Consider the following 139,811-nt stretch of genomic DNA (forward strand, 5'->3'; position numbering starts at 1 on the left):
AAAGAATATTGTTGGTTAAACAGGATATGTACCTTTTAAAAAATAAGGGAATTAATTTATGGGAAACATGCTCAGCCAATTGCCCATTCTTTCTGTATCTTTAAAATAGGGTGCCAAGAATAATTGAGAAACTTATCTGGGTATTTCTGTAGAGTAATTCTATATACAGCAAAATCTACATAAATGGCAAAGAATTGAAGAGTCTCACAACACCTTTGTGGCTAATTGTATGTGATACTTTCAGGAAGCTTCAGACTGTGTGGGGCTTAAGTGTGTGTGTGGAGATTGTGTGTGTGTGTGTGTGTGTGTGTGTGTGTGTGTGTGTGTGTAGCGAATATCTGATGAAATGATAGAATTAAATAAATAATGAGCCAATTATAAGCATCTTAAATGGATTCAGTCTACATAGTTATAAAATACAATTTTACTTTTCATGGGTAGGTGGAAAAAAAATAAAAACCCCATTAGTATCATGTCCTTAAAATATTCCAATCTGAATTGTGCACCAGAGGTAACAGCACCAATTCAAAATAGTTTAGGTCTTGCCCCTGCCTGATTATGTAACAGAAAAGCATGTTAGAAAAAAACGGTGGTGATATCCACCCTTTGCATTGATAACTGAGACTAGGTCATTTCATTGGGATTGGCGAGTAGCTCTTTCCTTCAGCAACTCTTTGTATAGGTTCTTCATATATATACGTATGTATGTGTTTGTGTGTATATATATATACATATATATATATGTGTGTGTGTGTGTGTATATATATATATATATATATATATATATATATATGGGAGAATATAGACTTGATGGCCATGTATGCGAGAGAATATTTGATGTCACAGAGCCGACACAGCACTGAGAGGAACAAGAAAAGGGGGAAGGGAAGTATTGCTCTAGACAGGAAGGGGTTTTGGCAAAGTTAAACGTCCAGAATGGAGCTGAATGTGGCTGTGTTTGTTTCACTGCAGTCCCCTGTATAACATGAACAATGGTTAATGATAAGAGCTTACATTGACAGCATTTAACATGTGCCAGGCACAGTTCGACATGCTTTAACAAGTATTAACTTTGGTAATCCTCACAGGAAGATATGAGTGCTACTCTTACCCCATCTCACAGATTAAGAAAAAACAAAAACAAAAAACACTGAAATAGAGTTTAAGTAACTTCAGGTTAAGCAACCAAAACAGAGTGAGCCCAAGGGTTTCCCAGCTCACCCCAGCTGGTATCCAGCAAGTTATGTTCCTGAGTTCTGAGCCACTGCAGTTTACTGCCTCTCAAATAGGCATAGCTGAGTCTGTTAAAAATATTATTTTATGTTAACCATATTGTAATCATTTGTTTTCAGTGAAACACAGGAAAGGTCCATTTTCTTTCTCCAAATTCTCACCTCTCTGAACTGCTCTTTTTTTCCAGTCAGTAGCCACAGTCATTCACATTGATTGTTACTTTGGAAAGTGAAAGGATGTTGTTAAAAGCTATTTTATTGTGAGAATATTCTGTACCCACTGAGGAAGGTTTGGAAACTGTAAAGATATAATTGAGTGGGAGTGGGAAATAACACTGTAACACTGTATTTTTCTTTTCCCTTAAGCAACTCACTATTAATATTTTGGAGATATTTTCCTCTAATTCTTTCTCTTACCACTAAATAATTTATGATTGTTATACATATGTAATATTTGCTGCATATTGAATCCACCACACTGATTCATTCAGTAACAATCTAGTATTTAATAAGGAGCAGAAGAAAACAAGACAGAGTTCTATTCCTATGAAGTTAAACTTCAAGTGAGCTCAATAAACATTTCCCTAAATATAATTATTTAATAATAGTTCTCTCAGTTCTGATTAATATTAACTTTTCAGAAATATATTTTTCTCTGAATGAAGGGAGTAGACTTAGGTTATTAAGTTTACTGATCTAGTACTGGGTAATAATATAGGGTATAATTTTTGTTTGGGTTGGTTTTCCCTTTTTCACTAGTAGGGAATGCTTTCTGATTTTAAATAAATCATAGCATTGCCAACAAGTCTAAAGCCAAGCCTGAAGCTTCTGCTGACCCCCTGTGTCCTTTATGGTATAAGTGTTTATGCTCAAAACTCGTCAAGATTAAAATGAATCTTATTTTAAACCACATGTATGCATCACTTAAGGCAGTCACATTTTTCACCTTTAATGTTTTGTGTTACTCAAATGTTTTGTTTCTAGGATGTACTCTGATGATACATCATTCAGGCCCTGCTCAAACTCTAAGCACTGTGCTCAAAATTTGAATATTTTTGTTAGAATGGAGTGGGTTGAATTAAATGGAATAATACAATTAAAACTAAATTCTCAGAAAGCATTGTTAAAAGGAAAAAATAGCAAAAAGAATCTCAGATTTTAGTTATTTAGCGACGAACTGCATTTTGTTTCAGCTTCTTTCAGAAATTCAGTAAATGGAAATAATTATTAGATCATTCAGTTTTGCACATATCTAGCCAATAAAGAGAGATATTTGCTGCTTTAGCTGTTGGTAATAATTTAATTGTATCCAAGAGAAGAAAGATGCACATGCTTTATTTTTTAGAAATATTTGATTAAAAATACTGAAATAGGTTTTATGCAAGAAGTTGTTATCCTGATAGTGAAAATTGCTTCATTACACTCTTTATAAAAGGTGAGTCACTGAATTACATTGATCTCTCTTTGATCACAGAGTCTATGTTAGTTATGTGTAATGAGTAGAATTTATAGAGCAAATCTGTTGAATGTAATACTGATTTCAGTTATTTTTTCATTTTAACTGGCTGTGTTTGTCCTCACATGCATATGTACAGATTGAATAAAATTTCCAAAGTAGGTTACATTGGAGCCCAATTCTCCATACACAGTGCACTGCATGCTCCATACCCTCTCAGTAGAGGTATGATGATAAATGAATGGAATGGATTTTTGCATACCATATATGATCGAGTGTTCATTACTGTGAGTTATGCCATAGAAGCTGGTGTCTGCTGCCGGTCAGGCTTGTTCAGCTTTTCTGACTGTTAAGGTACTGTTGGATATGTTGCATTCTGGTGGCCACATTTGACAAAAGTTTCCATTCGCTAATGGTTATGTGAAATTTCTTGCAGTGGGTCAAAAACAGATGTGCTTTAGGAAAACCATGAAGAAAGTGAAACCATCTAGAAAGGCACCTAAGTTTCCCTGTTTGTTCCGTTCCCCACCCTTATCCCCCAGTGAATTCTCTCTGCCTTTCGAGTTTAGAATTACTTTCATCTCCTTCGGCTTCTAAAAATTCCTGGTGTTACTGTCCTTATTTTAGAGATGAGGAAGCAGAAATTTGGACAGGAGAAGGTACTTAATGAAATGGCTGGTGGGAGATTTGAGCTCATGTCTTTGGCCCTAAGTTTTACTCTTAACTGTTTAACTTCCTGCCTGAGAGAAAAAGCTACCTGCTACCAATGGCTATTTGCTACTCTGTGTGGCTTTACATTACCTGCTGCATTGTTTGAGCCCTTTTGTTTCATCATCCTTAGCTTTAATGATAGATTTAAAGGTGTTGTTAAGAAGGCCATGCAGTAGAGAGGAAGCCGAGGGAGAGTTCAGTTCAAGAGGCTCCTCCCTAGGTGTTTGCTATTATCCCCCTCAGGTGTGCGAGCAGCCCTAATGAAGGAAAGCTCCATCACTTAGGCAGGGTGGGGGAAGATGCTACACAGTGTCGGAGGGGTATGAGTGAAAGCTTAGTGGCTGTGTGCATGCTCGCACATGGAAAATGGGATGCTCTTAAGTGTTCTCCAGGTGAACAGGACTTTCTTGACCAACGGGCTTTTGACAACCAAGAAAGGTCAAGGACTGTCACTTCATATTTTAAAAAACTGAAATGCAGGATATTTGTGTGTTCTACATAATCTCTACATTTTCTTCTACATAGGACACTGCAGTGTAAAAGGAACTTGTGGAAATGATAGGCTTAATTTAGTAATACCCAGAGCACAGAATGTAAAAATATTTCATGTTATTTTGTATGTTATATTCTGTATGCATTTTCGGCAACTGTATAAGTGTCATCAGCAGTTACAGGGATTTTGTGGAAATGCCCACATGTCATTACATCACCAAGTGATTTCGTAAGTACTCATGATGGAAAGTTTTATTAGATGTATGTAGGAGTAGAAGTGTCACTCCTATTGAGCAACTGATATATTATCCTGCCGAATGTATGACTTTGGTAAATGACCATGACCTTCAACTATGGTATAGACATCATGACACACAGTTACTTTTAATAACCACATTTCTGGGAAAATGTGACTTTACCATTCTGTCTTTATTTTTCCAACAAATAACTGTCGTATCAGTTTAATTTTACTTTCTTGAAATATATGAAATGAGTTTAGATGTAAAGAATAAAATGGATAGGTTAGGTGAATTCATAAGTAGGTAGTTGGATGGATACTATATAGAAAAATAGAGAACAAGGGATAAATCATGCATGGAAATGTTGATTAGATTGAATAAAATTAGGTAAGCAATGTGACACATGTAAAGACATTCCTGTGGAATACAAATTTATGTTTTCAGAAACCTGAATTAGAGTAATCTGTAGGCAATACTTATTAGTTTTACTAATTACTTTATTGCCAAACTAATACTTCATGAGTTTTTTAGCTTGCTCAGTGGGAATAAATGCATCTATTAATATTTGGGCCTGGAACATTCTATTCCAACTGTCAGCAACAATTGTATGATATATTAATTACTACAGTTTAGCCAATACTTAAACTAAGTTCATAGCATTGCTATTAACTTTTATACACATTTATTTTGAAGTCAAATGAAACTATTAGGATGCTTTAACTCCCTTCAAAGTTATCCATGATATTATACAATATGTAGCCTCTTATTTTTTTCACACTGTCTTTATATGTGCTTTCACGAATTGTTGGACAATAAAATCACAGATTTCATTTGCACACAGGTATGTGGGGAAGGAAGAAAGTGCAAGAGCAACGAGCATATAAAACGTGTATTCATTATATAAAACCCAGAGATCCTGAGGTTTCTGTCTCATGTATTAGATATAAGACTAAATAAGTAAATGATAGACATGTATGTGTCAAAATGCAAAATGTGGCTTACTTAGAAAAGACTTCAATGTTAAATATTTTGCAGAGGAAAACATGTTTGTGGGAACTGAGCATAATGTACTGTAATCTGTGTAGCGGTTGATTAGAGAACAGTTTTTCACTCTCTTGCTTGCTGAAGCCTCTCTTCTCCTCACTTTCCGCTAGCCTGGGGTTTCTCTGTGCGTTGCAGTTATCCTTCCTTGGAGTTCCTCTGAAGCGTTTAGGTGGTTAGAAATGACATGCTTTGCTGTATCTTTAAAATAAAACATTAAAATTATTATTCTAAATTTTTTTTTATTTCTAAAAAGAAGGAGGAAAAGGACAAGGATGGAAGGGAAAGAGGAAGAGGCCAAGGTGAGGCAGGGAATTCACTTTATCAGATGCACATGGACCACTGTGCTCTACACCCATCATTCACTCCTTAGGCATTTGTTCCACAAGAAAAGTGTTTCTTTGGGGTCTTCTGAAGACCTTTGCTGTCCCCAGTCTCTCCCAAAATACTCACTTGAATATAAATATTGATTTAAAATATGAGTCGGTTTTTTATTAAAAAAGCAATAATTGGAATTTAAAGCCACACTTAATAATTGGAACTATATATTTGTGATTAGTTAGGTAAAAAAACAAAACAAATGCCCAGCCTCCTGGACACAAATTCACACACATGCGCACACACACACATAAGCATGCATGCACATATGCACACATGCATGCACATACATACATGCACACACACACATGTACATGCACACACATTGAATGTGTGCACACACACAGACACATGCTTGCAGATATGCGCATGCACACACATGCACACACAGACACAAACACATGCACACACACGTATGCACACGCACACACTTTTTTTCAGGCTTTCACATCACACTCTAGTGGAAACATTGCCATTCGAGTTATTATATAATTGTTAGGGGTCTTATAATTAGAACTTTCTTCAGTAATTTTTGTCCATGCCACTGTAGAATTCAAGTATTCTTGCAAAGTCATTTAAATATATGTGTGAAATGCATTATCATTCATGTGTTCATTTACTCACAAAGTCTTAAATAATTTTAGGACACCTAGTCTAGGCAAAGAACTATGCCACATCCATTTGCCAAGTGCAAATTAAACTGGGTAAGTACTTATTCACTTTTTGTTAAGAAACTGTAAAACAGGCCGGGCGTGGTAGCTCAAGCCTGTAATCCCAGCACTTTGGGAGGCCGAGGCGGGTGGATCACGAGGAGATCGAGACCATCCTGGTCAACATGGTGAAACCCCGTCTCTACTAAAAATACAAAAAATTAGCTGGGCATGGTGGTGCATGCCTGTAATGCCAGCTACTCAGGAGGCTGAGGCAGGAGAATTGCCTGAACCCAGGAGGCAGAGGTTGCAGTGAGCCGAGATCGCGCCATTGCACTCCAGCCTGGGTAACATGAGTGAAACTCCGTCTCAAAAAAACAAACAAAAAAAAAAAAAAAAAAACAAAAAAAAACTGTAAAACAAATTATTATAAGGAAGTGAATACATTAAATTTCTGTTACCAGAGGATTCAGAACACACTGACTTTATTTTATTTTATTTATTTTATTTTATTTTTTGAGATGGAGTCTCACTCTGTCACCAGGCTGGAGTGTAGTGGAGCAAACTTGATTCACTGCAACCTCCACCTCCCGGGTTCAACTGATTCTCCTGCCTCAGCCTCCCGAGTAGCTGGGACTACAGGTGTGTGCCACCACACCCCCTAATTTTTGTATTTTTATTAGACACTGGTTTTCTACTAAAAAAACACCATGGTGGCCAGGATGGTCTCAATCTCTTGACCTTGTGATCCACCAGCATTGGCCTCCCAAAGTGCTGGGATTACAGGTGTGAGCCACTGCATCTGGCCTGTTTTTACTTTTTCACTGTGGCAAATGGAACATACATGAAGTTCCCCACTGGAACCCCGTACCATCTATTTAACTTCTCTTAAGATCCGTTACTTCATCTGTAAAATGGTGATTATAATTCCTGTATCTCAATAATATGGATCAAATATTGACCTGGATCAAAGGACTGAAAGCATCTAACACATAGAACAGGGTCTTAATAAATGTTCATTTTCTTTTATCACCCTTCTGACCATGGCCTTGAGCATATAACGTATAACCTACCACTGGCTTACTGGTTTGTTTTAAGCACTTGACCAGAGTTATATGGGACTGAGTTATATCTAAAAATATGTGAATATGGTTTGGGAAAAGGAACTCCTTTTAGCAAAATTTCAGCAAAAGAGACTGACAACAAAATGACAAATGGTTCAGGGTTTAGGATGGAATACATTATGAGTAATGTCTATATCAAATAATTTATTAGCCACACACCCTCTTCTCTTTCACAAGTGATGTAAGCTTGAAGTCCTATGACAACCTCTAGTTCTGACATCTAGGGGCTGAGTGTAAATCTATTGGTTATTTAAAATATACCTCAAAACTAAAGAAAGATAGGCTTTGTAGCTTGCCAATGGGATTCAAGATGTAATGGAGAATTTTTTAAAAAATGATTAAAAGGAAGCAAGTTGATTATTGAGCCAAGTTAGCAGAACTTTGCAAACATTATCCTGAAATGCCTTTGGTCAATGTCTTGTTGGTTTCTTAGGCAAAAGTCCCAAATTTATTACAACTTGTGAAAAACATGTAGATGGTAAAGAAAGGAAAAGTTTATTTGAGGAAGCTAAGATTGCCTGAGAAACCACATAAGGCATATGATTCGTGTGTACTAATGTACAGAAAACTATTAAATAATTGTTTGTAAGTGATAATAAATTGTATTTACAATAACCCAAATTATTTACCTAAAGGCCTCTGATTAGGAGGAATTATTATTCCCTGAGCAGTAGGCAATGGGCAATAGTATCATTACCATCTTGGTAACTCCAACCAATGCAACCAATGGAAAGCACTTTTTTTTAGAGTCTCACTTGTTGCCCAGGCTGGAGTGCATCCCGGCTCACTGCAGCAGCCTATGCCTCCTGGGTTCAAGTGATTATCCTGTCTCAGCCTCCCAAGTAGCTGGGATTACAGGCGTGCACCACCATGCCTAGCTAACTTTTGTACTTTTAGTAGAGATGGGGTTTTGTCATGTTGCCCAGGCTGGTCTCAAGCTCCTGAGTTCAAGTGATCCTCCAGCCTCAGTCTCCCAAAGTGCTGGGATGACAGGTGTGAGCCACCACACCTGGCTGGAAAGTTCTTTGTTATGAATCAGAATTTGGCCCTGTCTTAAAGGTTGTTTTCCTCCAGTTATTTTCAGTAGTTTTCATCTCCTTCTAGCACTCACTATTTTCCTGAGCTTGCTTAGAGCTTCCTACATGAGGAGTTATTTGGAACTCATTCATGATGGAGTTCAATTGCCCTGGAAAAAGTCATTTAGTGTGTAATGCACACAATGCTAAACCATGCTTTGCCTGGCATAGAGCAGTGTCCAGACACTTTAATTCTTCATTTAGTCCAAGGTAGAAATAGTTTTTCAGTGGCAGCACCATCACATTGCAGATATGTACTGAGTTCATAACGAAAACCCCTAAAACTGTTTTTATTTTGTCACATGTGCAGCTGTGAAGTGATACAGTTTTCATCCTGAGCTTTGCCTTTCTTCAACTGATTAGATGTAATCCATTGAAGACGATTGGTTCATTTTATACCCCCATTCTGTCAATCAGATCCAATTCTACTCAAATAATTTTCTAATTTCAATATTTTATTTCTAAAGAGACCCACTTGTATTTGAATTTTCAAGGAAACGTTATTTCTTTCTAGACATTGTATTCTAGACCTCTTAAAATAAAGGTTAATGTATTTCTAAAGGAAAATACGTAATATAATCTATAGAAATCTCAGGGTATACAAACTTGGAAAGATTTGATATTACAATGTTTCAATGTTTCTGGATGTTTGAGGTTCAGTAGAAAAACCTCAGTCATATTTTGCTCAAAGCAAGTCTTAAATTTTTAATCATGTGTAATAAATCCAGGCATATTTAATCCGTATATTGCATCATTCATTTACACTTCAATCACCACGTTGTTGTTTTTGAAGAACCATTTGATGTATATAAGCCCTTTGAGACTTTAAAATAGCTTATAAAACCCAATCTGTCCTCATCCACATCCACACACACATACACATTACTTGAAAATAGATCATTATATTTTTCCCAGGTTAATAAAATAAAATAAAATAAAAGGTTTATTCTTGAGGTGTGGTTTTAACATTTATATCATACTTGGCTAGATATTATATTCAGTTAAAAATAATTCCCATCTCAAACCTTTGTTTAAAAAGTGCTTCAAAGTTTAAGTATTTTAAATAACTATTTCATAGACTCACATGACTCATCAAACAGACAAAAACAGTGGTTGGCTAAAGACTTAAAAGAGATTTTTAAAGCTCTGAATCTCCTTTTATATACCAGTTTCCATATAGAAACATTATAAAAGTTCATTCCCAGTCTTTCTCTCTTTCCTGATATTTACACCAAAATATTCAATTGCCTGCTACACTTCTCCATCTGAGTGCTCAAATACAGCGTAGCCAAATAGAGAAATCATTTAATTCCATTATCATATGCTCTCCTTTCCGAAAAGTCCTGCATTCCTCCACCATCCTCCCCCAACTTAAAAACGATCTTTTCTCCTTTCCAGGTTTCGAACTCTGTAAAGCCTATTAACCATCTACCCAGCTGCCCTCTTGAAAATATGGCAGAAATGTGGGCCAGAGGGTGGGAAATTTCTCCTTCTCACCCCGGGCATCACCCACATTATGCAATCTTAGGACTTCTGTCTCCTAAATACTCTACAACCCAACTAAATTTCTTCACCCCTCCTGCCAAAACAAGTTCAAACTCTCATGTCTGAATTACCTTAATATTGCCTACATTCTCTCCTTTTTTTCTAGTCTTAACCTCATTTAGTTAATGTGTACCACAGTTCTCCAAATAATCTTTCAAAAACACAAATTTCAACTTGTCACTCTTCAGTTCAGCATCTTCTAATGCTTCCCCATGCCCTCTGAGTAAATCAAAATCCTTAACATGGTTCATCAGTTTCCCCCACGGTCATCTGTGCAGCCTAAATGACCAGCATCCCTCAAATCTCTTCTCTGTTCATATCATGTGAACACTGAGAACACCATTTCCTTTAATTTCCTTATTTTACCTCCAGACTTCTCAAAGCGTGTCCTCTGTGCCTAGAACACTCTTTATTCACTGGGCATTTTTATGCCCAAAAGAGTAAAAGTTTTAGGGCTGGGCACAGTGGCTCATACCTGTAATCCCAGCAATTTGGGAGGCCAAGACAGGCAGATCACTTAAGGTCAGGAGTTCAAGACCAGCCTGGCCAATGTGGAACAATCACGGTCTCTACTAAAAATTAAAAAAGGAGCCGGTTGTAGTGGCAAGTGCCTGTAGTCCCAGTTATTTGGGAGGCTGAAGCACAAGAATTGCTTGAACCCAGGAGGTGAAGGGTGGAGTGAGCCGAGATCATGCCACTGCACTTCAGCCTAGGTGACAGAGTGAGACTGTCTCAAAAAAAGAGTAAAAGTTTTAAGACAGCATGTGTCTTAATCATAATCATGTTCCAAGGCCCCAGAAGAGTGCTGAGCATATAATATGTGCTCAGAATGTGTCCTAAGGAGAGAGAAAAAAGGGAAGGAAGAGAGAGAGAATGGGAGGAAGGAAGGGAGAGGGGAGTCCATGAGTGAACACATAAATTTTCCCAAATCAATCTATAAAACCACCATCCTCTGAATAATGTTAGTATTGACTATCAAATTTTTATAATATTAAATTGTTGGTGAATTGAAAAAATACAAACTAAAACCACAAAGTATTACTGCACCTCTAGCAGAATTGAGATAATAGCGACCAAACCAAACACAGCTACACTGGTAGCCCCTTGACTCACTTGGGAATATCCCCAGGGACTCCCCACAAGAGAGCTATGAAGGAGGGTTAATTATTCTAGTGTTCAAGCCCAGAGTCTCGAACGAATCAGCACTTTCCTTCAAGTTCGACCCTCCAGGAGGAGCCAAGGAGTTTCACAGACATTTCCAGGTTTGCAGTTTTTATTCTGCTGCACCAGGGACATCGTTGAATCTTACAGCTGAGGCTGCCTTCTCTCCCACACCTCGATTCACCTAAAGTCCTGGAGAACAGCACATGGTGGAGAGAAACACCTAGCCAATGTTCCCCTCTGAAAGATATGAGAAAGGCATCTGGCGTGAGCTGGTGGCTAAAGGACCTCCGCTCCTAGATACAGGTCCATATTCATTCATGGAGTAAGGAAATCAGCCTGTATGCTACCAGTAAATAAGCTAGTCTGTAAGAATGTATTGATTTAACTATACATAAAAATTCATAGAGTAAATTACAACTCTCCTAGGTGCAATTTCATTATACACTTAAAAAAAATACATGGTTCAGATGCCACCCACCTCACCCCTAAAAAAGGTGACTTATCATTCCAATCATGATATTTTGACTACAAAATGAGACACTGAATAATACCTACATGAAAGAGTGGTGTACATGGATGACTGCTTCCAATAAAAAGGAAACAAACTGTTAATAGGTTAGACAAACTAAGAATTTCTCCCCAAAACTGAAGAAGAAAAAGAAAAGTGAGTTGGGAATGAGAAAAGTGTTTTTTGGAGGAAGGTTTGTTTCAGGTTGATTTTTTTGTCATTGCGATGATTTGACTGTGATTCCTCCATAGAGTAAAACGCAGTCAGTTCGTATTGTTTGTAATAATTATGTCCTTTAAAGTTGCTGCGAGCACTGAATTAGCAAATAGTGACCCGTTGTTCCCACGGGAAATATAGAGTAGGTTCCTTCAAGTCTCACACATTGTCATAAAATAATCAATACATGATTTTGTAGTATGTGTGTTTCTGTTAAAGGACACCTCGTTTAACATACATCATTGATTTATTAACATTGAATTCATGGCCAACACACTATTAACTAACTCTTGAACAAGGCTAATGAAAAACATCTCTTTTCTTCATAAGGCACATCAAAGCCTTCTTGCACTTAGGAATACTAGATGGCACTGTATCACTGTAGTGAAATCAGCAGCAAAAAAGCACAAAATGAGAAAAATGTGGCACTAAATAGACCACACACAAAAAGAACACTTGTTTACAGTATGAGATATAAAACAGGAGCAAGGAAGAATGTCGTCTTGTTCAACCTCAACTCAGAACATGCACTTTGGGCGACGATTGTTTTGCTGCTCTGCACATGTCTGTGTAGAAACATGAAGTAGCTATGGGTATTGGTTGGGAGTTACAGATAAATTTTAGGGAATAGGCAGGTCTGTAAATATGAAATCCATGTGTAATAAGGACTGAATATAGATTCTTGTCCTTAATTCTGATGTGTACCTTTATTTAAAGTTAGGTTCACTGAGTAGATTCCGAGAGGCCTCTAAGAGTGGATCTAAAATGGAGAACAAATGACCTCAGGAAATACAGATAAAATATGTCTCTTCAAACTGTTTTGGCACCAGTAATGTGACAGTGACGCAAGTCCTATGTATCCTTGCTGTGTTTGGTTTTGTCACTATTTTCGTCATTCTGCTAGAGGTGCAGTAATACTTTGTGGTTTTAGTTTGCATTTTTTTCTAATAGTAAACGCTTTGGCAGTTTCTTAACGTTAAATATGCAACTATATTTATATGTGACCCAGCAGTTGTACTTTTCGGCATTTATTCCAGGAAATGAAAACCAACTTCAACATTGTGGCACATCTATTTATAATAATCAAAAACTGGAAATAATCAGATATCTCTCCATGGATAAATGGTTAAACAAAATGTATTACAACTCACTATGGATTACTATTCCCAATAAAAAGGAACAAACTATTGATATATTTGACAACCTGGATGAACCACCAAAGAATTACTCTGAGTGAAAATAAAGCCAGTTTCCAAAGATTACGTATGGTATGATTCCCTTCATATAACATCCTTGAAATGAGAAAATTATAGATATGTAGAATAGACTAGAGGTTGCCAGGGGGTTAAGGTGGGAATCCATGTAGGAAGGAAGTCAGTGTAGCAATAAAAGGGAAACATGAGGAATCCCTGCTGTGATGAAATGCTCTGAATCTTGACTGTACCAAGGTCAATATCTTGGTTATGATACCTTACTATAGTTTTGCAAGATGTTACCATTGGGGAAAACTGGGCATAAGCGCATGAGATCCCTCTCTAGTAGTTTTTACAATTCCATGTGAATCTATGATTATTGCAAAATAAAAAGCTTAATTAGAAATAAATGAAGGAAAAATAAAGACCTTCTCAAACCAGTCAATGAAACCAAACATACACACAGAGACACACACACACACAGCTTTACTCTTTCCAGCTTTATCTGAACTGATTCTTCTTCTTTCTTCAGTCATTCAACAAACTCTTATCCTTTAAAGAAGCTAAGGAGAGATTAATTAGATATTAGTTCATAAGACACATTTTCAGATTCTTATTAAAATATACATACAACATGTACAATTTAGTGAAAGCAAAAAAAACTTTGATAGTAATAACACTGAAGATCCAAATCCATATTTGGTCAAATATTTCGTGATCTAATGTTCATTTCAAAATGGTTTTTACATAAAGTAAAAATGTGTACAATAAAGTAAATAATTATAATGCAATTGATTCTTTTTTTTTTTTTTTTTTTTTGGATAAGAAAACTGAGCCTCCCTTCTTAGGTGGAGGAATGAGTGACACTGCTGTTAGCACAGGGTTGATTAGGACTAAATTGATTGCAATCTTTGGACTATAAAGTCAAGAACAGATTTGCAAAACCATGATGTGTTGTTATGGATGATCCAGTTTCTGCATAAATGAAAATCTCTGGGGCATGAACAAATTCTTTATGTCATGTGCTAATCTGTCTTATAGGCTCTCTATAATTGATTTTTCTATATATGAAGATATGTGAGGAAAGGGCTGACAATAATCATGTAGGATACATAAAACATCATTTTCTTTCTGAAAGGAAGGGGAATGGGCCTCCTCACGTTAGAATTTATATTGGATTTCATAGATTGCTAGGGCTGCCGTCAAAGTACCACAGACAGGGACACTTAAGAAAAGAAATCTCATGGTTCTGGAGGCTACAAGTCCAAGATCAAGGTGTCAGCAGGGTTGGCTGCCTCTGAGGCTGTGAGGGAGAATCTGTTTCATGCCTCTCTCCATTTTTGGTGTCCCTTGGCTTATAGAATCATTGCTCCAATCCCTGACTTACCTTCACATGTTGTTCTCCCTGTGTGTCTCTGTCTCTGTGTTCAGATTTCTCCCTTTAATAAAGACACCAGTCAGATTAGGGTCCCACCCTCATCTATGAAGTATGACCTCATCCTAACTGATTACATCTTCAACGACCTTATTTCCAAATAAGACCACTGACTGAGGCACTGGAGGTTACAGCTTCAACATATGAATTTTGGGGGGCACAATTTGACTCAACAGATTTTTTCATTTTTATTCAATGGATAGGATGTAACAGACAAAGCCCTCATTAGGTTATCAAATAAATTGTTCCCAATATGCAATGGTAGATAAATGTCCTAAGCAACATGAAGACAAGCAGCTACTGTAATCGATATATTTTTGGCCTTATTTTATCTAAGTCAAAAGATTAAAAGTAAAACTCTGAATGCACAACATTTGTAAAATGCTTACAATTAACCCCATAACTTTCTTTTGCATTAATATTAGAAGAAAACTAAGCATTTTCTAAGTTATGATTTTTGCTTTCTAAGTGTTTTGAAAGTGCTGATATAAATTTTTCAACTCTAAGTGTAGGTGATCACAATTATTTGAATATTTAATCCAAAATAAGTTTTAAACAAACAACACTGTCATTCATTTCAAAAGTTATTGAAATAGGAATATCATTAGAACTAAACTAGGAAAGCAAAACATATAAGAGATAAAAATAAATATATTAATAGTTTTAAAGCTCCCTGATTTTTATTATAAGCACATTGTTTAAATGTGTACATATTAAGATTTGTGAGAAGGTTATGTACTCATACTCATGCAGATTTGTCTCTATGTAATACAGAGCAATAATAAACTTTTTAAAAATTCAAATCAGTTTTAAACTGGTAGACCAATGAGTTGATTGACTTCAGGGTTTTTTCCCCACTTTTGAAGCAGATATGCTGACATCCTGTAGACATATCCTGAGATGATTATTCAAAGTGCAAATTAATGTCATACCCCACACATTTAAACCTCTTCTGACTTTGGTTCTTTTGCTCTTTCTCACCCATGTGCACATCAAAGACATTCTGTAATGGGAGTAATGGAACGTTGGTTCCTAGGGAAGGTGAATGAAGATTTCTGCAGAATACTACTTTTTAGCCATGAAAAGACAAAAAAAAAAAAAAAATGGGTGGGTGGCTTCAAATGTAATAAGTAGGGGGAAAAACAAATTCTAAGAAATCAGAGGGTTTGCTACCCATTTGGAAAGACATGAACTATTTTTAGATGTAAAGAGGATGTGATGATTAACTTGAAGCCTAAAGCCATGTAAATCCAAATGCAGCACTTTTCAATATAAAAATGCACTGTTAGACATTATCACGCTACTGAACTATGAGTAAGTAAAAGAAGGTATTTTCCGTTTTTAATAAAAAAAAAAAAAACTTTGAATTATACCTGGAAGAAACAGTATATTATTAGGTAGACAGGGAAATGTGATTTCAAAATTTTATTGTCCAAAAGTAGTAAATTTAAAAAATATTTAAAAGAGATTCTTAAAAGAATCATGTGTTTTAAATGTTGGGAGTGGCTGACTCCCAAATGTCAGTCAAATGGGTGTAACGGAGGTAGAAGTATTTTATTTTGCATCTTAATAGTTTTCAAGCATTCCAAGAATTCTCAGCTATCCACTTTTTACACATGATTCTGGAGCTAGTGATTCAAGTGAATTCTTCCCTGAAAATGTCTCCATGTAACTCAAGAAATTTTGTACCAGTACTGTGTATGTAGCCTGTCATTGGTGATTCCTGAACATGGTTCTCATATCCTTACCTCCTCTCTTATCTTCCCACCCACTGGTGTACTTAAGGTCATAGCTTTATTCTACAACTGTTCAGTTTTATTTTAATCAGATTTCAGTTGAATAATTAAAAATTAAAAGACATTCCTAAACACATCTAGAAAAATAAAAAATAAAAAAGGACCATGATAATTTAGCATAATGAGACAAATCTAAATTTTTAAATTGCAAATATTACTTAACCTCTCAGAGCCTTTGTTTTCTGCTCATCTATAAAATATGGAAAAGTCTTTTTACCCAGTTTGTTGTTGTGGGAATTAGATGGCATTAGATGTAGAGAGTTTGATGGATGCTACAAGTAACAGTGTTGTTATGATTCTGGAAATATGTGACTATTGTTGTTAGTTAATGATACTGCTCCTGCTCGTAATAAAGTCATGAATTAGCTCTTCACAAATTACAAGTCGAAAGTTTTATAGATAGGTAGGTAGGTAGGTAGGTAGGTAGATAGATAGATAGATAGAGATATGGCAAAGCAACAATAAGAGTTCACCCAATTAATGTTGTCCATGCCTTCAGCTGAGAAGAGATCCCTTTTGTTGGAAAATGGTTAATCAAACCTGAGCAGTCCCCTTAGTAAAGCTTTCATGGAAGGTGGTATTTTTTTCTTTATAGTCACTTCCTTTATGATGCTAGATGGTCAACATACTCAATACAATTCACAAAATGTAAATGCAGTACTTATCATTGTATGACACTGTCTAGTTAATTTACTACCCAGGAATTGGTATTGACAATGTCTTTTATCTTTTTATTCTTATTTTTTCGTTTAATATCCTACAAGCGAAAAAAAATCATTCCAATTTTTTTTCTCTGAAGCATTGGGAAAAATTAACTTAAGAAACTTAAAAAATAACATGTTTGTTATAGAGAGGCTGGGCTTACCCTCAAAGTATCTATCCTGACAGGATTGTAACTCTTGAGTCAAAAATGTCTAACCTGGGTCCTACCTTCATTGGATATATAATATAAATAAAGAATTATTATCCATTATGTTTTATAAAAAGATACCTTATTCCTAATGACTTTGTTAAGAAGAGTAGATCACATAAGCCTTTTCTAGTGACCCTAATGTGTATACAGTAGTTCAAATTATTCAATGTAATGTCACTCTCTCCCTTTCTCTCATTTTCTCTTTTTCTTTTCATAGTACAGAGATGTATAACTCTAGCAATTTCAAAGAACAGCTTTTCTGCCACTCTCCTCATAGAGCTGTTGACCTGACATCCAGGACTTTGAGGAACTAAGATTGTCATTCACTTAAAGCAACTGCTTCTTTCACATTCTTTCTTCTGCTATAGATAGAATTACCTGCCCTACACTACCATGACAAAGGAGAATGTCAAGACTGTGGATCAAATATGTTAAGTGTGTTTCCGTTTGGGAAAAACCACTGAAGGGAAAAACAAATATATTTGATACATTATTCTGATTCCCCAGATTGTAATTTTCCTGGGACATTTTATTTTACAGTAAAACCATGCAACTTGAAAAGTACAAGGACAGCACTTTAAAAAATTAAAAAAGTTTTTAAAAATTTAAAATCTTGTAAAAAATGTAAAAACACAAGTAAGAAAATCTCAGAATTAAAATTGGAGACCAAAGGAAAATAAGTCCTATTGATGAGTAATTGCATGGATGACAATTTAACAGGGAAAAACAAGAACAAAAGAGTCTGTCACCAACAAAAGGTAGCATGTGATATAAAAGAGAAAACAGATTGACTAGTCTTTGAGAGTAGAATTCTTGACCATCACATTTAGGGGCCCGCCAGGTAGCTTCTTAGCTACTTTTTCAGGCTCTGAAAAGTCCGAAGAGGGTTCCCCTTCTAACATGTCTACCAAGCTGAGTGGGTTTAAAAAAAAAAAAATTCAATATAGTCATTTAAATAAATTAATCACTAGGCCCTAGGAGGACAGAAACAGGGGATTACTATTCCTGAACAACTCTCTTGTCACTGTTATTTATCATCAAATGTTGTCTTTAGTCAATTTTGCTCCATGTTGTATCAGTTCTGGGCTTACTGAAGGAGGAATAATTTCTTAGAGAACATTTGTACACAACTGATTGAAAGTTGAAGCAGTTTATAAAATCCCCAGTCTACTGACAGGTAAATTGCTGAGAAGACTGGCTCTGGTTTGAGAAAAGCCAAACGTACTGCCTCTCAAATCCAGTTAATATTATTAATAAATCAGATTTCCAACTTATGTATACCCTGATAGAAATTAAAGACTGGACTCATGTACTGCCCCAAAGACTCACGTTTAACATTTGAACACTTTTCATCAGTGAACCACCCTATCATTTTAGAGAAAATGACACATTCTCTGCTGAGCTAGAAGTCAGGTTTTCACATGGTTTTCATGATCAATTTCAGAATACTTGTGTAAAGATAATACCTATTGGCCATAATACACTTCAAAGCTTTTTTTTTTCCTATTTTTTCTTCCAATAAGTTGGCCCATTGACACTATTATCTGGTCACTCTGTGCCTTTGTGTATACTCAGAAAAGATAGTCCTAGTTTATAAACCACTTTGACAGTCTTTCTGGGAACATTCTTTATAAAGTACAAAGTGTTCTCATTTGCATTTTGCCCTGTTGTTGTGAGGCGATATGTCCAGGGATTGAGTTTACAGTGGTAACATGAACTGAGTTTTTTCTAAACATGAGGGAGATGCTCAATCATGCAGTGGCACGGAGTGACTCCCTCAGAATAAAGCAGAGTTATCGGGATACTCTGTCTCGGGCATTATAATGACTCTGTTGGTGACAGCTTGTCTACTGCCTGGTAGCATTAATAAAGAACACTGTTTCTGGGAGAAATTGTTGTGTTGGCCTTGCTTTCATGTGATATGCCAAGGCATAGACCCCATTCAATTGAGTCACTTCACTACACACAAAGGCACTTTGGAAAAGGGTATTTGGTAGTTTCACTGTACCGTACTTTGTTTTTATTCTTGAGAGAAACCTTCGATCATTTAAAGTATATATTTGCCTTCACCCCCTACCCCCACCCAATATTAAAAAAAAGACAGGAAATGTCCATTTATATAATTTAGCTTAATAATGGTCAAGTCTCTTCTATCACCACTTCACTGCTCACAAAATACATGTATTTAAAAGTGAAAATACTGAAATATGTCTTCACGATACAGCTAATACTACCAGTAGAAAGTTCACGTCACTATGTTCGGTAGACAAACAGAAGAATCCATGAAGCGTCAGATTAGAAACTTGGGAGAGAGTCTCAGAAATAAGTAACTTAAACAGGGCTTTTTTACATAATGCAAAATTAAACTTCATTTTGTTTAGTGGTAGTGAACCAGTCCAATCTTACCTGAGGTCAACACCACTTATTTTATTTGTGTTTGACCACTACATCTCTTGTCATCCAAAAAGCTAAGGAGAGGAAATCAAGGCTATAATGAGAACTACGAAAGATAGATGCCACAATAAAGTCTTTTTTGTTGTTATTGGTTTCATTGTGGCGGTGATTTGATCCAAAAGAGAAGCACTCAGATTTGGAGTTCACACAAAAAAATTCATTTTTCAGAAAACCCATCAATAGTAGTTGTGAGAAGGCTAATCACTGAAGACTTTCTGCATTATTTTTATAACATAAAAATTGATTGAGTGATTTAGATACTATATTCTGCAAGTATACATTTAAATTCTTACACAAATAATGTGAAAAATATAGCAGAGTAATGACATCCTACCTACATGTCATTATACAAATAGAAAGTAGAATAAAAGAGAGAGAGAGAGAATAGAAAAAAAAAAAAAGACATGAGATATTCTGGTTATAGAAGCTCACTTATTTAGTGAAGTGATCAGGATACTTATTATGAGTCCTGGATGTGGTTACTTTGAAAACCAGCATGTTTGTGAGCAATGTCTGTCCAGTTAAACCTAGGAGCCCAATTCAAATGCAGCTGATATGAAAAGGTGAAAGCCCTGAAAGCCACCAGAAGACAACCTTGACCCAGAGCAAGAGTGGAAGAGCAACATATCAAACAACACAATAAAAGTCCTAGAGAATGTTCACTGAGGAGATAGGGCGTCTACCTCCACTGACAACCTATGGGTGGAAAGATTTCTTAGCACTTTCAAAAAATTATATAGGCTGGGGCACAGTGGCTCATGCCTGTTATCCCAGGACTTTGGGAGGCCACAGGAGGCAGATCACTTGAGCTCAGGAGTTGGAGACCAGCCTGGGCAACATGGTAAGATGCCATCTCTACAAATTTATTTACTTACATGATATATATATATATATTTACTTACATAATATAGATATTATATATATACTTACATATATATATTATATATTATGTAAGTAAATAAATAAATAAATTTTTTTTAAAAAAAGAGGAAAAGTCTGTAGTTTCCCCCAACCCACATAGAGAAATGATAGCTTCTTGACTCATGTCTCTTTTCTTCTTTTATGACTCATGTTTGATTAAAAGGAACAAGCTGTTACGATCCTGGATGGAAAACTGTACCTGCTTCAGCAGTACAGGATAACAAAGATGTGAAGAGTGGCAGGAAAGGGGAAATCCTGACAAACACACTTCCCTGATACCCTCAGAAAGATGTCCTTCTTGGGAAGAGGGTTAGCTCCAGTGACCTTCTGCTCTAACACACAAAGGAGAGAATTATTCCAGAGCATGTTCCTTTGTGTTGCCGATAAAGTAACTTTTTGCTTGCTTCAATGGAAGATGTATTGAGTGGTGGCAGGGTTAAGTGGAGTATTTATGAATAAAATGAAAATAATTGGATCTATGGCATACTCTGCATTGATGGGCAAATGCTAGTATTATTCGAAAGCCCAATAAAGGAGAGTGAGGATGGGAAAAGAAAGAAGTCCATTTATAAAATACTTCAAAAAAATCAAAATAGCCATGTCAACTCAGCCAGCCTCCTATTAATTTGGAAATAATCCAGTTTTAGCTGAGCCATCCAATTCCAAGGATTAACTTAAAATTATGTCATTCCTAGGTATATCAAGTATTTTCTAAGTGTATTGGCTTCTTACTTTCAATAAAGCAAAATCCACTTGGGCGCCTATATCTTTACATGTTCTTATTTATTTTGGTTAATTTAGTAGAGCATCGACTAGTATTCAGAGTTTTTTTCAGGAGAAAATCAAAGCAAATTTTCCTGAAGAAAAGTGTGTGTCAAATAGTCACTCATTAAAGCAAATCAAACCCAAGATTAATCTGTACCAGATGATTTTTCTAGCTGATTTGCATGTTCTTTATTTTTGTGCTGCATATTGCTCTGAACGAATAATATTTTAACAAATTTATTTATATCATTTGGCATATCTTTCATTATTATTATTATTTTCAGGCCTAAAATATATCTCCTTAACTTAAAGTTTTCACTGAGCCATAGAGGGACACACACACACACACATATATGAACTATCACCTAGTTCAACATAACATAATATTATATCATTTAGGAGTAACAATATTACAGTGTTTAATCCAATTTGACATCAACACAGTTCTTATGTTTTGAAAATAAAGGTGTGAAAACATAGTCTCATAATTTTCAATTTAATTCCAAGTCTATTAAAAAGATGAGAGCTGCCTTAAACCTGTGCACATTGAATATTGCAATAAATGGCTAGAAACAAATTTTGCCACACACATATAGAAAACAAATGGAAACTGAATGAAGTAAGTTTCAGCAGCAAATGTCAGACAACGACATTGTTTTCTTGCATCAAATGAGTCTAGACTGAACACAAATACACACATGCACGCAGAAAAAGACTGAGTTAGAAATGCATTCTCTTTTATTTCTGGCATTTGGCAGCTCAATATTTAAAAACCTGGTATTACACAAATATTTCAGGAGGTGACTCCAAAAGATAATTACTAAATATTTACTGGCAATTAATGTGGAGCAGGCATAGTAGAAAGAACTGGGTTAAAATCATCCTACCATTTGATAGAATGTATAAAACCATAAAAAGTTTGGATACTATCTTCTGAGAACCACTTAACAAAAGGTACATAATTTATAAAGTAATCACAGAACCTCTTTTCTCTATGCTCTTATCTCATTATAAAAATTTACATGAAAAATAAAATGTAACGCACAAATACAAGATAAATATAGGGGAAAAAAGCACACAGAAATTTCTTATGCAGAGTTAGACACCATTTTTGAGAGGCATGAGAGTACTAAGTAAACTGAGTACCTGCTCAACTGTTTGAGAATTTTAACAATCTCTGTGTATAGGTGACTTCATTAATAGCAGACCTCACACATTTCTTAGTTTGGAAAATATTACACGGGAGTCAGGCTTTCACCATGGTTTCCCACTGGAAGGGACATGTCAGCATGATAAATGGCTAAATTTATATTCATAATAATTTAAAACAGGGAAGTTTGAACTAAATAATGTGCACCTCAGCCTTCTAATTAGGCTAGGACTGCAAGGATATGCTGCCATGAAACCCAGCTATTTTATTTTATATTTTGTTTTTTAAAGACAGAGTCTCACTATGTTGCCAAGGCTTGTCTTGAAATCTTGGCCTCCAGCAATCCAGCAATCCTCCCACTTCAGCCTCCCAAGGAACTTGTCTTTTTCTTTTACTTGGAGATTATCTGTATGCCTTTATATCTATATCTGTATACCTGATAATGTTGAATGTTAACACACAATAAATAAAATACAACACAATATGGAAAATGTGTGTGGGGTTTCAGAACTGATGCAATCCTCCGCTCTTATTTAGTATTATTGTCAATGTTAAAATGATGATGTGCCTAACTCAGGCTTTCGCTCTTCAAAAGGGAGAAAAGGATCATGGAAGAGAAAGAAACAGATAAGAATAAAGTTCTGAAAAGTGAGGCCTGTGACACTGACCCATCCTCCTTCTGGGGCCATTTTCTTTAGGTGAGTCATATAATGGGATGTCCATGGGCCAGATCATTGAAGGGCCTAATTTATGAGAGTTGTAGGGCAAGGTCAGAATTATTTTCAGAAACTCTCTTATATCAATTTGACCATCTTTATCCTAGGTCACATAAACATTTTCTGTGTTGTAGTTACGTTATTAGTTATGTTATTCGATCTTAATGTGGATTTCTAGAGTAATTTTATTTAATCCATTATTTAGTATATTGGAGTCATTTCTGATAACTGTGGAGCTATTGATATTTCATTTGTTAATATTAAAATAGCCTAGAAAGTATAGTACTATGAAATAAAACAGTCCCAGAAACACTGCTGTTCTGCCTTTGCATAATCTATGCTTTACCCAATTAATAAAAAAGGACTTTAATTTATTGACACGTTTTCGGGTTGTGCAATGTGTGCACAGATCACGATGCTGGTTTGCTTATGCCTGCACAAACTTGGATTTTTCTCTAGCTTTTGCCTTTTTCAGCCCCACCCTTTTGCTTCTTTGAAGTCATTGCTTTCTTAATCAAGTTAAGAATACTTACATAAGTAGGGCATTGCTGACATGCTATACATCTATTTTATTTTCCGAAATAAAGAAAGAGCTCCCTCATCCAGTGGGAGCATCGTTCCATCGTGCTCCAGATCCTATTCCTGCTCCCTCACACCCAGGGAGTTGCACTTTTTTAATGTAAGAGCTGCTTTCTAAGCAGCCTGGATGCTGAATGGCTTTCTCAAAAGTGAAAACCAGGCACTATTGGGAAAGCCCATCTTTCCATCATTTCAGCTAACTTTCACTGTACACCTTGTATTCACTGGTCACTGTGCAAAAAACCAGGGATGAAGAAATTCAAAGCCAGCAACAAATAAGGCACAATTTCTCTACTCCGGAAGTTTACAGACTGGTGAAGGCAGACATAGGCAAAAGAGTAGAATGCAGTTCAGTAGCTAAAGAATTTATCCCTGCTTACTAGCTGTGTGACCATAGGTAAGTTCTTTATCTCTGCACCATGAGTGTCTACATTTGTAAAATGGAAGTGATGTCAGTCCATACCTATCTTGTGTGGGCTGTAAAAATTCAATAAGCTTCCGCAATTAGCATGTAATTAGCTCTCAACAATGATATGATGTTATGATGTGATGGACATTTGGATGTGTGATGTGAACACTATGTGGCAAGAATAATGCTGAAAGGGAAAGAGAGGGGCACCTCTGGTTGTTGTCCAGGAAGGTCTAGAGATATATGGCTATTTAATTTAAAAAGAACAGTTAGAACTGCAAAAACAATGTTCATCCGGTCTTGATGAGAAAGAAATAATGAGTCCCCCAAATTAAACCCTCTCAATTGATGAAGTGACCAGGATTACTCAGAGTGCAGTTTTTCGCACCCCTGAAGCACCAGGACATCATTCCAGAGTCTAGGAACGATGCTTATCAATCTTTTGCCATTGGCTTCTACTTGCAGGTGCCTTCTCTACTATTCAATCATATACTATAGTTTGAAAGACAAATGAACTCAAGAAAAGCGGAAAACAATACTGTGGTTTTTAAATCTGTCACTGTTCTTCCTCCACTTCAAAGTTGACTTGACAACTGCATTTATTTCACATTGCAATTGCTACAAGTTAATAATATTGTTTTATCAGGAAACATTTATCTTGAGGAAGAAAGTTATCCTAATACAGCAGATAACTTATCCAAGGACAAATAGAAAGGGGCTGTGTCTAGAGGGTAATGCTAATGCATGGCATGCTATAAAAATAAATGAAATCTGATTAACACTATTGGAGGGAAGAAAAAGTCATCGTTTCTATGAAATATTATTTTCCTGATTGGAACCATTTCCATTTTTGTCAGCTTAAAACATTGTATTAAAGATGAGATCACTTTAAAACTGTGACAGCTATCTCAAGCCTTGTGATTATAAATGGTGTTATAGGCTTGTAATCCTGTGGGTCTAGACTGAAGTAGTTTCTTCATAAATTGAAAGAGAAACACACTAGGAATTCAGAAGATTTTAATTAAAATTCAAAAAATTTAATGGGAATTTGAAAGGCTGGCTCACTAAGTATTATTGATAGTGAATTTAATTTATGGAAGAAAATTCCTAGCAAATTTGGCTATGCCAAAAATAGCCTGCATATGCTCTTTTTCTTGGAAATGAATATATATATATATATATATATATATATATATATATATACACACACAATATATATTTTCATGGAAGCAACATTAAGTACCCTGCTTTTCCTGATTCACATAGATTAGTTCATTTTCAGCTCCATTTAAATCTGTAAATTTAACCTAACACCTATGGAAAGGTAACAATTGTTTTTTAAGGGAGAAAAATAGATCATGACAGGTTAGATAGGATTGACTTCATGATAGAGCTAGTCTCTTTTGAAAAAAATAGTTTATTAATGTATTAAGTGAAAGCAGTGTGGGTCACAAATTAGGAAAGAATGCACCTGGATGTGATTTATTTTGAATTGGACTGCTGAAACACATCTTGTATAAAATCACTCATTCCTGTTTTTCTGTAAGTTTGCCTGCAGCATTGTATGGCATCTCTTAGAATGTGTTACACAACTCAGCAGTGCCAAGGCTAAGCAATGCAGAGGACAGGTTGAAAGCTGGTATTATGCAAAAAAATTTTTTAAAAATTAGCAAAAACAAGCAGGTGGGTTGTTTATGGTAATGCAGGTGTGGTTTCAGTAATAAATCAACCCACTTATAATGAGAATAGCTTGTATTTATGCAAGCCCTTTATGAAGCCAAATGTATCTTTAAAATATAATTATTTTAATTCAAAATGCATCCTTGTGATTAGCAAGGGCACAGGTTTAATTAACTCTGTTTTATGGATGAGGAAATTCACCATGTCCTCTGCTGATAGGCAAGTATTTCAATGGAGTAGATTCAACATCCTTTTCTGCTGCTTAGTTAGACCTAGGTATGGAAACAGTGGGTCTCTACTGATCACCAAAGAGATGACTGAAAATGGGACAATGAAGAGAGAACAGAGAAAGTCATCACAAAAACTGTGCATTGGGGCACCAGAGTGCCTGTAGCTGAATTTCCAAAGCAAATTTCCAGTTCATAAGTTGAAACTTCCATGTTGGAGCACCTTTTCTTTTAAACAAACAAAAACCCAAAGAACCAAGATGCAAATAATTGAACTGCTGTAGATATTCCCAAGCTTTAATGCACACAAATCAACAAAAATCATTGTGCTTTTGTAAAACTCAAATTTGAGTTTTAGCCTACTGAAAGGTTTACCCAAATGTAGAAAATCAGTCATTCTGTTCGTTAATTCTTCAGCTGGCTCTGAAGTTGCTTAAGAAAAAGAGAGAAGAAAATGAGAGATATTGGGTTATTTTTTCCTACTCTGAGATAATTTATATCATTTTCCATCCAACAAAAGCTTTACTTTCTGCCAGACATTAAATAAGAAACCACTTTGTTGAGAGGAGATTCAAGTGTTTTAGTTGCTATTTAGTTTGTTTTGTTTTTTCACTCACAAAATGGGATCCTTTCTGAAAGTTCTGTTGCAAATGTACAGTTCGTAATTATGTTACTGTGGGTGTGCGGGGTTGGGGAGGAGTCACAATGCAGAGTTAAAGTGGCCTTATTTTTGAGATAGAGTTTTGCTCTGTAGCCCAGGCTGGAGTGCATTGTTGGGATCACAGCTCACTGCAACCTCCAACTCCTCGGCTCAAGTGACCCTCCCGCCTTGGTCTCCCACACCTCTGCGAATACAGATGTGAGCCTCTGTGCATGGCCCAGCCACTCCTTTTTAATGTGAGAAGATGAAGAAAGACAAATTCCACACTGAGAACCAGGTAGGTGTCCCTCGCCTCCCATATCCCCAGAATCAATCATTAGGTAATTTTCAGAGTAGGTCCTTCAAGCCAACTCATGTATTCATTCATTTTTGTTCAAAAATACTTGAGTATCTCTTCCACACGAGGCAGTTTTTGAAGAGCTGGTGTATGGCGGCCAACGGCATAGACACAGCCTTTGCTTTACGGTGTTGATTGTCTGGTGTATGGTGTGGCATTTAGTCGATAGAATGATTTGTACACCCAGGAACACAGACACTCTTACTCTGTATGTCTGGAATGGCATATCAGTGATGCATTGAATCTCAATAAATTTGATAACAAGGTAAGAAGACCAGGTCTTCAGTTCAACATTAGGGAAATTCCCCAGTGAGTGATGCTTTGCATCTCATATTGTCTTGTAAGGACAATTAATAGAGCCTTGGCAGAAGCAAATTTATCAGTGAATAAATGGTCACTCCTATTTTTAAGTGCCATCCTTTCAGTTCTGTAAAAATACGGAATTATTTTATCAAATTGTCTGAGCTCAGGGCCCCTACATCTGTCCGTGTCATCTCCATCAGTGGCACTCTTGGAGAAAAAAAAATGATGTTGCAATAAAAAGTTATATCTGTGACCCCTTCCACCAAGGTACCCACAACTTTCTTCACCAGTGCACATGGCAATGCTCTTGTGAAATTCTTTTTAGGTTATCATACTACATTATCTGTAGGTGGTAGTAGGTTTGAAAATTATTATTATTATTATTAATATTTTTTTTTACTGCAACAACCTAACAGGAAAACTAAACAGAGATCAGGGAGAGAGTGGTATATCAGTCAGGGACTAATCAGGAACATAACCCACTTGAGAATTTAAAATAGAGCATAGGCTGGGGAGTCGGTGACAGCATCATAGGACAGCTACAAAGCAAACAGGAATAGGGAGGCAATCCAGAGCCCATCTAGGCTGGCAGGGTCATCATCTCCAGGCTGGAAGGGCAGAAGTGGAGCCAGGAGATGCACGGTCTCCTAGGGGAAGCTGGAGCTAGGGTGTGCCTGCCAGGCAGGAGCTGGAGTCACAGATACAACATTGACTATCACATTGTCATCAGACTCAGAGAGAGAAAGGTGTAGATATCCAGTATTCTCGTATGCTTTCCGTATACTTCATGCCCCACCCCCAGCATCCCCTGAGACATTCCCAGTTGGAAGTCAGTGGCTTATGGGAATCTGGCTGGAGGGGGATCAGTCTACCTGTGGCACACAGAAAGGCACAGAAACAGTGAGTCATGGATTTGGGCACAAACAAGCCCAGTCCCGCCACAGAGATTTACAGAAAATACTTTGTTACTGTTGAAGAGGGATATCTATAAGAGAGATGAGGAAAGTGAGTGATAGATTCTTTTACAATATTCTAGTGGAGTCTGTATGGGGGAGGGGGCAGGAGGCTATGGGAACTCTGTACCTTCCACTCATTTTGCTGTGAACCTAAAACTGCTCTAAAAGATAAAGTCTATTAAAAACATATTTTTAAAAAACTAACAAATGTTCTTAAAATTGACTAATGAGTTCAGAGAATAAATTGAGGATGAGATGAATATGTAAAAACATCAGCAGCTCTGTACATCAAAAAATACTCAGCTAAAAATTATAAATGTTTAAAAGATCACAGAAGATAAACATGAACATATCCCTCCCCATCTTATCTTTATTATTTTTTCCTGTTTATATAAAAACAACGGGATATAAACAAATAGAAAATAATACTGAAATATTTACAGGGAATCATGAAAACAGATTTTAATAAATTAAGATCCATATGGCCAGGTGTGTTGGCTCACACCTGCAATGCCAGCACCTTGGAAGACTGAAGTTGGCATATCACTTGAGGTCAGGAGTTTGAGACCAGCCTGGCCAACATGGCAAAACCCCATCACTACTAAAAAATACAAAAATTATCCAGTTATGATGGCATAAGGCTGTTATTCCAGCTACTCAGGAGCCTGAGGCAGGAGAGTCATTTGAAACTGAAAGGTGGAGGTTGCAGGGAGCTGAGATCCCGCCACTGCACTCCAGCCTGGGAGACAGAGCAAGGCTCCATCTCAAAAAAAAAAAAAAAAAAATTAAGATACCTATGTTGTTTCTGGGTGGCAGCACTCAATATAGTAACCTATATTTTCTTCACAAATGAATAAATATTAATCCAATCTGGAATACAGTTCCAATAGTGATATTAACATTTTCGTTTCAGCTTTTGTTTAGTTTGTAGGACTTACATAAATTTGTTTATGAATCATCTGGAGAAAAAAAAAAAGAAAGAACAGCTAAATCATGGTTACAAATATCAAGTGATAGAGTCCAAGAGTCCAACAATATAAAACATAAATAAACGCACCAAAGCTATAGTCACTAAAATAGGAAGATTTTCTTGCAAGACTAAGAGGTAGATCAATGGAATCAAAGGGAATTCCACGCAGACACACACACACACAATTTAATATTTTTAAACAGTATGATACTTTGTTGAGAAGAGAAAGTGACATTTAATAAATGTCATAAAATATAGTGGAATTTTAACTTTTGATAACAGAAAAATACTTACATAAGTAAAATAAGTATATAAATTTGTCATCTAAACATATGTAAGTATATATTTATATCAAGTAAAAAATAAGAAAATGTATATTTATGTACCTTTAAAAACATATATGCATATCAAAAGATGTGAAGGAGAGATTACAGGCTGGGCACCGTGGCTCATGCCTGTAGCCTCAGCACTTTCGGATGCCAGGTGGGCAAATTACTTGAGGTCAGGAATTCGAGACCAACCTCAGCAACATGGTGAAACCCCATCTCTATTAAAAATACAAAAATTTGCTGGGCATGTTGGCCAAAGCCTGTAACCCCAGCTACTTGGGAGACTGAGGCAGCCTACTTGAACTCATGATTTGGCAGCACAAGATCATGCCACTGCACTCTAGCCTGGGCGACAGAATGAGACTTTGTCTCAAAAAAAAAAAAATTCAAATATACGAAGAGTCTTTCATATTTTTAGCTACTGGACAATTTATTTCCTTCTGCTTTCCATATTTAGCCTAATATCATGTACCACTTAATGATTTACAGTTTGGGGACACATTGTTAATAATAGGTAGTATTTGTTGAGTCCTTAATATGTGGCAGGCAGTGTTCTAAATCATTTGACATGAACTGACTCATTTAATCCTCTTAACAACTTACAAGGAACATATTCCCTCACTTCATTATGTAAATAATAAAACAAAGGCCTAGAAGGGCTAGCAACTTTCAGAAGATCATATTGTCACTTTGCAACAGGTCTGGGATTTGGGTCCCAGAGAGGCGGCTGAAGCCACCATGCAACTGAATCCTGAGTAGCACAGTTCGGTCTCATTTAACAAGACGGCATCCACGTAGATTAAGGAATCTTAGCTCTTAAAAGGTTCTTCGAATTACATTTTTCCACCCAAGCCTATGATCACTCAATTGGCTGTGTAAGGTAGTTTGATAGGCACTCGCATTATTTTTCTGATTCAAAGAGAGTCTTTTCAAGCGCTACTTATTCAGGATGAGATGTCAATAATTTCCCGGAATCCAGGTGTGCTTCTATAGACTCCTGCTTGTCCTTGAGCTCTCAGGAGCCATCACCCTTGCTTCCAGAAAGTTGAGTTATTTGTGTGCCCTAGACTGTGAAATCAGAGAAGGTCTGTTTCTAAGGGAACCAGTTTATTTCATCCAAGAGGGCAGTGAAGAGTCATTTGTGAATGCTACAGAGTGAAGAAGAAGTTCACCACACAGCACATCCTCAATTTGAAACACCATTTCTTTCATTTCCCTTTTCTCCTTCAGAAATGTCTCCTTTAAAAAAAAATTATTTATTTTACTTTAGGTGCATACTATATCTGGCATTTCTCCCTATGTTATCCCTCCCCACGCCCCTACTGTCTCTCCCCTAGCACCCCTAACTGCCCCCAAATGTGTGATGTTCCTCTCCCTGAGTCCATGTGCTCTCGTCATTCAATATATGTCTACTTTTAATCCCCTGTAGCTGAAGGAATCACAACGTCTTTCCCTGACAGTCTAGATAAACTCTCTCCTGATCCATATTCAAAGTATCTAAAACCCTGAAACAAGTTCTCACAGAATACAGGTAGACACATTTTGTAGCCTTCCTCATCCCCTGAAGTAGAAATGACAACATCAGAATATATAAGAATGTATTGCTTTAATAGAGGGGCCTTGAATCTTTGGGCAGAAATGGGAAGAAGGAAGGATAGGTGATTGATAAAACCAATATTATTATTCTTGTCTTTGTTTCTGAATGTCTCCGCTTTCTCAGTTGCTCAATTCCAATTATAATTCAAGAAAAAATATTTGTAACCCTAACTTGACAGATTGTTGTTCACTGTTGAGCCTTTAAAATATAAAGACCAATATTTTATTTATAACCTACAGTTTTCAGTTTTTCTATCTAAGTATCTTTAAACATTTTTATAGTAAGTGATACAGACTCCTATAGAAACCAGTGCTTGACAAGATATTTCAGTATTACCTAGAAATAATGCTTTCCATGCATTTTATTATGAAAATATTTATTTTTGAAAAATAGGCTCTTAAATCTTTATAAACAGAAAAAAATACAATGGATTTATCATGATCTAGTCATTTCCTGAAATTAAGGAGATTTGTGAGTGCATGAAGATGTTTTCCAAAAGTCTATCTTGGAGATCAAAAACATCGCTAAAAATGTGAAAGTAATTTTTTCAAGAAAGGCCTTTGCCAATTATCCTATCTCTAAATTTTAATTTGGTATAATGACATATAAGAGACTAGATATATACATTATTACATCATGGCATGAAATCAATGTACAAATTATTTTATCATGGAATGAAATTAAACACCTAGTTTATAGAAATAAAGTAAGGAAAATGTAAAAGTATGTCAGCTGATTCATAAATGTAATTGGATGTGAAAACTTCAATATGAAGGGCTACATAAAAATGTTTAAAGTTATTTTTAAAATTCCCAAAACAAGTGTCTTTATTACCTTAAACTTACAGAGAATTACATTTTATTACATTTTAAGATTTCCAGCAAGCTTAGAAAATTCAAATTGTGCCCAGTATATAAAACCTTCCAGGTAGATTTATTTGTATGTTATGTTTTATAAATATGGAAAAAGACTAGTCCATTACTCTACTTTAAGGTAAACTATACCTATCACAGAGTTGTACATATTTCCTAAAACATGCATTTCCTAAAAGTGCACAGAAGGATAAGTGGGTTCACTATGAAGCAAATTGCAGTGTAAGCCATTCTATTTGGACTTTTTCCCAACAGATTTAATTACTCAAGTGCCTCAAGCATATTTGCTTTTATATTATTGGTTTGGCAAATAAGTAGCACCATTAACTTAATAAACATGATGATAGCTCTCTCAGTTCATCATCTTAGAACTTCAGACAGTAAAATATCATTTTCAGATACAAGTTTATGCTCGTATTTTATACATCAAAAGGGTCTTCCAATGTTCTGTGTAGTGACAACAGAGCCTGGAACCCATCAAACAATCCTAAAAGTCAACTAATACCAAAGAATGTTCATGTTAAAAAGTTAAGAAAGTTTATGTGACAAAATGAAGGATGCCAGCTTAAGAAATATACTGTTTCCAAAGATTTTAAATTGCTGTTTATATTGACTGGTAGTACAAGAAGCTCAAACTGTGTTCATTGCAACTACTTTTAAATTTTCTCTCTCTTTTTTGCATTTGTTTTAGTGTAGCTCTTACTTTGAGGCATTTGTATTCCGAGATTGTAAACGTTTTTAATTAGCGTTGCTATCTAGCCACTTTAATATGGTCTATGGCTATCCTTCTAATTATCTTCTTACAACCATTATCAGCCTTTTAAATTTTCTTTTATGTCAGTTTGAAAAGTGACAATGCATTTAGGGTTAACTATTATTTTAGCCATTTTGATTACACACTTTGCCTTTTGACCTTCTGGGAGCCACATGGCCCTCACTGAAGACCTTTGCATAATTACCTATCCGATTTTCTTATCTCCCTCTTCCTTTATATTTCCCCCCACTTAGAGTTTCTGAGTGAAATACAACCGTGGTCATTGTCCAAGTCATGGTAACCTTGCGAGGACTCTTCTCATGGTCTCCACAAGATAACTTATTGCTTTATCTCAGTGTCATGCCATTCCTAAAACTATCATTATGCCTTTTTCTTCTTTAAGGAAGTGTTAATTAACTTAACCAACTTTTCCTTTGATTCATTATTTAAGACAAAATAAGACCCACATGAAGAGTTTAATTCTTATATTTCATTATGTAGATAGTTCCTTTACACATATATGATAAGGTTTTTATTCCATGAAAGTATTTACTGCATTCAGAATCTTTCCATTTTTTAAAAGGCTCGTAGTCACATTTACATGATAAAAATTGAATTACGCTGAACTAGGGAGAAATTTTAGACTGTAAATTCATATATCAACCTTGGCATCACCCTTTAACTACAAGCTTATGTATATAGCTGCTAATGAAAATTTCTACTTGGATTTTTAATAGACTTCTCAAAATTAACATGTCAAAACCTAATTTTCGATATTTCATTCTAAACTTGTTTCTTTATAAGTCTTCTTTATCTCAGTATATGGCAACCTTAATTTTCCAATTGCTATACCAAAAACTTTTACTTCATCCTTGATTTACATCTTCTTTCATAAAGTGTTTCCAACTCATGAGTAGATCTTGTCAAGTTTACCTTCAAATTATATCTCACATCTGACCAGTCCTCACCACCTCCCTTGTTACCAACCTGGTCCAAGACACCATCATCTCTTGCCTGAATAATTTCAGTTAACTACTACACAAGTCAGTTGAGAATTCTCCTCCATGCCTTCTCACTCTGAATCCAAGCTGCTGGAGCAGCCATAACCCCCTAAATAACTAGTCTCTATGGAAAAGAGTGTTTTGGCAAATCTCACAGCACAGATTAAATCCTCCAGCAGACATGAGACAGGCGTGACTCTGTTCTCAATCACCTGACCCTACCCAAGCATGTGGAAGCCAGGGTGTGTCATCCTGGCATGTGCCTAGCAGACAGAGAACCATATACCTTTGGTGAAAAATTTACCATCTAAAATTTACCAAAAGAAAAAGCTGAATTGTTTTTTAGCTATTAACAAGTAACCCTGAAACTATTTTAAACTTTTACCAATACATAAATCCATTATGAACCACTTAATATATTGTCCCAAGAAATGCACATATAAGCAATCAAAAAAAATTTTATTAACATGTATGGTTATGTAAATGTAGCTAAATTCTATGAAAAAAGCTATATTATTTTTTGAAATGTATAGAATTAATCTAAGATTTTACAGTAGTGTGTTGATTATATGACAGCTCAATCATTCAGAGTTTATGCTTAATACATGTATGTATGTTATATATATTTATATTAACAACTTGCATATATATAACACACATAAATATCTATATGTATGTACATATCTATATGCACACATGTACAGGTTAATTAAAAAATATATACCATAAAATCCACCCACTATAACTACATAGAGTAATGATTGTTTACTAAATTTATATAGCTGTTTAAGCATCAGCACAATGCAGTTTTAGAGCACTTCTATAACCTTATAAAGTTTCACATGACACTGTATAGTCATTTTCTGCTCCTACCTTTGGCCCTGGTGATACGATTTGGCTGTGTCCCCACCCAAATCTCATGTTGAATTATAACTCCCATAATTCCTATGTGTCATAGGAAGAACCTGGTGATAGGTGATGGAATTTTGAGGGAGGGTCTTTCCTGCTCTGTTCTTGTAGTAATGAATGAGTCTCATGAGATCTAATGGTTTTTAAAAAGGGAGTTTCCATGCACAAACTCTCTTTGACTGCTGTCATCCACATAAGATGTGACTTGCTCCTACTTGCCTTCCATCATGTTTGTGAGGCTTCCCCAGCCATGTGGAACTGTGAGTCCAATAAACCTCTTTCTTTCCCAAATTGCCCAGTTTCAGGTATGTCTTCATCAGCAGCGTGAAAACATACTAATATACCTGGGCAGTCACTGATCTGCTTTCTGTATCTGTACTATTGCTTTTTTCCAGGAATTTGAAATATCTTGGCATGGCCTGTGTATATAAAAACAAAATAATATATCCCTAAAATTTATAAACCTATATTTCAAAACCATAGTAAATAGCTGTCCTCAATATCGACTGAGGGAAAAATAAGAAGAAATACATTTATCCAGGAGGAATTTTATTGTACATAGAAAGAACTTCCTAATCCCTAGTGAAATATTTTAGAGTATTATATAAAATAATTAGGAAATTTTCATTAAAAATATGTCAGTTATATTTTTTAAAGGCTGAAAAATAATCACAACTCAAATCAGAATCCCCTTCCAGTTTTTTTTAATATCCATTGTATAATATCCAACATCATTTACACACATATTTTATAGCTGGCAATCTTGTCAGGTAAGAGACAGCAATCATGCACCACTGAATCCATACCTACCATCACAGAGAATCTTAGCACTATTATATCCCAAACCATGAAATGAATGATGAAATTAAAGACAGCTTTGAGTACCCTAAAATATCTCCCACACTGTTTTGACCACAAGGCCTGAAATACTTTCTTTTATGAAAAAAGAAATTTTTGAACTTCAGATAATATTAAGATAGATTATGTGTTACCAGTGTCTCCTCTTATGTTTTCTCAGATTATAGATGTATGGACTATAATCCTTCAAGTAGGTAATCATCAAAAAGTACAAATAGATAATCTACAAGAAATGCGAACTTTTCTATTCATCTGATAATATACCTTAGAATATACCTTAGAAGACATAGAATTGGGGTGGAGGGGAGAAAAGAAGGCAAAGTTTTTGTGAATTTGAAAAAATTAAGAGTGTAATCTTTAAGATAATGTAATTTACTGTGTCATTTACAAAATGTTATTTTCTGACACTTGTGAAATTAACAAACTTAAAAGCAAGGCCAGAGCTGAAGCTTTTGGGAGAGTTAGTTGATTAATGATTGATTATGTACATTATCATAAATTTTATAACATCTTCTGTATTTTATTGAATTTTTAAATTTTTTCTTTTTTTCTCTCTCATTCATTCTTTTTTTAAATTTTTCTGTCTTAAATGAATTAAGACCATTTCTTGAAGAGATTACAGTTTCCTATATATTAAAAAAAAAACAACTGTATAGCTAATGAGGCAGTAAACTCTTCACCAAATGTCAGTAGGCAGGAAGTCCATAGAAACATGTTCAGCACATGTGAGACATTGGATGAAGACATCCAACTATGACTAAAGAGTCATCTTTATGAAAACCTGATGCATTCATGGTGAGCTGGTGCCAAGATAAATGCAAGTAGAACTGTAGCCTGGAAATACTTAAACATTATTTGAATTCTCAGAAGTATCATTTTTTACTTAAACATTGGCATGCAAAGCCAATAGTCTGAGTAATCCGGTCTTGAAGTGTAACTTTATTTGTTATGGGGATTTGCTCAGGGAAGAGAAGGGGAAAAAAATAAACCCAGCCCTTCTTCATCTAGTGCAGAGAAAATAGTTGTTTCTGCAACGCTGGAGACATTATTTGAGGCCATGTAAGTGACACTGCCTCAAGCTACTTTAGCAATTTGCAACGAAAATTTGATTTAATTGTTTTTGGTGAAATGTTCAGTTGGCACAGACATCCGGAGAGGATTCTTGTTTGTCTCTGTATTAGCAGATGGATACTAAGCTCTACTAGTAAGAATCTCATGCTGGGTCAGAGTTGCTTAGAACCCAGTGCAAGGAGCTCCCTTAATTCTGTGATGAATTTCCTCTCTTGAAGCAGTGGAGTTGATGAGACAATCATAATACAGGTGGTATTAACATGGAGTCCTTTGTTCAAAAGTTCTACAGATGCCATAGATTTGTAGATAAAACAGCTTGTGAATGTATTATGTATCTTTACTATTTGAAGGTGAAAGTTTCATAACTTGAATAAGATCTATAGAGAGATTTTTATTAAACATTATTTATATAGGAAACAGCTGTATCATACATACCTATCCTTCATTAGATTCTTGTCCCTTTCATGGTGTCTTGTTTCTTATGAAACAAATCACAGTTACCTAATTGTACACTTACCTACTTTTTAGGACTTGTCCTCTCATTTCCGGTTCTTCTCCACTCCCTTTACACTTTTTGGGTGACCCACTGTAAGGAGAACAGTTGGACACGGGGGGTTGTTTTTCCATTATAGATGTGCTCTAAAGCATTTTTGAAAATATGCTTTATTCAATTTTTACTGACTACATTCTTTTAACAATTCTTCAGGTGTATTTTGTTTTAAAATTTCCCAGTCTGGAAGAGTCACTGTTAAACTTGTTACCTGGTTATTATTCTAATCATTCCTTATCAGGATCCTTTGATGTTATCTCTTCATCTCCCTAACTTTAATCTTGGACATATTCCAGGGACCAGTCCTTTGGCCTCTTCTCTTTTCTACCTGTCGTTTGTGTCTACATATCCTCTCTAGACTCACTGTTTTATGTACCTTCTAGGTAATAGTGACCCTTAAAACTAAACTTCCAGTCTAGACCTATACCCTAAACTACAAAATGAAAATCCCCCTACTTATTAATATCATCTCTTAGATTATCTAATAAACATCTCAAATGCTGTGTCTGGTAAGTCTAGGTTTCTACTCCCTCTAGACTAATATTTTGGAGTCATTGTTGCCAATTCTGTCATCCCCAGATCCAACTGTTTAGAAAAATCATGGCAGTTCTTTTTCAAAATCCAAATCCAGTTGCTTTTCCCCACCTCCATGATCAACAGAGTGGTTCAAACTATCATCATTTCTTACCTGGATAGTTGTAATAAATAGTCTCCTAACTAGTCTCTCTGCTCCCTCGTTGTTTCTTCAGTTTATTGTCAGTAGGGCAGCCAATGGGATCTTACACTTACCTACCTTTTAGGACTTGTCTTCTTCTCATTTCTGGATTTTCTCCACTCCTTTTATACCTGGGGCAGAGTTGCTTAGAGCCCAGTGCAAGGAACTCCCTTAATTCTGTGATGAGAAGTAAGTTACATCACCATATTCCTCTGTTTAGAGCACTTCGGTGGCTTCTCATCACTCTCACCATAAAAACATAAAAGGCTCTACATGATTTGTTCCTCTCCCTCATCCTCTGATCTTACCTCCTATGACTCTCACCTTAACTCACAATCCCACCAATAGTTTATTTAAAGATCAAACTGGAACAAACTGCTTTTATGATTTTTAAATGTGCTAATTTAAAATTAGAATATATTGGTATCAGTTGTAGAGGCTTGATGCCATCATTCTCTGAATTCAAAAAGACATTTTTTCACACATTATTTAATTCAAAAATCCATTCTAATGACAGAATGGCTCATTCTCATTATGCACGCTACTGTTGGCATTTAGCTCGTGGAAGAAACCCAATCACATGTATCAAAGGCACTTTTGCATCCTTCAATCAATGCATGGAGTCCACAAGTTCCAGATGAAATGGAACAAGCCCCTGTTCCTGTGTTAAATGGTATCCATTAGTACAGCATCCCATTAGGAAGTATTTTCTTGTGATATTGTACAGTAGTCATCTGGCCCAATGTGATTCTTTTTGTCATTACCCATTGAAATATCTATGATACCGCAAGTTGCACATTTGTAGTATTGACTTCAGGCAAGTGGCACAATAAATAATGTAGTGGCCAGAAAACTCCTTAGTGTGGAAAAGCTTAGGTTTATCCCAGCTGCAGCTTACTGTGTGGTCCCAATAAGTTATCCTTTTTTCCCTGAATGTCAGTTTTCTTACCTATTCTTTATTATAAAAATCAGGAGGGAAAATGTACATGTGGGGCTTTGTAAACTATAAATCACTGCACAAGAGCTAGGCATATTTGAGTCATTTTTATTGCATGTTTTCTTAAAAGCCAAATTGTTTTAAGAAACCTGTTACATGTCAAATTGAATTCTTTTTTTAAAAATTCGCAGTGCCTCACGCCTGTAATCCCAGCACTTTGGGAGGTCGAGGCGGGTGGATCACGAGGTCAGGAGATCGAGACCATCCTGGTCAACATGGTGAAACCCCGTCTCTACTAAAAGTACAAAAAATCAGCTGGGCATGGTGGCACATGCCTGTAATCCCAGCTACTCAGGAGGTTGAGGCAGGAGAATTGCCTGAACCCAGGAGGCGGAGGTTGCGGTGAGCCGAGATTGCGCCATTGCACTCCAGCCTGGGTAACGAGAGCGAAACTCCATCTCAAAAAAAAAAAAAAAATTCTTAAACGTTAATGATACATACTAGATAACATTCTTTCGAATATTTCCATTTTATGCACTTGCGTACGCCATCTACAAGGAGTTCTATATTCCAATTCCCGAACTACTTCCCTATAAACAGTTTTCAAAGAGGGAAAGAGGAGACTACAATAAGTCTTTTTCTTAGGGAATCAAAGCTGACTCCTGATAACAGGGACTCTAATGTACTCACAAATTATCTCTTCAATAATTCATTATACATTGTTTGCGTGAAATTGACATAAATCTTACCAATTTGTCCTTTTTTGTCTTACAAAACTTTGCAGTCGTCAATTTCTGTCTTTCTGGTACTTTTTACATTGCCCATTATTTCTTAAAGATTATCATGCAAATACATTTGCAAGTTTTAAAACTACAATAAAAATTTTTTAAAGGAAGACATTTTTATTATTTGGCATTTCAATCTGGTCTTAGTACAGGGTTTTTCCTTCTTTTGTATTCATCATAGGGTAGGCATTCTTATTCTATCTCATGTACGTGCATTCTTTTTTTTCTGAATCTCAATTACTTTATTATAGTAACTGCTACATACAGATGATGGAAAAAGTAACAGCCCTAAAGTACATTTTAACTTATACAATCAAAATATTTTGAAATATAGGTATATTTTATTTTACTTTTAACTTTGAGGGTACATGTGAAGGCTTGTTACACAGGTAAACACGTGTCATGGAGGTTTGTTGCACAGATTATTTCATCACCTAGGTATTAAACCCAGTACCTAATGGTGTCTTTTCTGCTCCTTTCCCTCATCCCACCCTCCCCATCAAGTAGACCCAGTGTCTGTTGTTTCCTTCTTTGTGTTCGTAAGTTCTCATCATTTAGCTTACACTTGTAAGTGAGAAGATGAATTATTTAGTTTTCTGATCCTGCATTAGTTTGCTAAGAATAATAGCCTCCAGCTCCATCCATGATTTTGTAAAAGACATGATCTCATTCTTTTTCATGGCTGCATAGTATTCTATGGTATATATGTACCACATTTTCTTTAACTGATCTATTATTGATGGGCATTTAGATTGATTCCATGTATTTGCTATTGTAAATAGTGCTGCAATGAACATTTGCTTGCATGTGTCTTTCTGACAATGATTTCTATTTCTCTGGGTATATACCCAGTAATGGGATTGCTGGGTCTAATGGTAGTTCTGCTTTTAGTTCTTTGAGGATTTGCCCTACTGCTTTCCACAATGATTGAACTAATTTATATTTTCACCAACAGTGTATAAGTGTTCCATTTTCTCCACAACCTTGTCAGCACCTGTTGTTTCTTGACTTTTTTTCTTTTTTTGAGTTGGAGTCTCGCCCTGTTGCCCAGGCTGCTGTGCAGTGGTGTGATCTTAGCTTACTGCAACCTCCGCCTCCCTGGTTCAAGCAATTCTCCTGCCTCAGCCTCCGGAGTAGCTGGGATTACAGGTGTGCACCACCATACTGACTGATTTTTTTTTTTTTTTGTATCTTTAGTAGAGACAGGGTTTCACCATGTTGGCCAGGCTGTTCTCAAACTCCTGACCTTGTGATCTGCCTGCCTTAGCCTCCCAAAGTGCTGGGATTACAGACATGAGCCACCATGCCCAGCCTTGACTTTTTAGTAATAGCCAATCTGACTGGTGTGAGATGATATGATATCACATTGTGGTTTTGATTTGCATTTCTCTAATAAACAAGGTTTATTACATAGCTTCTTTACATATGCTTGTTGACTGCAAGTATGTCTTCTTTTGAATAGTGTTTGTTCATGCCCTTGCCCACTGTTTAATCTGGTTGCTTGTTTGTCTCTTGTAAATGCATTTAAGTTCTTAACAGATGCTGGATATTAGATATTTTTGCCAGATGCATAGTTTGAAAATATTTTCTCCCATCCTGTAGATTGCCTGTTTATACTGTTGATAGTTTCTTTTGCTGTGCATAGAATTTAATTAGATCACACTGGTCAATTATTGCTTTTTAAAAAATTTTTTGCTTTCTTGTGATTGTTTCAGTGTACACACACTCTTGAAAACTGGCTTCACTGTGTAGCCATATGGGTTCATGTACATTTGTTTTAATTTTTGCTCTTTACTACTAATGCCAAAGAGATGTTTTCAAGGTCATGGTCATTTCCACATTTCAAGGTACTGTTTTCTTATGCTCAGAATCTAGTCTGCATAGTAAATTTATTCATTGTTTTCTCTGCCCTCTTCCATATGATTTTCCTGGTACTGACAAGTTATACCTTGGCTATGAATCACACGGCCATTTGCTATAAACATGCTTGCATGCATGCCATTTGTCACACTATGTAAACACCAAGTAGTTCTCTTCCCATGTTTTGTATATTCATGATTCCCTATTTCCATACAAATCAGCATTGTCATCTAAGACTGCTCATTGCTGGGAAGTTCTGCAGAAGACCTTATTCATTCTTCATGGGAAAAAAATTAGGTCTCTTGTAAGCCCATAGGTCTTTTTCTATTCTGGCTGATGTCTATGTCCCTGAGGTTTCCTCACAGCTATTGAAACTTCACAGTTAGAAGAAGACTTCAGGCAATATAAGTAGAAAAAAAAAATTTAATTGAGGTTGAAAAAGTTTCTCCTGCTAAGCAATACAACCTCTCTACATGTATTTGCAAGATACTGTAAGACTCTTTCCTTATAGGAAAGCTATAAATAAAGAGACCATCTTATTCTGTAATCTTTTAAAAGCAAAATAACATGGGTTAAAAAAAAAAAGTGTCCTATGTCCTAAAAAGAGAGAGAGAAAGTTGAGAGTAACAGAATTTAAATGACTGATTTTAGATTGAGCTGTTACTCAGAAGTAGAGCAACAGTACTGAAATTTGTGTGTTGTTTTCCCAGGTGTTAGCAAGCCCTCCCGGCTTAACTGGCTCTATGTTTGCTCCATTCTTTGGATCATTAATAATGACAGTAAATAAAACTCAACCAAGGAAGCTAGTTCTTTTAATCTGACAGGTAATGGAGAAGCAGTCACGCCTCAAAATGAAGAAATACCTGTAGCCAGAAATCTCTAAGTTTCCATGATAACAACTGAGCTCTTTAGCAATACAATTTTAAAATTTTAATAGTTAGGAAACAGACTTGGCTAGGAAAACCCACGGTCCCCGATCCCCTCCTGCCCTGGGCACTCTCTGTTAATGCTACCCAGGCTCAATATGCCTGAGGCTTGGCCTTTAGATGTGAACTTATTTTACCTTTACTTGGTTTACCTATTTAACATAAAAAATATATTTTAGGGAAAATATTTTTTAAAAGTCACTAGAAAGAACAAAAATTACCTGTAATTCTGCCATCAGGAGAAAATTAAGTTTATCAATCAAATATGTATCACAATAAAAATTCTCTATGCACAGAATTAAAAATGCATTTTAAGTGTATGTAATTTATTTACCCAAGTGGGGATAGTCTATAAAGATTTTTCCTGATTTTTACAATAAATGATAAACTATAGATTATAGTAGCCAAATAATCACCAATGGCCCCATTAAGAAGTTTATGAATACCATTGAGTCAAGATGTGTTCCTCTTCCTGGTGCCATTCCCTGCGTTATGGGGGAATTTGGCATTTTATTTTCCTTGTTACACTGCTTTCTTTATAGTTTCACTGAATATGTGTGAGTGTCTACATAATATATAAGTTTGCTTTTGTTGCATTTATACTTCATGAAGATGATGCTATGGACTGAACAGTGTCCCCTAAATTTCATGTTTCAGTCCTAACCCAAAATATGACTATATCTGGACATAGGGTCTTTAGGACATAAATAGAATTAAATAAGATAAAATTGGGGCCTTAATTTGATGGGACTCTGGCTTTATCAGAAGAAAAGATCTCTCTCCCTCAATCTCTCTCTCTCTGTTTTTCTGCCATGTGAGGAGATAGCAAGAAGGTGGCTGTCTGCCAGCTAGGCAGAGAGCCCTCACCAGGAACTGAAGCAGCCATAGATGTTTAATTAGCAATGGTGAGGTTTTTAAAGTTCATATACAGTTTTAGAAGTTAATAACTTTGTATCTATACATAACAGAAAAAATATGGAACAGAAAAAGCAACATTTCTAACATGATGCAGATCGCATATATCACTTGTGTTCTTTGAAGTGACACAGGAGTGGTTCCAACTCCTCAAAAACATAATTACCTGGGAATTTTACTCTAATTCTTATTCCAAGGGCTGATGAATGGGAGTAGATGAAATGGTGAAATACTTGACCCATGTTCTATAGATTTGGCTTTTGGTTCTAAAGCCATTAGCTGAGATTATTTTACAACGCTCTGTTATGGTAGCCTTAGTAGGAGAGACGATATGACTTTTTAGTGTTATTTGTAGTTTGCTTCTTCACTCAACACTTTGGCTCCAGTGTCATACATGTTGATGCCTGCAGCTGTACTTCAATATTCATATCTCTACAGAATTCCATTTTTGAATGTATCACTATTTATTTCCAACCCCATGATGATATCTTTAGTTTGTTTGCTGTTTTCTGCTATTAAAAACATCTTACAAATGTTCTCATTAATCCATATCTTTACCAACACTTGTTATACGCTGGTTCGGGTCAGTCTAGCTGAGGCAAAATGGTATCTCACTGTCATCTTATTTATATTTTGCATATTAATAAGAGACTATGCAGCTATGCATCAGGTCACTTGCACTTTTTTCCTAGAAATATCTACTTATGTGTTTGTGATTTTTCTACTAGCTCATTTATTTATTTCCTATTAAGTTCTGTTACTTCCTATATTTTCTATTTACTCGCTAATATTACATGATAAAAATCTTTTCTCCAGTTTTGCCTTTTTCTATGTGATGCCTTTTGATGAACAGAATTTTAAACTGTATTGAGTGAAACTTAACAATATTGCCTTTACAGTTACTATTTTTGTAATACATTTAAAAAATACAGCCTACTCAGAAAGCATAAATATATTTTACAGTATGAAGTAGAGAATACATTTTTCCCCTTATAGAAAATTATTTTTCATAACAGCATATATTATTTTTTCTCTATTAATCTATAATGTTATTTTTGCCATATTTCTAATATTTCCCTCCATCCCACCCCACTGATCTCTCTCTTTCTTTCTCTTTCTGTGTGTTCAATATTGTTTCAATGACCTATTTTTTTAATTCCTTTCTTGAAAGCACACTCTCTTAATATACCTTTAGAACAAGCATCAAGGTATAGTGGGGCAATTCTTCCCTCTTCGTAGAATAACGGAAGGCAATTTTGTAAATGTCTCAACAGATTTTTCTCCCATTCACTTTAATAATGTGATTCTAAAATTTACATGGAAGGGCAAAAATACAAAATTGTATTTAGCCCTTTAAGAAGTATCTCATTATGGTTTTGACTTGAATTTCTCTAATGATCAGTGATGTTGAGCTATTTGTCATATGTTTGTTGGCCACATGAATGTTTTCTTTTGAGAGGTGTCTATTCATGTCCTTTGCCCACTCTTTAATGGAGTTGTCATTTTTAGTACTATTTGTTAACGGTGATACTTCTCAAACACAAACTGCATCTGATCTCATAGAGGTATTTCCAAAGGTCTTCATATTTATGAGAACAGCACAGATTATTTTCTAATGGCCTCCAGCACACAACTTCTTAAAGGGCTAATTTAAGTGCACAGGAACAGCTCCCTTTCCACACAGCACTCTCTCAAAGGGACATCTGGTAGACCCTCTGTGACTGTTCAGTGTTTCAACACATTCAGCAGCAGATGGAGAAGTGCTGTTCCTCACCTGGCAATTTTAGTAGGAAAATGATCTCAACTCATATATTTTGAAGGTGATTTAGTTGTATTCCATTTGTTAGTGGTGACATAATTGAGATCAGTATTGTTCTGTGACCCCAAATGGCAGTTACTTCTTAAATGCTGTTATATAATCATTGTGCAATATTATATCATAATTTTTCAAATTGGTGGGCCTCATCAAAGACCTCCTAGGAGTAAGTCAAAGAGTTAAGTACTTTTAATCATCTCCCTTTGAGTCTTCTTATGGAAACTAAAATTGAGAATTCTTGCCTAGGACTGAAACAAATACTTGAGTAAAAATAATCTGGAAATATTTATGTCTTAATCTTCATTTATGCTAGTGGATATATGATGAGAAACAAATTTAGATGCTGGAAAAATAAATTCTGAAATGTGTTAATTATTACAGGCTTGTTTTCCTGAAAAGCAAAATTTTCAGGTTCATTATGCTTTTTCTATTTTCAGTAATCTACTTTGGAAGAAGACATGATATGAGAAATAGATTCATAATATGATTTTAACTTCACCAGAATTACAGATAGTGCAGAATGTAGGACAAACTAATAACATTTGTCAGATTTTTTCTACATTATAATTCTTTTTTATTTTTCTATTGAATTCACCTTTGCAAGTTCTTTATTCTTTCTTTATAGCAACTTTCAAAACATACTTGATAGCAATTCTTCTTTTACCAAAACCTTGACTTTATTACTGTCATGATTCTGGAGGAATTAAATTGTAAATATAAGGCCTAAAATAGGATTAATTCCTTTGTCTTATATAGATTAGAGATAAAGCCGGACTCATAGGTAGGTTTCAGATACACCTGAAATGTCTGGAATATCCAGAATGAAGATGATAGATACATAGATAGATAGATAGATAGATAGATATAATGAAATTGTGTCCATATGTTTGTAGGAAGTACATAGAGATATTGTACTCAGAAGATTAACACATATTACAACATCCATAATTTAATCAAAATGAAAGTCATAATAATCTATTCAACATCAAACTATGCATTGAACATATACAGTACCCCATGTCCTGCTGGGGGAGACCAAACATAAATTTCTATTCCAAAAATACAATGTGATACATGCTGCAATGAGAACTGGCATGCAGAGGACAAAAAAAGGAGGGCAGGGCCACCAATATAACCTGAATTCACACGTCAAAAATTCATCTCAAGACTAACATCGATCACTGAGTTCATGGGAAATGTGATCGTAGGCCGGGCATATCTGGAAACTGCAAGTTACGTTTTCTAATTTTGTATATAATTTTTTAAACATTCACAGTATAAATCAGCTGTCCATCCGATCAGCCAAACTAAACAAAAAAAGTGAGTATAGATCAGAAATAGTCCACTGGGGCCTCTGAGTTGGTTGAAGAAAACTGTTAGAAATTATTTTGTCCCCTTAAGCAGGTTTTTGTCATGGTTCCCAGTAATTGAAATTTTCTATGGTTGTTAAAGAATCATTAAAATAGCCGTTTCTTCATCAATTAGAATCTTGCTGCCAGATTGTATGACATTTCATGAACCAGCTTTAATTTGTTATGCATTGTTCCCAGAAGGTGAGATGAGATTACAGGGACTTGTGTGTTACTTGAGAGATGTATTTTACACTTAACCACTCATGGTCCATTTCTAATAATTCAAATATAACGGCTTGATCTTGATTAGCTAATCTTTCTACATCAGCATTTTTAGATGGTACTTCATGAAATTTTCACTACAATTAAAAATGCAATTAAAATGGATTATCTAAATCAAAGTCAATCTTTAATTACTGCATACTATCTAGATCCTTATTTCACGATAGAACAGATAAAATTCTAACAATTGCAGTGCTAATGCCTTCATTATTAAAAACATAATAATACCAGTCTTTTGAGGCTCATCTTACTTCTTATCAGTTCCTTTTTTAGGTTGTCATCGAGACGTTCGCTTCCTTTAACAACCATGCCTACTTAGTCTTGAGCAGGTCTTTATATGCTTTCCCTAAGAAAAATTAAATTATACAAAGTTTATCTAATTAATCCAAGTCCTTTGATATAAAAGAAATGAGTGCTTCAATGTTGAACTTGTCTTAGCTCTTTTTTTACTTTTCCTTTCTTTTTTCCATTGTTATTTCTTGCAAAAACAATTAAGAAAATTTTGAAAAAGCAAATCCCTGATAATTCCACTCACTGCCATGTTGAGTCTTCATTTTATTAGTTGTACCTTGTTTTCTAAACCATGCACCATTTCACATGCAAACTTTGTATCCCAATTGTTTCAGTAGTGTTAATATTGGTTAGTGAAGTAAAAACTCTTGAACTCAAAAGTCAAAGGCCCTGGTTACAATCTTCAATACCATCTAGTAGTTAAGTAACAGTAGCAAAGCTCTCTAAGCTATGTAAACTTCTGTTTCCTCATCTGTACACTGAGGAGGACAAAATACATCCCTCGAGGTATGGTCAAGAAACTTTGAGGTGATTTATATCAAGTTCCTGTTGCATAGTATGTACTCAGTGAAGAGTGGCTACTTTTATTATGTTACAAACATTTTCCATGTTATAACCAGACTTTATGACTATTAAGATAGCATCTTAACCTATGAGTGGATAAATATTATACAATCAATAAATCTTAATTGATAGACTCTGAGAATGAATATGGTGTTTTTCCAACTCCTCAGTATTTGCGTACACAAAACTATTTAGCTACTGTTTTAAAGCACCTAACCTGTATGTGATGTTAAGTGCATGCAATCATAAAACATCTTTATGAAACACCTAACAGGATATGGCATTATGTGAAGCTTTTATAAAAGCAATTAAACCAAAATAGCCTTTACCTCCTGGCAACTTAAACTCCAGCCAAATATTGATGCAGACTGAGTTATTAAGGGATCAAAACAAATAGTTGTTAAATTAGTTAAATATTATTATTGCATTTAATAAAGGATCAAATGTTTTTGTTGGGATAAAGGGCAGAGAAATTATTTCTAATCCTGCATATCAAAGGAAACGCCAACTCTTTCATGACAGACAGAGAAAGTTCACTGAGCTAGATGGAAATTCTGAACATCCTGTTACAAGACTGGCAGAACAATATGGTAGCCTGCAGGTGACATAACTTGAATAAAAAAACCTGAAAGAAGAAATAGAAACTACCCTAGACTACAGAGAGAATTGGTCTAGTTTGTGTGGTGCTGTGAATGATATTACAGTGATCAAAGATGAAGATACTGATGTGAAAATTTATAACTGCAAAAACTGGCAAGAACCAAGCTGGACATGGAGAAGAAAGTATGAAAAGTGAAGTTAAACAGTCATCAGGCTAGGTGCAGTAGCTCATGCCTATAATTTCAGCTTTTTGGGAGGCCAAGGCAGGAGGATTGTTTGAGTCCAGGAGTTCAAGATCAGCCTGGGCAGCATAGTAAGACCTCAGCTCTATAAAACATAAATAAAAATTATCCAGACATGGTGGTACATGCCTGTAGTCCCAGCTACTTGAAAGGCTGCAGTGGGAGGATCACTTGAGCCTGAAAGGCTCAAGTCGAGTTTGCCGTGTGCTAAGATCTTACCACTGCCCTCCAGCCTGGGTGACGGAGGGGGCGAGGGATAAAAGACTACACATGGGTGCAGTGTACACTGCTCAGGTGATAGGTGCACTAAAACCTCAGTAATTACACTAAAGAACTTATTCATGTAACCAAAACCACCTATTCCCCAAAAACTATTTTAATTAATTAATTTTTAAAAATAAATACATAAAAATTTTTAAAAATAAAAACTATCATCGGGACACATTAGTGCTAAAACTATCCGACCTACAAAATGATAACCTTGACCTTGTCCAAGTTTATGATTCCAGTGAATTTATGGCTAGTTTTTGTCAACTGTGTAGTGAATGTTTATCTTCTGTATGTTGCAATTCTCTATAGTCAGTTTTGACTTAGGTTAAAAAAATAAGTTTATCATAATTGTTGTTTCTTTTATTGTGGCAGAAAAAGGATTCTCAGAGGATTATTTTTGTATCATGATGAAGTTTAAAAAAAAATGAACAACTCTTTTAAAATGTCTTGCTGATTGACATTTTAGTTCTCATGCTTTCCTTGAAGATTAACTATTATAAAAACCCAATAGCTGAATATATTTTATAATGTCGCCAAATGCTCTTTTGAGTTCATGAAGGAAGTACAGAAGCAATATCCTTTGTTAGAACAGCAAATAATCAATAAGACAAAACTACAGAACTTCAGAGTTCATGGATAATATGTGATAGCTCAAAATAACAAGACTACTTTTACAATTTCAGTAGCATTCATCAAGAACAATTATTTAAAGTAATTCCTTTTTGTTTGAACCAATCGGGAAAAAAATGTATTTTATAAATAAGAAAAATGTATGAGTGGTAGTTAATGCTTAAATTTCTGATCTCTAGTTTAATCATAGGGATTATTAATGTAAAATATAAATGTACTGCCCATGTAAGAGGACTCACCTTTGATTTCATTAATTAAAAAAATGCACTTTTTAGAATGATCCAAATGTTGTTTATCATTTTATTTTCTAGTTAGTTTGAGTAGTCTTATTTCATTTATTCTATAGTCTATGGTGCATTAGGTCAATGTTTCTGAACACATCTTCTTTGATATAATTTTTCTTTCTAGATAGGACTTTGTATGCATCAATAGGATTTTATTTGAAAAAGGTTACATAGCAAACCTGCATGATCTGCACATGCACCCTATAACTTAAAGTATAATAAATTTTTTAAAAATTCCATAAATATAGTCAAATAACTGTAATAAGCTGTAGTTTTATTACGATTGGCATGCTTTTTATTTTAGGACATCTTGGAGACTTCAGTAGGGTAAACATTGTAAATCTTCCTCATGCTGTTATGTTCTCACACTTGAGTAGCATTAGTTGACAAAACAACCAACATGAACAAAACACAATATAAAATTAAAAACATACAACAAACAGTACCACAAAACAAATCCCAATTTATGCATAACTTTTCACTTAGGATGCTTATGCTATAAGCATGATGTTTTATTAATATAAATTGGATTAGGAAAGACATAAAGATGACCATGTCTTTCATAACAAATGTCCTCCATTTCTATTCGCTGAATGACCACTTCTAATTTCCCGAACTGGTTCAGTTAAATGAGTCTCTTCACCTGTTTTAGTGATGACATTTAGGTCTTCTCATAAAGAGAAAAGGTCATTTTGTGTACTTGTTTGTTTACTTGCTTGGCTAGAGGAGTCAAGACTTTAGGTAATAAATTTTAAATGTAATTGAATCTTGCATACCTTTCTCTGGCCCTCACTGTACATATCACTGTTCTCCTAACCTGGATGCCTATTTATAGTGATTTCAGAAAAAAAGTTTAGTAGGAACAGACTGTGTTTACCTTCCCATTTTCCCCTCTCTTGGCTTCTTGTAGAAGTTTCCTATTCATGCTTCAACTTCATCATGCCGAGGTAGCCTTCCAGTTGAAAAATATGCTCATGTACTCATATTAACATAAGTAATAGAGCATATATATATATATATATATATATATATAGGTTTTTCAAAATTCCAAATATAATCTAGCACTGGCCCTATTGGGGAATTTTGGGAGAGACATGGAAATCTTAGAACTTGTAAGTTTGCTCATGTCTTTGACAGATGCCAAACACTGATCTTATTTAAATTAGGAATGGATTGTCTCTTTGTAATACAGAATAGTTAGCTAAGAGCATTACCCAACTTTTCATTTTCATTATTATTACCCATAGAATGGAAAAAAACAATCTATTTTCGGTTGCTATATTTTACCAGTAAACATGAGATCTTTCCTTTGCTTCCCAAACAGCCCAGCATATATCACTGCTCAACACCATATCAGCAGTTGCTCTATTTTAAATGTGGTGTGCCCATGGCTACATGATGCATTTTGCCTCAAGATGGAATCTAGAAAGAAAAACTTCAGTGCTCTTGTAGGTATGTTTCTGATAACAAATACTTTGTTTTAAATTTTCTGTATCACCATGAGAGTTGTCAGGGTTTCATGTGTTTGCTACAGTTTTGAAATATTAAATTGGATATATCAGATTGGTGGACTTTTCAGAGATAAAAACCATGAAGCTATATGCTTAAATCTATGAACTCAAGAGAGGGAGAGTGTGTGAATGATCATGTGGTTGTATTAAGCATAAATCAACCCCAATTTATGTGCTACATTCGAAAAAGCTGAAGGTAACACAATAGAGTAATTGAGACAACTTAATTTTTCTGGTCAATTATGTTATCTATTATCATTTTTTAAAATTTTTGTTTTGCTTGTTTGTTTGGTTTTTTAGACTTCCATGGATTGGAGGTGATGGTGAAGTTGCTCTTATTCAGTTATAATTCTAAATTCAATTTTTGGGTTTATGTTAATAGTGAGAAAATCAAAATAGCACTTAGACTACAATAATCATATAATGTTTCCTCCAGCCCTATATTTAATTAAACTGGTTGGCACTATTTAGGTCAAAGTCAATTTAAGTTTTTGGATTAGTAGAACATATCCCCAGAGTGCAGAATATCAGACTTATCTTCAAAATGACACAACACTTCCCTTGCTTTATTTTATGTCTATAAAAACTTTGGAATGTTTTTAAAGACATTAATATTTTTACATGTGCAGATAAAGCCTTTAATAAAAAATGTTTCTTCATATCACTGTTTATGTTTTACATTCCAGAAACTTGCAAATTCTTTCTACAAAGCCAGGATCACCCTGATACCAAAGCCCACAAAGGACACACACATACAAACAAAACTACAGACCTACGTGATATCCCTTATAAACATAAATGAAAAAATCCTCCACAAAATAGTAGCAAATCCAATCCAACAGCACATCAAAAAGATGATCAAATGGGTTTCATTCCAGGGATGCAAGGATGGTTCAACATAAGCAAATCAATAAATGTGATTCATCACATAAATAATTTAAAACAAAAACATATAATTATTTCAATAGATACAGAAAAAGCATCCAGTAACCCTTCATGATTAAAAACCTTTAAGAAACTAGGCATAGAAGAAACATACCTCAAAATAATAAGATCTATTTTTGACAAACCCACCACCAGCATCATACCAAATGGAGAAAAGTTGAAAGCACTCCCCCTAGGAACTGGAACAAGACAAGGATGCTCACTTTCACCACTCCTATTTAGCGTAGTACTGAGAGTTCTAGACAGAGCAATCAAGCAAGAGAGAGAAATAAAGGACATCTAAATTTGAAAAGGGAAGTTAAACTATCTATGTTTGCCAATGATACAATCTCATATTTGAGGAAAATCCTGAAGTACCAATTTTTTTTAAGCAAAAGATAAAGTCCCTTAAAATTCTGACTCTATGTAATATCATTTGCTTGTTTACACAATGCCTGAAATCAAATGTACATGAACTTGTCTGTTTCTTCCACTTGAAATCCTGAATATAGTACTCTTGTATGAGGGAGAAAGGAGAAATACAAAAGTAAAATTGAACTTCTCTTTGATCTAGATATACTCGTTAACTCGTATTACATATAAACTGGATTTTTAGAAAGCAATATTTAATTCTTTATCAAGTCTTTATTTTAAAGGCCCATCAAATTAATACCTTTGTAAAATAAATACACAGCCTTTACGGTATGGGTTTTATGTAACATTTGGCAATTCTAGTTTGCTTATGACTATCTAGATTCTGATCCTCTTCTCTTCTTCCTGTATACTACTATCTAGGAGATCTCACCAAGTACCATGTCTTTAAATACATCAACCTGTTGTTGACAACCAGAGTCTACCTTGAACTACTGTGACTTTTCTCCTAAATGACCTACTGATATTCTTTCTTAATCCTTCCAATGTGTTCTCTACATTGCATTCAAAATGATTTTCTCAGTATCATATCTGATCATGGAACATCCCTGATGGAAAAATTCAAAGCTTTCTCTTGCTTTTAGAATAAATGCAAGAGAAATCCCACTGCATCCTCTATAGCCCAGACAACTAGTCTGATTTCTCTTCCTCTTCAGTGGACTCAGCTCTCACGAATTGTCCTCACTCTTTCCATCAAAGTCACATTAACCTTTCTGTATCTTTCTGTTCTCCTTGCTGTCTAGTAAATTCCTTCCCACTCATCAGTAAACTTTGGGTCAATTGTCTTCTTTGGGATGTCTTTCCTGATGTTCTTGAATAGATCAAATTATTCTATTTTAGGCTTTTATATTACCATGGATTTATCTTTTATGCCACATAACAAATTTGATATTTCATATTTACTTATGTAATTATTTTGTAAATATCTGTCTCCCTACCAGCATCTAAGCTTCCATATTTTAGAGATAGTGTATGTCTTCTGTTCATAACTGATTTATCTGTACTCACTTTCAGGATAATATGTATTTATATAATGAATAAATGAACACAATAGCTCTCACAACCTCAACCCTTGGAGATCACAGCTTGCTAAATATGAAGAGAGATTATTAATGTCAATTTTAATGAATGTATTTTGCGTCAAATTTGAATTGGGGAAAAACACAACCGCAAATGAAATGCCAGGGGTAAACACAGGTATAATACAAATAGACCTCTATGTTTGCAAAAGTTGGTCATATATTTGAAAAGAATAGTTTATAGATTAGTTTATCTTTATTCACAGCTTTCTAAATTGAGAAATATTTTAGAGGGCAAACATCTTACAGATTTAATGATTCAAAATGTCTTTTTATAGATATGATTCAGTCTACATAAACCAAGAGAATTCCATGAGCTTTTCCCCATGAAACTGTTATTGTTGATAGCTAATGTTTGCTTGGAGAAAAAAAAAAAAAACTTAAAGAAACAAAAAGCCACATATTTGAGTTACCACTGAATACCCTTCTAATAAAGCTTTCCTCCTTTCCTCACTGGAATCAGAGCTTCTTACTGGAATGACTCTTTTCTGGTCATTGTGTCTTACTTGCGCAATGTCAAAAACTCTTCATCAGAGATGGGCTTTTTAAGATATGTGTGTTTAAAACCTCATCATATCAGTAATAGTGAGAGTATGAAAGATATAGCTTTGTCATATATTGCTAATAAAAAACAAATGAATCTAATATTTTTGCAGAAAAAGTGGTCAACATATCAAAAGCCTTTAAGGTAGGAGTATACTAAGACATATAATTTCTGCTTCTAGAAATAATGATTTGAAGATTTCAGAAAGTAAACAAAGTTACAACTATACGAGATTACATTGTACTATATTTGATAAAAGCATAATATTTTAAATATTCCTGAGGTAAAGGGCTGTTAATACAAATTATGTTACATCTGTTTAACTGAATATTAATAAGCTATTAAATAGGTTCAACTGTTAACTCTCAGCTCCATTTGGATGTCTAACATACATCAAAACCTCTTAGGATTAAAATAAAATTCTTGATTGCAGCCTCTGCAATTCTGTACTTCTTCCATTTTTCTTCTATTTCAGGAACAGATACCACCGTACTTCCAACTGTGAGGCCAAATATCTACAGTGGTGTTGTTTAATATGTTAACTACCTAGGCACACGTGGCTCTTGAGCCCTTGAAATGTGTGTGGTTAACCTGAATTAAGATGTGTTCTAAGTGTAAAATACAAAGCAGGTTTCAAAGGATTAGCACCAAAAAAAAAGTTTTTTAATGTAGCATTATTTATTAATATTTGTATTAACTATACATTGGAACTATATTTTGAGTATGAAGAATTAAATAGATCATTAAAATTAATTTCTCTTATTCCTTTTACTTTTTCAAACTGGCTACTAGAAAACAAATTGCAAATGTGTCTTACACCTTTTTCTATTGGACTGTGTTGATCTAGAGATGATATTAATTGTTCTCATTTTCTCAGATATCACCCCAATCCCCAGCCATTGGCAGACCCTGCTTCATCATTCTCCAAAACCTACTCTGAGCCTGCCTGTCTTCCTGACAGTAATCACAGCCCAGAAGCCTGTGGTCTCTGCCTTGGCCACTGCAAGAGCCTGCTACCTGATTTCTGTGCTTCTCCTCCAACCTCTGTCTAGTAAAATCTGCACCCAGCAGCCAGAATGATCTTTCGTTAAAAATATTAATTAAAACTTATCACTTGCTGGGCACTGTGGCTCATGGCTGTAATCCCAGCATTTCAGGAGGCTGAGGCAGGAGGATCACTTGAGGCCAGGAGTTTGAGACCAGCTTGAGTAACACAGCAAGGCTCCAGTCTCTACAATTTTTTTTTTTTTAAATTAGCCGTGGTGCTTACATGTAGTCCTAGCTACTCGAGAAGCTGAGGTGGGAGGATCACTTGAGCCCAGGAGTTCAAGGCTGCAGAGAGCCATGATTGTGCCACTGCATTCCAGCCTGGGCAAAAGACAGAGTGAGATCCTGTCTCTAAATAAATAAATAAATAAATAAATAAAAATTTAAACAAACAGGCAAAGGGCATGGCACTTGTGTAACTTCCTATAACACTGAGGATAAACTCCAAGTTTGCTTACTTGGTATTCATAACCTTACAAATTTTGGCACCTAGAAATCTCTCATCCTTTTATATGTAATACTCTCTCCACCCCACACCCTTTTACCTGTTTTGCCAACATTTCAAGGCCTTGGGACATTTCACCTCAGTGTTCTCTCTGTCTGGAATTCTATCACAAATATAATCTGCCAACATAATTCTTTCTTCTTGTCATTCAAATCTTATAATTCAAATGTTATGGATTCAGAGATTTTTTTGGACCACACAAATCAATCATTCTCTATTCCCTCACTGTAAATTATTTATCTGTCTTACACGAATCAACGTCTGATGTTTTCCAATTTGTGTGTGTACCTATTGCATTTAATTTATCACTAGAATACAAGCTCCCTGGGAGCAATTACCTCCTGCCTATCTAGGTATCTGCCAGGTCTAGAACAATGCCCAGTACACAACAGGAATATTATAGACAGTGCTTAAGAAAGAAATGAATACATTAATTAGTTAAGAATGTTGTGGTTAATGAGTGTTTACTGGCACAAAGTTGACTGTTAAATGTAAAAAGGTTTATAAAACCTATCGCATTGGATTCCTTCATATTTGAAAAGAATGCATACATATGTGTGTGCGTGTATGAGAAAAAATAGGAAGAAAGGAAAGGAAGAAAAAATATAGAAAAATTAAATGTACATGAGAGTGGAGGCAAAAGTGGTTATCCCTGAATGGTGAGATAACATGATCTTTATTTTCTTGCTTAAACTCCACTGTTCTTTCTAATATTGGGAGGGTAGGACCTTTAGGAAAATATATACATTGCATGGATATAGCTGAAAACCATCATTCTCAGCAAACTGACAACAGAAAAACAAACACTGCATGTTATCACTCATAATTGGTTGTTGAACAATGAGAACAAATGGATACAGGGAGGGGAACATCACACACTGGGGCCTACTGGGGGGGTGGGGGACCAGGGGAGAGATAGCAGGGGGAGTGGGGGGACTAGAGGAGGAAAAGCGTTAGGAGAAATATCTGATGTAGATGATGGGGTGATGGATACAGCAAACCACCATGCACCTATACATATACCTATGTAACAAACCTGTATGTCTGTACATGTATCCCATAACTTAAGTATAATTATAAAAAGAGATAAAGCATTCACATCTCCTTTGAAAAAAAATAACAAAATTTTAACAAAAAAAACAGATAAATCAATTAATACTTCACAATTTCTTCCCAAAACATAATACTATAATTACTCATTAGATCACATGGCCTTTGTTTAGTAAATGCACGCGCGCACACACACACACACACACACACACACACATATACACACACATACACACACCCCTGAGTCTTACTTTTCAATAAAAATTTAGAAAAATAAGTTGGAACATATCTTTTATTTCAACTGCACTGTATCAATTTGGCATATTGTACAAAGGATTCCATGAAATGGGGTAGGGTCTCACAAAATAATCCCTGATTAGAGATAATTTAATTTTGATTTGATCCTTTCCCAATTAGCAACATGCTCATTTTAGATTTTATACATTAATCCAAATGTTATTGTGTAGAAAAGCCATATCTAATGGGTCAAATCAAGCTTGTCTTCCATCAGTCCTGTTGTTATATAATTTGCTATCACTACGAGAAACAGATAAATGATTTTAAAAGGTTGTGTTATCATTGTTAAACAATATATCATTCTATTACTATAGTCATAAGAAAAGCATGTGAAAGTCAAGACAAAAAGAATATAATAGTTGAAAAAAGAGTATAATATTAAACAGCAACTAGGATGTTTTGAACTCAAAGTAAACTAAAATTATTTGCCTCACAAATAAGCTACTGGTCCAAAACTCATAACATGAGACAATTTTTCAAATGAGAAATAACAGTGAATATTCATTTGAAAATAAAGACAGAATTTAAGCAGGTAGGATTTAATTAACCAAATTGGAACATAGCCAGACCTCTTCAGCTAACATCTCTGCTCATTAATAGATAACATTATTCCTGCCCTGCTAAACCCAATGTCAGGAACAGAAAACATCCTTGCTTCTCTTCCTCATTGGTAAATATCCAAAATTAAATACAATATTAAAATGCAAGCATTTCAATTTTTTTTTTAATTTGCTTATCTGTAAAAGGAGTATAGCCACTTTTCAGCTGTTAAACTGTTACCATTGGGAAGAATTTATGTCTAGGCAATAATGTCATCCACCATACTTTAAAATATGAAATCCAGTGGTTAGATCATTACTGTGTACTACAGTGGACTTGTCATGTTTTGTCTGATCTGCCCCTCTTCCTTTCCCTTCTCCAAGTTTCACTCTATTTTTTCAGGAACTACTTCAACCCTGTTCCTTTTAATAAAGTGCTTATTGTGGGAATGGTACCCTGGTCCACCAGGGTGATCCAGCGATAGATACGCAATTCAAGCCAGCTTATTTTCCAGGATTTTTTAAATAGCACATAGAAGAGTGACCTTTTTCTCTCCAATAGGGAATCTGAAGCTGCAGACCCCAAAAATGCTGGGCCCCATTTAGGCCTCATGAGAAAGTTGGTCCGAGAGGATTCGGTGAAAACAGAAACATCAGCTGAGACAAAGCTGGAGAGACAGGGTCAAGGTGGGTACTTGAAGGTATGATGCCAGTCCCTCTTCAGAGCCACCTTTAGTTCTACCTTTCCAGATCCTGGTGGTTTAATCTAGTCCTGTAATCTTGCTAACTGTTCCTGTACCTACTGTATCCCCTTTTTAAAAAGCTACTCTGTTTAAACTCAATTGATGCTGTTGATTGCAATAAAAAATTCTATATCACCTACAAAGGACACAGGAGAAGTAAAAATGGGTCACAATGCACTCATTTCTATTTTTCAACGTAAATGGCACAGTGCCTCAGGATGGAGGCTGGCAATTGCACTACAGCATTTCATGGGGAAAACATGTAGTACACATAAATAACCAGTTGATTTTTACTTCACAGAAGTTTTGCCCTGGCTAACCCTATTTGTGCTACATTAAAGGCCTTGCAAACAATGCAAATATGTCTTTATTCAGCAATTTTCCTAAATGTAAGCAAATCCAACCAAGACTTTTAAGAAATTCATGCAAGTTTTACATGCATACACACTGTGTGAGCATGAAACTTACCTTGCTATACTTCACTGAAAGAGTGATTGGATGACCCTAAAATCTTTTTAAAAATTGGCAGGGCACATTGGCTCATTCCTGTAATCCCAGCACTTTGGGAGGCAGGGGGATTACCTGAGGTCAAGAGTTTGACCAACCTGACCAACATGGTGAAACCCCGTCTCTACTAAAATACAAAAAATTAGCTGGGCATGGTGGTGGATGCCTGTATTCCCAGCTACTCAGGAGGCTGAGGCAGCAGAATTGCTTGAACCTAGGAGGCAGAGGTTGCAGTGAGCCCAGATTGTGCCATTGCTCTGGGCAACAGAGCAAGACTCCATCTCAAATACATATATATATATATATATATATATATATATATATATATATATAAATTTAGCATTTGCAAATAAATTTATATCCTGAGAATTATCAAATAATCATGGATTATCTAAGGGTAGACTCAATATGTATGGGCTCATCACACAAAACTATTTAAAGAAGGTTAAGGAAACATTACTAAGATGAGAAAAACCTAATTTGGATGTGGGCGTCGTTCATTTATTCAACAAATATTTATTTTGCCACTACTAGGTACGTACCCAAAAGAAGGGAAATCAGTGTATCAAAGAGATATCTATACTCCCAAGTTTGTTGCAACACTATTCACAGTAGCCAAGATTGGGAAGCAACCTCAGTGTCCATAGCAGAGGAATAGATTAAGAAAATGTGGTACATAGATGCAATGGAGTACTATTCAGCCATAAAAAAGAATGAAATCCTGTCATTTGCAACAACATGGATGAAACTGGAGATCATCATGTTAAATGAAATAAGCCAGGCACAGAAAGACAAACTTTTCATATTCTCACATATTTGTGGGAGCTAAACGTTAAAAGAATTGAACTCATGGAGAAAGAGAGTAGAATGACAGTTACTAGGGGCTGGGAAGGGTAGTGGAGGTTGGGGGAGTGAGTATGGTTAATGGATACAAAAAAATATTTAGAAGAATAAACAAGATCCAGGATTTGATAGCAAAACAGGGTAGTCATAGTCAATGATAGTTTGATTGTACGTTTTTAACTAACTAAAAGAGTGCAGTTGGATGGTTTGTAACACAAAGGATAAATGCTTGAGGGGATGGAGATCCCATTTACCCTGATTTGATTGTTGCACATTGTATGTCTGTATCAAAATATCTCATATACCACATAAATAAATATACCTACAATGTACCCATTATATATATATATGTGTGTGTGTGTTTGTGTGTGTGTGTGTGTGTGTGTGTATTCTGTGTCTTCTATATGGCAGATGCTTTTAGAGACACTACGTTTTAGAGGCACAAAGTCTTGCTCTTATGGTATTGATATCCTGAAGCAATGCCATCCAATGGAAATAAAATTATACCACACATGCAAGCTACATTTGTAGTTTTAAAGCTTCCTAGTAAGAACATTTAAAGGAAGAAAATAAATAATTTTAATAAAATGTTATATTTAACTTCCTATATTTAAAATATTATAATTTCAATATGTACACACAATTTAAAAATGTTAATGCAATATTTTACACTCCTTTTTTTCCCACACTATTTCAAATTCATTGTATATTTATTTTGTTTGTTCTTATGGTTTTAAAAAATATTTTATTTTTAATTTCTGTGGGTACATAGTAATTGTATATATCAATAGAGTACATGTGATATTTTGATAAAGGCATGCAATGCATAATAATCACATCACGGAAAATGAGATAACCATCCTTTTACATGTTTATCCTTGGTGTTACAAACCACCCAGTTATACTCCTTTAGGTTATTTTAAAGCATGCCATTAAATTATTCTTAGTATAGTCACTCTATGGTACTATCAAATACTAAGCATTATTTATTCTTTCTAACGATATTTTGTACCCGCTAACCATCCCCACCTTCTCCCCGCCTCCTACTACCCTTCCTAGCCTCTGGGAACCACCCTTCTATTATCTATCATTGTGTGGTTGATACTTATAGCACCCTCAGCTGGGAGTGGCAACCTTTCATATGTCACTAGCACAGATGGCCAGTAGCTGCAATAATGAACAGTGCAGGTCTACAGGGTAGTGAAAGCTAAGGCCTTATTAAAGTCCAGGCACATCAAGCCTAGGAGATATAGACTGTCCCCATCTCCTCAATAAAGTAGTTAAGGTAAATGGAAATTAACTTAGTTATACTCACACAGTGTATAAGTGTTCTAAGGATCTACTCCTATCCAATAAATTACCCCCAAAACATGATTGTCTAAAACAATAGTTTATAATTCTCCCATGCTGTTGTGTGGATTGACCTGACCTGGCTGTGAGGCTCTTCCCTGTGCCTGAAGTCCTATTATTCCAGAACTGGAGTCAGCTGAAGGCCTGATTGGGATAGACAAAGATGCTGCCCACTTCCCTCACATGTCAGGGGTTTCCATTGGGTTGGTTAGCACAACTGGGGGCTTGGCAGACACATTTATCTTCCTCTGTGTGGCTTTCCATTTGGCTAAGTCCAGGCTTCCACCCATCAAGGCAGTGTCAGAGTGATTGACCATGTTATAGATAGCTGGATTTTCTCTACAGAGAAAACGTCCCAGGAAGTCCCAGGAGGAAGCTGTAAGACTTTTATGACCTAGCCTGGGAAGTCACTTTTGTCGTCTTATATTGCCCAGAGCCAGCCTGCGATTCTAACAGGACAGAGAATGTGTACTAAGAAGCATTGTTCATTGAGAATCTGTCTTAGGAAATTAGTTTCCAAAATAAGCAGGAGAGTAAGAATTTAAAGCCAATTAGCCAGGCATCAGAAATCATATGCTTAATAACTGTGGTTATTAAATATTATATAATAACTATGGTATATGTAGAATGTACCATTTGATATGATTCAGCTGTGTCCCCACCCAAATCTCATCTTGAATTATAGCTCCCATAAATCCCATATGTTGTGGGAAGGACCCCATGGGAGATCATTGAATAATGGGGGTGGTTTCTCCCATATTGTTCTCATGGTAGTGAATAAATCTCATGAGATCTGATGGTTTTATAAGAGGTTTCCCCTTTCATTTGGCTCTCATTCTCTCTTGCTTCCCACTATGTAAGACATGACTTTCACCTTTCACCATGATTGTGAGGCCTCCCCAGCCCTGTGGAATTGTGAGCCCATTAATCTTCTTTTTCTTTATATATTGCCCAGTCTCAGGTATGTCTTTATCAGCAGCATGAAAACAGACTAATACAGCATGTATCCTACATATATTTTTTATTTTCCAGTACCTAGTATTGTCTGGAACATAACATGAACTCAGTGGATACTGCCAAATGAATTAAATAGATGTCAATCTATATATTCTGTTTATCCAGAGTTTACGGGACCTTCATTGTGAGATCAGTGTAACAAGAATTTCTAAGTTTGTAAGGCATTCAGATCATGATATTATGTGCTGTAGGGAGTATTATAAGGTTTTATATCCCTTGACATCAACAGCTGGGTCTCATTCTTTTTGGATTTCCCCATACTGAATAGTGCAGTATTAATCATTTAGTATGCACTTGATAATTATGTTGGATTTAAAATAGCATAATAGGAAATCTAAACCAGAATCCTACAGGCAAGGAAAGCTACAGAATATTGATTCAAGCTTCCAGACAATTATATACGGAGAACTTAGATTGACAGGAATGGCATTGAATAGCAACAGATATTAGCACACCATGTCACCCTTTCTACTGTGTATATGCATTTTGAAACTCATTCTAGTCGCCTAGCTAGAGCTAGCTGGGAAGACAGTCAATTTATAAAGCTAATAACCTTTGTGGCACATAGTGTATGATATGGCACCTGGATTCTAAACGCCCATATGATCTGTGCTGCCAAAGGTGACTCAGTGGCTAGGAACTTTTTATTCATCTTACAGTATACTGGAAGAATTTGTAGCTTTGTTATTTTCTTCCAAAGGTTGACTCAAAAAATACTGCCACTCATCTTAAATAACTATCACTATAAAATATTTATAGGCTAAGACATGTGAATATGCCTTGAGGACTTTCACATGAGGAAAACCTAATAATGTTTCATAGATGCAAACGGTAATATTATATCAACTGAGTATAGCAATAAGGAGAAACTTCACTGAAAAAATTCCCATTTTCCTAATTATTATCATTATATACGGACCAGAGCTTCTCTTGGATGGTTTTAGACTAATTTCCCCATTGGAGTTTCATGCTCAAGTGATACATGAAATCCTGATTTGCTTCCTCTTTCTACTGATTTTCAGAAAACTATTAGCTAATTAACAAAGAGAAGTTTTTGTGCAGGACCTGCATAACCTTAAGCGTGGTGCAATGCTGTTACTCATCTTCTGATTTCACAGACAGCTTAATGAGCATCACATGAAAGCACAGAATCTATTCTCACGGAAAAGTTTCAACAGTGTAAAACAATCCCAGCATCTATGCAAATTAGAGTATTCCTTATGGTGTTGAGAAACTCTGGCTTTTACTTTCAAAACATTAGGAAAATGCCTGGCATATAACCCTTAACAAATGTTAGAAGTTTTTATTACTATTATCTATATCATTATAATCGTATCTTTAACAAGGTTTAGATTTTTTTCAGTACAACCATAATTTGTTTTAATATAGGCATATTAGTATTTGTTATACTTCCCTTCTTAAAGTACTGTCTGTAGGATAACATTACTGAATTAACAAGATGATGATACTCTAAAAGCTCTCATTTTCTAAAGTGGAAGTAAGTATGGCTTCAATCACAGTCATTCTTCATTTGCACTATTGTCTGGAAATGAGCTTTATAACTAAAGCATATTGGCTTGACATAAGAAAAAAATCATAAATGGTTTTTGATGGCTCTTTGCAAAATATAACCAATTATTGATTCGAAATCCTGCTTAGCCACAACAGAATACTCTGTAATCAATTACATTTGGAGGTTTAACCTATAGATAGAAGACATGAAAAAGCTGAGTTAATGACTTTTTCAAATGGCCAAATGATATCCCTGGGGGGCAAAATGTAATCCTCAGGACTGTCAGTAATTTCCAATTGTTGCTGCCACTCCTGCTTCTGGGGGCAGAGCTTCCTATGGCTGCGCCAACAGGCTACTCTAGACCATCACTTATGTTTCCACAATAAAAGACCAATGCAAACCATTTTTTTCTCTCTTTTCCAAATACTACTGATCTTCCTATTTCCATGGTAACTGACTCCTGCTGGCATGATCAAGAAAAAACTGATTTGGGATTTTAATTAATTGCTTAGAAATGGAAATGTAACAGGGACTGGCAGTTCAACTAAGCACATTTTGCAAAGTGAATAAAAATAGAGTTTCTGAAATACTTGAAATTGTTTCAGTGGCTGTAGCACATCTTTTGCTAGACACCTTAATTTATTCCATTCTCCAAAATAAATCTGCCAAAAGTACTAAGCCATTTTGTCAACACAAATCATTTTGGCAAATACTTTAATCCCTCTTCTAAACAAAATGCATTGTAATTTAAAAAATCTAACCCATCAGTGTGAACCCACTGGGTCCCATCTAAAAATACTCCTGAGGCTTTAGTAGATCATGTTTAAAGGAGCTGTCATTTCCTATTTGTACAGGATAGCCCCTGTTCTTGTTGCCTACTTACGAATAAATTCCTTGAACCTCACCATAGCAGTGGCTCCGACCTATTAGAGAAATGAAAGCTTTAAGGTTACTCTTTTGCAGACAGATTAAGAGCATGGGCTCTGGAGCAAGATTAGTAGGTTAAAATCTCGGTGCCTCTATACTAGTTGTATTACCTGAAGTAAGTTTCATAACCAATCAGAACTCAAGTTCCTCACAGGTAAAATGGGTCAGCATTTATAAGGTCCCAGTGGGTATGATACATGTTAATAGATGGAAAATCCTACAACAATGACTAGAGATAGTAATAGATGTGGTAAATATGTTATTATTCTTAAATTTGTATCTTAGCCTACCTATATGCAAACTCTATTTTGAATTTCTTATAATACTTGGTTTTGAATACACCCTTTAATACTATAAAACATCAAGAATTTTTTAAAAATTGGTTTTTATTACAAAGTGTGATCTCTCATTTCTTTAGAGAAATATTAACTCTTGCTATAAGGTACATAAAACAATGCCATCTAGGGCAAAATAGATTATTTCTTTTAATATTTTAAATATTTTTAATATTTATAACTAAAAATTTCTGCAGTAACAAGAAGAGGAATGATGCAATTTCAAGGCATTTCTGGACTAAGAACCGCCCTTGCTTGATTTGCAAGTATTTTAGTTATTCAAAGATAACAAATTCTAACAGGCATAAAGGACAATAGTAGTAATTAAATATTATTTATTGATGTAGTTGATGAAATCACCTGATTCAAGGTTCTTGTACATATGGTGGCAGGAGCCTGGAATCTCGGCTACCTGGGAGGCTGAGGCATGAGAATCACTACAGCCTGTGAGGCGGAGGTTGCAGTGAGCCAAGATCACACAACTGCATACCAGCCTGGGAGATAGAGCAGGACTGTGTCTCAAAAAAAAAAAAAAAAAAAGAATTGCCATAGCTCATGTGCTTATATGTATATTAACATGTACATATTCTACCATAGGTTTTAGAAATCTATATAATAAGCCCTAGTAGGAAAGATAACTTAATATATTCAAAATTACTTGGACAAATAACTCTAATTAAATACAGCCTTCCTCACTTATTAACTGAGATCCTTGAGCAATACTTTCGAGCATGAGTTATTCCATCTTTACTATCATCACCATTATTGAACAATAAAAAAAAAAAATTTATATGGAGCCAGATACTGTAAGAAAAAAAAAAAAAAAAGAAAAAAACAGGAGAGTGAATATTATGTTGTGCTTACCATAGAAAGGAACCTGATATCTCTTACTATAGAAAATAAGTTTTCACAAACATTACAGGCAAGGAGAACAAGATCAGAAAGTATTAAATGTGAGTCAGGTATGGAACTAACCAGTTTTCAAGCATTGGCTTCATTCTTAAAGATACTTCTCAGGGTAAGTTCCATTCATCAGTGAGCATATTTCTGACCTCAAAGATCAGGGAACTCCTCCAGCTGTGTATTCCCACAGCATCCCACACTTGCCACTGTGGCGCATTCATCACGCTTGTAATTGACTGTCTAACGTGGCTTTCTCACTAAATTATCTCCACAAGGCTTGAGACAATCTTGTTGAGTTCATTTGTGTGCCCTGAATGTAGCATCTGGAAGACAATCGAGATTGAATAAATTTTTATGTAAAATTGAAATTAAATGATTAACTGGTCTCCAAAATCTGTATTAGAATATAGTCATGCCTAGCAATCATACAGTTTCTCACTAGAAGATATTCTCCATGTAGACCAACTTCTAGAATAGGGCCTGGTGCATAATAGGCACTTAAAATATTTGGTGAATCAATGAATAAATGGCTGAACATGAGACATAGAAAAATGTTGTCAATATTAGAAAACTTAATCCAGGCTATGAAGTGAGAAATAATGTATCACAGCCCAGATAAAAAGTAAATTTCTTATTTTCTCCATTCTATCAATATTGCACTGAGTTCCTTTTTATCTATAACATGTGGATTGAGGACATAGTCTAGGGCATTTATAGTGACTTGGAAACCATATCACTCTTAAGACTGTCTCCTGAGCAATACCTCTTCCCACACACAAGATAACAATAGGGTCAAGAAATTACGTTATTGACTTGTCCTCCAACCTCTGTCTTCCACCATGACATCTAAATTTGGACTTCTCCTTCACATTATTTACGGATGTCTATTCCTTTTCTAAAACTATAAATTATTTGAGATGCAACTGCCAACAACCTCAGTCATGGCAATTTTTTTTTTATTCTTTAATTTTTATATATGCCCAAGTCTGTGATTAGAAACATGTCATGGGAACAGAGAACAAATTATCTTTCCCATAGTAGTAATAATAATAGCTAGTGTTTATTCAGTGTTACTATGCATTCTCTTACTTCAGCCCTAAGACCTTATCCATTCTATTATTCTTTTACAGATGAGGTAGCTAAGGCTTAACAGAATAACGAGATTTTCCAAAGATCCCATAACTAAGAAACTGCAGAGCTGGAAATCAAACACTAAGAAACTGACTTCAGTCAGGCTCATTGGCTCTTATTTGCAATCCCAGCACTGCCAAGGCAGCCAGATTCCTTGAGCTCAGGAGTTCAAGACCAGCCTGGCAACATAGCAAAACCCTGTCTCTACAAAAAGCACAAAAAGCTAGCCTAGCTACTTGGGAGGCTGAGGTGGGAGAATTGCTTGAGCTGGGAGGTCAAGACTGCAGTGAGCCATGATCATGCCACTGCACTCAAGTCTGGGTGACAGAGCCAGATCCCGTCTCAGAAGGGTGGGGAGGGGGGAGACAGAGAGAATGAGAGAGAGAGAGAGAGATTGGCTTCAAAGTCCACTCATAACTAATAGCCTGTATATTAGTCTGTCCCCATGCTACTGATAAAGTCATACCTGAGACTGGCTAGTTTATGAAGGAAAGAGGTTAAGTGGACTCATGGTTCCACAAGGTTGGAGAGGCCTCACAATCATGGAGGAAGGTGAATGAGAAGAAAAATTATATCTTACATGGCAGCAGGCAAGGAAGAACTTGTATAGGGAAACTCCCATTTATAAAACCATTAAATCTCATGATTTTTATTCGCTACAAGAGCAGTACAGGGAAAACCATCCCCATGATTCAATTATCTCCACCTGGCCCCACCCTTGATACATGGGGATTATCACAATTCAAGGTGAGATTTGGGTGGGGACACTGCCAAACCATATCAGACTACATTGCCAGATACAAATGTTAGCTTCCTCTATCTTTCTGCATTAATTCTCTGTATTTCAGCAGACAATGATGCCGTGTAATAATAATATGTTACATTATATTGTATATTGTGTATAATACGCAGTATATGCATTTTACATAAAAATATAATTGATGCACCTTTGACGAACCTGACAAATATAAGCAATAGGGAAAGGATTCCCTGTTTAATAAATGGTATTAGGAAAACTGGCTAGCCATGTGCCGAAAGCTGAAACTGGACCTCTTCCTTACACCTTATACAAAAATTAACTCCAGATGGATTAGAGAATTAAACATAAGACTTAACATCATAAAAACCCTAAAATAAAACCTAGGCAATACCATTCAGAACATAGGCATAGACAAGGACTTCATGACTAGAACACCAAAAGGAATGGCAACAGAAGACAAAATAGACAAATTGGATCTAATTAAACTTAAAAGCTTCTGCACAGCAAAAGAAACTATCATCAGAGTGAACCAGCAACCAAGAGAATGGGAAAAAAATGTTTGCAATCTACCCATCTGACAGAAGACTAGTATCCAGAATCTACAAAGAACTTAAACAAATTTACAAGAAAAAAAAACCCCATTAAAAAGTGGGTGAAGGATATGAACAGACACTTTTTAAAAGAAGACATTTATGCAGCCAACAAACATATGAAAAAATGCTCATTTTCACTGGTCATTAGAGAAATGCAAATCAAAACCACATTGAGATGCCATTTCACGCCAGTTAGAATGCCAATCATTGAAAAAATCTGGAAACAACAGATACCGGAGAGGATGTGGAGAAGTAGGAACACTTTTACACTGTTGGTGGGAGTGTAAATTAGTTCAACCATTGTGGAAGACAGTGTGGTGACTCCTCAAGGATCTAGAAGTAGAAATACCATTTGACCCAGCAATCCCATTACTGAGTATATGCCCAAAGGACTATAAATCATTCTATTATAAAGACATGCACACGTATGTTCATTTTGGCACTGTTTACAATAGTAAAAACTTGGAACCAACCTAAATGCCCATCAATGATAGACTGGATAAAGAAAATTTGGCACATATACACCATGGAATATGCAACCATAAAAAAGGATGTGTTCATGTCCTTTGCAGGGACATGGATGAAGCTGGAAACCATCATTCTCAGCAAACTGACACAAGAACAGAATACCAAACACCGCATGCCCTCACTCATAAGTGATCACCACAATTATCAATTTTACCATCCATGTTGAAGCACCCTTCAATATTAAATGATATACAAGCGGAATTTTAAAGAATCAAAGTTTTTGGATACATTTAATGACTTGCAATCTAGCTGTTTCACTTCTATGATCAGAAGGAAGAAAACATGTCTCAGGAACAATTTCAAAGCAAACTCTAAAAACGCACTGTGAAGACACATGCAGATGATAAATCTACTGAAATTCAGAAAGATTCAAATCAGACCTCATCACTGACCCCAGCTGATAGAAAATAAAAATTGAAAAAACTCAGCCAGCCTCGGTAATAAAGTGAGGGTCTATCTCTGCAAAAGAAATTAAAAAGATAATAAGCAGAGTGTAGTGATGGCACCTGTGGTCCCAGCTACATGGGAGACTGAGGTGGGAGGATCAGTTGAGCTCTGGAGGCTGAGATGAGCTACTAATTGCATCACTGCACTCCACCTGGGTGACAGAGCAAGGCCCTGTCTCAAAAAATAAAAAATAAATAAACGCTAAGGTCAATAGGTCTCCATTGCTTCCGGCAATGAGTTCTCTCACTTGCGAAATCGGTTTGTGAACTTGGCAGGAGTCCAATCCAAGTTGTTTGCCTTCATCTTTTTTCTTGTTTTAGTGGGGGTCACTGCCAAAAAGTGAGCAATGAAAAGAATTAACGTCAAAAGAGTTGCAACTTCAAAGCAACGAAGCTACTCTTCAGAGAATAATTTTCTGGCAAATTGAAGAAAAATATGCCAAAAAATACACAAGATTTTAGTGTGTTTTTATTCCCTGCGAAAGAAGCTATTGAGAGCAAAACAAAATGAAACAGAGCCTTTGCCTCTTGAGGTGAAAGAAGACAGTTCCTGGAAAGAAGAGGCAGTGTAATTCCCAATAATACTATGGTCACCATTTAATGAAGAACACAAACCCTGTTGATTACAGACACCAGGGGTAAACTGTGTTCACATTCAGCTTTGTTAGTGCCTTTGGCAGGAGAACATTCATATAATGACATTACCAGATAATGCAATTAAACAAAAAAGTAATGGTAGAAAAAAACAACAGCTGGACAAGGTGAATGAGACTTGTTTACATGTAAATGATTCTGGGAAGTAACATTAACACCTTTATATGTTTAATAGCAGTCATTTTAATATCTTTAGTCTATGATAAATATCATACCTGTAATCCCAGAACTATGGGAGGTCCAAGTGGACTGATCACTTGAACCCTGGAGTTCAAAACCAGCCTGGGCAATGTGGGGAAACCTGGTCTCTACAAAAAATACAGAAAAAATATTTAGGATTTTCTGCTATGTGCCTTTAGTCTTGGCTACTCAGGAGACTGAGGTGGGAGGATTGCTTGAGCCCAAAAGACCAAGGTGGCAGTGATCCAAGATTGCATCATTGCACTCCCGCCTGGGCGCCAGAATGAGACCCTATCTCAAAAATAAATTAATTAAGTGTATTTATTAACCATATACTTTATTTTATTTTAAAAATAAATTTTATTTAAATCAATTTTGTAAGGACATCCATAATCTGAAAAAGCAAACTGCTATACAAACATAGCCTTAATTGAAATGTTTAAAAATATACATCCTTTGAATAACAACATCAATATTGGTAAATGGCAAATATTCAAGAAATAGAAGTTAACCAATAAGCTTATAGTTACCAAAAAAAGGGAAAGACATAGTGATGTCTAGAAATGAAAGCAAAAGCTGTTGAAGATGTAAATGTTTTTAATACATAATCTTGGCTTTTATGCATAAGCTATACATAAAAGCTCATACAGAATTAAACTTGTGTAACAGAATGTTTTATATGTGTGTGCATTTTTTTTGCATATATGCATCCGTGCTACACATATGTATTTCCAGCCTCAGTTTTACCAGATTGTTTGTCTTCATCCATGATAAGCAGCAAATTGTAAAATAAAGTTATAATCATGGAGATTAACGATGTGTTTTCACCCTGTTCTTACCTCCCCTTAATATTCTGGCATAGTTTTGGTTTCACTCTTCTCTTTGACCTTTGGATTTCTGAACTTTATTTTACCTTTTTTTGTTTGTTTTCTTGGAGACGTTTTAACCCACTGGGGCCATTGTCATTTACAGGAAGCTACAGGAAGCCTGTGTGTCTGCCTCTGTGGGTGGGAGAAGGGGACAAGCTGACAAGTAAGAAGACAAAGGAGGAGGTAAGGGAATGGGTATTTTGGATGCTGCCTGCATGCTAAGCCCGGGGGCAGAATGGACTTAATTAAATATCTGTCTCTAAAATTCTACTCAAAACACTTAAAGCACAGACATTGTTTCTTTCTAGAGCTACCATTTGACCTGAACTTTCTACTGTGTCTGGTAAAATAGAAAAAGCCTAAATGTAACTTCAGAATTCAAAGAGTAAGGATATTTTTCTTTAATATTTTACTGCTGCTAAAAATCACGCATTTTTCTACTAAAAGTATCCTCTTGTTTGCAATGAAAACATTTTCTTTACGCTTTGTGTGTGTGTGTGTGGTTGCTTATTCCATTTTTTTTCCTCTAACAAATATTTTAAACGTCAAAGAGAGAGATTTTCATTTTAGATGACCATTAGCCCACTGTGAGAGAAGACTTGCCAGTTCAAAGTCAGTTTGTCACCAAGGGTTGAGGTTGGCATGAGTTGCAGATTTTCCAGGCCCCAACTCGCATCCTTGATCTACCTCACCTGTTTCCTCTCTTTGCCTTGTCACACCATAAAACAAGTCCTTGATAAAGTGGAGGTCAATAAAGACAACTGCTTAGTTGAATGTGTTAAGAGAAATTCCTGATTTCACTTCCAGACCACTCGTGGAGCTGTTGCTCTGCTCTTGCAGTATAGTTTCCCAACTCGTACAAAAGTGGCTATCTTGCTATGGATTGCTGACTCTACAATATAGCGTGAATTTTAAAGTGGAATATTCTGTGACACTGCTTTCAACAGTCAGTATTATTAGATGGTATCGTTTAGTCTTCNAAAAAAAAAAAAAAAAAAAAAAAAAAAAAAAAAAAAAAAAAAAAAAAAAAAAAAAAAAAACAGTAAGAACTTGTCTCTACCTGGAGTTAATAACTAAAAATTCAGTATACTCCTGTGATATATAAACGTGTTAGTCTTCCTGAGAAAGATCAAACTAATTTAAGTACTTCCCACATATTGAGAACAGTTCACAGAAATTCACAGCTGCTTCTTTCTGTGAGATAGGATCTCCTGCTTCAGTGTATGTGCTGAAAGCCAATTAAAACATTACATACCTTGAGGACATTAATATGAAGCAAAAGAGAATGACTGATGGGAAGGTCAAAGTAGACTTAGCAAAGCAAAAGCAATGTCAAATAAAGAATAACCTGTAGATCTGCAACTCACCAACTTCCTAAAATTTATTATATAAATGTGGATAATGATAGTTGGGCTCTTTTCCAGCTCTTAGGTTTCTGGATAGTCAGTTCCTTTATATGAGCAAAATTCTTGGGAGACAAACTCTATTCTATATTCCCTCTAGGACAATGACTCTGGATATCTTGCTTCCAGAAGGAAGTCAGACTCAGAGCCTATTGTAATGGCCAGTATGGCAGCGCCAAGAGCGTTCTGTCACTAACTGGAATAGAATGAATTCAGATTCTAGGTAAGAGTTTTCAGTAGCCACAGAATGCACTCGCATTCTCAAACAAATTAAATGTGTCGACATTCAGTCTTCCTTGAAATAATTGAAAATTTATATAGTCCATAATTGTATTTATTCTTTTATGAAGTCCTCCACATCAGCACGTGAACCTTTGGAAAATAACCACATAGACTTAAGCAATCAGTTCTTTGCTAATGCAGCTGAGAACAGTGGGTGGGCCATTTTTTTTTTTTTCAGGTGAGAAAAAGTAGGCTGAGAAGTGAACACCTCCAGTCGATTCTGTTTGTTTGAGGATCTTATCCCCAGGGCTGTGTTCCCTTGGCTGGGCATACCTGTTGATCACGCTGCTTAACTGTAATTATCCCAGACAGCTTTTTGGCTCACATTGTTGTTTCATAGGCTTCATAAATCATACAAATTATTACCGCAATAGAAAACTATAATTACTCACAAACCCTGACATGCCAAAATGTGTATTAATTAGATAAGGTAATAAATACTTTATTGCACATAGCTATAATCATTACTTCAAAAGTGACATCTATACATATGCCATCTTGATATTCTGCAGCAAATGATTCAATATAATGTTCAGTTCATAACAGAATTGTTATCTGATTTGATTAATTAGTTAATGCTTTTCCAAGGTGTTTTAAGTATGAAAAATGATGTAGAATTGTTAAGTTTCAAACTTAATATTATAATCACATGAGATGTAAACTATAATTTGCAGATAAATTTCTTATGGGGGTAATTATGAAAGTATGTATTTCTTAGCTCTAAATTTGGGTTAACATAGGAAGTTTTAAGAATAATAATCATGTTGAAAATTTTGCTCATTCTATTTCTCTAAGGGTTTAAAGTAATTTATTCTTTATTTCAAAAAATAATGAAACTTCCTATTTGGTAGAAATAAGCATTATGTTCCTGGATGTATACTTTCTATGCACTAATCAAACCTTAAATTTAAATGTAGAAAGAAATTTCAAGTGTAGACCCGAAAGAACATACTAAAGTAGTGTGCTCTCATATAAATATTCAGTACATAATACATGTTGTTACATCTTTAGAAAGATGTGTAACTTCAAAATTATGAGATAATTTAGAGTAGAGGACTGCAAGTACATTCAAGACCGTATTATGTACCCATATATTCAAGCAAACCTATTGATTTTCAAATCAGTCTTTTTCAATGTATGCAGAAGAACTAGATCTTATTTTTGATGCTATAAATGTTATATATAGCAACATCTCTATTTGTATTTAAGCTGATACACCTGACACAATGCATTCAAATAAAAGTTTTTGTCCTAAAGAATAAGTTAAAAAAATAAATTTTATAGAGATGAGAGATAAGTCAACTAAACTACTACTGGATTAAATAGGTTCCAGAAAATATTAACACTGGTGCATTTTATTTAAGTAGAGATATTCTTAAGGAACATTTAATATGAAGAAGTAAAATATAAGCTCTTCATATTTTCCTGTTTAGATGACTATCTCCATGAATCATTTAAAAATGAATTCAAAGACAATTGACTCACATGTCCTCATTTTACCAATATTAGGAAATTATTAGGGAGTGTCATATGAAAAGGAAATCATGTTGAAGATAACACATTAGCTATTCCACTGTAAAGTCCTTTCAAAAATATTGAAAAAAAGATTCTCTGATGGAGACAGTGGAAGTAGAATAACTGTGCAACACTTTTTCTGCAACTAATCACTTTTCAATGTCTAACATTATGCCTAGCATATATCAGGCATCCATTTAGTATGGGTTGAATAAATACAAGTGATTAAATAAAATTTATCCTGGAGGTGAGGAGTTAATTAAATGACACTGTACTTTATCAAGTAATAATATCATTATGACAGATGACTTTGGTGAAATGAGAATAATTCAAAGATGGTGCTAATTCAGAATGAAAAATAGTACCATAAAATATCATGGAAAGAGTGAGGAAAGAACTATCTAAGGAAGATTTTGCTTTAAAGAAGATTTTACTTTAAACACTCAAAATCTAGCTGACGCAGTGGGGATTCATTTGTCCAAAATGTTTTAATACATCACAGAAAAGTCAGAATCATAGTAATAAAAGATTCAAAACTGTGTAAATGTTATATCTCAGTGTCTTAGCATATTCCATATATAGAATTATCTATAAATATAGAAAGAAAATTTGCAAATCTATAGTTTATTAGGCATTTTGTAAAAGGGTGAGGATATAGGAATTTTAGGACATGAGCCAATTCTAAGGTAGCATTTTTTCTACTTAGAGTGTCTTGTGGTCATTATCATGCTGGCTGTTGTAGAATGGTGCAATCCAAAAGAAATCCATTAATTATAAAAACAACTATTGATAATTCCAGCTTCTGTGTCTGTACATAAATCAGATTAGGTTATTTATAGCAATCTTCCTCCTGAAAACTAAAAAGTATACTAAATAATTTTTTTAAATTTCAATTTAATTTTAATTAAATAAAATTTATTTGTCACATGTCAAAGTTAGGACATTGCAAATCACATCTGGAAATCTCAACATAGACCTGATTTTACACTTTTCAGTACTCCTATTTACTTTCCTGGGAAAAAATAATTGATTCAAACTGTCAATCAACCACTTGCTCCATAGACAGCCACAAAATGCCTTTTCTGCAAAGTACTATGGGACTCAAGTGCATGATATAAGTGCAAGTTTGCTACGTAAAGAAACATATGCCATGGTGGTTTGCTGCTCCTATCTACCCATCACCCAGGTACTAAGCCCCGCATGCATTAGTTATTTATCCCAATGCGCTCCCTCCCCTTGTGCCCTGGACAGGCCCCAGTGTGTGTTCTTTCTCTCCCTGCGTCCATGTGTTCTCATTGTTCAGCTCCCGCTTACAAGTGAGAACATAACAGTGTTTGGTTTTCTGTGCCTGTGTTAGTTTGCTGAGGATAATGGTATAAATGTTCTTTAGAAGCATCAGAGAGCCATTAGATTAGTTAAGAAATAATCAGGCCAGAATCTTAGAGCAGTAACCAGAGGAGTAAGTGGCATTCTGAGGACATAGGCTAATTCAGAAAACCTTGAACTTCAGGGCATGAGAGACAGAGACCAAGTCTCTGCACCTAACCAGTATGTACCATCCAACGGGAGACATCCATCCTACCTAAAGCAGGGTTCTGAAAGAGCTACAGTTTCAGGGGAAAACTAAAGATACACAAAAGTAAGCCAGCCTCGTCATGCTTGAAGAACTACTAGTTTTCTTGCAGCTGAGTGGAACAGGAGAAAAGGACGGAGTCATCCCAAATTGATTCTATATAAGATAAATTCATCTTTTGTTGTCACATGTCAAAGTTAGGACATTGCAAATCACATCTGGAAATCTCAACACAGAACTGATTTTACACTTTTTAGTACTCCTATTTACTTTGCTGGGAAAAAAATAATTGATTCAACCTGTCAATCAACCACTTGCTCCATAGATAGCCATAAAATGCCTTTTCTGCAAAGTACTGTGGGACACAAAAAATTGGAGAGTACCTACTTGTCTTCTCACAGTGATCTCTCATTTTTCAGCATCTAAGCCCAATTGTTACAGGGTATGACAAGACTTCAAATAACATGTAAATTAAGTAAACTTTCATAGTTTCATGGGATCAATCTACTTACTGTTAGGAATCACCTGGATTCTCAGGTCCCAATTTCACAACTGCCATAGCTTATGTCCATTTGGTTAGGCATTTTTAGGGACTGATGAAGAATTGAGACATAATAAAATCCACATAATTTAAACAGCCCAAGAAATAGTGACGCATTTATTGTGAAAAAGTGGTTTAGATACTAGCCAGAATTTGCATTTACAATGAAATAAAGATCTTTATTATAAGCTCAATATGGAACTCAGAAAGTAGAAATTCAAGTAAGTGGAATTTCAAAATCTAAAAGATCAAAGATTTCATATTAATATCAATATAAATTTCATCATTAAATAAATTGTTGAGCATCTAATCTGCATCAGACACAATGCTAGACAACCCCCTAATTATTAGAGAAGACAAGAAGTATTTTTCCCAAACATAATTGCCTATTCAAGAGGTTTATGTAATAGACATTTGTCATTCAGCCTCATAGTTAATTATTGAGACAATTTTATGTTTAAACTAAACAATTATAAATCATGTGCCTATTTTTGTTCATCAGTATATCCTCTATACATACATAATATTTGATGCACAGATAATAATATTTGATGAATGAATGTATTAAATAATAAATGAATAAAAAGAAAGCCTCCTTTAGATAATGGCACTCACCTATAAACCTTTAGAAACCCTTATATTCTATTGGAGGATTTATAAAAAAAGAACACTGTAATTGCTTAAATTCCATCTGATGATGGCCCATATTGTGGTTCTTTATTTTTTTATATTAATTCTAAATGATTATCTATTTCATAATGCCATACCTAGTAATTACTGAAATGATTTATGATTTCTGATTAAGCTTATCTATTTGGAGGGGTTAAAAGAAAAACAGTAGGAGATTATGAAAGTAAAAAAGAAGAAAGACATAGGTTGTCATTCAGTTTTATGTGAGCTGAAAGGTTTATAGTGAGAAACTGTTGGATGCAATTTCAGTAAGCAAGGATTTTTGTGGAGAGATTAGATCAGTTACAAATTGCTAAATCTGATGGCTTAGATAAAAGTTTTACCAGAGGCTTTAAAAGAAGTAGAACGTGTTTTGGGGAGAAGAAATTGCCTTCTGGAGAATGCACACAGTGTGTGTGTGTGTGTATATATATATATATATATATATATATATATGTAGTTATACTTTAAGTTCTGGGATACATGTGCAGAATGTACTGGTTCGTTACATAGGTATACATGTGCCGTGGTGGTTTGCTGCATCCATCACCTGGTCATCTACATTAGGTATTTCTCCTAATGCTACCCCTCCCCTACTCCCTAACCCCCTAAGAGGCCACAGGGTGTGATTTTCCCCTCCCTGTGTCCATGTGTTCTCATTGTTCAACTCTTACTTATGAGTAAGAACATACAGTGTTTGGTTTTCTGTTCCTGTGTTAGTTTGCCAAGAATGATGGTTTCCAGCTTCATCCATGTTCCTGCAAAGGACATGAATTCACCCTTTTTTTATGGCTGCATGTATTTCATGGTGTATATGTGCCACATTTTCTTTATCTAGTCTATCATTGATGGGCATTTGAGTTGCCACAGTATATATTTTTAACAGCAAATTAAATGTAGAGTGATTGTGTAACTAGATCTACAATTAGTATAAAATGATTGCATTTTCAGCTAGGACAGGCAAATCATCTTTATATGTGTGTATACATAAATACATAGATAGATATAGGTAAATATGCTGTGTATTCCTCTTTTTAAGTATCTCCCTGCTATGCTAGATCAGTAATATACAAAAGATCTCGCATATAAAAGTCCTAATATTTTTTATCAATTTTGTTTTTCTTCATGTTTTCTGTTCTTGGCTTGGAAATAATCTTCACGCAATCTCTCACCTCACCCATTAAACCGTGTGGGGATGACAGGAAGGAGCACATTTTTAAAAATCTCTCTGAAAGCTTCAAGCATTCCACTGCATTGACTTCAGTTTGGAAAATTTTCAAAATGTTAAACGCAGTCACACTTTGAAAAGACAGCCTCTTCTTGACTCCTTATTGATGTGTGTGTGTGTGTGTGTGTGTGTGTGTGTGTGTGTGTGTGTGTCTGTATATCTGCGCGTGTATGTGTGTTGTCTGATGACTGGAGAAGCAGGAAAAAGATTTGCAAGAAAAGCCCAAAACCCATTCTTCCTGAAGAGCAGCCAAATAAGATGGTATTAAAATTGGTTGATTTATCCTCAAGTCCTAAGAATGCCCAAATCTTCCTACAATTGTGCACAACTTTACATCGCACTCTTGAGCTTAGGCTTTGGCAGTTAAAATACATTTATTATCATGAAAAATACCATTAATCTTTACTTTTAGAAAGCTTTTTAAAAACTATATTCTTATAAAAAATGCTTTGAGACTTTTAATCCAGCAAACGAAAAAGATCAAAGGATCTTCTTGTAATTAAAGATGACTAATTCAGACTTTCAGAGAATTTCAACTGTGATTAAAATTCAAGAAAATACATTTAATATATAGTATTCAATGTCTAAGGAGACTTGAGATCATTTTCTGGCTAAGGCCCTTGGGCCAGTTCCTAAAGCTCTATTGTGCCACGTTTGATTTTATGATATGTACATGGCCTAGAATGTAGCTTACACACACCCAAAATCAACATCAACCACATCTGTGCACATGTTCAAATTCAAAGTACTACTGGGAAATGTAGATATTCCTAAAGAAAAAGAATGTGAGTTTTGTCTTTAGAAAAACGCTAAAGGCATTTCACTGTATCTTCCAAGTCTTCTGAGTCAGGAACAAACAAGGTTAAGTGACATACCCACATCACTGAGCAAAATATCAGTATTTAATTGCAGTGACAATACTGATGGTAACAATATTAAAACCAACTACATTTTCTCCCCAAGCATTTTTTCTTTTCCTTCTTATTCTTCAGTTTTTGTTTTGTTTTGTTCTGTTTTGTTTTGTTTTGTTTGAGATGGAGTCCAGCTCTGTCACCCAGGCTGTAGTGCAATGGCGCAATCTCGGCTCACTGCAACCTCTCTACCTCCTAGGTTTAAGCAATTCTCTTGCCACAACCTCCTGAGTAGCTGGGATTACAGGCAATCGCCGCAACACCCAGATAATTTTTTTATTTTTAATAGAGATGGGGTTTCTCCACCTTGGCCAGACTGGTCTTGAACTCCTGACCTCAGGTGATGTGCCTGCCTCAGCCTCCCAAAGTGCTGGGATTACTGGTGTGAGCCATCACGGCCAGCCATTCTTCAGTTTTTAAAGTCATTGAAAGGTAGAACTAGCATGCAGAAAAACAAAACTTCAAGTTCAGATGGTCAGTTTCATTTTTAAATGAGTTATCCAATTCTTAGGCATGATTTTTCTCATGTGAAAATCTCTTCTTACGCTAAGATATGATGTCACTACCTCAGTTTGAGTTTTGCATAGAATTAAATTAGAAATGAAGGAGCTAATTTATTGATGTCATCAGCTCGTTCTGTGACCATTGTAAGTATTAGCTATGCCAAAATAGCAAATATGTAGAGTTGGTTCAGAATGTACGTAATACCGATAAAGTACTCAGCGTAAGAGTAACAGATTCACAACATGCCTATTTTACAGGAGTGGCTGAATATCCCAGAGATGTCCAATGAACTCCTTGGTGGAAAGGGATGTAGCAGTCACCCAAATAGGAATGAGAGTGGTTTTAATGCTTCAGTTTCCAGTTTCTTTGAACATATAATGCATTCCCACTCCTGGTGAACCGGGACTATTGGCCACAACAAATAAGCATGAGAAGCCAGAGCTCAGATTGCCAAGGAAAAGTTGGGACCAATAAAGTTCATTGAGATGGAGTGTGTCTGTAGTTACAGCAACAAGGCCTGGACTTGGGAGGGAGTCAGGGAACCCAGGTAAACACAAGCAAACCAGAATCAAACCAGGCCCTTCAGTTACATCATACCAATAAGCTGCCAGGGCATATAAGACAATTTCTGGCTTAGCCATGAAGCTTCTTATATGCTTCCTGCTGAGACAAGAACCAACTGCAAGAATTGTCCTGCAATTGAGTACAGGCAATCCTTATTGCAGAGGTGTTAAGAGGATTAATCTAGTTTGAGTAAATGATGTGGGTTTGTATCTAGGTGAGAGAATGACAATGTGTCACTCCTCTTGTGTGTTTGACAAAGGATGATCTCACAAGTTAAGTCTGTGGGGCTAAAGATCTGTCTTTCAAAGTACTGTGCAGCATGGCTACTTCTCCCATTAAATTCAAAGGGTGTTCCCGAACAGCTCTACACTGGTCTGTCCCGATGCTCTGTGTATCTTCTCAAAAGAGAAATCAGCTCAGAGAATCCCCACTTGCGGACCATGTTTCTGCTCCCTGAGCTGGCGGTGAGCCTTCCTTAGTACTGGGAGGCTGAGCTGACTTAGTCCCAGTGGGGAGTCACTTTGCCGGTTACACTGCCTCAGTCTCTAACCATTTCCAGTCTACTTAGTTGCAAATAGAAAAAGTTGAACTACTGCAAAATCAGCAGGAGAGAGTCCCACCTAAGGGTGAGGCAAATTGAAATTAAGATTGTGAAATACATGCCTTGGGCAACAATCAGAAATGTTTTTAGAGAGAAAGTGTGAATAAGGAAGACTTGAGGCTAGAGGATGCTTCATTTGTGTCAGGCTCCTTTGGCAAGAGCTGTTACGTGTTCCAAGAATCAGGTCATGGGACTTGGCAATGGTGTCTAATATAGAATAAATTTTGGGAGATATAGGCCCTCAGAAACAGGAAAAAATTTTATAGACATAATAGGAAGTAATAATTTGACCTGGGCTTGATAAATTACCTTTTATCAAAGAGTTCAAATATCCATCATAATAATGATTTTTTTTACTCATAATATTCTTGGGAAGTAAAGGAAGACCCCATATTATTATAATAACAATACTGTTGTACAGTAAATATTATATGTTTATAATATAATACCTCTATTATATAATATTATGTATTATATAAACTCAAATCAAAGAGCCTTACACAAAAATAATTGACCAATCTCCAAAAATGCCAAGGCCCAGAAACACAAAGAGTGTGAAACTGTTCAGGACTACATGAGACTAATGTTTCATGAAGCTAAATACAATGTGTGATTCTGGACTGGATCCTATTAAAAATATTATTGGCCATGCATGTTGGCTCACGCCTGTAATCTTAGCACTTGGGAGGCCAAGATGGGCAGATTGCTTGAGCCCAGGAGCTCCAGACTAGCCTGGGAAACATGGTAAAACCTCTTCTCTCCAAAAACTGCAAAAATTAGCCAGGTGTGCTGGCATGTGCCTGTAGTTCCTGTTACTTGGAAGGTTGAGGTGGGAGGATGGCTTGAGCTGAGGAGTTTGAGGCTGCAGTGAGCCAAAATCATGCCACGGCACTCCAGCCTGGGTGACAGAGTGAGACTCTGTCTCAAAAAAAAATAAAAATAAAAATTATATATGTGTGTGTGTGTGTGTGTGTGTGTGTGTGTGTGTGTGTATATATATAATTAAGACAAATAATTTGAATATAGACTGATACAGGCTGTGAATTAGACGATGTGTTATATTTAACAGTGGTAACGTTACATTTCCTAATTCATGTAGTGGTTATATTGGAGAGTGCTCTTATTTTTAATAGTATACACTGAAATATTTAGGGATAAAAGGTCATCACCACCCCTTCATCTGAACTCTTAAAGGGTTCCAAGAAATAAAAAATCAATACAGAGAGGATGCTAAGGCAATGAAGCAACTGTACATAATTGGTCAATCTATTTATTTATTTGTTGAATATCTCAAGTCTAAGATATCTTCAAAAGAAAGACTTGAGACATTCAACAAATTATTACCAGTTCCCCAATTATGTGTCAAAAACTGCACTAGAACTGGGGACATATTGGTGAGAAAAACACATAGAGTTACTCTTAGGGGGTTGACCATATTTACCTGTTTTTCAAAGGGTTTCCTTAATATGAACTTCTCCATTTAAACTAAAATATAAAGTGAGAGAGCCCTTTTTCTAGAGGTCAATACCCTTATTTTTCACATTCTAAAAGTTAAACCAAGTAACTGAATCAATGGAGCAAGTCTTTACGGCCTGTTCACCTCCTAGCCCAGGCTCTCTGTCAAGCAGTTCATGTTTTATATTTTCTCCCCTCGCTAAGAGGGATTAGTTTGATTGTTAAAGTTTGTAAGTGCTATTTGGCCATAGTTCCTATCACATCCTTGATCTTGAAGCTATGTTGCACTCAAGTAGAGGAAAGGACCATATCAATTTATATGCCTCTTCTTCCATGAGCTCAACTCTCTGTACATAAACAGAAGTAATTTAGAGCAGTGGGGATTCAAGGATAATTCAAAAATTGTTTTAAATCATTTAATACCACAAAAGAGACTCCACATAGGCATTATTACCTGTAAAGTTCACACTGTGGACTCATCATAAGTGATCTTTATTCAAAGCCCCAATTTTGAAACTGTTTCATGGGATCAATGATCATTTGTTATAAGATGACAAGACATAAAATTTTAATTAATTGGTCACAAGTAAGTAAACACATAAACCTGGTATTATTATTTTAAAATTTTTCATTGTAGGGTAATCATTTAAACTAGTTTATGGACATGTACAACTATAAACATATGTATGTCATGGTTTACCAAATGTCGGTGAGGTAGAAAAGTGAATTTAATTTAATAAGAAGTCATGACTTTTTAACTTTTTCATACGATACACTCAAAAACAATGCTTGTAAATGTAGACAATTTAGAACGAGTATCACTCTGGCCACACTTGTAACATTTATGCTGCCCCTGTCAGAAGAGTTTTAATAATTAGTGACCCAAATAAGATGCATAATAATTACTATTATTATTCAACAAATATTTATTGTCTTGAAAGTGTCATGAACTTTTCTAAATTCAGGAGATATAGCAAAATATACATGGTAAGCTGTTCTCATGGTACTTAGAACTCGGTGAAATAATAGCTATTTGCTTTATTTTATTGTTTAATAACAAATACAAGATGGTTACTATCAGGAAAGTACTATTCTAAATCTCAATCAAGTTTAAAATTATAATCTTCATAAAAATTTTAGGAGGTATGAGATACAGCTATTTTATTTTACAGATGTGTAAATTGAGTACAAAGATGTTAAGTAACTTACGCAAGGTTATATAGCTAAAAAGTGGCAGAATCAGAATTTGAAACAAACCATTCAAGTCCAAATTTTGTTATGTAATCACTGCATAATGTAACCTCTTATGATTATCATCTTCTTCTTTTTCATTATCATCAAAACCACTGGCATTTATTAAATGCCAGGTCCTGGATACTGTGTTCATCACTTCACAAACTGTCTCTCTTTAGTTCTTACTAGAAATTTATGATGCACGTTTACAAAAGTGGAAACTGCATCACAGAAAGCTCCATAATGGGTCCAGGAACACACAATTGTCAATGGTGGGACTGGGATTGAAACCTTGGTCTGTTTTCTCCATGATCTTAAGCAAAATACCATAAACACTGGTAAAGGAGAATACCTATAGTATGAATAAAGCATGTGACAGCTTGCCTTGCACATACTAGGTACTCAATAAACAGTTGTTTCATGCATGGATGAAAACAATGTCTCAGAATTCCAATGCTTTGTCTTTGATAATCCCAACTAACACATGAGCCTTCCTCTTCTTTTGTTGACTTTTGAAGACATTCACTCTGTATACCAGATTATATAGCACTCTTTAGTGTAATTTCTCATTCTTTAATTGTTTAACATTAGTTACACAACTAGTATGATTTCAACTTACTAAGAGTCATGGTTGTCTTACACATATTTTTATTTCATGAATGTAACGGCATTAGAATTTATGCAGAATTTATTCTAAATTAGACAAATGCTTGTGGACTGATGGAACTGTAGATTCTGGATCGTAATCGATTCTTAATTTTTTGAATTCTTGAATCCCTCCTAAAAAGTGAAAGCACAGCCATTGTCCTGCTAATGTGAAATCGTCAACTGGCCTCAGGAAGAAACACCGAGTTACCAACAGCATTTTATTCATTTTGACTCATCACTGAGTCAGGTAATCAATCTTACTTGATACCTGTTTCAGATTCTCATCACAGATAGCTTCTCTCTCTCTGTCTTTCTCTCTCTCCCATTCTCTCTCTCTCCTTTTCTCTCTCCCTTATCCTTTTAAGTTTTGCTTTTTGTTCTATCTTTTAATGGACTGGAAAATACCTCCGGTGGTGATAATCACAGACAGGTTGTATAAAGGCAAATGTGTTTAATCTTAGTTTCAGAAAGAGCTTGGTCCAGATATGAATTTCAAAGAAGGAATGTAGTATTCCAGGGGGCAAATCAGAGAAAATGGAGTAAAACTAAGAGACAGATATAACAGTTTTACAACAACTTAAAGTTATATTCAGTATGCAGTGAGTGTAAGAGGAGGAGGAAACAAATATTCTACAAAGGCACCATATTTACCAAGGAAGTAAACAGTGTAGCTAGAGAAAATATTCGTCCCTTTCTTGTCTAATCCTCATCTCTCAGGCTCTCAACTAATCCATGAGATCCATCATTTGGCTTCTATTTCCAAAACATTACACAGATATCAAAACATTTCAGAATGCTAAGCAGCATAGGAATTGCTCTAGGGAGTTAAAAGAAAGCTGAGGAACAACGTTTCTGATAATTGGGCTGTCAAGTTCTCTAGTTCCATAGGTAAGAGATGTTAGAAAGAACTAAATTTTTCCTTTTTAGAAATATTATTTAGAAAAAACGGGAAGATATAACCACTTAGCTGAGATTGGACATAAAATGTATATCAGTGCTAAGAAATCAAATTGTTTCACTCTGCAATGCTGTTGGTATTTTGGACTAGATTGCAATACAAGAAATGCTTAATTTAATAATTATAATTGTTAAATCATATTTTATAATTATGTCTAATCTTTACAATAACAATATGAGGTAGGTACTGTATCGCTCCTATTTTACAGATAAGAAATCTCAGGCACAGACAGGTAAAGTGATTTTCCCAAAGCACCAACTAGTTAAGTGGGAGAATTGAAACCAGAATCCTGAGTGCAATGCATAAGCCTCCTAAAACACATGCAGGCCAACCGCATGCATAATAATCATACATCATATACCACAATTATTGCTGACGGGAGGGCTCAGGGGCTTTTGTCATTAATTCTTATCAGTTTATGGCAGTTTTCGTCTGAGTTAGATTGTAACCAGTTTAATTTCATCTACTTTAATAAAAAAAGAGAAGATATTAGAGTTTCACTTAAGTAAAGCCTTCTCTCTCTGCCTCCAGCTGCCTTGTAATTCAGCATGCAAAAATCACCGAGAAATTCCAGACTATCATCCTACCTATAAGGGTGGCACAGAGCTGGCAATGCAGTGAATGATGAAAGCAACTAGGGACATTTTCTAGAGAGATCAGGGCCTTTGGCAGGTTTTATTTTAGACATGAAACAGCAAAGGTGCATAAGGAACTTGAATAATATCCAGATTTCAAAACCTTACTGAGTTCTTGAAGAATAAGTACCTCTTAAGCATATTGTCAGACATTAATATAACTATTTTTGGATTCTGTATTACTTCCTAGAAATAACTCAGTATACCACACATATTTATTCAGCTGTACAATAAACACTACGTCTACTTTTTGGGAGATGCTAAACCTACAATTATACACAGATCTAAGGTCCTACCTGGAGAGCTCCATGGTTTTGTCAAGGATGGAGGCGAGGAATTACTTTGGGGGAAGGAAGATACAGGAAAATAAACAGTAACAATACAATTAAGGGTATAAGAGAGCAATTCTGAGATGTTAGGGGAGTAGAAGAGGAAGCTCTTAATTATACCAAGAGCCAGCAATGGCAGAGCAACGTTGGAGGAAACTTGATAGAGGTATAAATTCTGTCAAAACACATAAAAAAAATAGGTAGGAGGAATTCACCAAATGAATAAAAGTCGGAAGCTAGGAGATGGCTTTTAGTTGCTCAACAAATGAGTTGAAAATTCAGTTCGCATTGTATTGTATGTGTTAAGTTAGTATCTGCAGAATGCTTATTTATTTATTTAGATGGAGTCTTGTTCTGGCACTGGGCTGGAGTGCAGTGGCATGACCTCGGCTTACTGCAACCTTTGCCTCCCGGTTTCAAGTGATTCTCCTGCCTCAGCCTCCCCAGTAGCTGGGACTAAAGGCACATGCCACCACGCCCAGCTAATTTTTATATTTTTAGTAGAGACAGGGTTTCACCATGTTGGCCAGATGGTCTCTATCTCTTGACCTTGTGATCCACCCACCTCGGCCTCCCAAAGTGCTGGGATTATAGGTGTGGGCCATCGCGCCCGGCCAGAATGCTTATTTTTGGTAGTATTTGTTGAATACTACTGATAATATTAGTTGGATAAATATTTATTGACAATTTATTGTTTCTGCCTAGAATGTGCCACTTTTCATCATGTCAGCCTTTGCAGTTGGCCTTCTCAAAATAAACAGGACTGACTACCTTCAGAAAAAAGAATATTGTAAATACTTTTTGATAAGTGTAGTCCACATCCATTGAAACCCTCACCATGATAGAAGTAGGTTATATGACTCATACATTATTGGTTAATGGTTATGTAATAAATCTTATCTATAATATACAACACCATAAAGGTCTTATAAAGTCAAATCTATACAGCCTGTCTCATAAATTGCTATATCTCATCACATGTATGACAGATCGACCAAGACATCAACTGCCACTGGAAAACACAAAATTTTAACTCTCAGATGATACCCAGTGTAAATGACGTCAATGATAGAAAAATAATATATGGTCACAAATTCACTTAATTGGCAAATAATAATTATCATTTTTTCAAGCCCTGCCTTCTTGAACCTTCTATTCTATATTTGAATTGAACTTTCTATTCTATAAACTGGGGAATCTTCTAAGGAGGATACTCTAATTCTTCCCCGTTTCACAGAATTAAAAAAGAAAAGAAAAAAAAACTAGAAAATTAAACTTACCAACAATACAAGTGCCAAACTATTTCTTTAACGCCAACAAAATGACTATATGTTAATCATGGGACTAAAGAAAACAGTTCAAGTCATATATTATGCAGATTCAGATTTTTATTTCAATTTCTCTACAACAAAAAAATTTTGAAGACACAGTTACACAATCAATAGAGGTCCCTTTCATTACATTAGGAGAAAAAATTTATAAATCTACAAAAATAGTAGCATAAAAAATTTGGCCCATTCTAATAAAGAATTCTCTACTTCCCAAAAATGAATGGATTCAATCTGGCCATATTTGATTAATCATCTGTTTATCCAAAAATTATTTATTTAACATCTCTTATCTATGAATTTCTGCTCCATGACCTGTGAGGAAAAGATGCTTATAAGGCAGAGTTAGAAGGAAAGGTAAATAGTTTAGACAAAATAAATTGCTATTCTAATAAAGAAAATAATAAGAGTTACATAGAAAAGGACGTGCATGGGAGTTGGACAGTCGGAAAATGCGTCTTAGAAGTAGTGTGAGTAGTGTTACCTATTAAAACATTAAAAGATACGGGTAGGCACAAATCTCAGGAAGAGAAATCAGGCGGATAAAGGTAGAGTAGAGTAAAATATTCTAGGGGAATTTGGAGATAAATAGGTAAAAACCCAGAATAAAGTAGAGGATTAATTCAGGAGGGTCATGAAAAATTAGGTAGAAAAGCAGGTAGATTTAGACTACAAAGTGCTTAGTGATAAACTGAAGAATTTTGTCTTTATCGTTTAGAAATTAGGTGACTATAAAATATACAGGGGAAAGGAATATGACAGAATGACCATCACTTCTCAGAAGATTAAAGTAGTAACTAGTTGTGGAGAGCCTACTACAGAGGAAAGACTCAAAGGGAATAAAGACCAGGTAGGATATAGTCTAGAATTTAACCCAAAAATAAGATTTTTAACTTAGAGTAGTAGTGGTCATGGCAAATAAACTATAGTCAACCAAATGATGTCTATCTAATTAAGTGAAATGAGGTACCATACATTCATTTCAGCAATTACATTCATATTGACTCTGCCGATACATAGTAGCACTATGTATTGTGGTTACGTAATCATGAAGGTGTTCCCAGTGATCAGATTAGCAGTCAAATCATGCAACCAGTTACACTTCTCCTTTCTAGTTAGCTTCCTTGATGTTGGTTTGCTTTTTTTTTCCACTTCAGTAGAAAAGCACCCTCAGTGTAATCAATTAATTATGCTGTAAGGAGTATGACTCAGAGGTATTATCTATACGAGGAACAGGGAAATGACAGATTGAGACTATTATCTGATTCAAAGAACCCACTACCTTAAGTGACATAGCCTAAATAAACTGGACGGTACCTGTAAATCGGCTTGAAAGATCAAGATAATGTTCTCTGTACGCGACATTGCTTTGTTATATTCTTTATAGCTTATTCCAGTTCTTTTTCTTCTTCTTGCCAAGTTTATGTTTTTCTCCTGCCTGGCACTGATTCTTCTATTTAAGAGTAGATACAGTAAAAAGATAAAAATGGGTCAGCATTGAAATGTCTAGATAAATCCAGGGAAGGGTAATGTGGAGGAGTTTCACATGTGAACGTGATATACAGTGTCCAGGACAAGGGTCTCCAGGCAGGGTGAGTTTGCTGAAGTTAGCAACGTCTTAGAGTCAAAAACCTGACACAGATGATGATAACATTAGCAATGTCTGGAATAACTTTCTACATAGATGGGATTGGAGAATTCCCACATAGTTCCAGAGGCTGGAAAAACCCCTCAGATAAATACCACATCTGCCTACTGATGCCCGAAATTATAGAGGAAGAGTTTCATTTGTTAGGCGAGCGCATTTGATTCCTGTTAAAATGCAGTTCTCCTGGGTATGGCAAAGTCAGGTTTTGACAAGGAGAGGGATGTAGCCACTGGACCCTGGTGGAAAACTGTGCAGCACTACAACTTTAATCGAGAGAGGCCTGGGAGGGGTGAGAAAGGAAATAAAATGGATAAGAAGAATGCAAAATGCAACAGGAAGTATGTGAAAAGATCTTACTTTCTCTTTTGATTCTGAGAATGCATATTGCCGGCTGAGACTATCCTTTCCTTAGCAATATGTATCCTTTGTTTAAGGTGCAGCAGAATTCAATGCATGTATATCTCTGCCAATGTGTAACTTGGGTGGAAATAGACACACCTCTAACATCACAGGATGATTAATTGTGATATACCTTTGCCAGTTTGGGGTGTAGTATATGGAAATTACCATAACCCACCCCACCTTTTTTGCTGACTTACAGTATTTCTCTTTTAAACATAGCTGTGCAAATCTAGTAACTAACTTGGAAAATATCATCATAAATTTTTCAGTCAGCTCATTATATACATATTATATTATATTATATTATCGTATTCACCAGGTTTCTTTTACCACTTTCTGGAATAGAATCACTAGTTTAGTCAAAATGAAGCAGATCATTAATATGATATTCACTTAACTACTGAAGATTGCTCTTACTTAATCTATACAGATTGTTAATGCAAAAGAAGTCACAATCCCAAAAGAAGACATACAAGCGGCCAACAAATATTAAAAAACAAAAGCTCAACATCATTAATTATCAGAGAAATGCAAATAAAAACCACAGTGAGACACCATGTCACACCAGTCAGAATGGCTATTGCTAAAAAGTCAAAAAATAACAGATACCGGTGAGGCTGCAAAGAAAAGGGAACACTTATATACTGTTGGTAGAAATGTAAATTAGCTCAGCCCACTGTGAAAAGCAATTTGGAGATTTCTCAAATAACTAAAATTAAAACTACCATTTGACCTAGCCATCCCATTACTGGGTTTTTACCCAAGGAAATAGAAATCATTCTACCAAAAAGGTACATTCTTGCATATGTTCATTGCCACACTATTCACAATAACAAAAACACGGAATCAACCTAGGTGACCATCAGTGGTGGACTGAATAAAGAAAATGCGATGTGGTACATGCGCACCATGGAATATGACACAACCTTATAAAAGAGTGAAATCATGTTTTGCAGTAACGTGGATGCAGCCGGAGGCTATTATCCTAATCAAATTAATGCAGGAACAGAAAACCAAAAACTACATATTCTCACTTATAAGTGAGAGCTAAACATTAGGTACACATGGATGTAGAGATGGGAACAGTGGACACTGAGGACTAACAAGGGGAGAGAGGGAAAAGCAAAGGGTTGTAAACTACCTATTGGGTACTATGCTCTACCTTGGTGATAGGATCAATCGTACCCCAAACCTCAGCATCACACAATATACCCAGGTAACAAAACCTGTACATGTTCCCCTGAATCTAAAGTACAAATAGAACTTTTTTTTTAGGTCATAAACAAATTCTCTGGTGACTTTTGGGTTTGTGGGAAAATGCTTAATTTTGAAAGAGGATTAATTTGCTTAGATTAAAATAAATGGGAAAAAAGCATCTACAAGACACTGAATGGCCCTTGGCCTGATTTTTGGACAATTATAGTAATTTTTCAGATGTAGTTTTACATTTTGCTGCTTCCCGAAAGGCTCTGACAAAATAAGAAAACGTGTGTTTAACAACTGACTCCAAGAAAATGCTCTTTTAAGTGAGAAAATTATTTCCATAATTGTTTGTTCACTTTGAATTTTCATAGAGTTGCTTAAATGTACTAATATTAATATGCTTTGTTATCTATCTAGATATAATTTAGGAAAATCATGAGAATTGAGAAAACAGCAAAAATATTTATGTTTTATTCCATATTTCTGCTAAATTCTCACTTAATTGTCTCAAATTTTTTAAAATGATTTTTTCTAGTTTTAAGTTCTGGGTTGCATGTGCCGAACATGTAGTTTTGTTACATAGGTAAACGTGTCATGGTGGTTTGCTGCACCTATCAACCCATCACCTAGGTATGAAGCTCAGCATGCATTAGCTATTTATCCTGATTCTCTCCTTCCCCCTGATTCTCACCCCTGACAGGCCCCAGTGTGTTTTGTTCCCCTCCCTGTGTTCATGTGTTCTCAAACAAAAAAAAAAAAAAAAAAAAAAAAAAAAAAAAAAAAATCCTGATTTTTATGAAAGTGGTTTTATCTCTTTTTAAATAGAAACACCTGACCCATTCAGATAGGAGTTGTTGTACTGTCATGTCAATTTCAACAACTTAACTTGATATCATATCTCAAAGCACTGCATTCTAAAGATTTAGAGAACTTCCTGTTTACTCCCTTTATTTCAAATGGTGAAAATTGCACCAAAGAGTTTGAATAATGCATTCAAAGACTTCACCAAAACAAGTATTTGATGTGATTTCCTAATTCTCTGCATCACGAATATTTTGCTGTAGAATTCCCAGCCACCCCCCACAAGCTTTAAAAATAGTCAATATGCTTAAGATCTTAGGTCTTGGTCAGTTTCAGTGTTTATAGCTATGGATTTAAATTTTTATAAACCACAGACAAAAACCAGTCAAAATTCCTAAGTGGAACAATCCAGAACGAAGAATGGAGTTTCTGATTTTATTAATTGCTTCGGAAATTGAGGCCCAAAGAGATCAACTGTCCAAAGTTCACACAACTAGTCAATGGTAAAGTTGCAACTAGTGCCATGAACTTTTATTAGCCAGCTTTGCAATGTAGCCTCTTTAGATGCAAAATGTACAGAGAGAAATGAGAGTTCTGGTGACAAGAAATCTTAGCTGGAGTTCATAGGTAAGGAGTTCTTCTGAAGAAGTGTTTAGCCATACCAAAATGTCCTCTGATATTAATGAATTTATGTTGTTAAGATTTCAAATGTCTGAGATGTACACAGAGTGGTTGAATGTGAACAAAGAGCACATCCAAAAATAAAAGTGAGGAGGTGAATAGGAAGTACTGAAAATACTTAACATGCCTTAAGCATAAAATAAATCAGACTTTCATGCAAATGCTCAAAATTTCAGAAAACCAAATACTGCATGTTCTCACCTACAAGTGGGAATTAAATGATGGACACATCGAAGGGAACAACACACACTGGGGCCTATGGGAGAGTGGAAGGTGGGAGAAGGAAGAGGATCAAAAAAAAAAAGTAACTAATGGATACTAGCCATAATATGTAGGTGACAAGATAACCTGTACAACAAACTCCCATGACGTTAAGTTTACCTTTGTAACAAACGTGCACATGTCCCCTTAAACTTAAAATGAAAGTTTCAAAAAATACGCATTCCTAGGCAACTCATTGTCTTGCTATATTCACAAGATGTAAAACCAACACTTTTGTGACTGCAGTTGTATTATAAGGGCGCATAACTCTTTCTCCTTTAAGTATATGATGATCTTTTCTGTAAATCACAACCCCAGAGATTCCCTCATGGATGAATAATTAGGTCACAATCATTTTTATATCCTCTCCCTTATTCCTAGCACCAAGCAGAATGCCTACCCACCATAAATTCTTAAAAAATATAATTGTCAGCCAGGCACGGTGGCTCATATATGTAATCCCAGCATTTGGGGAGGCCAAGGCAGGTGGATCATGAGGTTAGGAGTTTGAGACCAGCCCGGCCAACATGGTGAAACCCCGTCTCTACTAAAGATACAAAACTTAGCTGGGTATGGTGGCTACTCTAGCTACTCCAGAGACTGAGTCAGGAGAATAGTTTGAACCCAGGAGGCAGAGGTTGCACTGAGCTGAGATCACACCATTGTACTCCAGCCTGGGCAACAGGGCAAGACGCCATCTCAAAAAAAAAAAGATTATAATTATTAAATAAATAAAGAAATGGCTACATGAACAAGATGAACAATAATAAATTAGCCCAAACCATTACTTGAAAAGAAATGAAAATTTCTGCAGTTGTTTACAAATAATGACTGAGAAAGAAGACAATGACAAAAAGAAGAAGAATATTGATGTGTATAGAATGGCACCCCAATGTTAACACAATTAGTAAAATTTCTCAAATTCAACCAAGAGAAACATAAACTCAAAGAAGTCACCCCCATCAGTCATTTCTCCACAGAGATACGTCAAGGGTCTACTATGTGAAGGACAGATGTCAAATGGTGTCATTCACGGAATGTCAGTGAAGAGGCAGTACGATAAAATGCTGACAAAGCAATTAGAGAACCGGTAAGCTTAAATATCAGAAAAACCGAGATTAAAATCTTGCCTTTTCTATTCACTACCCACATAACCTTACATGACTTATTTACATCTTCTAAGGATCAGGTGCAGTTGTGACAGTTAGAAAGCAAGGATAGTACTTAAGTGCTAGATGGTCCTGAGAGTTAAACGAAATGATGCACACATGGCACTGAGAAGACGTCTCATGCAGAGTGAATGTCTAAACACTGCTCCACTTCCTTCATTTTCCTCATCTGGAGTTAAGCAGGCAATGATAAACAGCACATGGTTATTCTGTGTCACGAATACAAGAGTGGAAAGTTCTGTCAGCTGGGCTTGGATCCACTGCTTGTGCCTCTGTCTCAACTCCTGTTAGCCCATAGAAGATACAGGTTCACTTCAATGACAGTGAATATTTCCAGGAAAGCATAAACCCTTTGTGAGGTGTAATCTTGCTGTCCCCAAAGAAAGTGACACCATAAGCAGTCAGAAGTGCTGAGGGGCAGTGGGTCCTCAGCAGATTCCTGGAACCTGCTGTTCACTTCACTCCCACCCAGAAAAGCGAGAGGCATGGCAGAGATCAATTCCTGTTGCGCTTTTTCTTAGGCACAAACTAGACTGCATTGCACAGCCTCTCCCGTAGCTCTTGTGGCTAGACAAATGAGTTCTGACCCGTTTTCAACTAGTAGAATATGAGCAGATGTGCTTCTAGCCCCACAAAGATTTTCCTAAGTCTCCATGATTTTTCTCCTTCAGCCCACTAATGCGTGGGACTTTTAGGTCATAGAGTTGAAGAAACCTGAGTCTTGAATTATTGGTGAAAAGACAGCTGCCCAGTAACCTAGGCACGAGCCAGAAATACGAGCTGGTTGTGACTCAGTGCAAATAAAGGAGGGAACTCTATTTCCTCTAGGAGGGAAATATTTTCACCACACAGATGTGAGTATGACTAAAAAGCTTTTTTAACGGATAACGGCTGCCTGCAATGAAGAATTTGAGAAGGAAGATGAAGAAAGACTGACTTAGTTTTGGCTCTCTCATCAGTGTTCATGTAAACAGGATAGGCAACAGGCAACACAAAAACAGAATGATTTGTAGATGCCAAAAGCACTTCCAGCTGCTAAATATCTCTTCAACTCCCACCCAGTGGACTTTTTGACTTCCTGTGTTGAGCTTACAAGAGAAGAAGGAAGTGTCTCAAGGAACAGACTCTTGCATTTCATTTCCTGCACTTGGTAGGCACAAAACATATACCTATTGAATAAAAAGTTGTATGTAATGACTCTATCCCAAAGCTGCGTCAATGTTTATCCTCTGAAACATAAACAAAAAACTGTTTTTATTCACAGATACAGAGTTGCTGATACTGTGACACTCTAGGACTAGAGCAGTGTGTGGTTAGTGCCTGGGTGTACCCTGCAGGTGGAGCAGAGTTCAACAGACAGCTGTAATGGGGTCTCTCCCTATTTAAGGGGCATTTATCAGGGACAAAGAGGGCGGATCTCAGAACAAAAGACCCTTGAGAAATGTACTGCCAGTAGAAACAGTTACTAAGAGTCAAGGTGGATTCCTTCTATAAAACTTAGTCCCCAGGCCTGGCATGGTGGCTTATGCCAGCACTTTGGGATGCTGAGGTGGACGGATAACCTGAGGTCAGGAGTTTGAGACCAGCTTGGCCAAAATGGTGAAACCCCTCTATACTAAAAACACAAAAATCAGCCAGGTGCCCTGATGCATGCCTGTAATCCCAGCTACTTGGGGTGCTGAGGCAAGTAAAACTCTTGAACCCCGAAGGCAGAAGTTGCAGTGAGCCGAGATCGCACCATTTCACTCCAGCCTGGGGGACAGACTGAAACTCTGTCTCAAAAATAACAACGTCAACAACAACAAATCTTAGCTTCCAAATGGCTCTGCCAACAGTGCTGAAAACAACAAACAAATTGAAGTAAACCAAATGAAATAAGTGTTAAGTTAAGGTAGCACAGCATTGAATTTGAACCTTCATATAGCAATCAATCCCTCTATAAGAATCACTGCTCTGAACTTGTAATGAAAGTGAAAAAGCGATAAAGAAATGACCTTAGGAATGTGTTAGACACAATCCTTTGGCCTTACATTGTAAATCCAGGGTTTCAGAATTTAATTCTATTTACTTTTCTAGTCTATAAAATGGCAATAAATAACCCACCAACAAATAATAATGTGTGGTTGAACATACAAACACCAGGTGTTTCAGTCTATGTGCAGCCAAGATAGTGCAAATGCAAATCTATTGACATTCAAAGGAAATGATGAATGCTTTACTTCCAGATACTTTTCTGCAGACAGGAAACATTCAGTTGCCCTTTTTTTTCTCTACATTATTTGCAGTTTGAGGAAGTTATCAACACACCAGATGCAATAGGTCATTCTTCAAACCTGACTTGTTTCCACCTTAGCAACAAGTCCTTGAACTATGGAAATTCTACAAGCCAGTCAATTTGTTCTCAGAACCAATTCTAAAATGAATCGGTTGGAAGCACAGATGTAAAAGATTTAAACTCTGAACTGAATCCTAAAATATTGCAACAATCACTTTCATTTTGCCAGATTTGGCTGACTGCTTTTGATGACTTTATGCTTCTCTCTGGAACTTGTGATCAGCTATGACTCTAATACATAATGATGAGAGACCATAATTAGCTCTTTGATACCAAATTACATCAGTGCCTTGAATGTTTATTAATTACGTGGACAAGGGTTGATAACTTCCATGGCACTTAAGAATCAGCAGTTCCTGACCCTGCCTGCATCCTGCATCTCTAGTTGCGTCTTCCTCCCTTCCTTCTCAGCACCCTCTCCTGTATTCATTCTCTAAGAATCATGGCGTAGTTTCCAAAAATGTCCTGTTCTGTCTGCTTTCTCTCTTATGCCTTTGTATCTGCTATTGAAGTAGGAGGCATGATTCAACTCCAGATGTTGGACTCAAGTCTGGACCAGATTGAAGACTAGCTAAAACAGGAAAGAGGCAAAGGCATCCCACCATAAGACACATGCTCGCCAGTGCTACATTGGTTTACCACTGCCATGGCAACCTCGGAAGTTGCCACCCTCTTCCATGGCAATTACCCAAAAGTTACCACCCATTGTCTAAAAATTTTCGTATAATCGGCTCCTTAATTTGCATGTGATTAAAAGTGAGTATAAATATGACTGCAGAACTGCCCCTGCTGCTGTTCTGTACACACTGGCTGTGGGGTAGCCCTGCTCTGCAGGAACACTCACAGAGATGTAACACTCCTGTCTTAATAAAGTTGTTTTCTTCTACCACCATGGTTCACTCTTGAATTCTTTCCTGAGGGAAACCAAAAGCCCTCTTGGGATGAGCCCCAATTTTGAGGCTGACCTGCCCTGCAACACTGTTACCTCTTCCTGCCTACAGAAAAAAGTTTCCCCACCCTAAAATATCCTCTGCTCATCACCTATTTAACTCACCTCCTCCAAAGCTCCAAAAATCATTGATATATTTATTGTCTTTACAGTTTCCTCTTTTCCAGAATATTCTATAAAGGAGATCACACAGCTTTTTAAAACTGGCTTCTTCTACTTAGCAATATGCATTTATTATCCACTCATGTTTCTGCAGGGTTTCACAGTTCATTACCTCTTATCACTGATAGTACTCTATTGAGTCGCTGTACTTCAGTTTGTTTATCTATTCATATATGAAAGGACATCTTGGTTGCTTCCAGTTTTTGGCAATTATAAATGACCGCGTTATAAATCTTCACATGAATGTTGCAGACATAAGTTTTCACATCAATTGGGTAAATACCTAGGAGCAGGATTACTGAATTGTATGTTATGACAATGTTTAGCTTTGTTAAAAACTGCCAAGCTCTCTTCCAATGTGGCTGTACTCTTGCATTTCCACCGGCAACAAAAGAAACTTCTTGCTGCTCTGCATCCCTGCCAACAATTGGTATTTTCAATTGAAGAAGGATGACAGGGTTGGCCACCATAGTAGGTACACAATGGTGTCTCATTGTTGTAATAACATGCAATTATCTAATGGCAAATGATGTTGAGCATCATTTCATGTGTTTATTTTCCATCTGCATATCTTATCCTGTGAGACGTTTATTCAGACCTTTTGCTTATTTTTTGATTAGGTTGTTTTCTTATTGTTGAATTTTAAGTGTTCTTTGTATATTTTGGATATAATTCCGTCATCAGATACAAATTTTGCAAACATGTATTCCCAATTTATGATTTGGATTTTCATTCTCTTAGTTTCTTTGCAATGTGGAAGATTTTAATTTTAATAAAGTAAGTTTATCATTTCTCCTATGGGGTGTACTTTTTGTCTTGTATCTAAAAACACATTGCCAAACTCCGGAGTATACATATTTTCTCTTGTTTTTTTTTTTTTTTTTTTTTTTTTTTTTTTTTTTTTTTTTTTTTTTTTTTTTTTTTTTTCTGGGAATGTTATAGTTTGCATTTTACTCTTAAGCTTATGATCCATTTTGATTCAATTTTTTGGAAAATGTAAAGTTTCTGTCTGAATTCTATATTTATATATGGGCATTTAATTGTTCCAACTCCATTTGATAAAAATATTATCTTTTCTCTAGTGAAAGATTGCTTTTATTCCTTTATCAAAGATCACTTGGCTATGCTTGTGTTGACACAAGCATGTGTGGGTCTGTTTATGGCTTATTTGTCTTGTCCCATTGATCCACGTGAATATTCTTTCACTAACACTATATTATCTTGATTAATGTACCTTCACAGGAAGTCTTTCAATTGGGTAGTATGAGCCCTCCAACTTTTTTTTTCCAGGTTACATTGGCTATCCTTGGTCTTCTGCCTTTCAATATAAAATTAGACTCAGTTTGTTAGTTAATATTGAAAAATAGTTTGCTAGGATTTTTATTGAAATGGCATTGAATGTATAAATTAAACTGGGAAGAATTGACATCTTGACAGTAAAGAGTGTTCTGATTCCTGAACATGAAACATTTCTTTGTATCTTCTTTACTTCCTTTATCAGTGTGTTATAGTTTCCTATATGTAGATCCTGTATATATTTTCTTAGGTTTATAATAAAACATTCCATTTTTGCTGCTATCATTAGTGGTAGATTTTAAAATTTTTCATTTCAATCACTCATTGGTGATACATAGAAAATTGGTTGACTATGTATATTTATCTTTTAACCTGCCACTTTGTTCATTAGTTCTAGTAGTATTTTGTAGATTCTTTGGGATTCTTTTGTATACAGATAATTATGTCATCTGAATAAAAATAATTTCATTTCTTCCTTTAATTTTATACATTTTAAATTGGTTTTTATTGTCTTACTATTAACTTAGACTTCCAGTACAATAATAATTTAGGAGTAGTTAGAGAGGACCATCTTGCTTTTTTTCTCTATCTTAGGGAAAATGTGTCTCTTCATTAAGTATTACATTAGCTGTAGATTATTGTAGGTGCCTTTTTCAAGCTGAGAAAATTCCACTTTATTTATATTTTGCTGAAAGTTTTGTCGTGAATGTGAATTTTGTCAAAAGCTCTTTCAGTAGCAATTGATTTAATCATATAATTTTTCTTCTTTAGCATGTTGATATGGTAGATCATATTGGTTGATCTTCAAGTGTGAGACCAATCTTGTATACCTCAAATAAATTTCACTTGTTCATAGTTTATAATTCTTTTTATACATTGCTGGATTCAGTTTGTTAATATTTCATTGAGAACTTTTGCATCCATATTTATGAGAAATATTAATCTATTTTCTTGGTTAGTTCAGTTAGAGATTTAGCAAGGTTTTTTTTTCTTAAAAAAAAACTTCAAAGAAACAATTTCTGGTTTTTGAGATTTTTTTTCTATTACATTTGTGAAATTTGTGGTTTCAATTTCATTTATTTCAGGTCTAATTTTGTTATATCTTTTACCAATTACTTTAAACCTAAATTGCTCTTCTTTCTCTAGTTTTCTCGAGTGGAGGCTAAAGCAATTGATTTTTAAAATCTTTCTTCTTTTCTTATATAAATATTGGAAGCCATAAATTTCCTTCTAATCACTACTATTGCTGCATTCCAAAAATTTTGTTAAGTTCTGTTTTCATTTTTCTTTAGTTCAGAATTATTTTTCAATTTCTCTTGACACTGCTTCTTTGATCCCTGGGTAATATATAAGCATGCTTTTAAATTTACCATGTATTTAGAAATTTCCAGTAATTTTTGTTATTAATTTCTAGTTTAGTTCCATTGTAGTCTTTTACTATTATTTTATCTTTCGTTGTTGTTTTTATTTAGACTTTTGTTATTATTTAATCACCCTCTTTATCTCTGCTCATCTTCTCTGTTCCGAGATGATGTGTTTTCTGCGATTAATATTTCTACTCCAGCTTGCTTTTGACTCGAGTGGCATGATACATCATTCTACTTCTTCCCTTTATGTTCAACTGAGTTTTTTTTATTTCAATTCAGTTGTTTTTTATTTTTTTCCACTCTGGAAATCTCTGTCTTTTAATTGACATATTTAGACCATGCACATTTAAAGTGATTATTAATGCAGTTGGATTAATATCATGTTTGTACCTATTTTCTATATGTTACATTTGTTTCTTCTTCCTGACATTTCTGTCTTCCTTCTTCTGCCCTTGGACATCAACGCTCCTGGTTCTGAAGCCTTTGGACTTTTACCGAATAAAACCACTAGCTTTCTTGCTTCTGTAGCTTACAAATGGCAGATCATGGGACTCCTTAATTTTGTGAGCCAATTTTTATAACAGGTATATAGATGTATATATACATATTTATATTATTACTTTTTTTTCCTCTAGGGAACTCTAATACAATCTCCCGTTACTGAATCAAGGTGGTACTTATATTCTTGCTCTGTGTCTCTTGTATCTCCTTCTAGAGAGGGAGGGACATAAAATCAAATTTGGAACGTGAAATTTACTTGCATAATATTTATAAATGGCTTCCCGAAATGCTAACATTTATTGCACTGCTGTGACTGCTTTGCACATCTAGTTCTCTGAGATCACAGACCCTGACTTTTATTTTCAATGGTATATATCTATAGAGCCTGTTAGGAGAACTGACATTTTGTAAGGGGCAATAATTATTTTGTGTTTCATGAATGAATCTGTTAAGTGAGAAAAACATGTTATCATATCATGTCGTTATTGCCTAATTACAACTGTCATTATCTTTCTACCCCCAACAGACTGTCATCTCCACAAAAACATGGACCACCTGCTTTTTTCGCTAAGTCACGGTGTCAAGCATGGTGCCTGATGCAATTCAATAAATATCTGTTGAATTGAATTGATCCTGTAATGTAAATATTGACACGTTTATATGGAAATCAAGTTTCTTTATAGCATATAGTCATTTCATTATTACTAAGTGCCTTATTATCACATTACTACCTTAATATATCATTAATATCATTTAAATGTGCTGAGTTTCCCTAATGGAAAATAAGAGCCTGGGGAACCTGCTCCAGTTGGAAGCTTGGGCCGGGATCCAAGAGTTGGCATGACTTGTAATAACGTTTTGCATTTGCATATTATTTTCAATTTTCTGAATAATTTCACATACATTACCTCATCAAGATCCCACAGGAGTCATTTGTTTTCTCTCTCCTATGAGCATGTTCTATTTGCTGATGTACCTATTTTCCACTATAAGTTTCAGCCTCTGTTCCTCATGGAAAAAAAGGAATACAACAAATAAAACCTGTATAGTAGTCTCATAACATATAAGCACCAGGAAATTCTTGTTACAACAGGGGAGGATTATTAGCCCTACGTCAAACTATCAGTCCAATTATTAGAAATTATATGTATAATGATTGCATAATTTTAATGGATTTAAATTTAATATTACAAATGAATTATAGAATTTGGATTTACAGTTATGATCTCTTCGTGAAAATGTTGGATTGGATTTGGTATTTCCTGCAGGGCTTATGTACCCATTACTTCTCTAGGGGAGCAAAGGCATCATACACAATCAGATTTAATAATCCATGATAGGTAAGCACCTAAATAGTATTAAAATATGTTGTGCAGCAGTTTTTAACAAATGGCCTGGAAATAATAATTGCCCTTTGAACTCCTCAAAAAATTATATCCTCCTCAAAATGAATTGGTTCTAAGGACACTGAATTTAGCTTTTTTTTTTTAGGTTTTGGGGTGCATGTGAAGAACATGCAAGATTGTTGCATAGGTACACACATGGCAGTGTGATGTGCTGCCTTCCTCCCCATCACCTATATCTGGTATTTCTCCCCATGCTTTCTCTCCCCAACTCCCCACCCCCCGCTGCCCCTCCCCTATTTCTCCCCGACAGACCCCAGTGTGTGATGCTCCCCTCCCTGTGTCCATGTGTTAAATTTAGAAACTCAATAGCCAAAGTCCACAGTTTCTTGGAGGCTGAAGATTGTGCTTCTCTGGATGGCAGGGTCGTCTCATGGGAAGGATCCCATGAAACTTAGGCTGAATTAATCACCTTCTTTCTGCAATACAAATAAGCAAGAAGGTTTTCACTTTCTATAGCCGCGAAGCATATCAACGATGCCTCAAGGTTGAAAATAATGAATACTGATTATAATAGTCAAGAATAACCCAAAAATTAAGGGAAGATTTCAAAAGGTAACTAATCCTATGGTCAATATCCTTCTAATATGTTAACTTGAAGAGAAGAGAGAAAAAATAACTTGAGTAAACCCTAGAGATGATTGCAAATGAGGAGATTACACACTCAAGACTAGAAAGTCAAAAACGGAGAAACTGCAGATGGATCTTGAGAGTTTAAGATATAAGAGAAAATCAAGTGAATAAGATTTAATTTAGATAGACAAAATGCCTTTATAAGAAGTATAATGCCAACGGGATTTATAAATCAAGTGAATACCAATTAGAAGGCAGAATAAAAGACAAGAACCACAGACAAGTGAAGTTTTAATGTCAGAGGATATAACTAAAGATTTATATTTGGGTCAAATTTCATTCTTTTGGAATAACAGGGTACATTATTTTGTAAGTAGGTTTTTATTGTTTATATCAAAAGTGAAATATTCATGTTTGAAAGGTGGGGGGAGTATAGTAACCCAATATGTTCACCCAAGATCTAGAATAATTCAGTTTAGCTAATAAACATGCATAAAAGGCTTATTAGCCAGGCACAGTGGCTCACGCCTGTAATTCCAGCACTTTGGAAGGCCAAGGCAGGTGGATCGCTTGTGGTCAGTAGTTCCAGACCAGTCTGGCCAACATGGTGAAACCCCCTCTCTACTAAAACTACAAAAAATTAGCTGAGCATGGTGGCTTATGCCTGTAATCCCAGCAACTCAAGAGGCTGAGGCCAGGAGAATTGCTTGAACCTTGGAGATTGAGGTTGCAGTGAGCCAAGACTGTGCCACTGCACTCCAGCCTAGGTCACAGACTGGGACTCTGTTTCAAAAAAAAAAAAAAAGGCATATTATATTCGGGGTACAGGGGCAGAAATTGGGCTAGATACTAGAGGTTAAAAGGTGAATAAAATATGGTGGTCACCACCTTTCATAAGTTTATAGTCTACTGAGGGAAACTTTACGTAATTAGGTAATCTCAGTATATTATCATAAATGTTAAGTAAATTATATATGTTTAAGTGACTTCGGAGTTCAGAGGAGGTTATAAGATGTAGCAACAGTGATTATAAAAGTTAGATTGACTTACTTGAATCACATATACCTTGTAAAACTTTTCAAGGGTATTCACCATTCAGGCTTTATGGAATGAATATTTGTTGAAATAAACTAAAAACAAACAACAAACATAGAACTGTAAAAGCAATGTAACCAGTGACTAACCGCTGACACAAGTGTGACTAGGAGTAGACAACATATTTCGCAGATTGTTTTCTCTTGTATTAGTACAAAATCTTTTGTAAATTGCAAGGCACATATACATATAAAGTCACAATTGAAGGAGATTCCTCAGTTTGTCTCTTCAAATGTAAATTTGGGACTTCTGCATGTGACCAAGACAGAATAACCAGGACCAGATTTACCCTTGACCGAAAACAACCTAAAAACGAAACAGATATGTGAAATAATGGTTTTCAAGGCACTAGACCTCAGGCAGTGAGGGACCGTGATCCATGAGAGGCTGCAAACACACAATAAGCACAGTAGCTGCTCCACGTACTGTCTTGATAGAGTTTCTTGGCTAAGCAGGAGACCCAGGAGGAACCGGGTGATCTCCCTGAGTTATGGAGAACATGTTAGGCACATTCATTATGGTTACTGTTCCCTCCCACTCCTAGAGCCATAAGCAAGCAACATACGAGCAACCTGAGCTGAGCTGAGGCTCCCCAGAAGAACAGAGTCCAGCTGTGAACAGCAGCTTCAACCCACACAGAAGAGTTTCAGCCTGTCTTTCCAAATGACCTGCTCCCACAATTGGACAAATGAGTTCCTTGCAATAAATCTCTTAATCTATATCACCTATTGCTTTTGCATCTCTGGTTGGACAGACTGATATGTATAGAACACTCATAAATAAATTAATTTATTTAGGACACAGATTTCCCAACCTGCCCATCTCACACCAGTCTCTCTAGGCAGAATCAATGCCTCTTTCCTATGCCTCTCCATGTTCTTCATACATTGTCCAATTGTCCATTGAGCATAGAACACATATTCTATTATACATGCTGTCGGTTCCCATATCCCTCTTCCCTATTTGATTGTGAGGTTTTTTTTAATATTATTCATCCTTTCTCTGCTAGTACCTAACAAATTATTGTTGAAAATCTATTGATTAATTAGCACTAATTTATGTATTAAGTAAGTGACTCAATGCATTTGTCAAACAGGTTTGTCTTGTCTCCCAGGAGAGTGGGCTTTTACTTTTTACACCAACAACTATCTTTGCATATAGGCTGTGAGATTATTCTTCTTTCCCACTTGTGACAATCACAATCTACATTTTAAAAGATGACTCGAAATTCAAATCACCTATACTGCCAGCTACAGTTACTTAACAATTTTAAGTTAAAGCACATGGAGTTCTCAAGACACTTCCCTTGGCATTCATTCCATAAATACGTACAATACAACACAACACATTGCCAAGGGCTTGCTATAATATAAATTCTTGAACATTCCTGTATGACTGCAGGTCACTCTGTGGTTCGGATTTTTCTAATGGCCACCTTTGTCATTGAACTATTCACAGCAATGCAACTTGAAGTTTTCAAAACCATTTAAACATCAGTTGTGAAAACTGGGAGTATCTTAAGAGGCATTTTATACCATCAAATAAACATGTTTCCTAGGAGATGTTTTTTTTAACCTTTTGAAGATGGCAAGTGAGACACAGTACAGTAACAACGTTTAACCTAAACAGCCTCTTTTCATTGCTGAAATTGTGATTGTTCATCAGTAAATGTTTGTCCTCCTTAGACCAATCACCGCTTGACTATTCCAGCTTGTTTACTGATTTAAACTAGAATACTTTTGACATAAGCCATAGAAGATCTTCCTTGCCAATTAATACTGTAGAGTACCAGGAGGGAAATTTTATTTGTAATGGATTTGTCTTTCTGTGCCTCTTCTTATGAACAAATAATGAGGAAAATCTGGGTCTTTAATGCATGACCTTTGTGGCATTACAAAACAAAACAGTAGCAATGAAAGCCTTTCATATTTTATTTCCATTTGTCTTTCACGCAGGCCCATTTCTTCCCGTGTGTGTGTGTGTGTGTGTGTGTGTGTGTGTGTGTGTGTGTGGTTTTTGTGGTGTTTGCTGGACTGAGACACTTTCACAAATTCTCTGAGGTAAATAGCCACATGGAAATCAATAGGAATTTTCTTCGTTGTATATCGAAAAGTAAAAATCCAGCACAGTATATTTCTTGCAGAGCTTATCTAAGAAATGTTGGTCGAATCTCTCTTTGTCATCAGTGTCACATCTGAAAATCTCTACATTACTGTAATTGCCTTAACAGTGCTTAACATCAAAAATATCCAAAGAGCAGTAAGCACTGAGCATCTCAGAAGGACATCCACACAGATTGTGTTACATTTTATCATTGCAGTTTGCTCTGTGGCCTTTCAAAATAGTTTACAATTTCATTTTTTTAAACTTGTCCTAGCACATTATTAGAAAATGCTGTCATTTTCACTTATTCCTGCCATACTGATGACAGTTGTTCCGTGGAGACTGGTTTCTAGGCTTTATTTGTGTTTCATCTACGAATGTCTACAAACAACCCATGTTAGTTTTTTATATTAAAATGGAGATGTATTTATGTTAACACTAGGAAATGAATCATAGCTATTTGAAGTTTAAAGTCGATGCTGTTATAAAAGATCAAGTCCCTCTCTTGCTGAGTGCTGTACAATTGTTACAGTTTCTAGAAAGGATCATTGTGTGCCCTAAGTATCCCAACATACGTGTTCTGATTCATGAAGCAGAAATGTAAAATGCTTGTTATTACCTTAAGGGGTGTTCATTGACATCATGCCAGTGTTTAAATTGAGCAAACTTAAAACTTTTTAGGTACCACACAAGCCAACCAACCAAGAATCCAAGACAAGTGGCCATTGTCTCAATGAGTACTAATTATTAGTGGAAGCAGAGCATACTGTTCGTCAGCGAACTAAAGAGAGAATGGTAAGTCTCTGTCCTCTGGCTTTAGAAGCTCAAGTCAGAAAATTATATATCAAAAGACCAGCGTGCCTTCAAATATTTCACCATCAAAGAATGGCTTTTGAGCACAGGGAAAACTGACTTGATACAAAATTCCTATTGTAACCATCTATTTAAATAGATTTCACTGTGATCCCCATGACAACAAATATCAACAATTTGCCTTCTCTTACGTAATTTCTTTTTATTCTTATGTTTTCTTCTTCAATCTTTTCCCCCTTTGCCCAAACACTTCTGCAGGCCATGGGCATTTTTTCTTAGCTCTTCACCACACAGTCATTGTGATAAACACATACTGAGTATCTCCAGCAGACCTGCACACGTAACACTTAACTGAAGGCTGTAAGCACATGATTCAAAATAGAAAAGCTTTCACCCTTAACTCCTAGGAACTTATAACTAAACTATAACTAAAGATTCCAGATAGAAATCATTAATAAAAGCTGAAGCAACAGGATACGCTCCAAAGTAAGGCCAGCTTCATAGCAGCAATCGCTTGGTGGTCAGAACATCATGATAGACAAATATTTTAAGAACTCGACAGTGGGAAAGAAAGTCCCCCTGTTACTTGACATGTTGGTGTTCTCTTATGCTCATTATATATCAGACACTGACCTGGATTCTGTAAAATACACCAAGAAGAAAACCCCTTCACAAGCTTCCCGACCACTTGCTTTCTGTCTGTTAGTCCTCTTTTTTTAGTTGCCTGATAAATTCTTGATGATTAGGCATCATGGCAAGTTATTTATATAGGCCAGTGACTCCCAGTGTCCTGGACACAGAGAAGATGCATGAGAGGAGGAAGGAAAAAAGACTTGCAATCCTGTATGAAATTTGAGTAAGCATGCCCTTCCTATCCCAGTCTTTTCAGTTGCCATAAATTTGGCATAATCACCTCTGCAGGAAAATATGTAGACACACACACACACACACACACACACACACACACACTCCTTGATTATACATATACTTAAATTGCATATATTTAAAGAAAGTGAGGGAATTGGGTGTCTGTAATGTGGATCATATTTAATTCGGTTGGAGAAGGGCCCATTGAAAATGTGAGTTATAAGCAAGAGTTGAAAATGATGGAGTGGCCACAGTCTTCTAGAGAGGATGAGGGACACGGTTCCAGGTACTTCTTCTTCATTTCCCTCCTTATCAGTGGAGTTTTTCAATCAACCTAATCTAGCAGAACATTTCTCCTAGGCTACTGAGATATATTTGCAGGAAACAACTTTCCCCTCACCGAAAGAAATAGGTTTAACTCCTTCCTTCCTAGAATTCTATAATTCAGGGGGAAAGTGAGTTTTCCATAAGGCATTTAAAGGAGGAAGGAGCGATGAATCTACGTGGAAAATTAGGTGAAAGAGTGGAAAATTACATTGACCATGTAAGTCCCACTACATATAGATCTATTCCTCCATGAAAAACTGGAAATTTCATTTTAACACGGCACTTGCACAGTCAGCAGCAATTCTTAACGATGTCTTTCTTGCCGTGGACATCATTTTTTTTAACCCCAATAATAGGGGATAATTTGGACCCATTCTGCTTTTCATATAATTCTGTCTATTTCTTACTGCACTTCTCCCACTTCTCTTCTCACATGAGAGATGATTGTATTACTTGTGGAATATGATGAATCACCTCAACAAGAAATATGTAGCATCTGGTTAAGGTTCTTTCTAGCATATAAATTAAGCTTGAATGACAGCTGGGTCAAACATTGTCTTTGAAACGGGCTCCTGTGTGGCAGGTGGAATCAAGTATTCTCACTTTATCGGCAGGAGGCGTTCCTAGGCTAGCTGGTGTCTCTAACCTTTATTAAAGAGAAGTGGGTCACTTTGCCACACCCTGAAAATGATTGAGGCGATGAAAAGAGAGATTTGGGCAAAGGAAATGGAAAGATGCATCTAATAACTATGCTGACATAAGAAATGCCAAGATAATAAAAGGGTACTGGTAACATTAAATAATACAACAGAATACCTACAATATCCAAAGAAAATCACAATAAACAAATAAGCATAGCCATTGTATCAATTTGAGACCCACTGGTATATACGTCCTCCTTTAAAAATTCCCTGGTAGAAAAAGAGACAAGACAAAAGATATTTTTAATCTCTTTTTTAATATTTTTAATTTGCGTAATTTTTTCCCCTTAAGCAAGAAGCTTTTTTTTTTCCTTTTTTCTTTTAAAACTGTTTCATGGAAAAGGCACCATATAAATAATCAAGACTTTCTGAAATGCCTTTACTTTGTAAACTTCACGATTTTTAAACATTTTATTTGTGGTCATAACAATTACTCCTCTATAAGGAAATTCTATTTATTATAAATAGAAGCCAGCAAAGGCACAAAAACATCAAACAAGGGAAGATTCTCCAACATTCCACATGATGGCAGAAGATCTTTTCCTTATTAAATAGTCAAAGCTTACAGGTTTGTATTATTCTATTAAATATAGCAAGATAAGCAATCTCCCATATTCTCTAAGCCATTTTAGAATAATTTGTTCTCAGGACAAACCAGGAGCGATGTGTTTTCCTGTGTGCAAAACAAACAACTTGCTAAAAAATAAAATCGTCCTCAAGTTTTTCTGAATAATATTGAGATTATGAAAACGGCTTTTCAGAATCACACTTAAAATGGGATCTTTTAGACGGCATTTCCCAAATGTCAATAATCATTTTTGTCTCTTTATTGTTATTAATCACAACAAACAAATCCTGTGAATACACTTATAAAACGGGTCACTTAGTAAAATCCCCCTTGCAAACAGAAAGCATCTTTGAGAACCTTTTTTTCAGAGAATCTTTCTCCGATTTGCGATGTGGCTACTGTCCAGCCAGAACTCAGGAAAACAGTGGACCCCTTGCTCCACAACCCTATTTCTAGGCACAGCTAACCCAGAATTCTGCCAGCTTTATGAAATACTGCTATTTCCTGTCTAATGGTGCAAATGTTTTATACATGTGCTGTAAAGTGGAGTTTCTGTACAATTCATAAATACAGCATTTCCTATTATGTCTTTGGGATACCTAGTTGATTGTCTACGTCACTTTTTCTTATTTGTTCTTTTAATTTGCAAATGATGATGAGATAGAGAAATGCATTAATTCTCTTCTTTTTGAACTTCTTAAGTTTAAATATGGTCACTTCCACTATGTGCTGCTAAAGGCAAGCAATGGCACCGTCTACTATACAAAGCTTAGATCATTATCAAAGTTATGTGTGCATTGTAACTTATCTACCTAAGTATGGTATTGGCAAAATACTAAATGTGCAAACCTTAGCCCGATAATGATTTACACTAGTGCCTTCATTTAACTACAAGGAGAAGCCCACCCTAGATATTAATAATACCTTCCATTTTTATTTTGCCTTTAGAGTGTTTACGATTGCCTTACATCCACTATGGCATTTGATTCTGAAATAAACCTTATGTTCTGGCCATCATCATCATTTTACAAATCTTGTAACTGAGAATGCAAAGTTAACTTTTTTAGAATGAGATCATGTCCTTTTCAGGGACATGATTGGAGCTGGAGGCCATTGTCCTTAGGAAACTAAAGCAGGAACGAAAAACCAAATGCCACATGTTCTCACCTAGAAACGGGAGCTAAATGATGAGATCACATGGACACATAGAGGGGAACAACATATGCTGGGGCCTGTCAGAGTGGGGAGGGTGGGAGGAGGGAGAAGCTCAGGAAAAATAACTAATAGGCACTGGGCTTAACGCGTCAGAGATGAAAAAATCTGTACCACAAGCCAACATGGCACAAGTTTACCTATGTATCAAATGTACACATGGACCCCTGAACTTAAAAGTTAAAAATAAATAAGTAAATATAAAAATAAATAACTTTTTAAAAAAGAAGATCATAGAGCTATTTGAAAGGACAGAAATTGAAATCACAAATTCAAGTTCTATTTTTATATCAAGAGGAGAATAACATCATGACTCTAGATAAGAACATACCTAACAATGTTAGCTTTATAGAAACATTTGGCCAAGTTTATCTTCAAAGGACCTCACCATGGGGATGAGGATTATCATGTAATCAACTTGCTCCTCCATTCCAGTATCACCTTCGGGATGACCAAATGCAAGAAAATGGAGACAGAATATCTTTTTCTAAGTGAAGTTTCATTCTGAGAATCTCTGCCTGGGTGACGGTTCTTTTTCTCCATTTTAAGACCACACAAAGTGTCTTACCCGAGACCAGTCAAAATGCAAAACAGGAGTTGCTTTCTGCTGGCATTTTTGTTTGACACCATTGAAATATCCATGTCATGGAATTGTCCATTTCTTTATCAACCCTAGTGTTGATCTTACTGAAATGACATGAAAGCAAGAAGTCAAGGACTCACTGAGGTGAGTCCTTCGGTAACTCCTCTGGGGACCTAAGTGTAGTGTGGAGGCGATCATTTCCAACAGTCACCATGAAAAAGATTTGATGGTATTTTCTCATGATCAATCTGTGTGAAGAATTAAAGAGCTCTGAAGAAAAACAACAACAATCCCCAGTTGTCTACATGGAAACAAAGTATGAATACATGTTAAATAATTATTTCTTATTAGAAAACATCAGCTGCTATGCAGACCTACTCTTATATTGTTTTAATAAAGTGCTAACATAATTTTACAGAAGCAAAATAAAATTAATATTAATAAAGGTCAACATATCTTAGTATTGAAATTATTGAAATTTCAAAAGTAATACCTTTCCTATGTATTCCTATAAAGAGTATGAATGCCAAGAGAGGTTAATCTCACTTATTTATTTGTGTATACTTTAAGGGATGTTTGGAATTCATAAGAGTAATTTGAACAAGCTCTATGTTCTCAAACACTTTTAGGGTTTGTTTGTTTGAATTAACTAAAGAAGTTCCTTCCTATGTTGGTTCTAGATTTTTAAAACTAGAAATTCATAAAAGTTCATTAAGTTTCCAGTCCAACTAAGATTTTCTGTTCAGGGAAATATAGCCAGAATCACGGAGACTTACTCAGAATCCCACAGTGTTAAAGACAGAACTGAGGCTAGAATCAAATTCCCTTGACCCTAGTCAAATTATTTTATTACTGTATTATTTCATACATATTTCCAGGTTTATAACCTATGGGTTGTTTGTCAAAATATTATATAGATTTTTATAACTAGATTTGTAACACTCAGGAAAGTTTATGGATAAACAAACAAAAACAAAGAGAACAAAAACATCACCATTAGAACACAAGTTTCTGTCTGAAATACTAACACTTGATTATTCTTTCCAGACATTGATTGTCAAGAAAAACACAAGAATTCAAGTAAGAAAATGAGAGGTACGGTATATTGAACTTTTTTCTCAATCCAGAAATCAGCTACCATAAGTAATTCTAGCTCTTATTTCTATAGCATCTCCTGAAAAGAATAAAATCATGACTCTAGATAAGAATATATCTAAATACTAATTTTAGTTTTATGGAAACATTTGGACAAGTTTATAAAAATCTATATAATATTCCGGTAAGCAACCTTACCGGAATATCCCATAATTAGCTTTTTCTCTCATTGAGCAGAGAAGTACAATTTATGTATGGAAATAGGGGAGACCCTGTCTCCATCACTGTTTTTGAGATTACAGAATTTAGCCAAATTGGATGACTTCAAACTCTTAATGGGAGTTTTCTAGTTAAGTAGCAAAGAGGTCTCAAGGAAGCCTCTTTGATTTGTGTCTCATAGCAGCAAACACTTCCAACAACCCTGCACAGTCATCTGTTTTACAGGTGAGGAAAGTGAATCAGAAAGTTTAAGTAACGTGCACAAGATCACTTACATAGCTGGAGTTTATTGCAGGGAAAGCTGTATGTCTAATTCCAAAATAGTTCATGTCCTGTTTACTAAATTAGCATGCATTAAGATAAGATTATTCTCTGACAGTGTCCTTCAGGTTTGATTTTTAAGTATAATATCATAAATAATTTGAATAATTTTATTTTGAGCTAAATATACTTTTCTGTACTTAAAATCAGAGACCTATAAGAATACCCTGATTAATTATAAAATGCACCTTGGATACTTCATTTTTCTCTTTATCCTCTATGTCATTCAGACATTGCCTTATCATATGAATTTATTACTGGAATACAAGAGTACAGATAAAAGAAACTATCGTGTCCTGTGATCATTTAAATTGTACAGTTTGGAACTTTTTCCAGCTATATATTTTTGGGCCTATTTACTAAAATTACATGCTTCAGATATTTGGTAATTTGATGCATGGTACTAATAACGGATTTTAACTTTTTAAAAATTATTTAAACAAATTTGACATATTTAAATCAAGATGTCCCCAAAGAATAAAGAAGGCAATTGTTACTCAATTTTAAGCAATTTTTTTAAAAGAATTTTCAATTTATTGAAAATAAATAAAATTTATTTATCTTTCTGGGTCACTAGTAAATTTGAGGTATAATTAGATTTATAAAACTGCAATGCTTTATTTTGTGTATCTTTGCATAAAGGAAAGTGCAACTGTATCTTTCCTGATAATATTCATTTTAAAAATGCCTATGTTATGGTTACAAATTTGGGTTGATGTTCCATTGCATTCTCTATGCTGAACTTAGATCCTTTTAATGCAACGGATATTTATTGAGCTACAATGGTATAGAAACACAAAAAGAGAAGAGAAAGAAAGTAGCAGAGAGGAAAGGAGAGCAGATGGGCAAGGGGATGGGAGGGGAAAGTGGAGGAGAGGAAAGGAGAGAATAAAGAAGGAGGGAAGAAAGGGGGAAGGGAGAGGAAAAGAAAGAGAAAAATGGAAAGATTGATGGGATTTTGCTTTTAGATTCACTTGGTGTGTAGTCCCTAAACGTGTTATATATCACATTTATTTAGGTGAATTTGCCATTATTTTGGTATTATTAACTAAAAGGAGCAAGTGTTACAATCATTGAAGTGGCAGTAAACATTATTAGCAGATGCATTTCCCAAGTCATACCTCTGAACAACAATCTTGTGCATGATCATAAAATTAATGACTTTCATACACCCACAGGTCCTGACCAAGCAGGGACTTTGAAAGCAAGTAGAGCTCCTGTCTTTAATGCAAGAAGGTAATATTATATCAATATTAAAGAAAATTCAACTAAGAGACAATGCATGTAAGTAGCTTTCATAAGATCCCAATAACTCTCTTCAAACTCTGACTTGGTCGATATGAATGGAGAGGGAGTCCATGTCCACACACTACAGGTTTTCATTTAAGTGAAAGTCCACAGAAGCATGGATCTGCAGCATGATTTAAGTCTCCTGATTTGCAGAGGAGTTCTGATGTGTTTTATTACATGTCAAAATTGCATAGAATGAGACATAAGACTAAGGTTTCTTGATTTTCATTTGGGCGCTTTTCTCCTTACTCCATACAAAAATTTGAAAGGGGATTTAAACAGGGGAAAGGGCAGTAGTGTGAATGGGTTGGCTGTTGAGTTTCATATCTCTGAATATAATGATTACTCTGATTTGTCTACTCTATTTATGAACCATTCTCTTTTTAGTTATTATTTTCTGTCTGAGTTCTGTTTTTCAAACCAGAATAAGGACTGAGAATTAAATCAACTTGAATTACCCCAGTAACTGACACAATACTTTGTACATTAAAGATGTTTAATATGAGCTTTATTAATTACCTTTTTAAAAAGCCATTACATATATTAAAGTTAGAATAAATTATTCAAGTCTCAAAATATGTATAATCAGTATTTTATTTAAAATATTAAAATAATTACAAGGAATTATATAAAAATCAAGAGATTTTGCTTAACAAAGTCATTTGCAAAAGAATTCTACCCATGCTTGAAATTCTTCACCTACATATTTCTAAGCATTTTTTATTATTCACTTTTACCATAGGAAACAATGTACTACATTAGAAAATAAATGGCACTTAGTAATATACTATCTAAAACTCTCAATAATTTTTCAGAAAAACTTATTCAAATTAAAATGTTTACTCTTTATAAGCAATATTTTTTACAATTTTTTAATTAAAATTATTTTAAAATGCATCATATATTACTTGATTTTTTTTAAATACAGAGTTTCACTCTAGTTGCCCAGTGTGGAATGCAATGGCATGAACTTGGCTCACCCCAACCTCCACCTCCTAGGTTCAAGCAATTCTCCTGCCTCAGCCTCCTAAGTAGCTGGGATTACAGGCCTGTGCCACCACACCCAGATAATTTTGTATTTTTAGTAGAGACAGGGTTTCTCCATGTTGGTCAGGCTAGTCTCAAACTCCAAACCTCAAGTGATCCGCCCTCCTTGGCCTCCCAAAGTTCTGGGATTACAGGCGTGAGTCACCGCACCCGGCCTGCTTGATCTTCTAAAACAGCATACAGAAAAGAATTTAGCATTTTTGCTACAAGGCTCGGAAGATTTCATTATTCTTTTTTTTTTTTTTCTTTTTATAATTATTTCTCTTCCCTTGAACTAAAATGTCAGCTATCACTTGCTGTCAGTATGTGGCTACCTCCCCATAGATTTTGACTGATACTACGTCTTGCTAACAGCACACAAGCTCAAGTCATTATCACCTTTCGAAACTGCCCCTTAGTGCTGCCCAGTTTCGAATAACACAATTTTCTTCACTTTTCCCAAACTTTCCAACTTCCCAATTTCCTTCAGCCAGTAAACCCTACCTCCCTGTCCTACCACAAGTTGATTGATAGAATGGCTACTACCCACTTAAACATTTCCTCAACTCTGCTGTGATGTAGCTGGTTGGCAAAGGGCTAATGGAGTGGATTTTTTGCTTCCCTGGAAGATTTATAAATTCATAGTCAATACATCATATAGGGTGCAAGGTGTGAATCAAATTCACCTTTTTGGCATATCTAACTAACTGTTCAGTGCCATTTATTGAAAGACTCTTCTTTTTCACTAAATTAATTTTACACCGTGGTCAAAAGTCAGATATCTCTGTATGTATGGCTCAATTTCTTGGCTTTCTACTCTGCTTCACAAGCAAGCAGTTTGACAGTATATCAGGATGGAGGTAGTCAGTTATTTTAATGAATATAATAGTATCCCACAAACTCAAAGCAGCGGTTCCTTTCTCACACAGGTAATTCCAATAAACTTGTTTTGAAGCACTGCCTTTAATTACTGGCTCCAGGGTCTGAATTTTTAGAAGTTATTTATTTATATATTAAGTGCTTAATATTGCTAACACCCAGGGCTTCCTTTAACACACACGAGTATCCTCTTCATCTCTCCTCTAGACACAAGTATAGAAACTCATGTCTAGAGAGGGAATTGTGGGAATTTTAACTGCAGGTAAATGCTTATGTTCTTTCAATTCCTTTATGGTGCAGCACAAGATAAAGATGAATATTTCAGTGCAATTGAGAGCTGAAAAGAAATTTGAAATAACATTGTTAAACATGTAACAGACCATGATTAAACATTAGAATCTCAAAATGATGTTTCAAGATGTATAGGCTTTGGAAAATCATTTCCAATGATGCTCTGAAGACTACCTTTCCTAAGGTAAATCCAGTCAGATTCCATACATAGTTTACATAAATATTATTATGTACATATCTTATAACTTATTGCATATCTATTAATTCAGCATGCATTTGAACATGCATTTAACAGTAACCCTCAAATTTGATTAATTCAACGATTATTAAATATAACGAAAATCTAGAAAAATTTTATCCAGCACTAAATATAAATTTAAAGTTTAGATGACAAATTTTATACCGAATAATACATAGCTTTCCATTTTCCTCAAATTTCAGGTTTAGTCTTCTATTTCTATAAAACTTTGAAGTTTTATAGGTGTCTTGGGAAAAGCATTGTACTTTAAATGTATCATGTAAAAATAGGCATACAATATTAGACCACAAGATATCAGAGACATAAAGATTTTTACAGTAATATGCTTTACAGATGAAAGCACTGGTGACCAGGATCATTAATTGACTAGATGAAGGATACAGACAGTTAATAAATTGATAGAACTGGTAGCCACACCTCCACACCAATATTGTTTCCCCTTCAAATGAAGGCAATAAAGAACTAATTAGAGATTAGGTTGTTACCAATCTCTACAATCTCAAATGACGCTGTTTAACACTTAGGATTGTAGAGATTGGTAACACCCTCAAGAAGATTCGCAGGAAAGAAAAGACAATGTACACTTGAGGATGGAACCTATAGGTTCAATATTATGTGTTTGGGAAAGTGCTGCAAGTCAAAGTGAATTTAGTTAATGGAAGAAGAAGCAAAGGAAGAGGAAGAGGGAGAAGTCGAAGGTTGTGGGAAAAATTAAAATCAAGATCTCTTTGGATTGAGGCCACCAGTGAAAGACCAGGAAGTGGGGGCACCTGAGATCACGCTTGAAAATGGAAATTTGAAATCTGAGAGTAGAGAAGGAAAACCAACAAGGAAAACATTTGTGCCAGGGAAACTAACAAGTGTACAGATGAAGAGGCAAGAAAGTTATGGCAAATTACCCTGCTTCTTTTTGCCACACTGCCTTCTCGCTGACATCTTCGTTCCCCGGCAACCTTACGCTTTGATGATGGATGACTTGCTCTGCTTCTAAGGAACTACTGCACTTGGCCTATGGCACAAGGCGCTTCCTCCAGGCAACATTTGCATCTTGGGAGGGGGCTATTTTTGCATGCATCTAGTCCATTGCAATCATTTGTGCTTGAGGGGGAAGATAGAAACTTTGTTTTATTATCTGCACTCATGAAAAACAAGTTTCATGCACCATTCCGAACACTTTTCTTTTTTCTACTTTTATTTTAGTAAAGGTGGGGAAAGCTTCTAGTGAAAGTCATCCACATCTCAACTCTGGTAACATTAACATTATGGCCTGGCTACTTTCCAGCATCACCCTGATAGAAAAAAAGCACCCTCCAATTTAATAACTAAATTAATTTTTCCTCCCTCCACAGCATGTGCAATTATTAAACTCAGAAAGATCTTGGCAGCCTCTTGCACTGGTAAATAAAACGTTGCATTCTCATCATATGATTAATTAATGTTCCTGATTCAAGGAGATATGAAATCGCTTTACATGCCTTGTGTTATTGAATAACCCAATGTGCATTATTACTCAGGCACTTTTTATATTTATGCAGTTAAATTGCAAGAAATAAACCACAAAGGCCTAACATTATTCTGCAGTACTATGTGAGTTACAGAAAATTAAACTCGAGGAGATGCCTGAAAGGGGAAGAAGGAGAAAGGCAACAGGAGAGGAAAAAATAAAAAGAAATGGGGGAAAAAATTAGACTTAACTGATCGACTGCGTTCAGGAATCAGTTTGACTTCTTTCTCGCCCATGGTTTGCAAACTAATTTAGCAATTTCTCAATGACTTATTTCCTTATTCACAAGTCAGGAATAATAGAAAAATAAACATACAACAATCAAGAAACCTACCTGTGTGATCCTGAGATGTTACAACTTTTTGGTCCCTATATCAACAGCCAGAAAGTGGTTTTCTTTGGGTTTCCAATAACATAAACAATTCTCCAGGTCCAAGTGAGTATAAACGGGGTGCTTTGTTAGATTAAACACAGACATTATGGAACACAGTGTATTATTCATCACTCACTTGCGGAATATTCTGAACTCAGTAAGGAAGGGGGACATCATGCCTTCAAATACGTTGTCTCAAATGTTTTAAAAAACAAAACAAATTACAACAAAAATGACAATTTTATGCCACTTTGCTTGCCTTTCTCTTCAAGTTCAGAATTGAATTGTTATGGTTATGTATTCCTTCCAAAAGGAGCAAATCACTTTCTTACGGATAACCAACATAGCAAGTCATTCAAATAGAAAACTATGATGGCACATGCCTGTAATCCCAGCCACTCGGGAGGCTGAGGCAGAAGAATCTCTGGAACCCAGGAGGCAGAGGCTGCAGTGAGCCAAGATCATGCCATGCACTCCAGCCTGGCTGGGTGACAGAGAAGACAGAAGGAAAGAAAGAAAGAAAAAGAAGAAAGAGAGACAGAAGGAGAAAGAGAGAAAGAAAGAGGAAGGAAGGAAGGAAGAAAGGAAAGAAGGAAGGGAGGGAGGGAGGGAGGGAAGGAAAAAAGGAAGGAAAACAATCTATCCCGGTTTTCTGAGAAACCCACTGATTGTCTCCCTCATTAGGGAGTTGGGATTTCATCCCTTCAGACTTGAGGGACATTTATGTGTTCAAGAGCCGGGCTGGGTCCACCAATGAAGAACTCATCAGACCCAGGAGCCATTTCATCACATCAGATGACAAACTGCCCCTACGGAAGATTAGTAGAGAAAGAAATTCAAGGAGAATGACAAATCATCTTGCAAACAGAAACTGAAAAAAACATCTACAAAATAGACTGGAAAGAGTAACCAATATGTGTAATGTTAAATAAAAAAAATGCATTTATCTGTTTTTAAAGCACTTTCCTTGTCCATCTTCAATATAATATGCAACATACGGTCACTTTAATTTTGCTTTTTACCAAATAGAGATGCTTTCAAAAGAAAGAAAAACCCATATGTAAGTAATATGAAAGAAATAGACCCTGTCACTCCTGAATAATCCAGGAACCTGCTGGAAAGATTTTCAGAATCCTACACTCACAAAACTCTAATATTTAAACCTTAATGTTGCTTTCCAGTTAAACTCCTAGAGTACTGATGAGGATTATTGAATTGAGCTTTGGGTAATTGGCAACAGTCACAGAAGGGAAAAATGATTCTGGGTAAAGGACAATGACAGTCTCAGTCCCCTCTTCCCCCATTTCTTAGTTAAGTTATGCTTAACGAAAGCACAGACTCTTGTAAGCACACAGCCCTTACAGAAATACTGTGTTTCTCAATATTAAATACCCTTTGCATTTTATTTTTGTTTCCTTCTAATCCCCCATATTTTGTTTGCCTTTCCCTTAAATATGGAGTTGAAAATATTTCTGTACCTTCTGAAATATCTCATGTATTTTTAATCACTTAGTTAATTTTAATAAATTATAGAAATAAAAATATAATTCAGGTATTAGTATACTTATTTTCTCCTACTTTTAAAAATGTGCATGTCATTTCAAAAGTCACTAAGAAGTGAAAATTCTGACAACATTTTCTAATGCTGGGGCAGGAAATTTGAGTCTATTTTAAATTTAAAATCAGAATTGCTGTGTGACATGGTAGAAATTTAACTGCTTCTGACTCACTTTCTCTCGATTATAGAAAGTAGTGCTTACTTCATAGGGAAGCTGAGAAGGTAAACACGATGAAAAAGAAGTATTTATTTTTCTCCTGGAGAAATAAGATGTTCTCAAAATTCTCAGAATTTATGAATTATTCTGAATCATGCTTTGAAAACTATCATAACAGTAGAAAATATTATATTTAGGCTTTTCTTCCATTTTTACCAAAAAAGCATTTAAACTAAGATGATAGGTTGTCACATAAGTATGACCCAAGACATGGAAAATAAATAATTACATCCAAATCCCAATTTGTGATACCGTTAGTTATTTTTCTCCTCTAGAAAAATGTCGTTAATTTCAAATATGCAATATACTAATAAAGTATGCCAAATCATAATATATCTTATTTATGTAAAAAAAATGGCTCTGAAAGTCAAATTTTATTAAACAGAATTAGTCATATTAGTACTAGGTAAACTTGGGTTTGGACGTAATTCCCAGTCAACCAAAGAGTGCAGTGTTCACTAAGAAAATAAATTTAAGAAAAATAAAAACCCACTGGGGAAAATTCTGCTCCCTTTAGTATGCAGAAAGCACAGGCTGGAAGTAGCTTCACCTGCCAGTTGTGATTAATTTGCTATTTCTTACAATGTCTCACTTTGATTATTAATGATAATGATTTGATTTATGAGTCCTGTTCACTGAATATTCTCAATTTCCAAAGATGTACTCTTTTGGAAAAAAAAAAGGAGGGAGGGAAAGGTGTTGGGGAGATAGTGACTCAGGTAATAGAATATGGCATCATTTACCTCTAGACTTTAGTTCAAATCTATCCCCCCATGACTTCCTAAGGTGTGCAAGGAAATCTAGGTACTGAGGCAGAGATACTGTAAATAAGGAATGAGAGAAGGATATCATGATCCCACCTCTGTTCTGAGGTTTTGTCTCTTTGTGTGTTATTGGAATGAAGAACATCTGAGACCAGGGCTTCCGGATTTCAAGGCTTTTCTTCATGCAGAATTATAACATGTAAACTCTGCCACTTGAATTGCATATTAGTGCATTGCCATTCTTGCATATATTAAGAAGCTGAGATTTTTAAGACTGTGTGAAAAGATGCTAGTTCTCAGAAATGAATTATAGAGAATTAAGGCAATTAGAACTCCGAGGGGCAATACTCAATGTTGTTAGAATCTCGTCATCTCTACCAGCTGACCTCCTTGTTGATCACAGAAAAGAAAATTCGGTCGAAATTAATTTGGTGCTTTTCACAAATGGAAAAATAACTCAGGAATAATTGATTTTTAAAGGTTGAAAATTACAAAGGCTCTCATCTTCCTTGAGAAATATCTTCTAGGAAAATAAGTGTAAGAGAGAAAAATAATGTAATCATCTTTGCCCAGATCATACCCTCCCCTGGGAATCTGAGGACCTGAAAAGATTTTGGAGCCTTCAGCTATCTCTGCGAACTACTCACCAGGAGTTTCAGAGCCTCTGGTCCCACATTTCTTAACACGTGTATTAATTGTAGCTAATCTTATTATTAGGAGTTTTCCAGAGGATAAGCACCTCAGATATCTGATCTCATTTAGTCCTCCCTACAAAATAATGAGAAGTACTATTATCCCCTTCTACAGATGAGGAAATTGAGGCTGAGAGAAATTAAGTGACTGACCCAGATCACTAAGCAAGTAAGCAATGCTGACCCTATAGCAAAATCACGGTGTCCTGCCTCTTTACCCCTTTTATTGGCATGACTACACGCTTCACACTTTACTCTAAAACCATGCTTTGTCATGACGAATTCTGTCTCCTGCTTTCAAGAGGAAAACCCTGTTGCTTCGAATGAGCTAAAAATGAGGGTGGCAGTTCTCACCATTTGGTGGAAAATAAACAGCAACAGCCACTTTCCTAGCTTGTGATGAGGGCCTGGGAGGCCTCTCAATTTTAGAAAAGGATCACTCAGTATCTGGAACTTGTTGAAAATCTCCTCTTATACCTGCATCTGAAAGCTCTGTACCTAGAGCCAGCCAAAGTGTTACACTGACAAATAAAACCCTGGTTTGCAACCCTCAGAGTGTTGGTTCTCACCTGGAGAGCTTCTTTAAAATTCAGTGACCTGGGACACATTCTCAGAGACTCTTTAAAGTCTTTAAAATTCGGGGACCTTGGCCACTTTCCCAGATTTATTAAACCTGGAATCAGGTTCCCAAACCTTCATGTTAAATAAGTATCCTGCAAATTGGGCTTCTTTCATGAGTGAAACAAATCCTCTTAAAAGGCTGTGCCAGTTTGTCCCACTAACCTCTCCTTGCAGTGTCTCCCACACTTACTTGAAGAAGGACGAGAGTCTAACAGACACCCGTGTTTTCAGAGTTCTGTCATCCTATACTCTCAAAGTGTATTCCCATCCACTTTCCTGGTTTCAACAACCCATGGCTATATGACTGATTTCCAAAGTTTTCTTTCCATCAAGACTTCTTGCTCTGTTCAGATGCATATGCAACTACCAAGTGGCAACTTCACTTAGGTATTGTACTAGGATATCACAAACCGCATTTCAAAACTACTTACCTATTTTCTAAGTCTCTTTTTCTTCCCATATTCCCCTTTAACACACTCCTATAAATCCCCTTCCACCTAGAAATTGGAAAATCTTCCTGGTGTCCTATACCCTTATCACCTATATCAAATTAGTCCCATTGATTCTAATGTTTACTTTCTTAATAGTTCTCAACTCCATTCTCCATTCAATTCATGTTGCCACACAGGTCTGTATAACCTCTCACATAGATTGCAGTGATGGAATGGTCTTTCTACCTTCCTTCATCCTGATCCTCTTCAAAATATTTGTCCTTAGTATTACCAAAGGAATCTAATGTGCTGTGTTTCTCCACATTTAAAGTCTTCCCAAGGCTCCAAACTCTCAAGGAGAAATTTTAACCCTACCTTCTTCCCTGACCAAAACTTATGAAACTCCTTTTTCACACATTACACTGAGTAACTCAACATTTGCATAAACTGTGCTCCCTGTCTTTCCATGATATTCTCTGCTTACCCATTTATCATGCCCTCAATAGGAGGTAACTTAAAGTAGTATGAAGTACTTCAGACTCAAATTATCCAAAGTTCTCATCTTTCAATTTTTTTAAATTTTATTTTCTAATTTTTCAGGTTTTATGTAATGTACCATATCATGTTATGGAAATAAAATATGATATGATTGAAGTGTATGATATTGCACCCATATCTCTGTAGAGCTGTGAGACTCTGGGTGAGATACTCGCCCCTTGGTGCTTCCATTCCCATGTCATAATTTAAGTGAATTAAACTAGATAGACTCAGTGATCTCTGAGTTCTTGTGAGGCACAGACAATGAGCATTTATCGATAATTTGGGGTTCAGATGTACCATTTACAAGGCACTTTCACAATCATCTTTGTCTCTTATGAGGACTCTGTTCAGTAAGTACATTTCTCACTTTACAAATGAAAAAATAGACAAAATGTTTAGGCAACTGGTTTTCAGTAACAGGGTCACTAAGTGTGGCTTAGTTCATTTATAGAACTGCGGGAGAATTCAGCACCTCTGGCTCCTAGCACTCCACCATAGGGATCTTCAATAGGCCTACTGGTCTCTATGGATAATTCATATATTGAACTCCATTCTTCAAAGCTAGAAGAAAACCAGAAAAAATTAAAACATATATACATGTATATACATACGTGTATATATGTGTGTGCATGTATGTGTATATACATGTATGTATTCACGTATATATATGCATACATACCAGATGTATATACAATATGTACACATTAGATGTATATATATGCATATACACATATATGTATATAAACACACACAGTTACTTTAAAAGTATATGTATATATTTAGCATATTGTCAAGATATAGAAGGAGAGATGGATATATTTCTTTATAGTAAAAACTGCTGTTACATAGAAGATATTTTTTCTATAGCAAGCATATTTAAATTTGAACTTAAAACAAGTTATTTTAGTCAAAAGAGGTATATTTTATGGTATCATTTCAGGCACCAAAAATATGGGGGAAATATTTTCAATATGGAATATTTCAACAGCCTTTATATTTCCTCACATAGATATAAATTTTAAATATCACTATTTGAATCCACTTCATTAAGCCCTCAACTGGAGGTTTTATTTTCTTCATAAGAAAAAAAGCAAACCCAAGAAGCTTGATAGAAAAGACTATCAAGACCAGGAACGGTGGCTCAGACCCCTAAGCAACATGATGAAACCCCGTTTCTACAAAACATAAAAAATTACCTGGGCCTAATGGCACATGTGTGTAATCCCAGCTTCTCAGGAGGCTGAAGTGGGAGGATCACTTGAACTCGGGAGGCAGAGGTTGCAGTGAGCCAAGATAGTGCCTCTGTACTCCAGCCTGGTTGGCAGAGTAAGACTTCCTCTCAAAAAAATAAGAGGAAAAAAGAAAAGGCTATCAAGGAAATCAAAGGAGGGAACGAAGACTCTGTTTGACTAGCTCATCTTCTTTTTTCTTCTTTTTGAGGCTTTTATGTTCTAGTGCTTGTATTTCCAAATATATGTAGAAATTTTGTCACACTCTTGAATCATGACTATTATGCTTTGTAATTTTTAAAAAATACATTGTTCATACTCCAAGTCCCATTGCTTCAGTTATATGTAGTATCATTATCCAACCCTGGAATTACTTCGCTTTACTTAATATTTCAAGCAGAGAACTTACTATTATTTATTTATTTATTTATTTTTGAGGCAGAGTTTTCCTCTTGTCAGCCAGGCTGGTGTGCAATGATGTGATCTTGGCTTACTGCATTCTCTGCCTCCCAGGTTCAAGCCATTCTCCTGCCTCAGCTTCCCAAGTATCTGGAATTACAGACACCCACCACCACGCCCTGCTAATTTTTGTGTTTTTAGTAGAGATGGGGTTTCATCATGTTGGCCAGGCTGGTCTTGAACTCCTGACCTTAGGTGGTCCATCCACTTCAGTCTCCCAAAATGCTGGGATTACAAGCGTGAGCCACCACACCCAGCCTCAAGCAGAGAAATTAAAACACTAGGAAAAAATTCGTAGGTAGAGATGTAGGGTATTTCTGAACTCAGCACAAGAGTACCTCTCTCCTGACCTCCTATGGCTAAAGTGCCTTCCAGATTTTATTATTATTAATAACATTTCCGACAGCCATTTTGACATTAATTTTTACACATTTGATGTGAATATCCATATTAGAAATATGATTTCAGAACACAAGCATTTGTTGAAAAAATGCTAAGACTGAAGTTGACAGAATAACGTTCCTGCTTAAAATGAGCTTTTGCATATAAAGCAGAAAACCAGGAGTGTCCTCAATGTGCTCTTCTGTCCTATTGGCTGCATCCCCATGAGCCCCTGCAAAGGGAAATTAACACTACCTTCTCAGGAGACAAGAGGCCCGGAGGACCCAGGAGGACCCGTAATTAAGTCGCTAAATAAAACATGATCACATTTGTGTTTAATTAATGATATATCTGTATACACCAATGGGTTTTGCTATATTGGAACACAAGTTGTAAAGTATCACAGCATGTGGTATACAGACAAAATAATATCAAGTATTTATGGGACATAGATAGTTTATGTTTTGTCCAATCATGATTTAAAGACAAAGACACAAAGCGCAAATTTTCTTTTTCGGTCTATTGAAGTAAAATCAAAGAGAATTTTTGAAGGGCAAGATTTCACTGCTGCGTACTGGCAACCAGGCCCTCGTCACACTTAATGGGTGTTCTATGCCAAGTTCCCAAACCCCTGCGGGTGAAAATTTCCCCTAAAGAGACCTGGAAGGAATTCAAGGCTGCTACAGGCTTGAATCAAACTTGACTTAATGTGTATTGTACATTTTTATTACCCTGAGTTGATATAATTACCTTCTTAAATCATGTGAGAAAATTCTAAGCACATTATTAACAAATGATAATATTCCCAAACCAAACCAGTTTGGTGCTGGTCTCTCCAAATAAGAGAATAGAGTGGATAGCAAGCAGGCCAATGAAATGGCAAACATGTTCAAAGTCGGAATTAATATGAAGTGCCCTGATTCTTCTGAAATTGTGCAAGAAATTCTAATGTATAATTTTTGGATATTCCATAAATTAATCAAAGTAGAAATATGTACTTCCCAAAATAAAATGAATAGAGAACAATCTTCCGGGGTTGAATACCTATTTTAGCTTCTTAGAAAACAAGTTGAATCCTTATTCAGTGATAGTTGAAGTTAGCAGAATCAATTTCTTAATGGTGTTGGGGAATAAAAGAAATGCATGTTAACTTATTTTCTTTCCTTCACCCTGCCTGAGTTCAACCAATCCTGAATATTAGAAATCAGTCTAAGGCCTGGGTGTGGTGGCTCAGGACTGTAATTTCAGCACTTTGGGAGGCTGAGCTGGGCAGGTCACTTGTGGTCAGGAGTTTGAGACAAGCCTGGCCAACATGGTGAAACTCCATCTCTACTTAAAAAAAAAAAAAAAAAAAAAATGCTCAGTGTGGTGGTACGCAACTGTAATCCCAGCTATTTGGGAGGCTGAGTCAGGAGAATCACTTGAACCCAGGAGGCAGAGGTTGCAGTGAGCTGAGATCAAGCCACAGCACTTCAGCCTGGACAACAGAGAGAGATTCCTTCTCAAAAAAAAAGAAAAAAGAAAAGAAATTGGTCTAAGAAGAAACTGTCTAATAATTCTTACATTCAACTACATGCTATGAAATATTTTCAGCAAAACATCTTTTGGAAATCTTAGAATCGAAAATAAGGCTCCTAGTCAGAGATGTATTGCCACTCTCTGGGTGGTTCTGACTTCTTGAGGAGGGCTGGGAGGATGATTGCCTTCTCCTCTCCTGACATTCTGCAGGCTGCTCTACCTGCAGGAAGAGGCAGGTTGTCTCCTGGAGCCCCTGTGTGAAGTTCTCTGGAGGGCTGGCTTCCAACTGGAGGTGATGAGCCGTAGTTGGAGGCTGGCTCATCCGTTGCTTAACCAAAGATCAAAACAGATTTTGTTTTGGCAAATGTCTTTTTGAAATCAAAACGTCAGAGCATTCAAAAGTTATCTTTTAGCAGTATGTTAAGGAAGATGACCTGGGAATCCTTTGCAGCACATTTCAGTATTAAATTTTGGCAGAAAGTGACTGACATAGTTAATAATGCTAATTGGTTATCCAGGAGCCCAACACACAAGGAGAGGTTTATTTTATATAATGATGAAAGAGAAGGAAAGGGCTTGTATATTTCTGCCTCTGTTAAAATTACATTGGCCATATCTACACAAGTGCAAAGGCTGTATGTATATTGAAGTATTAGAAATATGAATAAAATACAAGCCATTTCCACTCTTTTGAGTACCCTATTTCTCCCAGATTTTTGAAATCTGGTGTAAAGAAAGCGATATTGGACCTAGAAATAATGATTATTGGCTGAGAAAAACACATTCTACATAAGAAAAAAATTTTTTAATTGACGTGTAGTATACATATTACAAGTTTCTCAGTAGTTCATGGCACAAAACAGGTTGATTTGCGATTTATGGATGTTTTGGAAGTTATCCATAAGCAAACTGTGTTCAGAAATATTTCTGCACTATTTTAGTAGATAATAAAAAATATTCCCTTTTCCTAACCATTTCTTTACTCCTTGAAACCTGTGATCAATTCAGGTTGGTCAGAATTAGCCTCTAAGGTCATTAAGTAAGATAATATCTGATGCATATCTATGCAGTAAAGTCAGGACTTTAATCTTTCAGAAATGGGCAATAAAATATGCTATTATCATAAACTCACATCTAAACTGTCAATAATTCAGAGGCTTGAGCGATCATCTGGACAGTCTAGAAAGTCAATTTAGACAATTCAACAACCACATTTTGTACTAAATTTATTAGACAACTCTGCCTTGCCAATGTAGACATAATCCAAGCTCATCTAAAAGTTCTCAAGGGATATCTAAAAACCTACATACAGCCCACCCCCAAACTGTGACCATTAAGAACATGCATAAATTCACTAATTGCATGAATTTCATTCTCAGATGACATTACTAGTATGGTTTAGCAGAAAAAAAAACAAAGTCACAACATTTTGTAGTTTAAAATGTAGAAAAAATGGTGTGTATATTTTCCCCAGCTTTATTAAGGCATGGTTGTCAAATAAAATTGTATACTCTTATGATGTAATGTTTTGAGATATGTATACATTGTAAAATTATTAACTGAAGCTAATTAACACATCTGTCAACTCACATGCATATCATTTTTTATGCTAAGAACATCTAAGATCTACTCTCTTAAGAAATTTCAAGCTTATAGTATATGATTATTATCTGTAGTCACCATTCTCTGCAATAGATTCCAGAACTTATTCTTCCTCTCCAATTGGAACTTACATGCTTTGACCAACATTTTCCCTGCTCCCTACCCCCAGTCCCTAGTAACTACCATTCTATTTTCTGCTTTTATGAGTTCCACTTTTTTAGACTTCACATATAAGTGAGATGCCACAGTATTTGTCTTTCCATGCCTGGCTAATTTTATGGAACATAATGTCCTTCAAGTTCATCCATGTTGTCACATAGAACAGCCTTAACCTTTTTGACCCTCAGTTTTAGCAAAATTGTAGTCAATGTCTTTCTAAGCCATGAGGCAATTGATTTTTTACAGAGATTCCAGAATATTTCCAATTGAGGTTCCTAGATCAAAGGTTTTGCCACTGGTCATGAATAGAATGATGCCTATAACTACTTCAAAACCGGGAATCTGTGTCTTTACAGTGAATAGGGCTCAGATTCATTTTATTCAATCTATCAAATTCATTTTGTTATAATATAATGACTTCTTAAAACATAACATTAAAACCTAGTTTGAGACCTGTGAATTTGCATGGACTAAACAGAGACAGCCATGAAATTAATCCCAAAGCAAGGTTATACAAACTGTGTCCAATGGTAAATAATTCCCATGGAAAATGAGCTCACAAATCGTTAGTAAACACGTGGCAAATTCTAGCATCAAGAATGTAAGTGGACAGATCCAATGCTAAAAGGAACTCACATGTAAGGAACTAGAGATAACATCCACATCTGAAAATAACTTTAAAATAAATTTTTTGTTTTTTATTTTAATCTTCAGAGATTCAGAGGAAGGGATAACATCCATCAAGCAAGCCCAAAATGATAAAAAAGAAAATATTTCAAATATTTCACTAGTCAGTTGTTTGTTATAGGTTTCCAGAATGTGTGCTTTATTAGGTTAAAGGTATTCCCATTTATTTCTAGGTTGCTTTGCTTTTTTTCCCCTTTCAAATCAAGAATGTACATTGAAGTGTAAGGCTTTTCTACAATATGGATAATATCATATTGTTTTTCTATTGTCATCTATTAATATTAAATTCCTGTAAGTTTTCCAGTATTGAAGCTTATTTCCATTCCTGGGTTAAATCCTTTTTAGTTGCAGTGCATTTTTCCATAAATTGTTAGATTTCATTTTCTAATTTTCACTTGTAATAATATCCACATTTAATGTGTAGTATTTTTGTTCCATAATATTTTCCTTCAAGTAATATTTCCTCTCTTTTCATATGTGAAACAAGTTATATAAGATAGGAGTTAAATACATATTGAAGATTGTTAGAACTAGCTTGGAGCAACTTTGAAATTAGTGCTTTGATGTAGATAGATTTTTGACCAGTGATTCAATTTCTTTAGCATCTATTCAGACCTTTATCTTTCTTCCCACTAAATTCTTAGTTTTCAAGAAATTAGTTTTAAAATATAACACAAATTTGTTTCTAACATTCTCCTTGTTCCAAATGTTTGCTGTATCTGTAATTACATATTCTTTTTTCAGTATTCATAATTTATTCATGGTTTTTCTCTTTATGCTTAAGGAAGTGCTTTTACATTTATTAATATTTTCAAAGACACTATTTTATTTTTATGGTTTTTTCATTGTGTTTTATTTAATTTAATTCTACTTTTACTTTATTTCTACTCGACTTGGGTCACTGGGGGTTTTCTTCCAATCTTTCAGGGTTGAACACTTAGCTCATTGATTTTCTTTTCTTATTTTTTTTCTATTAAGTGCAATTAAAGCTATACATCACACTCTAAGAATATAGTTTCCTCTTACAATCTTTAGCCTGCAGTGTTTTTATTGTCATTCCATTCCAATATTTTGTAAATGTTAGGATTTCTCTAATGACATAAATAACTTAGAAGTATGTTGGCTTTTGTTTACAAAAATATTTGTTTTTTTTTTAAGGAAAATATGCTATACTTCTGTTACTGATTTCTAGTTGCATGGTTCTACTGGTAGAGATAGTATAATATGATAAATTATTGGTAATATAAAAATATCCTTACTTGGTGTTATAGCAAATGCTTCACTTCTTTTCTTGAAAAGAATGTAGTCTATGTATGTCAGATGATACATGTTTGCGTTTTTCTATGATTTTGTAGCTTATATTTGTTTGCTTGATCTATCAGTTTATGAGAAAGATCTATGAGAATATTATTTACTGTGACTCTGGTTTTCAGATTATCCTCTTAATTCTCTCCATGTTAATTTTATGTACATTGATACTATGTTGTTAGACATTTGTTAGAACCATACAATTTCTCAATTATTTTGTCACTAGAAAAGCATTGTTTTTAATTTAATAATTACTTACTTCATTTTACCCAAAATATTATTTTCATGAAAAAACCAATTTTTGTTCTAAGTGCTTCATTTTTCTTTGGGTTATATCTTATGAATTATTTACTTGTATTTGTTCCATGTTCCTATATGCTTTTAATCTTTGTCTCTCCACTGGAGAATTTGGTCAATTTTCTATCAAATATATATTATTTATATATTTTATTAATTCTACCATAACTAATTATTCCTATCAGCATGATTATTTTCATTCTCTTGTTCAGTTTTACTCAAGTGCATAATTCCAGAAGGCACAGCTTTGAAGCATACTGAAACCTCAGCAGTATACTCTGGTGGGAAAAATGTGGAAGCTGAGCCAAGATGGCCCCTGGACTAGCACATGCATGTCTTGGAGAGAAAAACTAACTGTCAAACGGAACGTTCTAAAGGCATCAGGCACAATCCAAGTACAGCAATGCCTCATCCAGAGGCAACATCCTCATTTGGCAGCAACATTCTCTGTCCAGGTCATCAGTACCTTCACAGCTGCACCCAACCAGTCCTGGGCATATAAACAACAGATCAAGCTCCCCCTATCATCACATAAGTTAGGCACCAAGAGGTAGCAAGGGTATTCGGTCTCCACTTAATTGATTTGCATATCATGCAGGTTCTGGTTTCAGTTAAGAATTGAAGTATTAAGCAGAAAACCAAGACAGTGTTCCAAAAACTGGACCAAGCCAACAGAATAAAAGATACTCAACCTAGAAGCACTTTTCCACCAACGACTCAACCTAAATATCCAAGAAACTAGGCTATGAGATTCAATTGCTTTGTAAAAATCATCTGAAGTCTCAAGGTTGTTGAAAGCTCATCTATTTCCATTAGAATTGTCTCAGAAACTACACTGACTGCATATTCAAAAGGATATCAAGAAAAGGGCACAGTATCTGTGAACTGTAATCAGAAAAGTAATAGGTTCGGGGGTAGTTCCCATCTCTATCAAAAATATAATGCATTATTTTAAATAAATTCTTGAGGCAAAATTTACAAAACACAAAATTAACCTTTAAAGTCAAAACTTCCGTGGCATTTTATACATTTACAATGTTGTGCAGCTACCTCAAGTTCCAGAGCATTTCTATGAGCCCAAAGTAAATTGCCTCACCTATTAAGCAATTTGTCCCTATTCCCTGTAGCCCCTGGAAACCACTAATCTGTGTCATTTCCCTGTAGATTAATCTATTTGAGATGCTTCATGTAAATGGAATTATAGAACATATGACCTTTTGCATCTGTCTTCTCTCATTTAACATAACACCACATTGCAGCATCTATCAGAATTTCTTCACTCCTTTTTATGACTGAATAATATTACACACACACACACACACACACATCACATCACATCTTTGCCCATTTATACATTGATGGATATTTAGCCACTTCTATAACTTGGTTACTATCAATAATGTTGCTATAAACATGTGTATGCATGTACATGTTTGAGTATTTGTTTACAATTCTCTCAAGTATTGAGATAACTCTATGCTTGATTTTCTGAGAAATTATCAAACTGTTTATATAGCAGGTGAACCATCTTACATTCCTATTGGTATATGGGAGTTCCAATTTCTCCACATCCTCACCAACACTTATTATTTTCTGTTTTTTAAATGATACCCATTCTATTATAAAAATAGTGAGTGTAAAGTGGATCTCATTGTGGTTTTAATTGGCACTTTCCTAGCAACAAATGATGTTTAGCATTTTTGCATGTTTTTATTAGTTATTTGTATGTCTTCTTTGGAGAAATGTCTATTCATGTCTTTCACCTATTTTTAATTGGATTGTTTTTTGTAATTTATATTCAAGAAAAGTCCACTACATGAAAATAAAAATAAATTAATTTGCTAAATGTTTTAAAGAGATTAATTTTGTAGATGGTACAACCATCTAATTTGTCTCCACTTTTTCTAACCTTTTAAAATTACTTTCAAATATGAGTTTAAGAAAAAATTAACTTCTTAATTTTGGCAGCTGTAAAGTAGATCCAGTTAAAATTGACTTCTGTAACACTATAGAAAACATTTTAATTCCTAACGCAGTAGTGTGGGAAAACTGAGAACCAACCTAATTTTCACCACAGGGTCCTCTGGAAATAGAGAAACTAAAATGAGGACTGTTTAAAAGTTAAGAGACAGATTCCTAGAAAGTCACTCCTACTCCATTCCCTACCACCACTCCACACCCCTTTCTTTCTCACTCAGGCAGGAATCTCTCTGGATTACATGACATCATGCACAGTTAAGAGCTTGAATGTGATCCTGGAAGCAGGGGCTTAAGTGACCTTATGCACACTGAATGCAGACTACAGACACTCTCAACCTTTTCTTCCTCTAGTTGACTTCTACAGCTGTGCCAGCCAGTTCTAGTCCCTTCTAGAAGAAAAGCAGATGATATGTTTCTAAGGAATTTTATTACTTCGAAAGAAAAAAGCTAAGCATAATAACATCACATTTCTTTTTTAAAAAACTCATGTATATAATTGGCCTGCAAAACCGCAAATCAATCAGCCTCTTCACCTGCTAAGAAAAAAAAAAAAGTTCAAAATAAATTAAGATTAATAGTCAGAACCACAAGATATTATATGACTGAAGCGAGAAGAAAAGTTATGCAAAAAGAAATAGAAAACTAAAAACAACATCTAGAAATTAAATGCATATTAGCAGAGTCTCAAAAGTACATGGAAGTCCAGACAACAACATTGAAAAGAAAAAAAGAAAAAAATTTGCAGACTCAGAAGAACAAGACAAAGATGGGGGAATGAAACTTTTATATATATATATAAACTTATATATATATAAACATATATATATATAAACATATATATATATAAACATATATATAAGTTAATATATATATATGTTTATATATATATATAAAAGTAGTATAGTTCAATATCCAAAATTATAAGGTTCCTATGTAAATAAAGAGAATAAAGAGAAATTAAAAGTCATTGAAATAATTAAAGAAAATTTTTAAAAATAAATTGACAGACTGAAATAGCTGAGTGCTCAGGAAAATAAATGAAATTAGACCAACACCAAGGAATAAAATTTCAGGACATAGTAGACAAAGAATATTCTGAAAGCTCTCAAAAAGAAAAAATCAGAAATCAACATGACTTCAGATATTTTAACAGAAATACTAGAAACAATAATCAGTGGAACAATGCCTTCAGAATTGCAAAGGAAAACTATTTCCAATTTAGATGTTTACTCCCAGACAAACTGTCATTTGAGTATCAAAGTCGAATACAGTACTCTCTAGTACTGACAGCCTTTCTAACAATCCTTCCACTAGCAATAGAATATACTTGTTCAAAACAAAAATTAAATTTAAAATAGTTGTGAAATATGGATATAATAGGGAGAACACAAGAGTTTGGCAAAGCGTTAAGACTTGGAGGAAGATAAAGGAAGATCCAAAATTGGACAGGTTGCAGCAGTGTGACTCAAGAAACAGACATATTGAGGGCTGCCATTACTAAGAGTTTCATTGTTATGATATGGCCATCAGAACCTGATAGTGAAATGTCTAGCTTAGCCTGGTCCGGTTCTTATCTCTTCTAAATCTGTCTTAATCTTGTACTGATGAATGTATTGTTCTTGCCTCTACACCTTCCTACCTGGATTAGCTGAGGGCACACATTTCCCATCATACCATTCCAGAAGTGTTTTGCTATCACCTATGCCTATAAAGAATAAGCTGAGAAGGCAAACGTAGATACCATATATTAATAGAATACTAGTCCTTGGTCCAGCACTAAAAGCCACAACCCTGCTCATGTCTCAATGCAAGATTCACATATAAGTTATTCTAATAAACCAAATTATTAGAAACTGTTTTTCTGGGAGCCTTCATCTAACAATGTAAATATTGTCTTTCTTTTATATAGCTAGGGTATGCTGGCTACTCATTTTTTAAAAATGAAACACATATAATTCAGGTCTATATACACAGATGATACATTTTTGAAGAAAAACAAAGAGATGGGCAGCACACCATGCAAGCAAATGGTTTTCTCGAGATTGGAAGAAGTACACAATTATGGAAAAGCAAAGAGATTTCTAAAGTACTGGTAATATTCTAATCCTTAATTTGGAAGGTTCACATGGAGGTTCGTTTTACAATCTTTTTTTAAGTTCTACACATATATGATCTGCTTTTCTGTATTATAATACATTTTCAATTTAAAAAAATGTGGCTCAAGTAAGATGGTTACAAGAACAGACCTCCTAAACAAAGCAGTCTGGGAAATTTTCCACAGTCCCAAATAATTAGTTTCAAAGAATGGAAGCTCTCACAAAACAAGTTACTTCACATATTCAAATTTTATTACTATAGTAATTAAATTATGCAACATTTGTGCTTTTAAAATGTTGACCAATCTCTTTTTTAGTCACCAGCTGCATTGATGGCACACTGATTTGTAATATGGAAAGTTCCAATTTGGTAACTAAAATTGAGAGTATAAGTAGCATCTCTTCATTTTGATTTAATTGAGTGGAATATGTAGGAAAATTAAATTTGGAAGAATAAAGCACTTATCATTTATGATTTATGCGTTAAAATCTACCCTGTAGTTATAGATGGGATTAAGTAATTATAGGTTGGAAAGACAGCTGCAAAGGTGTTTTAAATATATCATAATTTGAGAATTCTTATATTATAATTGAATGTTTGGTATAATAATCTGAAATTATTTTTATGTCTGGGTAATGAAAGTGCAATAAAAAGTTTAATTAGAAAAAATGCAGTGGATAAGAAGATAATGGAAACAAACTTTGAGGGAATATAATCATGCCTTATATCATGAAAGTATATTTAAGACACCATCAAGTGCAATAATTAAGTTAAAGATAATCAAGAAACACTGTTATAGAAATATATTAATATAATGATAATTTCTTTTTAATTATTTTTAAACATTATATCCAAGGATCTTAATGCATTTTATATTACCAATTAACTCTGTAATAAGGCAAGTATTTCCCATCATTTCTATTATGGTCTTGCTAAACTGAGTCAAAGAGGAGAAAATTGTCACCTATTTCAGAGCAGCAGTAACTACACTAGACCTGTAGCATGAAGTATATACTCTGAGAGCCCAGTGAGTCCCAAAAATAATAAATGCGATTATACATTTAAAAACAGAAGATTATTTTAGGATGCTATTGAGCATCCCTCAAGGGAGGTTCATTAACTATCTAAGTGACTCTGTCTTGCATAGTCAACATCACTGGTGCATTCCAATTCGTGACTATGCAAAATTACAAATCACATCATGCCACACTCACTTTTCAAAAATTTAAAATTTATAACTTCACATACGAATAATTTATTACATTCTTCTCAAGCACAATTTTAATTTTAAAATAGTTCCAAACTAGTCCTACTGTGGATACACCTCAGAAATATTAAATGCATTGGAGTCAATGACTAATCTTATTTGAAAGCCTACTATAGTCAGGAACTCTACTTAGATCTTTGTATGTTACCTTTGTTTGATAATCAAAATAATTCAGCGGGTTAGGCATTCTTGCTGTCCCTGTTTCTAGAAGGGTGTGACTCTAAGTAACCAGTCCAAGTTAACACAGTGAGTGAGTGAAAGATTAGGCAGCCAATGGCTTGAAGGGGGTAAAATACATTTTTGCTTTCCAAGAGCTTGCTTTTCATTTTAATTGTTAAGTACTGGAAGATTCAGATTATAGATTTTTACCATAAGCCAAACCGTGAAGAGTGATGCACAAAGAAATAAGAGCATTTCCTCCCCCACGGGGAGGATATGACATGATCTGACCTGTGGCAGGAGCATAGGGGAATCAAAACCAAGTTACAAGCTAGTATAGGACTCCTTCCTCTTTCCATTTCCCAACCTTTACTTTGAACTAAGTTCTAGGGAAAGTTAAATTAACAAAAACCTAAGATAAGATAGGCTTAGTAGCCTCTCGCTAAAAGGCTTTAGAGACTGCTTCAAGTATTGAAATAGCAATGGCTGAGTTAGATGAGTAGTCAGAAAAGCAGGCTCCAAATGCCTAGAGCCCTATGTACCCTGTGAGTAAGCACTTGAAAGTTTCAGATGCATATCCCTGGAGGACATGGACATGACCAAGAGCCCCATTCAACTGAAAGAGGCTACAAGAACACAGCCAAGGAGTCCAATCAGCACACCCAGCCCACTTCATACAAGATGGAGGACACACGCTGTATAGAGACATCAGATACTAGTGGCAAGAGCAGAAGTCAAACCCCAAGACCTGAACATAGAGCAGAACTGTTCCCCAGAATCGTGCTCTCCTCTCTTCCCTTCCACAGATAACCAGGAAGAAACAGAAATTAAGAGAAGATGACAGTAAAGAATCCTCATTTCACTAACTACTCATAGGGATACATATTTAAATAGGAGGTGGTTGAATTACTATCATCAAGTTTATATTTTGCTACAAGAAGATAGAATGTGTAAGATCTAGTATTTGATATCACAATAATAATTTATTGTACTCTGTAAAATACCTAAAAGGGTATAACTGGAATGTTTGTAACACCAAGAAAGGATAAACACTTGAGGTAATGGATACCTCACTTACCCTGATATGATTATTATACATTGTATGCCTAGATCAAAATATTTCATGTACCCTGTAAATATATACCCTTACCATCTACCCCTAAAAATTAAAACATTAAAATAAATAAAATTTTTAAGATTTTTGTTTTTCTATTTCAGACTGGAAATGAGTTTCTGTAATAAGAAACTTCTGTGGCCTGAGACAATGTCTACTCATTTAAAAAAGGCCCCTCGAGGTTTGCCTCTCACCTTCATATCAATATTCTTACTATTTCCTCTTATATTTTCACAATTTCACGGTCATAATTGCAATAGCAGATCTCCTGACTCCCACTGTTATTCTGTTTCCCACATTCTCTCTCTCACCCACCATAGCTTAGCATTCACAAACATAGGAGAATACCTATTTGCTATTCTCTTTAGGTTACTCTTGTAGACAATCTGGGCACATTGCCCCATTAAAATGGGAGACCTGCAATTTTTGAAACATTGTTTGGCATCTTTTTTCTTATAGTTTTAAAAAACTGTAAAAGAATAACTCCCTCAAAAGAGTTTCCCATGAAAAGACAATCAGAAACTATTTATGGAATAGATATGGATCTACGAACAGTGATCTCTAAACCCTATCTTTTTTTTTTTTCAATCCTCCTTCTGTTCCTGAATGTTTCATTAATATCCCAGCACACTGAGATCTGTATTTTTTATTTTATTTTACTTTAAGTTCTGGGACACACATGCAAAACATGCAGGTTTGTTACATAGGTATACATGTGCCACGGTAGTTAGCTGCACCTATCAACCCATCATCTAGGTTCCAAGCCCTGCATGCATTAGGTGTTTGTGCTAATATTCTCCCTCCCCTTGCCCTCCATCCCCTGACAGGCCCTGGTGTGTGATGTTTCCCTGCCTTTGTCCATGTGTTCTCATTGTTAAACTCACACTTATGAGTAAGAACATGCAATGTTTGATTTTCTGAGAATGATGGCTTCCAGCTTGATACATATCCCTGTGAAGGACATCAACTTGTTCTCTTTTATGTGCACATGTGCCACATTTTCTTTATCCAGTCTATTATTGATGGGCATTTGGATTGGTTCCAAGTCTTTGCTATTGTAAATAGTACTGCAATAAATATACATGTGCAATTGTCTTTATAGTAGAATAATTTATAATCCTTTAGATATATACTCAGTAATGGGATTATTGGATCAAATGGTATTTTTGGTTCTAGATCCTTGAGGAATCACCACACTCTCTTCCACAGTGGCTGAACTAATTCACACTCCCAGCAACAGTGTAGAAGCGTTCCATTAAAACCTGTCTCCTGAGTATAGAGTCCAGGACCTAAACAGATTTGATAAAGAGGCTTTGCCAAGATAGGAATGCACAGGACTCATCTGAGCACCTCAGTGTTCAAGAACAAACCACAGTTGGTCATCTCCAGGAGGCTGTGGGCTTGTGCAAAATTAAATTACACAAACACTTCCTGGTTTGATTAAGAAAGATTTAAAGCAGAAAGACTGAAAAAGGAAAAAGAGGAAACGTGATACTATACAGAATATCAGGTGTGTCATAGTGAAGAACAAACAATTCATGAAGGTTCCCTCCTAATCAAAAGAAGAAATATATGGGAAGGAATATGGCAATCAGACCTGGCCTAGGGCTTCAGCTTTAGTGATTAACGCAGAGACTGTGGATGTTAAAGGAAGTAAGCCTGTGTTTTTATCCTGTAAGTCACATAGGACTTATCAAAATATCTCATATACCCCATAGATATATACACCTACTGTGTCTCCCTAAAAATTATGCTTTTACTTTAAAAGTCTCTCGTTTTAAAAGGCGAATGTGGGGTCTGTGCTTAGATTGTCTACAACAGTAAACAGGAGAGATTAGCAATGGATATTCTATACTTATAAATGCTAATTTATGGTGGGTGAGAGAAAGAATGTGGGAAACAGAATAACAGGTAGGTTGGTTATTCACCTCACAGCTTGTTTTCTTTTGGGAAATAGAATGGATTTTCTAGGAAGGAGATGACATGGAAAATAAAAAGGGATTACCAGAAAGTTGTTTCAGAATATTTCCCCATCTTACCTAATAATCCTAAACCTAATTTATCTTGTGGAAAATAATTTCATAATTAAATAGAAAATATAAAATGTTAAGATATATGGGGACTAGATGGTAATATTTTATGTGTCAACTTGACTGGGCCATAGGATGCCCAGATATCTGATTAGATATTATTTTTGGGCATGTCTCTGAGGGTGTTTCTGGAAGAAATTAGCATTTGAATTGGTGGACTGAATAAAGCAGATGGCCCTCACCAATGTGGGTGGGCGCTATCGAACCTGTTCAGGACCCAGATAGAACAAAAGGGCTGAGGATGGTTAAATTAACTCTGCTTGACTACTTGAGCTGAAACATCTGTCTTCTGCCTTTGGACTTGAACTGGCACTTATCCCATCAGTGCTTCTGAGTTCTTGGGCCTTTAGACTGAGGCTGGAATTACACTAGTTTTCCTAGGTCTCTGGCTTGCAGACAGAAGATCCTGGGACACCTCAGCCTCCATAATCACATAAGGCAATTCCCCATAAAAACCTCATTTAAGATAGAGATAGAAATAATAGTGATAGAGACAGATGAAGACAGAGATATCTCCTATTGGTTCTGTTTCTCCAGAGAATCCTAATATGCACTGAAACCATGATGGGAGGTGAAATAGTTTGGAAGACTTTCCAAAGGCAGTAGAGAGTGATGGGGCTGGCATAAAGGGTATCAAAAGGGATCCCAGGCATAATGTTCTTTGGAACGTGGGAGGGGGAGCTAAGGCCACATGTGAGCAGAGGAGAAGAATGAAAAACTCAAGTCAACATTCCAAAAGATGAACTTAAGAGTAGATAGAATAGAATTTTAGAAACGGAGATATGACTAGAAAGAGCTAACAGTATCTAGATACAGTTTTCATTTATCATATATCCCAGAGTCTTGTAGAAATAATTTTCTAAACATAGGTATGAAATCACCTCACAGCTTGTTTTCTTTTGGGAAATAGAATGGATTTTCTAGGAAGGAGATGACATGGAAAATAAAAAGGGATTAACAGAAAGTTGTTTCAGAATATTTCCCCATCTTACCTAATAATCCTAAACCTAATTTATCTTGTGGAAAATAATTTCATAATTAAATAGAAAATAT

The 139,811-nt window shown here is 35.5% G+C and overlaps 1 long non-coding RNA gene across 1 annotated transcript; it reads left to right on the forward strand.

Annotated features, from left to right (window-relative positions):
- Window positions 1-26,841: 26,841 nt before the first annotated feature.
- LOC108298408 lies at window positions 26,842-113,721 on the forward strand. The gene is made up of 7 exons (XR_001822569.2): window positions 26,842-27,008; window positions 51,032-51,159; window positions 58,198-58,322; window positions 71,038-71,117; window positions 105,942-106,055; window positions 111,379-111,426; window positions 113,145-113,721. It is a non-coding gene; the product is annotated as an uncharacterized LOC108298408 (long non-coding RNA).
- The last annotated feature ends 26,090 nt before the right edge of the window (window positions 113,722-139,811 follow it).

The sequence above is a fragment of the Cebus imitator genome, unplaced genomic scaffold (genome assembly GCF_001604975.1).
Source record: "Cebus imitator isolate Cc_AM_T3 unplaced genomic scaffold, Cebus_imitator-1.0 Scaffold20, whole genome shotgun sequence".
Lineage (NCBI taxonomy): Eukaryota > Metazoa > Chordata > Mammalia > Primates > Cebidae > Cebus > Cebus imitator.